A 144179-nucleotide genomic window follows, 5' to 3' on the forward strand; every position below is an offset into this window, starting at 1 on the left:
TGGGACCGACGTCTCCACTGAGCAGACTCCACTGCGGCAGGAAAAGAATGGGAGACCGCAGCGGAGATGGCCCGAGATTCCCCCTGTGCAGAGGTGGGAACTAGACCCCTTACACACACTAGATGCTACAAACTATTTTAAAGTCAGGTCTCTTATTGTTTAACATTAGGAACAGAAATTTTTTGTGACCTCTGGATCAGGCCTCTGCAGTTTAATTTCAACCCAACAAAATGACAAAGTGTGATGCGGCTGGGTGTTTTTCTGCAACTGAAAAATTATATATTTTTTTATGTGCCTTAGGTATGCAGACAGTTTCATATCACCACAGCACTAAATTACATTATTTGGAATGCTATACTCGTGCATGGAGCAAAATATAAGCAGTGCACAACACACTTATAGGACATGGGCTCTGCTGGCTTTGTCTATGGACCTCAGTAATGGCAAAACAAAAATGCTGGAAGGTAAATTTAACAGCCACACTGGTCACTGACTAGCCACACTATCTGACTGATATACAACCGCCTAGCTAGCTGGCTAAAATCTTGCTAACAGTGCCAGCTTCAGGGCTAGCCTTTCTGAGCTGATGCAGTGTCAAAAAGGTGCTAAAATAAAATGTCCACTATTTATATGGTATGAACCATGTAATTTCATCAGCCAATGACACAAACCATTAAGGACATTCTGGATGTTTCCTGCGTCCTGATTAGCTCTGCACACATTAAGTTAGGAAAAAAATGACTGTTTGCAAAAATGCCGTGCCTCTGAGCTCTGCAAACCCCCTCCCCTCATCAAACACTAGTCAAACGATCATGATACACTACCATTATCATTGCTAAAGTGCTGAAAATACTTTTGGGGCAGCGCAAATATTTTCCCACACTTTTTACCGAATGCTACCGTTTTTTTCTGATTTTATAACATTTTGCTCGTGCTTCCAATCACGAATCCAAATGTGCCATATTTGTGCTAAATTTGACAATTGTTGTCGAACAAATTCGCTCATCACTAGTTATAACAGAAGGCAAGAAGCTCCATTGTTGCTACTTACAGCAGCAAATGCAGGAAAAGATGCTGGCTAAACAGATTATAGCAGGTCCTGCAAATGAAGAAAAAATATAAAATATATAATATAATACTGAATATATAAAAAATAATAAAACAAAAATAATTATAAAAAGTTTTAAAAACACAGCTTATGTGATGTTGCCAAATCCATAAAAGTTTAAAACTAATTAGCTCATAGGTAAATGCAATAAAGAGCAGAAGTGAAAACACCAGACTTGTACTGATTTGGTATCCACAGCTATTATAAAAATGCAATCAATAAAAATATCAACTTGCCACACAAATAAGCCTTGAAAAAAGTACATTGATGGGAAATTAGTGGTCTCAGAATATCGTGGCGCAAAACCAAATTTCTAAAATTTTAGATAAATAATAAAAACTATAGGTTTGTTGTCACCATAATCACGTTGTACTTGAAAATTATGTTGCCAGGTCTTTTTACTACACAATAAACACAGTAAAAACATAACCACAAAAAACTTGTGTGTGTGTATGTGTAACTGTGTATGTGTTGGGGGGAGGGATTTTTACCATTTATCTGCAATTGGAATTTTTTTCCTGCTTTCTATTAGGGCAGTCCCACACGTCCAGATAATTCCGGTACAAGAAAAATCGGTACCGGAATTATCCGTGTCCGTGTGCCCGTGCGTTTCTGTGGCACATCAGTGTGGCACACGGGCGGCACACGTGTGCCGCCCGTGTGCCCACTGGGTACCACACGCTCCGTGCAGGAGACAGCGCTAAAGTTTAGCGCTGTCCCCTGCATCTGGTGCTGAAGCCGCCATTCATATCTTCCCTGCAGCAGCGTTTGCTGTAGAGAAGATATGAATATTCCCTTTTTTTTTTTTGTTTCTCGTGTTTAAAATAAAGCTCCATGTCCCCACCCCCCTCCCACCCCCTGTGCGCCCGCTGTTCTTAAAATACTCACCCGGCTCGCTCCCTCGCTGGCGCTGCTTCCTGTCCTGGCCGCACCTTCTACTGTATGAGCGGTCACGTGGGGCCGCCGATTACAGTCATGAATATGCGGCTCCACCTCCCATAGGGAGCTTTATTTTAAACACGAGAAACAAAAAAAAAAGGAATATTCATATCTTCTCTACAGCAAACGCTGCTGCAGGGAAGATATGAATGGGGCTTCAGCACCAGTGGGGGGACAGCGCTACTGTAGCGCTGTCTCTTGCACGGCACACGGACTGCACATGGACAACGTCCGTGTGCGGTACGTATTTTACATGGACCCATTGACTTTAATGGGTCCGTGTAATCCGTGCGCTCCCACGAACACTGACATGTCTCCGTGTTTGGCACACGGAGACACGGTCCGCAAAAAATCAATGGCATCTGCACAGATGCATTGATTTCAATGTGTCTACGTGTGTCAGTGGCTCCGGTACGTGAGGAAACTGTCACCTCACGTACCGGAGACACTGACATGTGAAAGCGGCCTTACATTATAAAATGGTGTCATGTAAAAATAGAACTTTTCACTCCAAAAATGTGCTCTCGGAAGGTTATGTCAATGGAAATGTAAAAAAAGGTTTTGCTCTGGTAGGAAGTGGGTGAAAAAATGGAAGTGCAAAAGCAAAAAATTACTAGAGCTTGAAGGTATTAAATATCCAACTCTATTTTTCACCTGGCTGTTATGTCTGCTGTGTGATTTACTGACATTTCAGATTTTACTTCAGAAAGAAAAGAATTGAACAAGATTGGACAGACTCAGAAATCCATGTACATCCATTTACAAGCTATATGTGCAATCCTAAGCAATTTCCACTGCAGACCTACCGAGATTCTCCTCTACATGTTTTATTGTTTGCACATAGGATATTCAATTCCATTATATTTCTTTGTTCAATTGAGAAAAAAAGTATTGCAGCAGTATTTCATCGAATACATTTTTGTTAGCTATTAATTTTTCAGTCAGCAAGGTAAAAAACAGGAAATAATAAATGTATTCTTACTTTTGTGCAATCTTAGTACTAGTTTGGACAATTAAATACATAGTCCTGAAAAGAAATGGAGTTAAGGAATAAAACAGTATTTCAATTTAATTGAACAAGTGCTGTGCTTTTAGGCTAAAGGTCAGGTCTATGTGCCCACTGATAAAATCCAATGTTTCCACATATCAGATGTTTCACTGATTTTGATGGGAGCTTCTCAATTTCTTTTCTTGCTAGGTCAAAGCTCTAGACAGCAGGAATAGTTTTATTTTACCTTTGAAGTGATGGCTCTACAAAACTAGAAATAAACAATTTGAAACAGCAGTTTTACATTTACAACATTCACTTCTGTCAAAACAAAGCTCAATACTTAGGATCATTACCCATTTTAACCTCTGTATTGCATGATTTCCAACATAAATGTTAAATTGTGCTTTTACCCTTATCTTTTGCTCATGATTATTTAATATGAGATATGAAAAGAAATATGAAAATAAAATACATAAACACTGGGAAAAAATGCAGAGATTTAGCTGGCTAATTTTATAGTGTGCTGGCTTTTCCCATTATGCTCTGCAGCTGTGACATATCTGTCCATTAGTGTACCTTATACCATATTAATGTACATTGATGGTCAGTAGATGGGTCATCAGAGATCAGTAGTTCCCAGTGGAGCTCAGTTAGGGCAAAGGGCTGGCAGTTGGTATAACAGAGTTGATTTCCTTTTTCAGAATCCACTGGATAAATGTTCAGATTACATTGAAAAATATTAAGATTTGAGAGTTCTCAGCGGTTGATACTTTTTGAGGGCTAACTGAAAAGATGTTAACAAATTGCAAGCTTTCTAGACTACTCAGGTCTCTTCCAAATTTCACTGGGAACATATATATCATGTTAAAAGCCTACAGGTATATTTGTTTAATAAAAAAAATTGCACAATAATATTCAGGAGGTGCACCATGCATGGTACTTTGTCAAAATGTAGTCCAGCCACAACGTTCCTCGCAATTTCGAAAACTACTTTGCCCAGTTGTAGGTGACAGGGAGCTATCCTGGGTGATATTTTCTGCTTTATGAAAATTAAATCATTTTAGGGCTCTTTTCCATTTGCGAGAAACACGTTTGTGTCGCGCATGTGAAAACCAAGCTGTGGCGCCGGCACTCCAGAGCGGAGCGTGCGGCTACATAGCAATACATGGAGCTGCACGCTCCGCTCCCAAGTGCCGGCGCCAGAGCTTGGTTTTCACATGTGAGACACGAACGTTTATCTCGCGAATGGAAAGGAGCCCTTAGATTCATTCTTTTGCCACCCATGTTCATAAGCTGGAAGGCAACAAGTTAGTGTTTCAGATTACAAGAACAAAAAGAGAGCTGGAATGCAACGTTATGTCATGTTGTTGACAGCGATGGCCACATAACTTTTGAGGAGGATGTGGAGAAGCTGTAGTAGTTGGATAAGTGTCACCAGGTCCAGTGCCCAAAGTGGTGTCACTTGTCCAGTTTATGGTGGTATATTTTGCCATGCAAAACATTTATACCATTGGCCATTAAAGATATGTTATTTTATTGGCTATCATTGTTGCTCTGCAAGTTGGTAGTGCTATACCCTTTCAAGAAGAATGAAAGACTTCAAGGTGCTACCCATATTCAAAAAAAAAGGGAAGAAGCCAGCACTGCTTATGGTCAGAACGCAATAACTGAAGTGCAATTGCACATAAATTCTAACTGTATTTCAAATATGAGACATTTAGCAAACAATTGATCAATTCTTTGAGCTACCCCGCCACTTCACGGCAATCTCATAATGGGGCAGTCCTAATCTTCGTATTTTATTTACGTTGTGCCATTATGGCTTCCTGAATGTATAAAAAAAAAAGGACCACATTAAATGCGAACTGTACCTGGAGCATTTTCAGAATCACTCCCTTGGTGCCAGGAAAGGCAAGCGCAGGTAAAGGCCGATCAGGTCCAGTGCGGACATTTCAGATCTGGCTTCCACACTGCCAAACCCGCACCAAAGATGAAGGGTGAGACAGGTTGAGACACAGGTGCACAATTAACTTGAGCCTGAGGCGGGGCAGGGCTGCTGTTTGTGTGCACAGCAGCCTATCAATCACAGTGAACACAGAAAGAATGGCGCACATAACCCAGCGTGCGCGGCAACAGTGGTGGTCAGCCACATACCAATGCAAAGCAAAAAAAAAGGGAAGAAGCCAGCACTGCTTATGGTCAGAACGCAATAACTGAAGTGCAATTGCACATAAATTCTAACTGTATTTCAAATATGAGACATTTAGCAAACAATTGATCAATTCTTTGAGCTACCCCGCCACTTCACGGCAATCTCATAATGGGGCAGTCCTAATCTTCGTATTTTATTTACGTTGTGCCATTATGGCTTCCTGAATGTATAAAAAAAAAAAAGGACCACAATAAATGCGAACTGTACCTGGAGCATTTTCAGAATCACTCCCTTGGTGCCAGGAAAGGCAAGCGCAGGTAAAGGCCGATCAGGTCCAGTGCGGACATTTCAGATCTGGCTTCCACACTGCCAAACCCGCACCAAAGATGAAGGGTGAGACAGGCTGAGACACAGGTGCACAATTAACTTGAGCCTGAGGCGGGGCAGGGCTGCTGTGTGTGTGCACAGCAGCCTATCAATCACAGTGAACACAGAAAGAATGGCGCACATAACCCAGCGTGCGCGGCAACAGTGGTGGTCAGCCACATACCAATGCAAAGCAAAAAAAAAAGGGAAGAAGCCAGCACTGCTTATGGTCAGAACGCAATAACTGAAGTGCAATTGCACATAAATTCTAACTGTATTTCAAATATGAGACATTTAGCAAACAATTGATCAATTCTTTGAGCTACCCCGCCACTTCACGGCAATCTCATAATGGGGCAGTCCTAATCTTCGTATTTTATTTACGTTGTGCCATTATGGCTTCCTGAATGTATAAAAAAAAAAAGGACCACATTAAATGCGAACTGTACCTGGAGCATTTTCAGAATCACTCCCTTGGTGCCAGGAAAGGCAAGCGCAGGTAAAGGCCGATCAGGTCCAGTGCGGACATTTCAGATCTGGCTTCCACACTGCCAAACCCGCACCAAAGATGAAGGGTGAGACAGGCTGAGACACAGGTGCACAATTAACTTGAGCCTGAGGCGGGGCAGGGCTGCTGTGTGTGTGCACAGCAGCCTATCAATCACAGTGAACACAGAAAGAATGGCGCACATAACCCAGCGTGCGCGGCAACAGTGGTGGTCAGCCACATACCAATGCAAAGCGGGGTAGCTCAAAGAATTGATTAATTGTTTGCTAAATGTCTCATATTTGAAATACAGTTAGAATTTATGTGCAATTGCACTTCAGTTATTGCGTTCTGACCATAAGCAGTGCTGGCTTCTTCCCTTTTTTTTTGCTTTGCATTGGTATGTGGCTGACCACCACTGTTGCCGCGCACGCTGGGTTATGTGCGCCATTCTTTCTGTGTTCACTGTGATTGATAGGCTGCTGTGCACACACACAGCAGCCCTGCCCCGCCTCAGGCTCAAGTTAATTGTGCACCTGTGTCTCAGCCTGTCTCACCCTTCATCTTTGGTGCGGGTTTGGCAGTGTGGAAGCCAGATCTGAAATGTCCGCACTGGACCTGATCGGCCTTTACCTGCGCTTGCCTTTCCTGGCACCAAGGGAGTGATTCTGAAAATGCTCCAGGTACAGTTCGCATCTAATGTGGTCCTTTTTTTTTTATACATTCAGGAAGCCATAATGGCACAACGTAAATAAAATACGAAGATTAGGACTGCCGCATTATGAGATTGCCGTGAAGTGGCGGGGTAGCTCAAAGAATTGATCAATTGTTTGCTAAATGTCTCATATTTGAAATACAGTTAGAATTTATGTGCAATTGCACTTCAGTTATTGCGTTCTGACCATAAGCAGTGCTGGCTTCTTCCCTTTTTTTTTGCTACCCATATTCACCTGCATGTGGGAACATAAAGTGGGCATATCTGTTTTTGAAAAATAATGGCTTGGTGTCTTCTAACAAAGCTGAGTGTTAGCCATCAGTTCCAAAATGATAATGGAAGAATAAACTAATTGGTACAGCAGCAAGTTCACCACCAGCAACGTGTCAAGTTGAAAGTTGAGTTGGCACACAGGTAGTTCACAGGGCATCTAAAGACTAAACAATCAGGTATAGATAACTGATGCTGAAAGTAATGAAATGAGAAGGAGTACAACATGCAGTTGATGATACCACTTGAGAATGCAGACCTGCTACCAGAAAGACAATCATGTGGAAAAGCAGGACAGTCAGAACCATACTCACATTGCTGGCTACTTTGTTCTTTCTAGGAGAGCAGGTAATTCTGCTTAAAGTTCTGTTAGAGAATCATGCTTCCTAGTCAATTTGTGCTTGCTTGTCTTACTACTTCTGAAACTGTTAACTGCTGAAGATTTGTTGGCCAGAAATATGGAGAATAATTACTACTACCACCACACAACCAACATTGCTCGGCATTTGAATCATATCCTTCACCTCCTCCGCTCATGCCTCACCATGTCAAAAAGAAATGTCTTCCTTAGTGGTTCAAGTGCTATGACTTAGGGAACAATACACCTCACTAGTTGTGAGATAAAACAGAGATGTCATTGACAAAATTTATAGTTGTAATAGAATACATTAGTTATTATGGCAGTGAAGGAGGAGAATTATGACACACACACTTTGTGAGATTGTCACAGAGGTAAAATAAATTTTTTCTGTCACCCATGACAGCACCAACAAGGGAGGGATCCACCCTTCAAGGACAGGAAACCTTCAAGATAAAAAGGGCGGTTCCTCTCTCTCTGTATAAGTGGTTTCCTGTCCTTGATGGGGGAACCTTCAGTCCTGCACAGCGGCAGGAGATTTGAAAGAAGAACAAGTTCCCAAACCTGGTCCAGTCTCTGGACCGGAAGAAGCATAGATCCTTCTTTATTAGTGAGAAAGTGATTAATCTCATTAATAAAGAATGGGAAAGGCTAGAGAAAAAGGGCCCTCTACCATCTTCCTTTGAAATGAAGTACTCTTTTGATGAACAGGTGTAGACATCCTGGAATAAAGCCCCGAAATTGGATGTCACTATATCCAAAGCCTCAAAAAGGTAATTCTTTCCCTTTGAAGATATGGACCTACTAGGAAAAGTTGATAATATTCTTAAGGGTACCTGAGAGTCTGTGGTGGGTACACTGAGGCCGGCCATTGTGGCAACCTGTACAGCTAGATCCCTTATGATCTGGCTGGGAAGGATGGAAAACCAGCTGAGGAAAGATTCTCCCAGAAATGCCATTTTGGCCATGCTCCCAGTAATCAAGGGGGTGATAGCATTCTAATCGGAAGCCTCCACCGATATGGCCAGATTCAGTCCCTCACCTATTGTATCCTGGCAGTAAAATGGGCCCAGATCCACTTGAGGGAGTTACAGTGGCATGTGTTAGAAAGGCAACATTCCTAACTGGGCCATCTGGAAGGTACACTGACACAGCCTCATGAAGTAGTACACTCACTCCATTAGTGGTTAAGGATAGAATCTCTCTGGGAGGAGGTCCTTTGGGTTCCTCACATAACCAGGGTAGTCATTAGAGATGAGCGAATGTGTTTGGAAAACAGTTGCCAAACATAAATTTGGCATAAATATGGTATATTCTGATTCGTGATCGGTAAGATGAGCATTTTTCTTAAAATCAGAAAAAGTCAGTAACATTCGGTAAAAGTGCAGGAAAATAATTGCGTTGCTGCTAAAGTATTTTAAAGTAGATGATAGGAAGATAGATAGATAGATAGATAGATAGATAGATACATAGATAGATAGATAGAATAAAAGCTGGCAAATCATGTGCCATGTACACAGTGTGACAGGTTGGAATAGAACAGATTACACATAGAATACATAGGTACATAGATGTCAGTGACACACACACACATATATGTAGATATTAAATAGATAGGTAGAAGAAAACTTGGCAATTCAGCAGCCACGTAGTGTAAATTCACAGCAGGAGCCGACAGGTTAGAAGAGATGGATTACATATTGTAAATGCAAATAGAATAGGTAGATATACAGATGTCAGTGACAAATACAATTAGTACATTGTGAGTGCAGCTTACTGTACATGTATTTAATTAATAAAAGATTATTTTACTGAAACAAAAATGGCATGGGCTCCCGTGCAATTTTCATAATGAGCAGAGGGAAAGCTGATGGCTAGGGCCGATGTTGATAACCTGAGAAGTGGGTAATACCCATGGAGCTTCCAAGGCTATTAAAATCGGTTCATAGCTGTATACATAGCCTTTTACTGGCTACTAAAATGGGGGACCCTAAAAAAATGACGTAGGGTCCCCCTATAATTAATAACAAAGCTATGCAGACAGCTGTGGAGTGATATTAATAGCCTAGGAAGAGGCCATGGATACTGCCTCCCCAGGCTAAAAACATCAGCTCTCAGCCATCCCAGAAAAGGCGTATCTCTAAGATGCACCAATTATGGCACTTAGCCTCGCTCTTCCCACTTGCCCTGTAGCAGTGGCAAGTGGGGTGATAGTTGGGGGGTTGACATCACCTTTGTATTGTCAGGTGACATCAAGCACTGAGTTTACTAATGGAGAGGTGGCAATAAGATGCCCCCATTACTATCCCCATAGTCACATTGTATGAAAACACAGACACAACGAAAACAGTCCTTTAATTGAAAGAAAGACACAGACTCTTTTAATAATCTTAATTAAACCATAGTTATGACCTCGCCCATTCCTCCGATATCCTCATAATCTGCAAAAGAGGTAAAAAATGCAAACAATATTCCTTACCTTTCCGCAGAGATGCTTTTAATCCATTTGCCCCACGACGGGTCTAGCTTTGCTACATCTAGATGGCAGGCTGCATGAAGCAACTAGAGATGAGCAAATATGTTCGGAAAATGACAGGCAAACATAAATTCGTCATGAATATGGTACAATCGGATTCGTGATTGTTAACATGAGCATTTTTCTTAAAATTAGAAAAAGTCAGTAACATTCGTAAAAGAATAAAAGCCAGCATTTAATGTGCCGCGTTCACTAAAATCACAGCGTGACAGGTTTGAATAGATAGCATAGATATACACACATAGAATGAATACACAGTATACACACAAATCTATAATATAACGCTGGGAGCGTCACTCTGTCCGAAGCCTTTATAGACTGCGCAAGCGCAAGCGCCGGCGCAGTCTGGACCCCACAGAGTGACGCTCCCAGGATATCGCGGTATGCGTAAACATTGAACACACACCTCGATCTCCACCGGAGAGGCAGGGACTGTGGACGCACCAGGAGGGTGAGTATTATCTTCACCTGTCTCCCGTTCCAGCGCTGCGTGCGACTCCGTGTCCCGATCCTCTGCTGTGACGTTCACAGTTCAGAGGGCGCGATGACGCACTTAATGCGTGCCGGCGCCGCCCTCTGACTGAACAGTCACAGCCAGAGGAGCCGGAACACGGAGCGGACGCAGGATGGGAGCAGCACATGACAGAATAGGGCAGCACATGACAGAACGGGGGTGCAGGATGGGTGCAACACATGACAGGATGGGGGCGCAGGATGGGAGCAGCACATACCAGGATGGAGACCATATACCAATATAAATGCTCGCCACCCAGGCGTAGAACGGGTTCAATAGCTAGTATATATATATATATATATATATATATATATATATATATATATATATATTACATTCATAGATAGAAGAAAAGCCGGCAATTCATGCGCCACATGATGTAAAATCACTGCAAAAGCAGACAGGATAGAAGAGATGGATTACATACAGTAAATACAAATAGAATACGTAGATATATAGATGTCATTGACACACACACACACACATATATATATATATATATATATATATATATACTAGATGGTGGCCCGATTCTAATGCATCGGGTATTCTAGAATATGCATGTCCACGTAGTATATTGCACAGCCCACGTATTATATTGGCCAGCCACGTAGTATATTGCCCAGCCACGTAGTATATTGCACAGCTACGTAGTATATTGCCCAGCTGCGTAGTATATTGCCAAGTGACGTAGTATATTGCCCAGCCACGTAGTATATTGCCCAGCCACGTAGTATATTGCCCAGTCACATGGTATATTGCCCAGTCACGTAGTATATTGCCCAGTGACATAGTATATTGCCCAGCTACGAAGTATATTGCGCAGTGACATAGTATATTGCCCAGCCACATAGTATATTGCCCAGTCACGTAGTATATTGCCCAGTCACGTAGAATATTGCCCAGCTACGTAGTATATTGTCCAGCTACATAGTATATTGCACAGCGACGTAGTATACAGCACAGAGCCACGAAGTATACAGCACAGACATGTAGTAAACTGCCCAGTCACGTAGTATATTGGCCAGTCACGTAGTATATTGCCCAGCTACGTAGTATATTGCCCATCCACGTATGTAACAGGTTAAAAAATAAACATATACTCACCTTCCAAGGGGCCCCTTGTAGTCCTGTCACTTGTGTGTGATGCACGCGGCAGCTTCCGGTGCCAGGGTTGGTATGAGCGCAGGACCTGTGATGACGTCGCAGTCACATGACCGTGACGTCATGGCAGGTCCTTCTCGCATAGCATCCTTAGCATGGAACAAGCCGCTTGCACTGCCGAGGACAGCGTGCACGTCGGAGGATGAGAATAACCTTTTTTTTTATTTTTATTATTTGAAACATTAGATCATTGGTCACACAGGGTTAATAGCTGCGTTACCGGATTGCGTTACACCGCGCTCCGGTAACGCTGGCATTAACCCTGTGTGAGGGCTTCCTGGATGACTGGAGGGGAGTACGGAGCAGGCACTGACTGCAGGGAGGAAAGAGCGGCCATATTGCTGCAGGACTGTGGCCGTCGCTGATTGGTCATGGCAATGGTCGTGGGCGTTTTGCCACGACCAATCAGCGACTTGGATTCCATGATAGACAGAGGCCGCGACCAATGAATATCCGTGACAGAAAGACAGAAGGACTGACAGACAGACAGAAAGGCGGAAGTGACCATTAGACAATGTTATAGTAGATATATATATATAAAAATATATACTGTATATATAGTAACATAGTTAGTAAGGCCGAAAAAAGACATTTGTCCATCCAGTTCAGCCTATATTCCATCATAATAAATCCCCAGATCTACGTCCTTCTACAGAACCTAATAATTGTATGATACAATATTGTTCTGCTCCAGGAAGACATCCAGGCCTCTCTTGAACCCCTCGACTGAGTTCGCCATCACCACCTCCTCAGGCAAGCAATTCCAGATTCTCACTGCCCTAACAGTAAAGAATCCTCTTCTATGTTGGTGGAAAAACCTTTTCTCCTCCAGACGCAAAGAATGCCCCCTTGTGCCCGTCACCTTCCTTGGTATAAACAAATCCTCAGCGAGATATTTGTATTGTCCCCTTATATACTTATACATGGTTATTAGATCGCCCCTCAGTCATCTTTTTTCTAGACTAAATAATCCTAATTTCGCTAATCTATCTAGGTATTGTAGTTCTCCCGTCCCCTTTATTAATTTTGTTGCCCTCCTTTGTACTCTCTCTAGTTCCATTATATCCTTCCTGAGCACCGGTGCCCAAAACTGGACACAGTACTCCATGTGCGGTCTAACTAGGGATTTGTACAGAGGCAGTATAATGCTCTCATCATGTGTATCCAGACCTCTTTTAATGCACCCCATGATCCTGTTTGCCTTGGCAGCTGCTGCCCGGCACTGGCTGCTCCAGGTAAGTTTATCATTAACTAAGATCCCCAAGTCCTTCTCCCTGTCAGATTTACCCAGTGGTTTCCCGTTCAGTGTGTAATGGTGATATTGATTCCTTCTTCCCATGTGTATAACCTTACATTTATCATTGCTAAACCTCATCTGCCACCTTTCAGCCCAAGTTTCCAACCTATCCAGATTCATCTGTAGCAGAATACTATCTTCTCTTGTATTAACTGCTTTACATAGTTTTGTATCATCTGCAAATATCGATATTTTACTATGTAAACCTTCTACCAGATCATTAATGAATATGTTGAAGAGAACAGGTCCCAATACTGACCCCTGCGGTACCCCACTGGTCACAGCGACCCAGTTAGAGACTATACCATTTATAACCACCCTCTGCTTTCTATCACTAAGCCAGTTACTAACCCATTTACACACGTTTTCCCCCAGGCCAAGCATTCTCATTTTGTGTACCAACCTCTTGTGCGGCACGGTATCAAACGCTTTGGAAAAATCCAGATATACCACGTCCAATGACTCACCGTGGTCCAGCCTATAGCTTACCTCTTCATAAAAACTGATTAGATTGGTTTGACAGGAGCGATTTCTCATAAACCCATGCTGATATGGAGTTAAACATTTATTCTCATTGAGATAATCCAGAATAACATCCCTCAGAAACCCTTCAAATATTTTACCAACAACAGAGGTTAGACTTACTGGCCTATAATTTCCAGGTTCACTTTTAGAGCCCTTTTTGAATATTGGCACCACATTTGCTATGCGCCAGTCCTGCGGAACAGACACAGATAGACAGAAGAAAAGCCGGCAATTCAGCAGCTGCCCAGTGTAAAATCATAGCAGGAGCCGACAGGATAGATGAGATTAATTACATACTATAAATACAAATAGACTAGGTAGATATACATATGTCAGTGACAAATACTATTAGTACTGTGTAGTAATAGTACATTTTTTTGCAAAAAAAGTATCAACTAAATACCCTGTTTTTTCCATCTTTTGACTAGCACTTGCTTATTACTGTGATATTTTTACAACAGAGTATTTTTGACCTCACTGTGCTCTTTTGTGTTTTCAAGTTTCTTGGTGGTGTGTGAACAGGTTCCTACAGACTTGTTTAATGTGCAAGTAGCCCAAGTGTTTCTGGTTCTATAATTGTTCTCTTGTTTCTACAAGACTAGGGAGTACACCACTCCTTATGGGTCATTTGCATCAAAGCTGTTCCATCCAGCATGTCCACATGGATATTCCCTCTCTGAACCCTCCTTATACAGGTACTATACAGATGATCAGGTTTTTAAATACATCAGATAGGGATTATATACATTAGTTAGGACTGTTCTATATGGGTATACCTCGACGATTGGTGGAGCAGCTTAGTATACATTTTTTTCCCAAAAAATGTATCAACTAAATACCCAGTTTTTTTCCATCTTTTGACTAGCACTTGATTATTACTGTGATTTTTTTTACAACAGAGTATTTTTGACCTCACTGTGCTCTTTTGTGTCTTCTAGAACTGTGTGTGTGCAGCTTACTGTACAGGTATTTAATAAAAGATTATTTTTCTGAAAAAAATGGCATGGGCTCCCGTGTAATTTTCGTAACTAGCAGAGGGAAAGCCAATGTCTGGGGCCGATGTTAATAGCCTGGCAAGGGGGTAATACCTATAGAGCTTCCCAGGCTATTAATATCAGCTCACAGCTGTAAATTTAGATTTTACTGGCTATTAAAATGAGGGACCCAAAAAACAATGACGTAGGGTCCCCCTTTAATTAATAACCATCAAAGACTATGCAGACAGCATATGGATACTGATCCCCCCAGGCTAAAAACATAAGCTCTCAGTACAATTTCAACTGAGAACAATAATGCATATGAGATGAAACCCACTGAATAACATTGGTCAGAGTGCTATCTCATTTTTTATCGGATTGCACTCGTCCATTTTTCTCGCAAATGAGTGTGAGCCCATAGATTAACATTGGGCCAAGCGCTATGCGATGTTTTCAAGAATAGCACTAGCCCTTATTCTACGGTAGTGAGACGCCGGCCTTCATCAGCCACACCTGCTCTGTAAATAAATAATTATAAAATAACCTGCCTGGTTTCCCCTGTATTTTTGATAACCAGCCAGTCAAAACTCTCAAGAAATTCTCACGGTGATCTGCAGCGAAGTCACTGAGCTTGAACTGCGATGAACTCATCACTCACTTTTCCCCACGGTCCTGAGGTCACAGCAGTTCATCCCAGCTGGGAATGCAGCCTCAGTGACTGGAAGTTTCCTCGATGAGGTCACCTCTAGTCACTGAGGCTGTGAGCTCATTCACCAGTGGTTCTCAGCCTGGACGGTCGGATCTTGGCACCGTCCAGGTTGAAAACTATTATTCCCCCAGAGATTGATTATGGTGTGGGAAAGAATGATAAACAGGTATGGTATATTGTTGTTTTTTATTTTAGTTTTATTACAGGAGAAAAAGGGCTTTGGTGGAATTAGGCATTAGGTGAGTATATCTGTGTTTGTTATTTTTAAATACATTTGAAAACTGTGTTTAGTCTTATTACTAATAAAGGACTTTACTTTGGCTTTGTCTTTATTTACCATGTAACTATAGGATTAGTAATGGATAGGTTTCTTACAGACACCTCTACATTATTAATCCATGGGCTTGATGTCACCTGACAAGGCAAATGTGACACCAACCCCACAAATAAGAACCCCACTTGCCACCGATACAAGGCAAGTGGGAAGAGATGGGCAAAGCACCAGAATTGGTGCATCTAATATATGTGCCTTTTCTGGGCAGCTGCAGGCTGCGGAGGGTCAATATCCATGGCCCCTTACCAGCGTGAAAATACCAGCCCCCAGCTGTCTGCTTCAGCAATGTTGGTTATCAAAAATCGGGGGGACCTCATGACATTTTTTAAATTGTTTATTTAAATAATTAAAAGATACATCGAAGGGACCCCTCTATTCTTGTTAACCAGGCTTGCTGAATCTGACAGCTGAGGGTTGCAGCCCCCAGCTATGTGTTTTGCCTGGCTTTTTATCAAAAATAGAGGAGAACCCACACAATTAAAAAAAATATATTTATTTACAGTGCAGGCGCAGCTGATGAACACTCCCATCTGCCTCTCTTGCTCTCACTGCTATTAGCGGCAGCAGATGTCAGCTGATGGGAGCTGTAGTCCCATCAGCTGACACCAGTGACCGGAGGTAAACTTTATACCTCCGATCACAGCTGAGCACTCACGCTGTTTTCTGACAGCATGGGAACCACGACTCTGACCGGCAGGGATGATTTCACCACCAATCAGAAGCGCTATGCTGGTGTTTCCAATGCTGTCACACAGCGTGGGAAACACCAGCTTTTGTACTGTGCACGTTTGGCTATATTAGCAATTAAATCAATGAATATTGCAAATTCGGCTATCGTGAGCCAAACCGAATATTGAAACATTTGCTCATCTCTAATAGTCACCACTAGTGTTGAGCATTCCGATACCGAGATCCGATACTTTTGTGGTATCGGGTATCGGTATCGGATACATAGAGATGTGTAAAATAAAGAATTAAAATAAAAAATATTGATATATTTACCTCTCCGGCGGCCCCTGGTGAGTCCGCGGGTAACCGGCAGGCTTCGTTGTTCAAAATCAGCGCTTTTAGGACCTGAGAATCACGTCCCGGCTTCTGATTGGTCGCGGGCCGCCCATGTGACCGCCACGCGACCAATCACAAGCCGCGACGTCACCGCAAGCTATTAGCGCGCTCATTTTTGAAAAATGAGCGCGTTAATGACTTTCAAAGACGTAGCGGCTTGTGATTGGTCGCGGCCACGCGACCAATCACAAGCCGCTACGTCTTTGAAAGTCATTAACGCGCTCATTTTTAAAAATGAGCGCGTTAATAGCTTGCGGTGACGTCGCGGCTTGTGATTGGTCGCGGCCACGCGACCAATCACAAGCCGCTACGTCTTTGAAAGCCATTAACGCGCTCATTTTTAAAAATGAGCGCGTTAATAGCTTGCGGTGACGTCGCGGCTTGTGATTGGTCGCGGCCACGCGACCAATCACAAGCCGCTACGTCTTTGAAAGCCATTAACGCGCTCATTTTTAAAAATGAGCGCGTTAATAGCTTGCGGTGACGTCGCGGCTTGTGATTGGTCGCGGCCACACGACCAATCACAAGCCGCTACGTCTTTGAAAGCCATTAACGCGCTCATTTTTAAAAATGAGCGCGTTAATAGCTTGCGGTGACGTCGCGGCTTGTGATTGGTCGCGTGGCCGCAACCAATCACAAGCCGCTACGTCTTTGAAAGTCATTAACGCGCTCATTTTTCAAAAATGAGCGCGCTAATAGCTTGCGGTGACGTCGCGGCTTGTGATTGGTCGCGTGGCGGTCACATGGGCGGCCCGCGACCAATCAGAAGCCAGGACGTGATTCTCAGGTCCTAAAAGAGCTGATTTTGAACAAAGAAGCCTGCCGATTACCCGCGCTGAGTTCAGGGGCCGCCGGAGAGGTAAATATATCAATATTTTTTATTTTAATTCTTTATTTTACACATCCCTATGGATCCCAGGGCCTGAAGGAGAGTTTCCTCTCCTTCAGACCCTGGGAACCATGAGAATACCTTCCGATACTTGATGTCCCATTGACTTGTATTGGTATCGGATATCGGTATCGGCGATATCCGATATTTTTCGGGTATCGGCCGATACTATCCGATACCGATACTTTCAAGTATCGGATGGTATCGCTCAACACTAGTCACCACAGAAGCCATTCCAAGGAAGAGCAGCTCATCTGGGCAAACATATGGTCCAGGAAACATCGTCAGAAGTAGAAAGAGAGGGCTCCTCAAACATGTTGGAGCTTCAGGCTGTAGAGAATGCACTGAACAGTCTTCCACCCTTCCTACGAGATCACCATGTAAAGGTTTTCTTGCACAACCAGGTCATTGTCGCATACTTAAATCATCAGGGGGCACACGTTCCCAAACCCTAATGATGAGTACGAAGCATGAAGCAGATTTTCAGCATTGCAGAGGCAAACATCCTTTCATTTGTCCGCTCTTCATATTAGAGGGAAGGACAATATTAAGGCAGATTTTCTGAGCCTCAAACCACTGCTACAGGGCGAGTGGTCCCTCAAGAACTCAATGTTCAGACCATGGCCAGGTGGGGATGTCCACAGATCAATCTATTTTCAACCCAGCAGAACAGCAAGTTAAAGAAATTCTGCTCCTTGGACCCAAAAGAAAACCCTCAAGCAGTGAACGCCTTTCAGATCAAATGGAACTTAACTCTTGCCTACGCCTTTCCCCCAATTTGTCTGAGTTCAACTAAGGAAGATCACAGATGTAGGGACGAGGGAGGTTCTCATAGCTCTCTTCTGGTCCAAGAGACCTTGGTTCTTTTGGCTGAGGAATATGCCAGTCACGGAAGCATAAGTTCTTCCAGAGATCCTGGAACTTCGCTCTCGAGTCCATATTTCATCTTCAGGTGACTGGGCTGCACTTAACAGGCTGGAACATGAGAGGTCAGCGCTAGAAAATAAATAGTTCTCTCCTAACCTGGTCTCTACCTTACTTTAGTAGGAAACCAATCACTACGAGGATTTATAATAGGACTTTAAAAAAGTTTCTGTCATCCACAGGGTGTACCTTTGGGGGGATGGGTGTCCCTAAAAGAAATCTTGAAGTTTCTTTAGAGGTGGCATGAGTAAGGCCTGGTGCTAGCACCTTAAAAGTCCAAATTTCAGCCCCAGGTACATTATATAACTTTAAACTCATGGGTAATCAGAGGGTGGTTAGGTTTGTTATAACATGTGTTAGATCCAGACCGGTCGCAGAAGCCAAAACACCTTCATGGGATTTAAAGTTGGTTCTAAATGCATTAACAGAAGCCCCCTTGGAACCACTGACGTCAGTGTCCATAAAATTGATCACCCTAAAGACTATACTGTTGGTAGCCCTAACTTCAGTCTGCAGGTTGAGTGACATACAGGCTTTGTCGGCAGACCCTCCCTTTCCCTTGGTCACGGATGATAGAATAGTCTTAAGACCTGACCCAGCTTATCTTCCTAAAGTCCTAAAGTAGTATCCAAATTCCATAGGACACAGGAGATAGCTCTTCCATCCTTCTGCCCTGTCCCCAAGAATAGTCCCAAAGAAAAGAAGTTTCACACCTTAGATGTTAGGAGGTGCCTTCTTCACTACTTAACAGCTAAAAAGCCTTGGAGGAATGATAGGGCTTTTTAATATCTCCTTTCAGGGTTCTAGGAAAGGAATGAGATTCTCAAAAGGTACCCTATCCAGGTGGATAAGAGAGGCCATCAAGCTGGCCTATGCAGGTGCAGGAAGACCAGCCCCTGATGACCTGCCACTCTATGAGAGCAATGGCAATGTCTTGGGCAGAAAGGGCAGATGTGTCCATTGAGCAGATCTGTAAGGCAGCTATGCGGTCTTCACCTCCTACCTTTTACAGCCACAAAAGACTAGATGTATCTGCCTCTTCTGATCTCACATTTGGGGAAAGGGTTCTACAAGCTGTGAACCCTCCCTAATATATAAGTAATTCTTTGCAATTCCCTCATTGGTGCGGTCATGGGTGACAGAAAAAACATGTATATTACTTACCAGTAATGTGTTTTTTTTTAGAACCCATGACATCACCTTTATATTCCCTCCCATTACTAAGTTCATCACTTTCTGGTTGGTGGGTTATTTTATATAGTACACCACTTGTTGCTGTGGTTAGAAATAGTTTGTATATATGTATATAAATATGTGTACACTAACTCAAAAGTCCTCTAATGCTCTGTTATGCACTGATGCCGCCCTTTTTTTCTTGAAGGTTTCCTTTTTAAGGGTTCCAAAAAAACACATTAATGGAAAGTAATATGCGTGTTTTACTTCTCTTTTGTACATTTAACATAATTCTGACCTCCCTCAACTGACCAAACAATGCTAGCCAAATGTAAAAAAATTTCAGTTACATGGTGAACAGGCAATATGGGTGTGTCATGAATGTACCTCAAGTTTGAGCAATAACTATGTATTAAGGCTTTATTCCCCTGTCTCTATGGCAAAGCTTTGAGCTGTGATGTCCTCTTACTATTCAGATTCACCATAAAATGCCTGCTGCATTTCCTATTTCTGATTTTATAAAGGCTTTGTTGCTTCCCCTTGATTGGCTGCAATACATTATGTGATGAAATATGTTATGAAAGGTAATTCAGTACCACAATGGACATAGAGGTCAGCGCACATACAGTGACCTGGCATTAACCCAAAAAACAAGAACGAGCTCTGAGACGTGTGAACTCTGTTGACCGCAATCCCTAATCCTCTCCAACACACTAAAGGCAGCCGTGGATTGCGCCTAACGCTCCCTATGCAACTCGGCACGGCCTGTGAAACTAGCTAGCCTGAAGATAGAAAATAAGCCTACCTTGCCTCAGAGAAATACCCCAAAGGAAAAGGCAGCCCCCACATATAATGACTGTGAGTTAAGATGAAAAGACAAACGTAGAGATGAAATAGATTTAGCAAAGTGAGGCCCAACTTTCTGAACAGAGCGAGGATAGGAAAGGTAACTTTGCGGTCAACACAAAACCCTACAAAAACCACGCAAAGGGGGCAAAAAGACCCTCCGTACCGAACTAACGGCACGGAGGTACACCCTCTGCATCCCAGAGCTTCCAGCAAGCAGTAAAAAACAAATTGACAAGCTGGACAGAAAAAAACAGCAAACAAATAGCAAAGAGGAACTTAGCTATGCAGAGCAGCAGGCCACAGGAACGATCCAGGAGGAAACAGGTCCAATACTAGAACATTGACTGGAGGCCAGGATCAAAGCACTAGGTGGAGTTAAATAGAGCATCACCTAACGACTTCACCACATCACTTGAGGAAGGAAACTCAGAAGCCGCAGTACCACTTTCCTCCACCAACGGAAGCTCACAGAGAGAACCAGCCGAAGTACCACTTGTGACCACAGGAGGGAGCTCTGCCACAGAATTCACAACAGTACCCCCCCCTTGAGGAGGGGTCACCGAACCCTCACCAGAGCTCCCAGGACGACCAGGATGAGCCATATGAAAGGCACGAACAAGATCGGGAGCATGGACATCAGAGGCAAAGACCCAGGAATTATCTTCCTGAGCATAACCCTTCCACTTAACCAGATACTGGAGTTTCCGCCTTGAAACACGAGAATCCAAAATCTTCTCCACAATATACTCCAACTCCCCCTCCACCAAAACCGGGGCAGGAGGATCAGCAGATGGAACCATAGGTGCCACGTATCTCCGCAACAATGACCTATGGAATACGTTATGTATGGAAAAAGAATCTGGAAGGGTCAGACGAAAAGACACAGGATTAAGAACCTCAGAAATCCTATACGGACCAATAAAACGAGGTTTAAACTTAGGAGAGGAAACCTTCATAGGAATATGACGAGAAGATAACCAAACCAAGTCCCCAACCCGAAGTCGGGGACCCACACAGCATCTGCGATTAGCGAAACGTTGAGCCTTCTCCCGGGACAAAGTCAAATTGCCCACTACATTTATTCCAAATCTGCTGCAACCTGTCCACCACAGTATCCACACCAGGACAGTCCGAAGACTCAACCTGCCCTGAAGAGAAACGAGGATGGAACCCAGAGTTGCAGAAAAACGGTGAAACCAAGGTAGCCGAGCTGGCCCGATTATTAAGGGCGAACTCAGCCAAAGGCAAAAAGGACACCCAGTCATCCTGATCAGCAGAAACAAAGCATCTCAGATATGTTTCCAAGGTCTGATTGGTTCGTTCGGTCTGGCCATTAGTCTGAGGATGGAAAGCCGAGGAAAAAGACAAGTCAATGCCCATCCTACCACAAAAGGCTCGCCAAAACCTCGAAACAAACTGGGAACTTCTGTCAGAAACGATATTCTCTGGAATGCCATGTAAACGAACCACATGCTGGAAAAACAATGGCACCAAATCAGAGAAGGAAGGCAATTTAGACAAGGGTACCAAATGGACCATCTTAGAGAAGCGATCACAGACCACCCAAATGACTGACATCTTTTGAGAGACGGGAAGATCTGAAATAAAATCCATAGAGATATGTGTCCAAGGCCTCTTCGGGACCGGCAAGGGCAAAAGCAACCCACTGGCACAAGAACAGCAGGGCTTAGCCCGAGCATAAATCCCACAGGACTGCACAAAAGTACGCACATCCCGTGACAGAGATGGCCACCAAAATGATCTAGCCACTAACTCTCTGGTGCCAAAGATTCCAGGATGACCAGCCAACACCGAACAATGAACCTCAGAGATAACTTTATTCGTCCACCTATCAGGGACAAACAGTTTCTCCGCTGGGCAACGATCAGGTTTATTAGCCTGAAATTTTTGCAGCACCCGCCGCAAATCAGGGGAGATGGCAGACACAATTACTCCCTCTTTGAGGATACCCGCCGGCTCAGATACACAGGGAGAGTCGGGCACAAAACTCCTAGACAGAGCATCCGCCTTCACATTTTTAAAGCCCGGAAGGTATGAAATCACAAAGTCAAAACGGGCAAAAAACAACGACCAACGAGCTTGTCTAGGATTTAACCGCTTGGCGGACTCGAGATAAGTCAAGTTCTTATGATCAGTCAAGACCACCACGTGATGCTTAGCTCCTTCAAGCCAATGACGCCACTCCTCGAATGCCCACTTCATGGCCAGCAACTCTCGATTGCCCACATCATAATTTCGCTCAGCAGGCGAAAACTTCCTGGAAAAGAAGGCGCATGGTTTCATCACCGAGCAATCAGAACTTCTCTGCGACAAAACAGCCCCTGCTCCAATCTCAGAAGCATCAACCTCGACCTGGAACGGAAGCGAAACATCTGGTTGACACAACACAGGGGCAGAAGAAAAACGACGCTTCAACTCTTGAAAAGCTTCCACCGCAGCAGAAGACCAATTGACCAAATCAGCACCTTTCTTGGTCAAATCGGTCAATGGTTTAGCAATACTAGAAAAATTGCAGATGAAGCGACGATAAAAATTAGCAAAGCCCAGGAACTTTTGCAGACTTTTCAGAGATGTCGGCTGAGTCCAATTATGGATGGCTTGGACCTTAACAGGGTCCATCTCGATAGTAGAAGGGGAAAAGATGAACCCCAAAAATGAAACCTTCTGAACACCAAAGAGACTCTTTGATCCCTTCACAAACAAATAATTAGCACGCAGGACCTGAAACACCGTTCTGACCTGCTTCACATGAGACTCCCAATGACCCGAGAAATGTCATCTAAGTACACAATCAGGAATTTATCCAGGTACTCTCGGAAGATGTCATGCATAAAGGACTGAAACACTGATGGAGCATTGGCAAGTCCGAATGGCATTACTAGATACTCAAAATGGCCCTCGGGCGTATTAAATGCAGTTTTCCACTCATCGCCTCGCTTAATACGCACAAGATTATACGCACCACGAAGATCTATCTTGGTGAACCAACTAGCCCCCTTAATCCGAGCAAACAAATCAGATAACAATGGCAAGGGGTACTGAAATTTAACCGTGATCTTATTTAGAAGGCGGTAATCTATACAAGGTCTCAGTGAACCATCCTTCTTGGCTACAAAAAAGAACCCTGCTCCTAATGGCGACGATGACGGGCGAATATGCCCCTTCTCCAAAGACTCCTTCACATAACTCCGCATAGCGGCGTGCTCAGGCACAGATAAATTAAACAGTCCACCTTTTGGGAATTTACTACCAGGAATCAAATCGATAGCACAATCACAATCCCTATGCGGAGGTAGGGTATCGGACTTGGGCTCATCAAATAAATCCCGGTAATCAGACAAGAACTCAGGAACCTCAGAAGGGGTGGATGACGAAATAGTCAGAAATGGGACATCACCATGTACCCCCTGACAACCCCAGCTGGACACAGACATGGATTTCCAATCTAATACTGGATTATGGACTTGTAGCCATGGCAACCCCAACACGACCACATCATGCAGATTATGCAACACCAGAAAGCGAATAACCTCCTGATGTGCAGGAGCCATGCACATGGTCAGCTGGGTCCAGTACTGAGGCTTATTCTTGGCCAAAGGCGTAGCATCAATTCCTCTCAATGGAATAGGACACTGCAAGGGCTCCAAGAAAAACCCACAACGCCTAGCATACTCCAAGTCCATCAAATTCAGAGCAGCGCCTGAGTCCACAAATGCCATGACAGAATACGATGACAAAGAGCAGATCAAGGTAACAGACAGAAGAAATTTTGACTGTACCGTACCAATGGTGGCAGACCTAGTGAACCGCTTAGTGCGCTTAGGACAATCAGAGATAGCATGAGTGGAATCACCACAGTAGAAACACAGCCCATTCAGACGTCTGTGTTCTTGCCGTTCATCTCTGGTCAAAGTCCTATCGCACTGCATAGGCTCAGGTTTAAGCTCAGGTAATACCGCCAAATGGTGCACAGATTTACGCTCGCGCAAGCGTCGACCGATCTGAATGGCCAAAGACATAGACTCATTCAGACCAGCAGGCATAGGAAATCCCACCATGACATCCTTAAGGGCTTCAGAGAGACCTTCTGAAAATAGCTGCGAGCGCACCTTCATTCCACTGAGTGAGTACGGACCACTTTCTAAATTTCTGACAATATACCGCTATTTCATCCTGACCCTGACACAGAGCCAGCAAATTCTTCTCTGCCTGATCCACAGAATTAGGCTCATCGTACAGCAATCCGAGCGCCAGGAAAAATGCATCGATATTACTTAAAGGGACTCTGTCACCTGAATTTGGCGGGACTGGTTTTGGGTCATATGGGCGGAGTTTTCGGGTGTTTGATTCACCACGCCTGCGCAAAGTAATCTTTCCTTGCACAGGCGTGTACTATGGAAGACAGAGAATGAACTTCAATCCAATATTTCGGCCAGCATGCAGCCAGCAGGTAAGGAAAGGGTGAATCAAACACCCGAAAACTCCGCCCATATGACCCAAAACCAGTCCCGCAAAATTCAAATGACAGGTTCCCTTTAATGCAGGATCTCCTGACGCAAGAGAAAATGCCCAGTCCTGAGGGTCGCCACGCAAAAAAGAAATAACGATCCTAACTTGTTGAACTGGGTCACCAGAGGAGCGGGGTTTCAAAGCCAGAAATAGTTTACAATTATTTTTGAAACTCAGAAATTTAGTTCTATCTCCAAAAAACAAATCAGGAATAGGAATTCTCGGTTCTAACATAGAATTCTGAACCACAAAGTCTTGAATACCTTGTACTCTTGCCGTGAGCTGATCCACACATGAAGACAGACCTTTAATGTCCATTGCTACACCTGTGTCCTGAACCACCCAAATGTCTAGGGGAAAAAAAAGGCAAAACACAGTGCAAAGAAAAAAAAAATGGTCTCAGAACTTCTTTTTTCCCTCTTTGGGCCTCCAGTACTGTTATGAAAGGTAATTCAGTACCACAATGGACATAGAGGTCAGCGCACATACAGTGACCTGGCAATAACCCAAAAAACAAGAACGAGCTCTGAGACGTGGGAACTCTGTTGACCGCAATCCCTAATCCTCTCCAACACACTAAAGGCAGCCGTGGATTGCGCCTAACGCTCCCTATGCAACTCGGCACGGCCTGAGAAACTAGCTAGCCTGAAGATAGAAAATAAGCCTACCTTGCCTCAGAGAAATACCCCAAAGGAAAAGGCAGCCCCCACATATAATGACTGTGAGTTAAGATGAAAAGACAAACGTAGAGATGAAATAGATATAGCAAAGTGAGGCCCAACTTTCTGAACAGAGCGAGGATAGGAAAGGTAACTTTGCGGTCAACACAAAACCCTACAAAAACCACGCAAAGGGGGCAAAAAGACCCTCCGTACCGAACTAACGGCACGGAGGTACACCCTCTGCGTCCCAGAGCTTCCAGCAAGCAGTAAAAAACAAATTGACAAGCTGGACAGAAAAAAACAGCAAACAAATAGCAAAGAGGAACTTAGCTATGCAGAGCAGCAGGCCACAGGAACGATCCAGGAAGAAACAGGTCCAATACTAGAACATTGACTGGAGGCCAGGATCAAAGCACTAGATGGAGTTAAATAGAGCAGCACCTAACGACTTCACCACATCACCTGAGGAAGGAAACTCAGAAGCCGCAGTACCACTTTCCTCCACCAACGGAAGCTCACAGAGAGAACCAGCCGAAGTACCACTTGTGACCACAGGAGGGAGCTCTGCCACAGAATTCACAACAGAAATAGCAACAAGGCATCATGAGTACGCCTGTCCGGCCACACCCAATGTTATGTGCTCATTCTCTGGCTAAGGGCAGTCTCACACGTCCAGATAATTCCAGTACCGGAAAAATCGGTACCGGAATTATCCGTGTCCGTGTGCTCATGCGTTTCTGTGGCACATCAGTGTGGCACACGTGCGTCACACGTGTGCCGCCCGTGTGCCCACAGGGTACCACACGCACTGTGCTGGGTACCACACGCACCAGCATCTGGTGCTCAAGCCCCATTCATATCTTCCCTGCAGCAGCGTTTGCTGTAGAGAAGATATGAATAATCGTGTTTAAAATAAAGCTCCATGACCCGAAGGCCCTCCCACCCCCTGTGCGCCCCCCCCCCCCCCGTGTAATCCGTGCGCTCCCACGAACACTGACATGTCTCCGTGTTTGGCACACGGAGACACGGTCTGCAAAAAATCAATGACATCTGCACAGATGCATTGATTTTAAAGTGTCTACGTGTGTCAGTGGCTCCGGTACGTGAGGAAACTGTCACCTCACGTACCGGAGCCACTGACATGTGAAACCGGCCTAAAGCAATATTCTTCCGTGTAATAATAGCATGAATCATTTTGGGAGATTTCTGCCAATCAAATCACATATCGAAGAAATTTGCTTAACAAAATTTCTCTTTCCTTGAGTCCTCCAAGGAGCACAGAAAGGAGTTAACGTTTAACTCAATCTTATCTAGTACAGGAGAAAAAACAGGTCATTAAGTAAATAAGCAATTAACCCCTTAGTGACAGAGCCAATTTGGTACTTAATGACCAGGCCAATTTTTGCAATTCTGACCACTGTCACTTTATGAGGTTATAACTCTGGAACGCTTCAACGGATCCTGCTGATTCTGAGATTGTTTTTTCGTGACATATTGTACTTCATGCTAGTGGTAACATTTCTTCGATATTACTTGCGATTATTTATGAAAAAAACGGAAATATGGCGAAAATTTTTAAAATTTTGCAATTTTCAAACTTTGTATTTTTATGCCCTTAAATCAGAGAGATATGTCACAAAAAGTAGTTAATAAATAACATTTCCCACATGTCTACTTTACATCAGCACAATTTTGGAAACAACATTTTTTTTTGTTAGGGAGTTATAAGGGTTAAAAGTTGACCCGCAATTTCTAATTTTTACAACACCATTTTTTTTTAGGGACCACATCACATTTGAAGTCATTTTGAGGGGTCTATATGATAGAAAATAATGAATTGTGACACCATTCTAAAAACTACACCCCTCAAGGTTCTCAAAACCACATTCAAGAAGTTTATTAACCCTTTACGTGCTTCACAGGAACTGAAACAATGTGGAAGGAAAAAAGGAACATTTAACTTTTTTTTGCAAACCTCTTAATTCAGAACCATTTTTTTTATTTTCACAAGTGTAAAAACAGAAATGTAACCATAAGTTTTGTTACGCAATTTCTCCTGAATACGCCAATACCCCATATGTGGGGGTAAACCACTTTTTAAGCGCACCGCAGAACTTAGAAGTGAAGGAGCGCCGTTTGACTTTTTCAATGCAGAATTGGCTGGAATTGAGATCGGACACCATGTCACGTTTAGAGAGCCCCTGATGTGCCTAAACAGTGGAAACTCCCCACAAGTGACACCATTTTGGAAACTAGACCCCTTAAGGAACTTATCTAGATGTGTGGTGAGCACTTTGAACCCCCAAGTGCTTCACAGAAGTTTATAACGTAGAGCCGTGAAAATAAAAAATCGCTTTTGTTTACACAAAAATGATCTTTTCGCCCACAAATTCTTATTTTCACAAGGGTAACAGGAGAAATTAGACCACAAAAGTTGTTGTGCGATTTCTCCTGAATACGTCGATACCCCATATGTGAGGGTAAACCACTGTTTGGGCGCACTGCAGAGCTTGGAAGTGAAGGAGCGCTGTTTTACTTTTTCAATGTAGAATTGGCTGGAATTGAGATTGGACGCCATGTCGTGTTTGGAGAGCCTCTGATGTGCCTAAACAGTGGAAACCCCCCACAAGTGACCCCATTTTGGAAACTAGACCCCTTAAGGAGCATATCTAGATGTGTGGTGAGCACTTTGAACCCCCATGTGCTTCACAGAAGTTTATAATGTAGAGCCGTGAAAAAAAAAATCGCATTTTTTCTACAAAAATGATCTTTTTGCCCACAAATTTTTATTTTCACAAGAGTAACAGGAGAAATTAGACCACAAAAGTTGTTGTGCAATTTCTCCTGAGTACGCTGATACCCAATATGTGGGGGTAAACCACTGTTAGGGCGCACCGCAGAGCTTGGAAGAGAAGGAGTGCCGTTTTAGTTTTTCAATGTAGAATTGGCTGGAATTGAGATTGGACGCCATGTCGCGTTTGGAGAGCCCCTGATGTGCCTAAACAGTGGAAACCCCCCACAAGTGACACCATTTTGGAAACTAGACCCCTTAAGGAACTTATCTAGATGTGTGGCGAGCACTTTGAACCCCCATGTGCTTCACAGAAGTTTATAACGTAGAGCCGTGAAAAAAAAAATTGCATTTTTTCTACAAAAATGATCTTTTTGCCCACAAATTTTTATTTTCACAAGGGTAACAGGAGAAATTAGACCACTAAAGTTGTTGTGCAATTTCTCCTGAGTACGTCGATACCCAATATGTGGGAGTAAACCACTGTTTGGGCGCACCGCAGAGCTTGGAAGAGAAAGAGTGCCGTTTTACTTTTTCAATGTAGAATTGGCTGGAATTGAGATCGGACGCCATGTCGGGTTTGGAGAGCACCTGATGTGCCTAAACAGTAGAAATCCCCCACAAGTGACCCTATTTTGGAAACTAGACCCCCCCATGGAACGTATCTAGATGTGTGGTGAGAACCTTGAATGCCCAAGTGCTTCACAGAAGTTTATAATGCAGAGCCGTGAAAATAAAAAAAAATTTTTTTTCCACAAAAAAGATATTGTAGCCCCCAAGTTTTTATTTTCACAAGGGTAACAAGAGAAATTGGACCCCAAAAGTTGTTGTGCAATTTGTCCTGAGTATGCTGGTACCCCATATGTGGGGGTAAACCACTGTTTGGGCGCACGGCAGAGCTCGGAAGGAAGGAGCGCCGTTTTGGAATGCAGACTTTGATAGAATGGTCTGCGGGTATTATGTTGCGTTTGCAGAGCCCCTGATGTACCTAACCAGTAGAAACCCTCCACAAGTGACCCCATTTTGGAAACTAGACCCCCCAAGGAACTTATCTAGATGTGTGGTGAGAACTTTGAATGCCCAAGTGCTTCACAGAAGTTTATAATGCAGAGCCGTGAAAATAAAAAATATTTTTTTTTCCACAAAAAAGATATTGTAGCCCCCAAGTTTTTATTTTCACAAGGGTAACAGGAGAAATTGGACTGCAATAGTTGTTGTGCAATTTATCCCGAGTACGCTGATGCGCCATATGTTGGGGTAAACCACTGTTTGGGCGCACGGCAGAGCTCGGAAGGGAAGGAGCGCTTTTTTGGAATGCAGACTTTGATAGAATGGTCTGTGGGCATTATGTTGCGTTTGCAGAGCCCATGATGTACCTAAACAGTAGTAACCCCCCACAAGTGACCCCATTTTGGAAACTAGACCCCCCAAGGAACTTATCTAGATGTGTGGTGAGAACTTTAAATGCCCAAGTGCTTCACAGAAGTTTAGAATGCAGAGTCGGGAAAATAAAAAAATATTTTTTTTCCACAAAAAAGATTTTGTAGCCCCCAAGTTTTTATATTCACAAGGGTAACAGGAGAAATTGGACCCCAAAAGTTGTTGTCCAATTTATCCCGAGTACGCTGATGCCCCATATGTGGCGGTAACCCACTGTTTGGGCGCACGGCAGAGCTCAGAAGGGAGGGAGCACCATTTGACTTTTTGAGCGCAAAATTGGCTGTCGTGTTTGGAGACCCCCTGATGTACCTAAACAGTGGAAACCCCCCAATTCTAGCTCCAACCCTAACCCCAACACACCCCTAACCCTAATCCCAACCTGATCCATAATCCTAATCACTAACCCTAACCATAATCACAACCCTTACCCCAAAACAACCCTAATGTCAACCCTAACCATAACCCTAATCAAAACCCTAAATCCAATACACCCCTAATCCTAATCTCAACTCTAACCTCAAACCTAACTCTAATCCCAATACACCCCTAATCACAACCCTAACCTTAACCCTAATCCCAAACCTAACCCTAATCCCAAGCGTAACCCTAATGCCAACCCTAACCCTAATACCAACCCTAATCCAAACCCTAACCCTAATCCCAGCTCTAACCCTAACTTTAGCCCCTACCCTAGCCCTAACTTTAGCCCCAACCCTAACCCTAGCCCTAAGGCTACTTTCACACTTGCATCGTTTGGCATTCCGTCGCAATCCGTCGTTTTGGACAAGAAACGGATCCTGCAAATGTGCCCGCAGGATGCATTTTTTGCCCATAGACTTGTATTGCCGACGGATCGTGACGGATGGCCACACGTCGCGTCCGTCGTGCACTGGATCAGTTGTGTTTTGGCGGAGCGTCGGCACAAAAAAACGTTCAATGAAACGTTTTTTTGTACGTCGCATCCGCCATTTCTGACCGCGCATGCGTGGACGTAACTCCGCCCCCTCCTCCCCAGGACATAGATTGGGCAGCTGATGAGTTGAAAAACTACAGCTGCTGCCCACGTTGTGCACAATTTTCACAACGTGCGTCGGTATGTCGGGCCGACGCATTGCGACGGCCCCGTACCAACGTAAGTGTGAAAGAAGCCTAACCCTAAATTTAGCCCCAATCCTAACCCTAAATTTTGCCCCAACCCAAACCCTATATTTAGCCTCTAACCCTAACCTAACCCTACCCCTAACCCTACCCCTAACCCTAACCCTACCTCTAACCCTACCCCTAACCCTACCCCTAACCCTACCCCTAACCTAACCCTACCCCTAACCCTACCCCTAACCCTAACCTAACCCTACCCCTAACCCTAACCCTACCCCTAACCCTACCCCTAACCCTACCCCTAACCCTACCCCTAACCCTAACCCTAACCCTAATTTTAGCCCCAACTGCTGTTCTCCTGCCGGCCGGCAGATGGAGACAGATGGCGGGCGCACTGGGCATGCGTCCGCCATGTTCTTCTGCCGGCGGCCAGGAGGAGCAGCAAGAGGATCCAGGGACACAGGTGAGTATTGTAGGGTCCCCGAATCCCCCTATTTCTCTGTCCTCTGATGTGCGATCACATCAGAGGACAGAGAATTACACTTTACTTTTTTTTTTTTTGCGGTCGCCGGTAAACAGTTAATTACCGGCGATCGCAAAACAGGGGTCGGTAAAACCGACCCCGATCATGCTCTTTGGGGTCTCGGCTACCCCCGGCAGCCGAGACCCCAAAGATTCTCCCGGTGCCGGCCGGCGGGCGCACTGCGCATGCGCCCGCCATTTTGAAGATGGCGGCGCCCACCGGGAGACACGAGGAGCATCGGGGGAGCTAGGTGAGTATTGGGGGGCCACCTGGGACCCCTTTTCTCTGTCCTCCGATGTGCGATCACATCGGAGGACAGAGAAATTAAAAAGAGATCGCTTTTTTTTTTTTTTGTTTGCGATCGCCGGTAAACGGTTAATTACCGGCGATCGCAAATGCGGGGTGGGTTAAAAACCCCCCGAATCATGTTCTCTGGAGTCTCGGCTACCCCCGGCAGCCGAGACCCCGGAGAAAATCGGCCTGTGGGGGGGCGCTATTGACTTTTTCCACAGCGCCGTTAATTAACGGCGCTGTGGTTTAAGTACCCTTAGCGGCCGCCGTTAAAAGGCGTATCGGCGGTCGCTAAGGGGTTAAAGGAATCTCATAAAAAGACCCTTGATTCAGTGACCAGTGATATTTGTTGAAGATAATTTTTTTTTATCTGCAACACATTAGGGTTTCGACACCCTTGGAGTTTCCCTATGCAAGGGCATGTAGTCAAATAACTGAGCGTGTCTTTCAGTGCCTTGGTGTTGCTGCGCATCATGAGGACAGATTTAAAAATTAAGCATTTCTGTTTTTTGCCAGCCAGCAGAATCTCTTTAGCAGAAATATTGAAAGGAATAACAGACAAGACAGATCTATTATTTTTGTCGCTGAATCTCCAACCAGGCATGGTCGTATGTGATAATGTCCGTAATCTGGTGGCGGCTTTGAAGCTAGGCAAGATAACATATGTACTATGCTTAGCACATGTGCTCAACTTGGTAGTTCAGTGATTTCTGAAAACATACTCAGATTTGCCAGAGCTTCTGATCAAGGTACACCGTGTCAGCGCCCATTTCCATGGACCCGTGGAAGCACTAATTGTGCGAAACGGCCATCGTCCAGCTCACTCTCCCCGCACCCTCGTCGTCTCCGCTTGTCTTTTATGCAAAGTCTGAACATGGATTAAAGACAGATTAAAGATATTCACTTCGCAACCTGAGCGAGTGCTGCATTTTTCTACTTTCTTGTGCAAAGTTTTACTGTGCTGTTATGGCTATTGATGCTGAGCACCACGCTCCAGTACTGCATGGATACCGCATGCTGTGGGTCTAAAGAGGTGTATGTGATTCAGCGCTCCCAATACTGCATTGTTGAGTCCTGGTGCCGTTCCTCTCTTTGAACTTTTCAAGTTGCAGGAACAGTCCTAGTAGAAATTCACCTGCTGGTTTGTTTTAGGTAGCATTACATAGTAACATAGTTAGCAAGGCCGAAAAAAGACATTGGTCCATCCAGTTCAGCCTATATTCCATCAGAATAAATTTCCAGATCTACGTCCTTCTAAAGAACCTAATAACTGTAAGATACAATACTGTTACACTCCAGGAAGACATCCAGACCTCTCATGAACCCCTCAACTGAGTTCACCATCACCACCTCCTCAGGCAAGGAATTCCAGATCCTCACTGCCCTAATAGTAAAAAATCCTCTTCTATGTTGGTGGAAAAACCTTCTCTCCTCCAGATGCAGAGAATGCCCCCTTGTGACCATCACCTTCCTTCATATATACAGATCCTCTGAGATATATTTGCATTGTCGCCTTACTTATATATGGTTATTAGATCGCCCCTCAGTCGTCTTTTTTCTAGACTAAATAATGCTAATTTTGCTAATCTCTCTGGGCATTGAAGTTCCCCCCTCCCCTTTATTCATTTTGCTGCCACCTCTCTCCAAACACACCACACAGACTGAAACACAGGTCCAGGTACATATCACATGTACAAGTCATGTGATCATGACATCACTGCAGGTCCTGCAGGGAAAAGGGGTACGGTGAGCACCCTCCCACCCGCACTGCGGGTGCTCACATAAAACCAGCCCATTAAACTCTGTACCAGTCTCTCAGCACCTAGTGCGCTGGAAACACAAAAACATTCCAGTTTCACATCACTGACTGCTGCATGTGCAGTGACACATACCTCCCTTCCTCCAAAAAGCCAGTGACTGTAATATTTTTTCTTCCTCTGCTCAAAGCCGGGGGTTTTGGCACTATCAGACACTAGACAGGGAATCCGCGAGCGGGCATCCATGTTGCCATGTAACTTCCCTGGCCTGTGTTCGACCAGAAACAAGAAGTCCTGAAGAGCTAAGAACCACCTAGTCATCTTGGCTTTCCTACCTTTTTTCTCACTCAAACATCTCAGCAGGGCATGGTCTGACACTAATTTGAATCTACGGCCCAGAAGGTAGTACCTTAGTGTATTTATGGCCCACTTTATGGCCAAACACTCTTTCTCCACAATTGCATAATTCTTCTAGCAAGATGAGCGTTTTCGTCTCAAACACAGGATGGGATGCTCTTTGCCGTATATTTCCTGCGAGAGTACCGCTCCTAATCCAGCCTCTAAAGCATTGGTCTGCTACACGAACTCCTTCTTAAAGTTTGGTGGACCAGGACCGGATGCCTACACAGAGCCCATTTGAGTTCCTGAAATACCTTTTCTGTGTCAGGAGCCCATTTAACCACAGATGGCCTGGTTCCACCAAGGAGGTCTGTTAATGGTGCGGCAATTGTGGTGAATTTTGGGAAAACTGCCACTAATATCTCATCCCAAGAAATGCCCTCACTTGCTTTTTGAAAAAAAAGACTACCGCCTCCTTCTTCCTTACAGGACCCACAGTGCTTTTAGGGACCCTGTGCCCTGTCCGTGCCGTTCCGGACCTACATTATCCTGTCTTCTGGACTATTTGTGGAGTCTCTCTCTCTATTTACCGGACAAGTATCGTCCTCCTCCTCTTTCCTCCATTACTATTCACTAAAGTGAGGTTTGAGAAAGACCTTTCAGGTCGAAACGTTACCCCAGAACTCTGTTGACCACTGTGGTGTTACTCAAATAAATACTTCACATCTCTGATGCAAAATATTGTCTGAGTGCGGTTGTTTGCCCGAATTTATGATTGATCTGGATCCAGTCCAGGTTCAGCCGGCACCAGCTCCCTTCTACAGAGTGCACGCCTTTCTCCCTCTACTCACTTGCTTTTTGGACAGTGGTTGTGGCCATTCCTGAATTGCCTAAATCTTATTCCATTGGGGCTTAATTACTCCTAGCCCAACGATGAAGCCCAAATACCTGGCCTCCTTCCCGATGGCATATTTCTTCGGGTTTATCGTAAACCCCACTTTCCTTAAGGCATCAAGGATCGCCTGTACTTTTGGGAGATGTGAGCTCCAGTCATGGCTGAGGATGATGATGTCATCTAAGTAAGTGGTGGCATACTTCCTTTGTGGTGCCAAGACCCAAACTATCGCTCTCCGGAAGGTAGTGGGGGCTCCCTGCAGACCGAATGGCATAATGGTGTAATGGCAGCAGCCCTCTGGCGTCGAGAAAGCCATCTTCTCTTTGGCGCTCTGCAACATGGGAATATGCCAGTTCATGATTAAGGGAGCTTAGTCTCCAGAAACGCGTTGAGATTCGTACCCATATGGTTTGTGCTGAACTTTGTATCCTCCATATTTAAGTTTGTGAATAAAGAAATTTTTTTTATTCACGGAGTCGGTGAAGCTGGACATTTTCTTCTTTTGAACCTGCCAGTACCCCTTTGTTAGGTCCATGGTGGTGTTATACCTCACGGGTTCGATCAGTTCATCCACGTGTGGAATCAGGTATGCGTCAACACTGGACACCTCATTGAGCTTGCAGTAGTCGTTGTAAAACCACCACTCACCACTGGAATTTGTTATGAGAACGATTGGACTGGACCAGTCACTTTTTGATTCCTCTATTACCCAGAGATCCAGCATCCTCTTCACCTTTTGTAAGATTATCTGCCGGCGTGCTTCAGGGATTCTGTAGGGTTTTAGGTTCACCCGTACCTTCGGTTCCACTAAATTGTCAAGTTCAGTGACTTGTGTGCGCCCCGGCAATTCCGAGAATAGATCACGGTTCTGCTATAGCAGCTCTCCTCATTGCTGCTTCTGGGCCGGGGTTAACATCTCTGCAATCATGACCTCCTCGACCTTGGCATCTGGATGGGCCCACAGGCAAGGATCTTCCAGTGAATCACGGTCCTGCCAGGGTTTGAGCAGGTTCACATGGTACACCTGGCTTCCTGCAGCCAGGCTGGTGTACCTTATAATTCACGTCCCCAACTTTCTCCACAACCTCATATGGGCCTTGCCACTTGGCCAGGAACTTGCTCTCCACCGTTGGTATGAGTACTACCATGCGGTCACTGGGCTGGAACTGCTTCAGTGGCTTGGACCTCCTATGCCTGGAGCAGATGTTCCTTCAAGATAGGCATTATGTGAGCCATCCTCTCCTGCAGCTGGGTGACATGCTGTATCACGCTTCAGTGTGATGTGACCTTGATTTCCCAGGTTTCTTTGGCGATATCCAGAAGCCCTCATGGATGTCAGCAGTACAGAAACTCAAACAAAGAGAACCCCGTGGAGGCCTGTAAAACTTCTCTAAAGGAGAAAAGCAAGAACGGGAGCATATAGTCCCAGTGTCGACTGTGCTTCTCAACGACCCTCTTGAGTATGGCCTTCAAGGTCTTGTTGAAGCGCTCTACTAGGCCATCGGTCTGCAGATGGTACACGTAGGTTCGCAGCTGATCGATCTGGAGGACTATACACAGTTCCCGCATCACCTTGCTCATAAACAGTGTTCCCTGGTCCAGCAATATTTTCTTGGGCAAACCGGTCCTGGTAAAGATGTGTACCAGCTCCCGGGTGATACTCTTAGCTGATGAGTTCCTCAGTGGCACTGCTTTGGGATATTGGGTCATATAATCCATCACAACCAAGAAGCATTGGTGGCCACATCCCGACTTAACAAGAGGACCCACCAGGTCCATAACGATTCTCTCGAAGGGAATTTCTATCACTGGCACTTAGGGACTCCGAAAGTGAGACACAGGGGCAGTTATCTGGCAGGTGGGGCAAGACCACCAATAATCTAGAATCTCACAGTAACAATCTGGCCAATAGAATCTCTGCAGTATTCTCTTCTGGGTTTTCTCTACCCCTAGGTGACCACCTAGTATATGTGTATGGGCCATATATAGAACCATCCACTGATGCCATGTCGAAAATAACAGCTATTCCACAATTTCTCCACCCCACAATTTGGTCACCCAATACAATAGCTCATTACTCACAGCAAAATGAGGGAACCTTATGTCAGTCTCAGCACCCAGCTTTTGAGAACCCCATTTTACCTCTATACAAGTCATTAGTTCGCCCACACTTAGAATACTGTGCACAGTTCTGGTCTCCAGTGAATAAGAAAGACATAGCTGAACTAGAGCGGTTGCAGAGAAGAGCGACCAAAGTTATTAGAGGTCTGGGGGGTCTACAATACCAAGATAGGTTATTACACTTGGGGCTATTTAGTTTGGAAAAACGAAGACTAAGGGGTGATCTTATTTTAATGTATAAATATATGAGGGGACAGTACAAAGACCTTTCTGATGATCTTTTTAATCATAGACCTGAGACAGGGACAAGGGGACATCTTCTATTTCTGGAGGAAAGAAGGTATAGGCATAATAACAGACGCGGGTTCTTTACTGTTGTAGATGACGAGGAAAAAGCTAACATATTAAACACCTTCTTCTCCACGGTATTCACGGTGGAAAATGAAATGCTAGGTGAAACCCCAAGAAACAATGAAAACCCTATATTAAGGGTCACCAATCTAACCCAAGAAGAGGTGCGAAACCGGCTAAATAAGATTAAAATAGATAAATCTCCGGGTCCGGATGGCATACACCCACGAGTACTAAGAGAACTAAGTAATGTAATAGATAAACCATTATTTCTTATTTTTAGTGACTCTATAGCGACAGGGTCTGTTCCGCAGGACTGGCGCATAGCAAATGTGGTGCCAATATTCAAAAAGGGCTCTAAAAGTGAACCTGGAAATTATAGGCCAGTAAGTCTAACCTCTATTGTTGGTAAAATATTTGAAGGGTTTCTGAGGGATGTTATTCTGGATTATCTCAATGAGAATAACTGTTTAACTCCATATCAGCATGGGTTTATGAGAAATCGCTCCTGTCAAACCAATCTAATCAGTTTTTATGAAGAGGTAAGCTATAGACTGGACCACGGTGAGTCATTGGACGTGGTATATCTCGATTTTTCCAAAGCGTTTGATACCGTGCCGCACAAGAGGTTGGTACACAAAATGAGAATGCTTGGTCTGGGGGAAAATGTGTGTAAATGGGTTAGTAACTGGCTTAGTGATAGAAAGCAGAGGGTGGTAATAAATGGTATAGTCTCTAACTGGGTCGCTGTGACCAGTGGGGTACCGCAGGGGTCAGTATTGGGACCTGTTCTCTTCAACATATTCATTAATGATCTGGTAGAAGGTTTACACAGTAAAATATCGATATTTGCAGATGATACAAAACTATGTAAAGCAGTTAATACAAGAGAAGATAGTATTCTGCTACAGATGGATCTGGATAAGTTGGAAACTTGGGCTGAAAGGTGGCAGATGAGGTTTAACAATGATAAATGTAAGGTTATACACATGGGAAGAGGGAATCAATATCACCATTACACACTGAACGGGAAACCACTGGGTAAATCTGACAGGGAGAAGGACTTGGGGATCCTAGTTAATGATAAACTTACCTGGAGCAGCCAGTGCCAGGCAGCAGCTGCCAAGGCAAACAGGATCATGGGGTGCATTAAAAGAGGTCTGGATACACATGATGAGAGCATTATACTGCCTCTGTACAAATCCCTAGTTAGACCGCACATGGAGTACTGTGTCCAGTTTTGGGCACCGGTGCTCAGGAAGGATATAATGGAACTAGAGAGAGTACAAAGGAGGGCAACAAAATTAATAAAGGGGATGGGAGAACTACAATACCCAGATAGATTAGCGAAATTAGGATTATTTAGTCTAGAAAAAAGACGACTGAGGGGCGATCTAATAACCATGTATAAGTATATAAGGGGACAATACAAATATCTCGCTGAGGATCTGTTTATACCAAGGAAGGTGACGGGCACAAGGGGGCATTCTTTGCGTCTGGAGGAGAGAAGGTTTTTCCACCAACATAGAAGAGGATTCTTTACTGTTAGGGCAGTGAGAATCTGGAATTGCTTGCCTGAGGAGGTGGTGATGGCGAACTCAGTCGAGGGGTTCAAGAGAGGCCTGGATGTCTTCCTGGAGCAGAACAATATTGTATCATACAATTATTAGGTTCTGTAGAAGGACGTAGATCTGGGTATTTATTATGATGGAATATAGGCTGAACTGGATGGACAAATGTCTTTTTTCGGCCTTACTAACTATGTTACTATGTTACTATGTTACTGTAAGAGCAGTGAGACTATGGAACTCTCTGCCGTATGATGTTGTAATGAGTGATTCATTACTTAAATTTAAGAGGGAATTGGATACCTTTCTTGAAAAGTATAATGTTGCAGGGTATATATACTAGATTCCTTGATAGGGCGTTGATACAGGGAACTAGTCTGATTGCCGTATGTGGAGTCGGGATGGAATTTTTTTCCCCAAAGTGGAGCTTACTATTTGCCATATGGTTTTTTTTGCCTTCCTCTAGATCAACATGTTAGGGCATGTTAGGTAAGGCTATGGGTTGAACTAGATGGACTTAAAGTCTTTCTTCAACCTTAATAACTATGTTACTATGTTACTATGTTACAAACAGTGACATTTTCAAAAGCATATTTCAATGTGAGGTCTCGAAGCTGAGCAGTCCTGTAGTTCTCTCCGAGTTCCTCTAAGTCAAGGAAGCTGGGTTCCTCTAATACAGTCTTGTTCACCTCTCCAGCAAGGACACAAAGGGGAAATTCCATCACCTCCACCCCCAACGAGTTACCTTCAGAGGGGCCTGGTTTTGCACTGGGACGCTCGGTACAGCCCCCTTCTGCCACAAGTCCCAGAATAGGGAAAAATCATGACCCAGTATGACGGGATGTATCAAGTCTCTCACTTCTCCAACCTCGTGGGTCTTATTGCCACAGTCTGTCCCCATAGTTACCCTGGCAACAGGGTAGTCCTTGGTGTCTCAACGTATGCAGTGGACACCCACCAACTTTTTGGGGATTAACTGTTGGAGTAGTGCAGCGCCGATGTGCCCACACTGTGCACGTTATGTTGCCTGGAGCGCTGGTGGCGTGCTGAGATGCTGAGGGAGTCCCTCATCAGCGCTCCAGGCAACATAACGTGCACAGTGTGGGCACATCGTATGCCCAAGCAGCTTACTCTGCTCACAGTCACGGTCTCCATTACTGCCTCTGAAATTTGCCTCTACATATATTGTCAGCATACTCATGCATCTGATTAAATGTCCAGATCCTATGCTCCAGATAAACTTGCTCTGAGGAAGGTCCACAAAGGACCGAAAACGTTTAGCAAGATACGAGCTACAGCTGATCTGTTTGTCCAGATGTAAAATAAATGACTTTATTTTCTACAAGCATTATTGAGTGCCAAGCTTTTTGATACAGTACCCTTATAGACATTGTCACCCCTAGGTGTGCCAGTATTTCCGTTTTTAACTTTCCATACTTCTTGGCATCCTGGAGAGCTAAGTCATAATATGCCTTCTGGGGTTCTCCCATGAGATATGGCGCCAGAATCTCTGCCCACTGCTCTGGCAGAAGTCTTTCCTGTTCATCCACTTGCTCAAAAACTGTCTAGAAGGCTTCCACATCATCCCCGGAGTCATTTTCTGCATAGCTTGCCTTACCGTCTTCCAGGCATATGCATCACTTTCCGGAGATGGAAGAGGAGACCCCATTCTTACCCAAACTGCCTCTGTGAGGTGCTCCATTTGTTGCGTTAGTGCCTCCTGCTGCTGAAATTGCTGAAGCTGCTGTACCACAAGCTTATTTATTTCCTGTTGTGCTAGCTGTGCCTGCTGACTGGCAAGCTGGTGTTGTTGCTGCGCCTGCTCAAGATGTTTCACCAGCTCCTCCATATTATGGGACGTCTTGTGCTGGATAGCGGATTTCACCCAGTACATGCAGTTGTCTGCAGCCTCTATCCGGTTTCCTGGATCACTAACCACATTCTCCACCCCGTGTGAGGGGTTGACTCGCTCTGCTGCTTCACAGAGGTAGACACAGGAACAGTCCTAGTAGAAATTCACCTGCTGGTTTATTTTATGTAGCATACACCTTTGCAGGGTTCATGAAAACAAACAAAGCCTATTGGGCAAAAAGGTAAGACAAAGGTGAAGTCTCTCAGAATCCTTGTCTGCTGGCGCTGAGAGGAGGCATCGCGGGAGCTGGGTGAGTATTTCTCTGCAAGCGGGCGGGCGCACGGGGGGTGGGATGCGGGAGGTGACCCCAAACTTTATTTTTAACAAAAAAAATTGATTTTTCATCTCTTCTCTCCTGCAGGGGAAAAGAGATGAATGCCGCCTTCAGCACCACACTCTGGGGACAGCGCTTACTGTAGCGCTGTCTCTCCTGCACGGTCTGTGTGGTCCTCAGGAAGCACAAGGGTGGCACACGGCTGCCACACTTGTGCCACACTGATGTACCACGTGAGCACACGGACACGGATAACTCTGGTACCGTTTTCTCCGGTACCGGAATTATCTGGACGTATGAGACTGGCCTAATGCACATTTTACAGCTGTGTTTTTCCTGCCAAGAGATGCAGAAATGGGGCAGAAATTTTACTCAACATTATTATTATTTACTTATAGCACCATTAAATCCATGGTGCTGTGCTTGAGAAAAGGGGTTACATACAGGGTTATAGATATCGTTAACAGTAAACAAATTTACAATAACAGACTGGTACAGAGGGGAGAGGACCCTGTCCTTGCGGACTTACATTCTTTGGGATAATGGGGAAGAGACAGGAGGTCGGGGTGCTGCAGCACTGGTGGTGGCGAGGCGGCAGCTCAGTTGGTTGGTGAGGCGGCAGCTCGGGTGGTTGGTGACGTGGCGGCAGCTCGGGTGGTTGGTGAGACAGCAGCTCGGGTGGTTGGTGAGGAAGAAGAATGGTTATTGCAGGCTGTAGGCTTTCCTGAAGAGATGTGTTTTCAGGTTCCGTCTGAAGGATCCGAGGGTAGTGGATAATTGGACATGTTGAGGCGTGGAATTCCAGAGAATGGGGGATATTCAGGAGAAATCTTGGAGGCGGTTGTGTGAGGAACAAATAAGTGTGGGAGGAGAGTAGGAGGTCTTGGGAGGATCAAAGATTCTGTGAGGAAAGATAGTGGGAGTTTAGTTCAGAGATATAGGGAGGGATAGATTGTGAAAGGCTTTGTAGATCAGTGCTAGTAGTTTTAACTGGATTCATTGGGGAATTGGGAGCCAGTGGAGGGATTTGCAGAGGGGAAAAGCAGAGGAGTAGTGAGGTGAGAGGTGGATTAGCCAAGCAGCAGAGTTGAGGACAGACTGGAGTGGTGCAACATGGGCACATACTCTTATCAGTATGATATTGGTCACCCATAGACTATTCCATGGTCTGGAGTATATTTGCTTGGTATATAACTCTCAAAAGTGCATAGCCTTAATGAGTCTAGGAGTACAACACATGACAATTTGAATAGAAAGTGTATGAAGCCCTCCTTTTTGTCTAATACATGTCCCTCAGAGTCCCTAATTTTTGGTTGTTCTTGCTTCCTTCATAAATTCAACTGAAATTTCCTATTTTTTTTAATTAAAAACAATCAATATTTGCTTAATTAAATTATGTATATTTTTTAAAATCATTTTTAAATTTTGCCTTATTTGCAAGTCATTATACAGGAAAAATATTTCTTAGGCTTTGTGCACACTTTCAGGATTTTTTACAGTTTTTTTGCGTTTTTTTGGTGGTTTTCTGCTGCACAAAAAATGCATTGCGGAAAAAAACACAGCATGTTCATTAATTTTGAGGAAAATCTCCGGATTTGCCACTATATAATATACTAGTGGAAAGCACTGGAAAAATCCGCTTAAAAAATGAGAAAAAAACTTGAAAAATATGCGGAAAAAAACGCGATAAAAATGCGAGCAAATTTCTTGCAGAAAAAAATCTGGTTTTGTTCAGGAAAATTCTGCAAAGAATCCTGAACGTGTGCACATAGCCTTAACATTTTATTTTTCCTGTAAAATGCAATTTCTCGTCAGTTTGGAATGTTTTATTGTCACTCTTCAAAGTGAAGTAAAAGTGTGACACTATTGTTCTCAGCAGCGGTCTGGGAGTCAGAAATTCTTCCTGGGGTCTTCCTCATGCTGTTCTCCTTCTATTCAGCATTTTTTCCATTCATTTCAACATTTTCACTGCCACCTAGATCTCTCTGAAGGGTCTGCCGGTAAAAAGCTTGGCTTTCCCAGGAATTACTCAGTTTGAGCAAGGAGTACCCAAGCATTTTAGCGCTCACTCATCCCTAGGAGGACACATCCATTTAGTCTGAATGTGGCTGGGAGTATGCATATTGAATACTTGTGTTTACATGCAGCGCTGGAGTCCTGGGTTCAAACCCCACCAAGGACAACATCTGAAAAGAGTTTGTATGTTCTCTCCGTGTTTGTGTGGGTTTCCTCCGGGTACTCCGGTTTCCTCCCACATTCCAAAGACATACTGATAGGGAATTAAGATTGTGAGCCCCAACGGGGACAGCGATGATAATGTGTGCATACTGTGAAGCGCTGCGGAATATGTTAGTCTCAGTTCACATTTGCGTTGTGCGCCGCAGCGTCGTCGCCGCAACGCACAACGCAAACAAAAACGCAGCAAAACGCATGCACAACGCAGCGTTTTGCGCCGCATGCGTTCAACGCATACGTCGCAAAACGCAGCGGGTTTTTGAAACGCAGTTGCGTTTTTACCAAAAAACGCAGCGTTTTAAGACGCATGCGTTTTTAGTGCAGTGAGTCATTCTTCATCCCCCACCCACAAAAAAAAGTGTCTACACAACCACCAATGGCTAGAAGAGGGTTTGTGTTATACAAATGTGTATATATCCTGGCAGAGATGAATTCCTCCCATTTTGCTGGTATTCATGATGGAGCGAACCATGAACAGTATCTACATGGATATGGAGATGGAATTTGCCTTGGCTCATGCCTATGCTGTTGCCTGTTTTAATGAAAGGGAAAGGGAAAAACGGAGATGGATTCGTCGCCGCTTTTGGATACACCCTATAGTTGAAGTCCGGGAGAGCCGTGGAGCATACCATTGCTTGTTTGGCGAACTGAATGACAACCGGGAAAAATATTTTGAATATACCAGGATGTCACAGGACAGCTTCCGCTATCTTCTGCGTCGGGTGGAAGGATCCATTAGCAGGCAGGATACGCAGCTCCGGAGAGCTATTTCCGCAGAGGAACGGCTGCTGGTGACTCTACGGTACGTTGCTGTTTGAATGACTGTGATATGTATTTACTTTTTATTTTATTTTATTTATTTTTTTTAATTGTAATGGTCAATGTACTTTTATAAATTACAATGTGCTTTATTCTAAATTTCTTTATCTTCTTGGCAGTTTCCTGGCTACCGGAGAGACGTTGAGATCACTTCATTTTCAATTCCGGATTGGAGTCTCCACACTTTCAGGAATTATTGCAGAGACATGCCGCGCTTTGTGGGATAATCTCCGGGAGGAATTTTTACCTGTCCCTACAAGCGAAATCTGGGAGGCCAACGCACAGAAATTCGAGCAAGTGTGTAATTTTCCAAACTGTATTGGCGCAGTGGATGGAAAGCACATTCGGATTACCAAGCCTGCGAAAAGTGGATCCCTTTTCTACAATTACAAAAAATACTTTTCAACTGTTCTTATGGCAATTGCCGGTGCGGACTGCCGTTTTCTCGCAGTGGACATTGGTGCATTTGGGCGTGCAAATGACTCGCGCACATTTAAAGAGTCGGATATGGGCCAAAAATTATATGGAAACAATTTTAATTTCCCACAGCCACAACCTCTTCCCCACACCGAAGGCCCTGCGATGCCATTTGTTGTGGTTGGGGATGAGGCATTCCAAATGTCTGCCAACCTATTGAAACCCTACTCCAGTCGGGGCTTGGACCATACAAAAAGGGTTTTCAATTACAGACTGTCCAGGGCCAGAAGGACTGTGGAGTGCGCCTTTGGCATCCTTGTTTCCAAATGGCGGATATTGGGATCGGCCATTAATCTTAAAATTGAAACAGTGGATGAGGTGGTGAAGGCTTGTGTGGTTCTCCACAATTTCATTATGGCCAAAGAGAGACTAAATGTGGAACTCGATGAACCCATAGCCAACCCATTGCCTGATTACCATGATCATCCTCTGAGGACAAGTGTGGAAATTGCGCAGATGCGGGATCGTTTTGCGGCCTATTTTGTGTCAGATGTTGGCCGTGTGTCATGGCAAGATCAAATGGTGTAGTAATGTAACTTTTGAACTGTCTTCTGATTGTAACTACACCAATAATACCTCTACTGTGACTGTTAAAAATATATGAAAATAAAGTAATTTTCCGTTAAATGTGCAATAAATGTTCCGTTTAGGTAGGTTGGGTATATGTCAAATTTTGCATCTAAGTATAGTTCACAAATTTAATGTTCCTATAAAAAACTGGAACCTGTTGTTTTTAAAATGTTGTTAAATAAAAAATTTTTAAAATTCTATACCGATTCAAATAGCATTTTTATACCATAACATAACATATACTTGTTTGTCTGATCGACGTGTATCTTTGTGTTTTACATCAAAAGCAACGATAACAGCAATGTTTTACAATTGAAACCAGGGTAAATATCTGAAGCGTGGCCCTGCGCTTAGCAACATGATGTTTACCCTGGTTACACGTGGGCCTCTGCATCGTTGTTCGCTGGAGAGCTGTCTGTGACAGCTCTCCAGGGACCAATCAGCGGACGCTGCAGTGATCTGCATCATTGTCTGTTTCGCTGCTGCATTAAGTGTGAACACCTCATACACTTTAGTGTTTGTGAACACCTCATACAGCAATGAGAGACACCCAAAAAAATTGTAAAAATATTGTCTGCCATTGCATATATGAGGTGTTTGAAGCACAAAATATGTGTAGACAGCACACGGCGTGACTTGCCGAGATAAATTCAGGAAAATAATAACAAAAATAATAACAAATAGTGTTTTTTTTAAACCAAAATTTTTTATTTGGGGGAAAACAGAAAAAAAAAGGGGAAATTAAACTTAGGGGGTTTCAACCTGTGCCACCAGGGGGGAATGGTAGGTGTCTTCTTTAGAATGGGGAGAGGAAGGGGAGGATGATGGCGAAGAGGAGGATGATGGAGATGAGGACGATGATGTCAGATAATCAAGGAGGCTTGATGGCAGATCCAAACCCTCCCCAGGGTATACTGGGGAAGAAACCGCCACCTCTGTAGGGGAGGGAGGAGGCAACACAAGCCTTGTTTGTCTTGGTTGGCCCTGGCTGCTCCTTCTGCGGCTAGAGCCCCGACGCGCAGTTGGTGTCTGCACTGGAGCAGCCAGAGCCTCACTGTGTGCCCGTGTGTGTTTCCTCTTCTTTTTTTTTTTTTTTTTGGTCCCGTGGCAGCTCCCCCAGCATGACGCCTACGGGAGGATGAAGACATGGCAGGAGCAGGAGTCGGCGGCACTATGTTATGGTGCCTGTGGTGGCGTCGCTCGGCACGTGGACCACGGTGGGGTGGCTGGAGTGGCTCTCCAGCAGGAGTGGGAGTCATGCTTGCCAGCGACGGCACTACTGCCATTGTCGCTGACTGCATGACCCCAGCCTGCTGGAGAGCCCTCATGTAGGTAGTGTTGCAGGCCTGCATCACTGAAATCTGTAGTTCCGGCGTAAGGTGTTCCACCATGCCCTTAGCAATGGTACTAAAGAAATGTTTTGCCGGATTTGAGAGCTCGGTTTCAATTGTTTCAAGGCGCCGGTCGATATTGGACAGACGAGTGTCCATGTTATCGCTCAACGCCTTGAAACAGTTCTGGAAAACCGTGCTCAAATGCAAAAATTCGGGCATGGCTGGCCTGTCTGAGGCCCGCTGGCACTGTCGGGAATACCCAAACGAAGGTGCGCCAGAGGCCTCGGCCAGGGGAACACCTGATGTACCGGCTGCCGGTTCTCCAGATGGCGGTGCAAGCCTGCTGTCGCTGTGGGAGGGCTGTGATCGGTCAGATGGCGATTCATGAAGGGCCGCTTCTGCGGGGCGAGCTCTCTCGAGGGTGCTGCTGTGTGTCCTGTGAAAAGATAATGAAAAAATTAGTCTTCAATGAATAACCTCTCCCATACGCCAACTCCTGGAATAAAAATAGCATTACATTACACAACAATACAAATCCTCGGTCTCACAGTCTGTGTGGCCAATAATTAATTTCTGATTGCTATCGCCAGCTGAACGTTATGGCTGACGATAACAATCATGGACATTCCCGCTGCCAAAGCCTTTTGACCGCATACCACTGTGGGAACAAAAATTTTGGAATCGAAAACTCTTTCTGGAAGCTGCCTATGGCGCAAAAATAGTTGAAAATTTAATGTCAAGATAAAAAAAAAAAAATACACAGTGATTTTGCTGATCTCATTGCAGGAACGACCATGACGTTAGGATCATGTGATCGAGACTTCATCATTATTCCTGCAATCAGAACTACCCTGACTCAGAACTTAACCTGTCATGGACTACAAGGACTCACGCTTAACCCAAAAAAGTAACTAATGGCCTATATAGCATTTTAATAGAGATAAATTTACGTGGATGGCCAATATGTTACGCTGACTACATGGATGGGCAATACAGTATGTGCCTGGGAAATATACTATGTGGATACGTGGCTAGAACGTGTACAATGTGGCTGCGATATTGTTCCCTGCCAATATACTATGTGGATGCACAATGTACGTGGCTGGGCAATGTACTATGTGGCTGTGCAGTAGGCTATGTGGCTGGGCACTGTAATGGGGCTGTGCAATATGGTTTGTGAACAAAATACTTACTGTCGGCAGCCAAGGACCGGTCTTAAGAACTGTAAACATTTTGCATATTTGTAGGGCACAGACTTGGCCGCAGCAGCACCACTCTTCGAACGCTCCTCCTCAGCCCGTATCCCCTTATTGAAACGGTCCTTTATGGATCGCCATCTGATCCTCAACCTTTTAACTGTGAATGCAAAGGAAAAAAAAAGGTTACATATGTAGCATTTTAAATGGATAAAACAACCGTGTGCGATGCAAAACTTTAGGCGTTTATTGCATCACACACGGTTGTGTTTATCCTGGAAAGATGGTGGGTCATAGCAGCGTATCTGCACGGCGTATCAGCAATACTCACCAAAGTTGGCTTTGTCCTTGGCAGGAGCAATGTCAAAGCCCTCCCACATCGACTTTGCCACCTCTACCCACAAACGTCTCAACACCACCTGGTCCATGTGCCGGGAGTCACGGCTGTCCCACAACGGGCCACGCTCCTGGATGCTGGATATCAGGAGCTCCACATCAATGACTCCTTGGTCCCGTTGTGAAACCTAGAAAAATTACAAACCAAAAAGGTTACAAATATGCAAATATTAACAACCACCAGCACCTGTCATGATATGTACCTTGGCCCTATCCTTTGTCATTTGATATATGTATATTGATGGTTTCTACACCTGTATTTTTGAATGTTTTTGTTCTGAAAGTTTCACCTTTGTTACCTTCCCCCAATACTTGCTACCCTGAAAAGTTATAATGTAAGCTTACTAAACATCCCTAGTGAAAGCATGATGCTACTCAAAAAAAAATTAGAAATTGTTTAAAAAAAATACTCACTCGCCGTCCTGACGCCACACCTTGGCCCTGACCTCGCTGCTCCCGCTGACTTCCTTCACCCTTACTTGATGAAGCCTGTAAAAATTGTATAAAGAAATTATTTTCAAAACTACAAATGACAGCGAATAGTAAGCAAATTGACATAATTACTCACCGCACTCCCCTGCGCCGATTGGCTAGATTCAGAAACAGTTGCCATTCTTGCACGTTTGTTCTGGCATGAAAAAAATGAAAAAAAAAAATCAAATCCAAACCTAAATATGGCACATACAATAAAATAGGCCCAAAAATTTATACAGCAACCACAATTGACTGTTGACTGATAGGACAATGCAAAAATAAGAAAGCGACACCACAACGCCATACATTGCAAGAGAAGACAATCAATAGAAGAAACTATACAAGAATAGACCCAAACAAAAAATCAAAAATAGACACCTCTGTCCAAATTTTTACATATCAAAACTTTCAAAAAAAACATTACAGGCACAAAAAGTACAATGAAATAGCAAAATAATGAACGCCATACTTTACAATTGCAACAACACATGATCCAAAAAAACACCATCTTGTGACATCTAACCACAGAAAGACATGAAAAAAAGGCAATAAAAACCATTCTAGATAACAAGCAATAAACATTACAGGACAACCGCTGTAAAAATATACAGCAACCCAAAGATAAACCATAGCCATATAGAAAAGAAAACACATGAAATTTTAAAAAAGGCCACCACCAAAAATAATAAAAACAAATAAAAATTATATTACACACTTTGCAATGCAATCAGTCAATGAAGGAAGATATATGCCATACGGAAAACTACGTAAAAACATCAGCGATATTTTTTAAAATAAAGGGAAAGTACAATTGAAACTATAATGGCATAGCAGCACGGAACTATACAATACAAAGACATCATAAATGTTGCCCCCCCACCAGCAAGAAAATACACTCAAGGAAAGAAAAAATAAAGCCAACAGCATGATCCAAAACACAGCAAGACATGAGCCAAGAAAATGCCACACAGTTACCACCAACAATAGAAACCAGAAAAACATGCACCAGAAATTTTACAAGACAAAATGAGCCAAAATCAATACATTGAACAACCACATGACACAAGAACAAAACACATAACCAAACCAAAACCAACGTAAAAAAAAAAAAAAAAAAAAAAAAAGGCAAAAGACAATAAACGCAATCATATAAACCCAGAAGAACATCAGAACCAGAAAAACAATTTTCAATAACAACCCATAACCGTAATAGCACAGACCAAACATTGCAAAAATAAATACAAATCAAGAAATAAAACACAGAATACAAAATGTGCAAAGAGAAATATATACTTACAAGTTTGGCAAGCAGATTCTCTCTTCGGTGATGACTTGTGAAAGACAATGGCAAACCCCTCTTTTCTTTATATATATATAGGTTGTTTTTTTTGTGTCTAGACAAAGTCTAGACAATGTTTTGCATTTTTTATTGGAAAACGCATGCGTCGTACAACGCACCACGACGCAAGTACTTGCGTCGTCTGCGTTGTCAATACAAGTCAATGGGGAAAAAGGCGCATCGACGACGCAAACACGACGCAAACACGACGCATGCGTTTTTTAAAAGGTCGGCGCCGCCCGAAAAATGCAACATGTTGCGTTTGCCGCGCCCAGACAGGTGCGCCCTAACGCCGCATGCGGCGTAAAACGCAACAAAACGCAACACAACGCATGCACATGCGGCGCCAATGTTAAAGATAGGGCCGCACGACGCATGCGTTTTGTTGCGGCGGCGACGCTGCGGCGCAAACCGCAAATGTGAACGTACCCTTAGCGCTATGTAAATATAAACATTATTATTAAACCCCTTGCTCCCAGCGCTGACAGTGGAGAATCTTCACAGCGCGCGTGCACACAATGTGAGGATTCACAAGTCTGCAGTCAAATAGATTGACCGCAAATGTGTAGTTTAAGAACAGACAACCCTTTTAGGATAGGTGGGGGCAATATAAATTGTGCTTCCTTGCCAGCGGACATTTTTATGGCTAGTGTACCCCTGGAATCAGCATGCATAGTATTTTTGAGATAATGAACCTGGTACTACTGGTATAGCGACAATGTGTCAAACATCTATGATACTACAGATGGTTCTTGAAAGTAAAGCTATACAACTGTGTTTATATAATACACCTTAACTATGTACATTTTGAGAAACATTTGTTTCACACTTTGCAATTTTGCGCAAAATATTACAGGTTAAACTGGGCTGTTGGTAGGCTCCTATAGAGGTTAGCATGAAATTTATAAGAGCTTTGCGGATTAAATACACTATAAAAAAAAAAAATACATAGTCGATGATTAAATAATCTCCTCTCGTGAAAATGGTCAGCTTTATTTTTCTGACTGCACTTAGATTTAATCTCTGTGTACTTACAGAATGAAATCGTTCTAGATCTGGTGTATGTGTAAAGTCTGTGCGTGTTAAAACTTGCATCAGGGTCCCCAAGTATCTTTGCTTCATACCAAGCCAAACAAATGTATTTTCGCGTTAGTGGATTATGCAGGAGCAGAGAAACAATTACCATTATGGTCGCAAACAAATTGCCAGAGCTATTAATTTCAGAAAGCAACAAGGCGTGAAAAAGAAAGTTAAATACTCACATCAAAAAGCGGCTATGCAGGTTATTATGTTTGATTTAATATATATTGTATAAGCTGCCTTTGAGCAAGCAACAAAAAGCCGTAATTCATACAGGCTAGCACAATTTAAGTCATATTTAGCAAGAGGCCGAACCAAGGATGTATTCAGCACTATTTCATTTATAAGACTTCAACAGCTTATAAGGGGCTTAATAATACGGCTATTGAGGTAAAGCTGGAAGTAACCGACAGCCAGAAATTCCCCTGCAAAAACTGAAAGGCTAGTGAGTGAAAAACAGAGAAGTGGGGAACACAATATATGAAGCGTCGTGTTCCGGAAATGTTATATGTGCACTTGGAAACCAATTAGTTCTAATAAGGCATGTCTCAGAGGAATCTGATAGAAGGGAATATAAATGTGGTTCTCATAGTCGAGCTAAGGCACTAATAAGCTCTTAAAACACCTGTTCTTTTAGCTAGTATTTAAGTGCATCTCTACAAACGATGTCCTTGTCACAGTATGTATGTGCATCCTGGAAATAAAGCTAAATTGAGGGGTAATTCAGTGGAAATAACACAGATAATTACTGCTGGAAAGTGTGGGATCATATTAGGAACAAGTTTCCAAAACTGAATTTAAAAGAATGGGATTAAGGCGCACTAAAGTAAGATATTGCCTGCTCACATGCAGGAAAAGTCTTCGAAATGATTCATTGACTATTGTTATGGGAGATCTGGGAATATTGATATTTTACTCATAGCCCCCAGGGCTTTTTATGTATCACACTGCCATGGTAAGGCAATGTGCTGCCTCCTTATAAATTGTAGATGGCTCTTATAGTATTTGAGTGTTTATTTCTGTTACAACAGCTTCTTAGTATGCACAATTTTGTAGCCTTCTTGACTGGAGATGAGCGATTTTGATCGGGTCCCTGCTTATTTGGCAAGCTATAGCGCTTATTGAATAAGCTGCAGAAGGATCCCAGATACATGGAGTGTGGCGGCTGATCAGCTGTCCGGCGCCGCAGCTGCATGTGTCGCCGCCGTGTCACAGTCACAACACATGCATGGAAAGCCTGTGTGTTGGACTCTCCATGCATGTGTTGTGACTGTGACAAAGCGGCGCCACATGCAGCTGCGGCGCCGGACAGCTGATCCATGTATCCGAGATCCTTCTGCAGCTTATTCGATAAGCGCTATAACTTGCCAAATAAGCAGGGACCCGGTCAAATTCGCTGAAGGCTTGCAAAAGCATTTTACTTAATTTGCTGTGCCATTTTTTAGGGGATTTTTTTGCATAGTTTTGCACATTTTTTAAGGTGACTTCAGAATAATCTGTCTTCTGCATGAAGAATATTAATAATTCTGTCCATTATATTTTATCCTGCATTTCTGCTGTTTTCCCCTCTGCAGTAGAATCCACAGCATTTTCTCATTTGGCTTTCTGGTTTTGTTTCCCTCCAACTCCTTTATCCCATGCCCTCCATGTACATAGGCTAAGATCCCACGACCAGTAATCAGGGGTGTTTTAGACTTGGTGTATTTTCACTATACAAAAAATGTAGCTTACTCCAGTTCCAGCAAAGTGAATGACGTTTATAGAAATCTCATGCACACTGTGCTTTTTTTTCGCGCAGCGTACACTGACCTGTGATGTGGTTTTGAAGTCGGCAACATCTCAATTTCTATTGTGGCAAATATGAATTTCATTTGCTGATATCCCCGTAGAATTGAATGAGATGAGGAAAATTTGCAGGTAAAAATGTATTTGCAGCAGAAATGCACTAAAAACGCATGCCACCCCTCACATGACTTTATCAATAACAATTTTGTCAAAGCCAAATAACATGAAATATCCAGAGCAAAGCAGTTTTAGCCCCATTCCTCTGTCAGTTATCTAAGTGCTACTGTCACTCCTAACTAAGTCATCTAGAAGGTTAAATGGTATTGATACTGGCGCCACCCATAGTAATAGCTGCTGATTATGCAGAGACTGCTGGAGCATATAACTTCTTGAGAACGCAAAAATGTACAGCTAATTGTAGCGCACACTATACAGGAACACATGATCTTAGCAATGGCCATTCACACTCATACAGTTTTCATAGCCAATAATTGCTCCAAATTTAAAGGGAATTTGTCAGCAGGTTTTTGCTCATGTGAAAGCAGCATGAAATAGGAAAAGAGACAGTAATTCCAACGATGCATCACTTAGTTTACTGGGTGACATAATCAGATTTCTTAGATGCAGCATGAAGCAGAGCTGAGAAAGGTGCCCCCACCTACACCAGGCTGTGCCTGTACATTAATCATGACCACCACAGAAAAAATTCCTTGTACAGTGGGGAAAATAAGTATTTGACACACAGTCGATTTTGCAAGTTTTTCCACTTACAAAGAATGGAGAGGTCTATAATCTTTATTTTTATATAGCGCTAACATATTCCGCAGCGCTTTACATTTTGCACACATTATCATCACTGATCCGTTGGGACTCACAGTCTAAATTCCCTATCAGTATGTCTTTGGAATGTGGGAGGAAACCGGAGTACCCGGAGGAAACCCACGCAAACACGGAGATAACATACAAACTCTTTGCAGATGTTGTCCTTGGTGGGGTTTGAACCCAGGACTCCAGCGCTGCAAGGCTGCAGTGCTAACCACTGTGCCAGGTCTGGAATTTTTATGGTAGGTACACTTCAAATGAAAAAGATAGTATCATAAAAAATCCAGAAAATCACATTGTATGATTTTTCCATAATTCATTTGCATTTTGTTGCATGAAATAAGTATGATACAATAGAAAAACAGAGGATAATATTTGGTACAGAAACCTGTGTTTGCAATTGCAGAGGTAAGACGTTTCTTGTACTTCTTGACCAAGTTTGCATACACTGAAGCAAAGATTTTGGCCCACTCCTTCATACAGATCTTCTCCAGATCTTTCAGGCTTGCTAAGCCACTCCTTAGTTGTCCTGGCTTTGTGTTTCGGGTCATTCTCATGCTGGAAGACCCAGCCACGATCCATCTTCAATGCTCATACTGAGGGAAGGAGGTTGTTGGCCAAAATTGCGACACATGACCCAACCTATCCTCACTTCAATTAGATGCAGTCATCCAGTCACTTTTGTAAAAAACCTTCCCAAAGTATGAGGTTTCCTTCATCATGATTCACAGTTGGGGTGGTGTTCTTGGGGTTGTACTTGTAATTTTTCTTCCTCCAAACCTGGTGAGTGGAGATGATTCAAAAAAGTTTTTTTTTTTGGTCTCATGTAATCATATGACTTTTTCTCATGCCTTCTCTGGATTATCAAGATGTAATTGGTGAACTTTAAATGGGTGTGGTATTTGCTGGTATGATCAGGGTGCGCTTGCATGCTCTGCAAGATTTTAATCCATGATGGCGTAGTATGTTACTAGTAGTATTGCTTGAGACTGTAGTACAAGCTTTCTTCAGATCATTGACCAAGTCCTCCTGTGTAGTTCTGGACTGATTTCTGATCTTTCTCAGAATCATCCTTTCCTCACGAACCAAGATCTTGCATGGAACCCCAGATCACCGTCTTGACAGTCATCTTGTGTTTCTTCTATTTTCTACCAATTGTGTCACAGTTGTTGCCTTCTCACCAAGCTGTTTGCCTATTGTCCTTTAGACTTTCTTTTCCTCCCCTGCTCTTTAAACATGCTCACATTTGCCCTCACTATTTTTGCTCCACTAATCCTCACTCTTCTTCACTATCCCCAAACCCCTGCACCCTCGATCCAAATAACTATCTCCCCCTCTCTCTAACCTCCCTACCTCACTTCATCTGCTGACCTGCTCCTTAACCTCAGACATCTCCTACCAAAATATAATATAAGCGGATCACTCTCCTTCACCCACCTGATTTCCCCTTCTTTGCTCCTTCTCACTGCTGGCGGCATATCCCCCAATTCTGCTCCCCCACCTCATACATCCCACTAATCCTCATCCGTATCCTTCTCACACTAAGAGAAATTACCGCAATCCCTCAGACTTAAAATCTGTCCCACTGACCCCCACGCCCCTGTTTCCTATCTCTGGGGCACGTAGCTCCACGTGATCCACAATCTCTTCCTGCAACCTTTCCTTCCTGGCCCTCACTGAGACCTGGCTGATGCCCCCTGACACGGCCTCCCCTGCTGCGCTGAGTTACGGTGGCCTACAATTTACCCACACTCCTCGCACTGGCAACAGAAATTGAAGAGTAGTGGGTTTCCTTTTATCTAAAAACTGCTCCTTCAACCCTATCCAACCCCCACCCGCCCGTATCCTTCCTTCTTTTGAGGTTCACTCTGTCCGTATCTACTCTCCCTCTAATCTCCAAATGGCTGTCATATACTGACCACCGGGCTCAGCCACTGCCTTCATTGACCAATTCTCCACCTGGCTTCTTCATTTTTTCTCTGCTGACATCCCCACATCATAATGGGTGACTTTAATATCCCAACTGACATCCGCCAGCCAGCAGCCACCAAGCTCCTGGCCCTTACTTCACCCTTTGGACTTACTCAGTGGTCCTCTACAGACACCCACACAGATGTACATACACTAGACCTAATCTTCACCCGCCTCTGTTCCTTATCTAATCTCACAACCTCTCCCTTTCCGTATCTGACCACATCTACTCACTTTCTCATCCTTGTCCTCCTCAACCGCCCCCCTATGTCCAGCCACTACCACATCCTCTAAGAAACCTCGCACACCTAGACATTCACAGACTCTCAGACTCTCTTCTTCTACTGTCCTCCATATCTTCACTCCACGACATGAACAGCGTCACCGCTTTCTATATCTCCACCCTCACATCAGTCATAGACTCAGTCGCCCCTCTCATGCATGGCAAAGTGCAACAAATCAATCGGCAACCCTGGCACAACAATGTCATTAAAACACTTTGACAAGCATTCAGGGTCACGGAGCGGCCTTGGAAGAAAACACGCCTGTCAGACGACTTCACTGCTTTCAAACAAGCTACACATGCCTTCAAATTATCAAATTACCACTCCAGTCTGTTCTCAACTCTGCTGCCCAACTAATCCAGCTCTCTCCTGGCTACTCCCCTGTTTCTCCCCTCTGCAAATCCCTCCACTGGCTCCCAATTCCCCAACGAATCCAGTTCAAACTACTAACACTGATCTACAAAGCCATACACAACCTGTCCCCGCCCTAGATCTCTGAACTAATCTCCCAATATCTTCCCTCACGTAATCTTTGATCCTCCCAAGACCTCCTACTCTCCTCCACACTTATTCATTCCTCAGACAACCACCTCCAAGATTTCTCCCAAATTTCTCCCAAATTTCCCCAATCCTCTGGAATTCCACGCCTCAACATGTCCAATTATCCACCACCCATGGGTCCTTTAGACGGAACCTGAAAAACCATCTCTTCAGGAAAGCCTACAGTCTGCAATAACTATTATGCTGCCTCACCACTACCAGAGCAGCTGCCTCACCACCACCTGAGCTGCTGCCTCAACACCACCAGAGCTGCCACCTCAACACCACCAGAGCTGGTGCCTCACCACCACCAGAGCTGCTGCACCCCCGATCTTCTGTCTCTTCCCCATTATCCTGTAGAACGTAAGTCTGCAAGGACAGGGTCCTCTCCCCTCTCTACCAGTCTGTCATTGTAAGTTTGTTTACTATAAATGATATCTATAACTCTGTACGTAACCCCTTTCTCATGTAAAGCACCATGGAATTAATGGTGTTACATAAATAATAATAACAAACCAAAATGGCTACGGCATTACAGTGTGTAGCAGACAATCCCTGCATGTTGATTGGCTCGCTAAGGACCGGCAAACATGCAGGGCGGGGACCTGAGCTCCCGCCGAGCAAACCCGGAAATGCTCGGTGCTCGCCAAGTGCCGCAAGTACAGCGATGCTAAGGCGAGTAAATAGCATTACTGAGTATGCTCGCTCATCACTATTAACCCCTTCCCGACCTTTGAGGCAGCATAAGCATCATGAAAACCTGTGCCAATCCGACCTGTGGTGCAGCATATGCGTCATGGTCGGATCGCGCTCCTGCAGGCCGGGTGAAAGGGTTAATTGTAATTTCACCCGACCTGCAGGAACAGGGGGAGTTGTACTTGAGCCCAGGGGCTTCACACCCCCCCCACCCCCCCGTGGCTATGATCGCTCTGATTGGCTGTTGAAAGTGATGTTTCACTTTCACTTTCAATCAGAGCGATAGTAATATTTCACCAATGAAAATTGGTGAAATATTACAATCCAGCCATGGCAGATGCTGCAATAGCATCAGCCATGGCTGGAGATGGCGATCTGCCCCCCGCCACCGCCACCGATCTCCTCCCCTCCGTCCTCCATCCTGTCATCTAGTGTCCTCTGCTCCCCTCCATCCTCCTGTCCGCTCCCCCAGCAGTCCGACCGATCTCCCCCCGGTGTCCGATCCCCCCTCATACTTACCGACCTCCTGTGTCCCTCCCGGTGTCCGTCCGTCTGTTCCATGGGCGCCGCCATCTTCCAAAATGGCGGGCGCATACGCAGTGCGCCCGCCGAATCTGCTGGCTGGCAGATTTGTTGCACGTACATTTTGATCGCTGTGGTAGGTTCTATCACAGCGATCAAACTAAAAATAATAATAAATAAACCCCCCCTTTATCACCCCCATAGGTAGGGACAATAATAAAATAAAGAAAATATTTTTTTTTTGCCCCACTAGGGTTAGGGTTAGGGCTAGGGCTAGGGTTAGGGTTACGGCTAGAATTAGGGTTACAACTAGTGTTTGGGCTAGAATTAGGCTATGTGCACACGGTGTGGATTTGGCTGCGGATCTGCAGCGGATTTGACTGTGGAACCGCAGTGGATTGGCTGCTGCGGATTCGTAGCAGTGTTGCATCAGGCTTACAGTACTATGTAAACCAATGGAAAACCAAATCCGCTGTGCCCATGGTGCGGAAAATACCGCGCGGAAATGCTGTGTTGTATTTTCCGCAGCATGTCAATTCTTTGTGCAGATGAAATCGGCACAAAAAGCACTGGAAATCTGCGGTAAATCTGCAGGTAAAACGCAGTGCCTTTTACCTGCGGATTTTTCAAAAGTGGTGTGGAAAAATCTCACACGAATCCGCAACGTGGGCACATAGCCTTAGGGTTAGGGTTGGAATTAGGGTTAGGGTTGGAAATAGGATTAAGATTTGGATGTGGTTAGGGTTATGGTTAGGGGTGTGTTGGGGTTAGGGTTGGGATTAGGGTTAGGATTAGGGTTAAGGTTGGGATTAAGGTTAGGGGTGTGTTGGGGTTAGGGTTGTGGTTAGGGGTGTGTTGGGGTTAGGGTTGTGATTAGGGTTATGGCTAGAGTTGGGATTAGGGTTAGGGGTGTGTTGGAGTTAGTGTTGGAGTTAGAATTGAGGGGTTTCCACTGTTTAGGCACATCAGGGGTCTCCAAACGCAACATGGCACCACCATTGATTTCAGACAATCATGCATTCAAAAAGTCAAATGGTGCTCCCTCCCTTCCGAGCCCCGACATGCACCCAAACAGTGGTTTACCCCCACATATGGGGTACCAGCATACTCAGGACAAACTGGGCAAAAATTATTGTGGTCCAATTTCTCCTGCTACCCTTGTGAAAATAAAAAATTGCTTGCTAAAACATAATTTTTGAGGAAAGAAAAATGATTTCTTATTTTCAGGGCTCTGCGTTGTAAACTTCTGTGAAGCACTTGGGGGTTCAAAGTGCTCGTCACATAACTAGATAAGTTCCTTGGGGGGTCAAGTTTCCAAAATGGGGTCACTTGTGGGGGGTTTCAACTGTTTAGGCACATCAGGGGCTCTGCAAACATAACGTGACGCCCGCAGACTATTCCATCAAAGTCTGCATTTCAAAAGTCACTACTTCCCTTCCGAGCCCTGACGTGTGCCCAAACAGTGGTTTACCCCCATATATGGGGTAGCAGTATACTCAAGACAAATGGGCAACAACAATTGGGGTCCAATTTCTCCTGTTACCCTTGGGAAAATAAAAAATTGCTTGCTGAAACATCATTTTTGGAGGAAAGAAAAATGATTTTTTATTTTCACGGCTCTGCGTTGTAAACTTCTGTAAAGCACTTGGGGGTTCAAAGTGCTCACCACATAACTAGATAAGTTCCTTGGGGGGTCTAGTTTCCAAAATGGTGTCTCTTGTGAGGGGTTTCTACTGTTTAGTCATATCAGGGGCTCTGCAAATGCAATGTGACACCATAATGTGACCAGACCATTCAATAAAAGTCTGCATTTCAAACGTCACTACTTCCCTTCCGAGCCCCGACGTGTGCCCAAATAGTGGTTCCCCACACATATGGGGTATCAGCGTACTCAGGACAAACTGGACAACTTTTCAGGTCCAATTTCTCCTGTTACTCTTGTGAAAATAAAAAATTGTGGGCTAAAATATAATTTTTGAGGAAAGAAAAATGATTTTTTATTCTCACGGCTCTGCGTTATAACTTCTGTGAAGCACTTGAGGGTTTAAAGTGGTCACCGCACATCTAGATTAGTTCCATGGGAGGTATAGTTTCCAAAATGGGGTCACATGTGGGGGAGCTCCAATGTTTAGGCACACAGGGGCTCTCCAAACACGACATTGTGTCCTTAACAATTGGAGCTAATTTTTCATTCAAAAAGTCAAATGGCGCTCCTTCCCTTCCGAGCCCTGCCGTGTGCCCAAACAGTGGTTTACCCCTACAAGTGATGTATCAGTGTACTCAGGAGAAATTGCCCAATAAATTTTAGGATCCATTTTATCCTGTTGCCCATGTGGAAATGAATAAATTGAGGCTAAAAGAATTTTTTTGTGAAAAAAAAGTACTTTTTCATTTTTATGGATCAATTTGTGAAGCACCTGGGGGTTCAAAGTGCTCACTATGCATCTAGATAAGTTCCTTGGGGGTCTAGTTTCCAAAATGGGGTCACATGTGGGGGAGTTCCAATGTTTAGGCACACAGGGGCTCTCCAAACGCGATATGGTGTCCGCTAATGATTGGAGCTAATTTTTCATTCAAAAGTCAAATGGCGCTCCTTCCCTTCCGAGTCCTGTCGTGCGCCCAAACAGTGGTTCCCCCCACATATGGGGTATCGGCGTACTCAGGACAAATTGTACAATAACTTTTGGTGTCCAGTTTCCCTTTCTACCCTTGGGAAAATAAAAAAATTGTTGCTAAAACATCATTTTTGTGACTAAAAATTTAAATGTTCATTTTTTCCTTCCATGTTGCTTCTGCTGCTGTGAAGCGCCTGAAGGGTTAATAAACTTCTTGAATTAGAAGAAAGGAAAAAGGGATTTCCAGCACGTCCATCCAGTGTAAGTAAAATATCCATATAATATAAGCAATATAATAAAGAGAGAGAGAGAGACCCTCTCTGCCTGACGCGTTTCTGGCGCACCACGGCGCCCTTAGTCATAGGAACTAATACCGTATAGATGAACAGGTTTATATATAGCAAGGAACCAATCACAGACATAGCAATTAATTACATTGAAAAAAGCTGCAGCTAAACACACATAACAAGACTTTTTTTTCTTATTTCAAATATATTGAAATTGCATAAATATATACTTTAAATTGCCGCAAAATGTATCTGTCAGTTCAATATATGTAAAAAAGATCATTCCTGTAATTCATACCGTGTGGATGTGTAGTGTCTAAAGTTAGAAACCAAAAGGCTTCCCGCAGTGCCAATTGTTTCTTCCAATCTCCACCTCTAGGTGACTGACTAACCCTTTCTATGCCAAAAACTGAAAAATCTGATAGGTCTCCTTTATGTACAGAAATAAAATGTTTCGTATCCCCAGAATAACCTAAATTATTGTTATTTATGTTCGCTATGTGTTCTGAAATTCTTTTTTTGATTTTCCTTGTGGCGTAACCTATATAGCAAATATTGCAATATGTAATGTCTGCCAATTTGCAGACAACAAAATAACTACCTTTTCCTCGAATCACAATGTTACTAATATAAAATCATTTATTAATTGTGATTTTTACCACGTTATATACTGCATAAAATGTAAGGCTTGCAATATTTGCTATATAGGTTACACCACAAATCGCAGGAAAGAAGCAGGGCGCGTCCGAGGGTGAGTATATTCCTATTAGGTATATACTCACCCTCGGACGCGCCCTGCTTCTTTCCGGCAGCCTTCCTTCCTAAGAATCAGCGCTTGAAGGACCTTCGGTGACGTCGCGGCTTGTGATTGGTCGCGTGAGCGGTCACATGGGCGGTCGCGCGACCAATCACAAGCCGCGACGTCATCTAAGATCCTTCACGTGCTGATATACCTATATTCCTATTAGGTATATACTCACCCTCGGATGCGCCCTGCTTCTTTCCGGCAGCCTTCCTTCCTAAGAATCAGCGCTTGAAGGACCTTCGGTGACATCGCGGCTTGTGATTGGTCACGTGAGCGGTCACATGGGCGGTCGCGCGACCAATCACAAGCCGCGACGTCATCTAAGGTCCTTCACGCGCTGATTCTAAGGAAGGAAGGCTGCCGGTTAGTACCAGGGCGCGCCAGAGAGTAAGTATAGCAATATTTTTTATTTTAATTCTTTATTTTACACTTAAATATGGATTCCGATACCGATTTCCGATATTGCAAACATATCGGAACTCGGTATCGGAATTCCGATACCAGATTCAGAAGATCGCCGACCTCATGGCCGACCCCACACAGGGATCGGGTCGGGTTTCATGAAACCCGACTTTGCCAAAAGTCGGCGACTTCTGAAAATGGCCGACCCGTTTCGCTCAACCCTATTCCTGAGTTATTACCTCATAAAGGGACACTGGTCAGAATTGCAAAAAACGGCCAACTCATTAAGGTCAAAATAGGCTGTGTCATGAAGGGGTTAAGAATCTATTATAATTTCATATTTAAAACAGTAAATCTGATTTCTCTCCCTAATTAAGGGGTCTGCAATAAAAACAGCACACAGGAAAACAGCCAAAATCAAGAATTCTTATTTGTATAATGTAATCATACTACATGTGAGCGGATTGATCCATGGAGGATCAACTTGAAGTCATATTAAGTTTTTTTTTTTCTCATTTTCCTGAAATCTTTTGACTTTTTGCAGCTGTTTGTGTGTGGCAACATTATTATTATTTCATTAGATGCCTCATTAAAAGAAATATCAGTCCACTCAATCCACTGTGTAGTAATATTTAACCCTCCGTCAGGAACAATGGATCTGACAGGCACAGCTCTTCTACTTTCATTTCTCCCTTCTCACCAGATTTTCAGGAAACCCCCTCCCTCTAGATAGTCTCCTGGCTCTAGCTGCTGTGTGAAACCTGATACCACAGGTGGTCTGCAGAGCTTCAGGAAGGAAGATATAGCTGTGCTGGCTTCTCAGGCTCATTGGTCCCGAACACATCACACTTTATAAGGTTGGTATGTAATGTTTTTTGTCATTACTATTGTTTATTTTCTTGTTTTATGAATGGATAGAGAAAGGTTTGTGGATATTTCATATAAATAAGGCAGATTTTCTTACAAATGAAAGTGTGCTTCTCAGGAGTTTTGAAATTTGTGTATATCAAAGTTATTACTTTTATGTTGAGTAAATAGGTTTGTTTTGCACCTGATAATGTGTCGTCTCTTTTATTACATCCCTATGAAGGTCTATGATCACTTTTAGATCACTGAAATTGAGAAAATTAAATATTCTAGGCATTTTCTAGCCGGCACTTGACAGGCATATTGTTCCATTACGAGTTAGTGTGAATATTGTTCCTGACGGAGGGTTAACTGTATTTACCTTTTTGTGAACGTGAAATAAAAGGAGTGGTTTTTTTACTCGCTATCTGTGTAGTGGCATGATTTTGGGTATTGATTCATATTAGTTGACGATGGAATCTTTGTTCACTAGTTGCACGAGTTTCATGGCTGATGTTGTTCAACATTTCTGGTTACTAAATGCAATGCTGCATTATGATATTGTGTTAATTTTGTAGCCCAACCACAGTGGCTAAAAAAAACAGTGTGGTATATAATTTTGAAATATGATAAAATTTAGTGCAGCTGGCTATGTAATCTTTTAGGTATTGCAAAACCTCCAAATAGTCATAGTTTTAGCATAAGTTTTCATGCTGCAATGGGTTTTTTGCTTTTGTTGAGATTTCTCTATACTTTACTTTCCTTTTGCAATTGCGATTTAGCCTGCTAGGTAAATTTGTTTGGTTAACTATAGATAAAAACAAGTATTGTCCTCCGAAGAGAATTGCACAAAGAAATGAAACATGTTTCATTACTAATAACAAGTCTTTCTGTGAGGTACAAACATTCAGAGAGTCAGTTAAAGGGCCACTGTCACCCCCTCCAGCCGTTATAAACTAAAAGAGCCACCTTGTGTAGCAGTAATGCTGCATTCTAACAAGGTGGCTCTTTTAGTTTTTGGTGCATTTATTCCCAAAATAAAGCGTTTTATAACTTCTCCAAAATACCTGTCTTAAGCCAGGGAGGCAGGTCCTCAACCCCCTGCTGGAATCGCCACACTGCCGTCACTCAAATATTCAGGGACTCCGGGCGCCGCCCCCTCCGTGCTGTTTTCGCATGAAATCCGGCGCCTGCGCTGTGTAGTACTGTCTGATGCAGGCGCAGTGAGCTCTGGCCGTCTGACGTCACAGCCAGGCTTGTAGACTGTGCATGTGTGGTCGACCTGCCTATGAATCCCAGCCCCGCACTGTGCATAATGCATAACACACTGCGGGGCTGGGATTCCCAAGGTGGGTGGCCGCACTGGCCGCACAGGCGCAGTCTGCAAGCCTGGCTGTGACGTCAGACGGCCAGAGCTCACTGCGCCTGCACCAGACAGTACTACACAGCGCAGGCGCCGGATTTCATGCAAAAACAGTGTGGAGGGGGCGGCGCCCAGAGCCCCTGAATATTTGAGTGACGGCAGAGTGGCGGTTCAAGCAGGGGGGTGAGGACCTGCCTCCCTGGCTTAAGACAGGTATTTTGGAGAAGCTATAAAACGCTTTATTTTGGGAATAAATGCACCAAAAACTAAAAGTCACCTTGTTAGAATGCAGCATTACTGCTGCACATGGTGGCTCTTTTAGTTTATAACGGCTGGAGGGGGTGACAGTGGCCCTTTAAGGTTAATGCTAGCATATATGGTGCAATTTTAAAGTGCAAAAGGCAAAATCTTAGTATAACTTCAACATTGCCATTTTGCTTTGTTGCATAAAACAGGGGTGTCAAACTGCATTCCTCGAGGGCCTCAAACCATGCGGGTTTTCAAGATTTCCTTAGCATTGCACAAGGTGCTGGAATCATTCTCTGCAGGTGATTAAATTATCACCTGTGCAATGCAAGGAAATCCTGAAAACATGACCTGTTTGCAGCCCTCGAGGAATGCAGTTTGACACCCCTGGCCTAAAACATAATTTCCAAATATATATTTTTCCATAGGAGGAGCATATCTTAATCATTTTATCTATATGGTGTAATTGACACCTGTAGAAGAAATTAACATAGGCTGATTGATAATTATTAATGAGACAAAGGGTTTCATGCATGAATGGAATTAAATATGTTATCTGCTGTAGTTGCTTTGAAAAATGTATATGTCGTATTTTGCAGGCTATAATAAGCACCAAACCAAAAGATGCACCCCAAATTTTGGGGAGGAAAATATGAAAAAAATTGTTTTAATAAAATGGAGGTCCATCTTGCAGTCCAAATTCACGGTAAACTAGCAGATGGGCAGCGTGGTTGAAATGGGGTAAAAGAAGGCAGGGTTGCTGCTGCAGGAAGCAGGAGTGGGGGTAATGCTATGGACCCTGGACTGGGAGGAGGAGGTGTCTCAAGCAGTAATAGGCAGCGGCGCTGGGCTTCAAAAAGATTTTTGCAGTGACGCAGGAGCGGAGTCCATTGATTTCCCAGTGGTGGGCTTCAGGAAAGTGGCTGCCCACTGGTGTGCAGATTGAGATCTCAGATTGTCATTGAGCTGAGATCTAAATATGCATATACACCGCCATTTGTATTGAGCCCACCAGCAGGAAATCATATAGGAGAACTGCGGGGAAATCATATTGTATATAGGGAGCTGTATGGTTCCATACTGCATGTTGGAGAGCTGTTGGACCATCATACTCTGTATTGGGAGGTTTGCAGTTATTGTACTGTATAGAGGGAATTTTTAAGCCATCATACTCTAAACAGGAAACTGTGAAAGCCATTATACTGTATGTAAGGAACTGGAGGAACATCAGACTCTATATAAAGAAGCTGTGGGGGCCTTCACACTACATATTGCAAACTATAGAAGTCTTTATTCTATATAATGGAAGCTGTGGGGCCATTATAGTGTATATAAAGAGCTGCAAGGACCATCATACTCTATGTAAGGAGCTGTGGGAAACATTTAATTGTATATAGGGAGCTGTTGTGGCCTTTACTGTGTATATGGAGCTATGGAGCCATTATATTATAATATATAAGGGAGCTGTGAGGTCATCATACTATATATATGAAAGCTGTCAGGCCATCATACTGTATATGGGGAGCTTCAAATAGTTAACCATACCCAAGAGGACACACCAATACCAAACTGCATAGATGCAAAAATCCCAAAATTTGGAAAAAAGTGCAGCGTCCAAATTGCATAATTGTAAACACACGTTCAACGCGAAATACATGAAATCATATAGGAAAACTGCATATATAGAACAATATCAATCTTTATTAATGTTAAAATTGTACATGCAAAACGTAAAAATGGTAGCCACAAGATGTTTATCAAATGAGCCAAACAAGTTTGAGTGGCACCACCACTGAGCAGGCAATATAGCAAAATATAACAATACACATACTGCACAGTGTGTTACTAACACTATAAAAGGTCCTAGGTGGAAAAACATGGCACGAAACGCGCATAGGGGCTGTGGCACCATCTCATGAGCATTGGTAAGCTTACACTCTTCATTATTACCTTTATTCTCTGTTCAGTGTCTAATATGTCGCTTTTGACTCGTATCCCTAGATAGTGGTAACCTAGGCACGCCATGATGGCTTGATTGACCTTTAAGGAGTTGTACTTATTTATAGTGCCCCCTTGTTTTTTCACCTAGGACTTTTTATAGTGTTAGTAACACACTGTGCAGTATGTGTATTGTTATTTTTTGCTATATTGCCTGCTCAGTGGTGGTGCCACTTATACTTGTTTGGCTCATTTGATAAACATCTTGTGGCTACCATTTTTACGTTTTGTATTTACAATTTTAACATTAATAAATATTGATATTGTTTTATATACGCAGTTTTCCTATATGATTTCATGTATATGGGGAACTGTAGAGGCTATCATACTGTGTAGAGGGGATCTGTCTTGCCATCATACTGTACATGAGGAGCAATGGAGGCCATCATACTGTATATAGGGAGCTACGAGGGACTGCATATTTTATATAGGAAGATGTGAGTCACCATACGGTACATTGGGAGGCTTTGTGTCCCCCTTATTGTATACAGTCATGGCCAAAAGTATTCACACCCCTGCAATTCTGTCAGATAATACTCATTTTCTTCCTGAAAATGATTGCAAACACAAATTATTTGGTATTATCTTCATTTAATTTGTCTTAAATGAAAAAACACAAAAGAGAATGAAGCAAAAAGCAAAACATTAATCATTTCACACAAAACTCCAAAAATGGGCCAGGCAAAAGTATTGGCACCCTCAGCCTAATACCTTTAGCCAAAATAACTGCGACCAACCGCTTCCGTTAACCATCAATGAGTTTCTTACAATGCTCTGCTGGAATTTTAGACCATTCTTCTTTGGCAAACTGCTCCAGGTCCCTGATGTTTGAAGGGTGCCTTCTCCAAACTGCCATTTATAGATCTCTCCACAGGTGTTCTATGGGATTCAGGTCTGGACTAATTGCTGGCCACGTTAGAAGTCTCCAGTGCTTTCCCTCAAACCATTTTCTAGTGCTTTTTGAAGTGTGTTTTGGGTCATTGTCCTGCTGGAAGACCAATGACCTCTGAGGGAGACCCAGCTTTCTCACACTGGGCCCTACATTATGCTGCAACATTTGTTGGTAGTCTTCAGACTTCATAACGCCATGCACACGGTCAAGCAGTCCTGTGCCAGAGGCAGCAAAGCAACCCCAAAACATCAGGGAACCTCCGCCATCTTTGACTGTACGGACCGTGTTCTTTTCTTTGAATGCCTCTTTTTTTCTCCTGTAAAACTCTATGTTGATGCCTTTGCCCAAAAAGCTCTACTTTTGACTCATCTGACCAGAGAACATTCTTCCAAAACGTTTTAGGCCTTTTCAGGTAAGTTTTGGCAAACTCCAGCCTGGCTTTTTTATGTCTCGTGGTAAGAAGTGGGGTCTTCCTGGGTCTCCTACCATACAGTCCCTTTTCATTCAGACGCCGACGGATAATACTGGTTGACACGGTTGTACCCTCGGACTGCAGAGCAGCTTGAACTTGTTTGGCTGTTAGTCGGGGTTCTTTATCCAACATCCGCACAAGCTTGCGTTGAAATTCTTTGTCAATTTTTCTTTTCCGTCCACATCTAGGGAGGTTAGCCACAGTGCCATGGGCTTTAAACTTCTTGATGACACTGCGCACGGTAGACACAGGAACATTCAGGTCTTTGGAGATGGACTTGTAGCCTTGAGATTGCTCATGCTTCCTCACAATTTGGTTTCTCAAGTCCTCAGACAGTTCTTTGGTCTTCTTTCTTTTCTCCATGCTCAATGTGGTACACACAAGGACACAGGACAGAGGTTGAGTCAAATTTAATCCATGTCAACTGACTGCAAGTGTGATTTAGTTATTGTCAACACCTGTTAGGTGCCACAGGTAAGTTACAGGTGCTGTTAATTACGCAAATTAGAGAAGCATCACATGATTTTTGAAACAGTGTCAATACTTTTGTCCACTCCCTTTTTTATGTTTGGTGTGGAATTATATCCAATTTGCCTTTAGGACAATTCTTTTTGTGTTTTTTCATTTAAGACAAATTAAATGAAGATAATAATACCAAATAATTTGTGTTTGCAATCATTTTCAGGAAGAAACTGATTATTATCTGACGGAATTGCAGGGGTGACAATACTTTTGGCCATGACTGTACATAGTAACTTTGGGGCCATAATAATATATAAAGTGAACTGTGAAGGCCTATAGGCCTGAAGGTCTATTATATTGAAAATAGGGAGCTGGGGAACCCTCATACTGCATATAGAAAACTGCAGGGGGCCATCATACTGAATGTAGGGAGCTATTATATAATCATACTATTAGTAGGGATTGTAGGGGCCATTATACTGTTTATAGGTGAGCTGTGGGCCATCAAACTGTGTATATGGTAGCTGTGCAGCCATCATACTGTATATAGGGAGCTGTGAGAGACTACATATTGTATATGGGAAGATGTGAGTCACCATACTGTACATTTGGATGCTTTGTGTCCCCCTTATTGTATACATAGTAACTTTGGGGCCATAATAATGTATAAAGTGAACTGTGAGGACCTATAGGCCGGTAGGTCTATCATATTGAAAATAGGGAGCTGAGGAACTCTCATACTGCATATAGAAAACTGGGGGGGGGGCATCATACTGAATGTAGGGAACTGTTGTATAATCATACTATTAATAGGGGATTGTAGGGGCCATAATACTGTTTATAGGTGAGCTGTGGGCCATCATACTATGTATATGGTAGCTGTGCAGCCGTCATACTGTGAATAGAGAGCTGTAAGGAAATCATACTGTATATGGAGTTGTGAGGCCATTATGCTGTATATAGGGAACAGTAAGGTCAATTATACTTAAAGGAAGTTAGGAAATGGGTATCATAATAGGTTAAAACATTGATGGGCTTCTCTTGGCAAATTATATTGTTGACTAATCCCTCTTACAGGTCATCGATTTCAGATTGGTGGGGGTTGGACGCCAAGCACTGCTGCTAATCAGCTGTTATAGGCGCTGGCAGTGGCCAGATGTAAACATTTACGGAGCACTAGATGGTGGCCCGATTCTAACGCATTGGGTATTCTAGAATATATATGTCCACGTAGTATATTGCACATCCCACGTAGTATATTGCCCAGCCATGTAGTATATTGCCCAACCACGTAGTATATTGCCCAGCCACGTAGAATATTGCCCAGTCACGTAGTATATTGCCCAGTCACATACTATATTGCCCAGTCACATAGTATATTGCCCAGTGACGTAGTATATTGCCCAGTGAAGAAGTATATTGCCCAGCCACGTAGTATATTGCCCAGCTACATAGTATATTGCACAGTGACGTAGTATACAGCACAGACACATAGTATACTGCCCAGTCACGTAGTATATTGGCCAGTCACGTAGTATATTGCCCAGCCACATAGTATATTGCCCAGCCACGTATGTAACAGGTTAAAAGACTTCAAATTAAAAAAAACATACTCACCTTCTGAAGGGCTCTTGTAGTCCTGGTGCCTGTGTGCGGTGCACGTGGCAGCTTCCGATCCAAGGGTTGGTATGAGCGCAGGACCTGTGATGACATCGCCGTCACATGACCGTGATGTCATGGCAGGTCCTTCTCGCATAGCATCCTTAGCACCGGAACCTGCCGCTTGCACTGCTGAGGACAGCACCACGTCGGAGGGTGAGAATAACGTCTTTTTTTTTGCAACATTAGATCTTTTTACTATTGATGCTGCAAAATCCATCCGAAGGGGTTAAATTATTTTACAGGCAGGAGCTCTGCTAATGCAGCTGTGCTCATGCCAGTAAAACCAAAGCGAATGAATGGAAAGTAGGTTAATGACCCGTAGTTACCTTCATTCGCGGTGATGCGCCCTCTGCTGGATGTCCTCATATGACCTCGAGCGTGGGAACTTTTCTAAATATTTTCCTAGCCTCGAGGGTGAGAAGTAGGGTTGAGCGAAATGGATCGGACAATTTCAAAAGTCACCGACTTTTGGCAAAGTCGGGTTTCTTTTCTGAATATTTTCCCAACCTCGAGGTCATATGAAGACATCCAGCAGAGGGCGCATCACCGCGAATGAAGGTAACTACAGGTCATTGACCTACTTTCCATTCATTCGCTGGGGGTTTTACTGGCATGAGCACAGCTGCATTAGCAGAGCTCCTGCCTGTAAAATAATTTAACCCCTTCAGATGGATTTACATCGTGGGACTAGACAGATCATCGGAAGGTATGGGATATTGTTGGTTTATTATTTTTAATTTGTTACAGGTCGAGGGTCTTCAGGTGGATTGAGAGTGGAATAAAATATTACAACAACCTGTGTGTTTATTTCATTAAAATACTTTGCAATATTGTGTGTGTTTTTTTAACCATTTCATACTATTGGATTAATAATGGGTAGGTGTCATAATTCACGCCTCTCCATTATTAATCTGGCTTAATGTCACCTTACAATAGCAAAGTGACATTAACCCTTCATTACCCCATATCCCACCGTTACACGGGAGTGGGAAGAGAGTGGCCAAGTGCCAAAATAGGCGCATCTTCCAGATGTGCCTTTTCTGGGGTGGCTGGGGGCAGATGTTTTTAGCCGGGAGGCCAATAACCGTGGACCCTCTCTAGGCTATTAATATCTGCCCTCAGTCACTGGCTTTACCACTCTGGCGGAGAAAATTGCGCGGAAGCCCACGCCAATTTTTTCCGCGATTTAACCCTTAAATTTAATAGCTACAGCTCCCAAATTTTACCCATACACACGACTAACATTAGTAGTGTGTAATATGCAAAAAAAAAATGGGAATATGACATGGTTTACTGTATGTAAACCATGTCTCATATCATGTCGGGTTTAGGAAGGAGAAATGAAAAGCCGGCAATTGAATTACCGGCTTTTCTGCTATATCGCACTGAAGTAAATATAAATATATATGTGTCTCAATGACATATATATATATATATATATATTTATATATATATATATGGCGCTGAACGCGTCATACGAAACCTGACTTTGGTGCGAAGATCGCCGACCGCATGGCCGATCCAACACTAGGATCGGGTCGGGTTTCATGAAACCCGACTTTGCCAAAAGTCGGTGACTTTTGAAATTGTCCGATCCATTTCGTTCAACCCTATGTACTTCTCACCCTGCTTCTATCAAGGCTGAACATTCTGACAAGCAGGAAAATTAGTAAGTGACCAACTGAAGATAGCTTAGTTATGAGCAATCATTCGATGACCGATAAAACTAGCAAACAGAGATGAATCCTAACATTGTGCATCTTCTAGCAATACCTTAAGAAGCAGTGCCTGATGAAAATTGTCTTTGGTGTCAAAAACATCTTTAACCCCTTTCTGCCATCAGACGTACTATTCCGTCCATGTGGGGTGGGCTTTACTTCCCAAGGACGGAATAGTACGTCATAGGCGATCGGCCGCGCTCACGGGGGCTTATCGCAGCTGACATCCGGCACTATGTGCCAGGAGCGGTCACGGACCGCCCCCGGCACATTAACCCCCGGCACACCGCGATCAAACATGATCGCGATGTGCCGGCGGTGCAGGGAAGCATCGCGCAGGGAGGGGGCTCCCTGCGGGCTTCCCTGAGACCCCCGCAGCAACGCGATGTGATCGCGTTGCTCCGGAGGTCTCCCACCTCCTTCCTGCAGCAAGTCCCGGATCCAAAATGGCCGCGGATCCGGGTCCTGCAGGGAGGGAGGTGGCTTACCAAGTGCCTGCTCAGAGCAGGCACTTGGTAACGCTGCACTGCTCTCAGACAGATCGGTGATCTGTCAGAGTGCTGTGCAAACTGGCAGATCACCGATCTGTATTGTCCCCCCCTGGGACAAAGTAAAAAAGTAAAAAAATAAATTTACAAACGTGTAAAAAAAAAAAAAATCCTAAATAATGAAAAAAAAATATATATATTATTCCCATAAATACATTTCTTTATCTAAATAAAAAAAACAAAACAATAAAAGTACACATATTTAATATCGCCACGTCCGTAACGAACCGACCTATAAAACTGTCCCACTAGTTAACCCCTTCAGTAAACACCGTAAGAAAAAAAAAACGAGACAAAAAACAACGCTTTATTATCATACCGCCGAACATAAAGTGGAATAACACGCGATCAAAAAGACAGATATAAATATCCATGGTACCGCTGAAAGCGTCATCTTGTCCCGCAAAAAACGAGCCGCCATACAGCATCATCAGCGAAAAAATAAAAAAGTTATAATCCTGAGAATAAAGCGATGCAAAAATAATTATTTTTTCTATAAAATAGTTTTTATCGTATAAAAGCGCCAAAACATTAAAAAAATGATATAAATGAGGTATCGCTGTAATCGTACTGACCCGAAGAATAAAACTGCTTTATCAATTTTACCAAACGCGGAACGGTATAAACGTCTTCCTCAAAAGAAATTCATGAATACCTGGTTTTTGGAAATTCTGCCTCACAAAAATCGGAATAAAAAGCGATCAAAAAATGTCACGTGCCCGAAAATGTTACCAATAAAAACGTCAATTCGTCCCGCAAAAAACAAGACCTCACATGATTCTGTGGACCAAAATATGGAAAAATTATAGCTCTCAAAATGTGGTAACGCAAAAAATATTTTTTGCAATAAAAAGCGTCTTTCAGTGTGTGACGGCTGCCAATCATAAAAATCTGCTAAAAAACCCGCTATAAAGTAAATCAAACCCCCCTTCATCACCCCTTTAGTTAGAGAAAAATAAAAAAATTTAAAAAAGTATTTATTTCCATTTTCCCATTAGGGTTAGGGCTAGGGTTAGGGTTAGGGCTAGGGTTAGGGCTAGGGTTAGGGTTAGGGTTAGGGCTAGGGTTAGGGCTAGGGTTAGGGTTAGGGCTAGGGTTAGGGTTAGGGCTAGGGTTAGGGCTAGGGTTAGGGCTAGGGTTAGGGTTAGGGCTAGGGTTAGGGCTAGGGTTATGGTTAGGGCTAGGGTTAGGGCTACAGTTAGGGTTAAGGCTACAGTTATGGTTGGGGCTAAGGTTAGGGGTAGGGTTTGGATTACATTTGCGGTTGGGAATAGGGTTGGTATTAGGGTTAGGGGTGTGTCTGGGTCAGAGGTGTGGTTAGGGTTACCGTTGGGATTAGGGTTAGGGGTGTGTTTGGATTAGGGTTTCAGTTATAATTGGGAGGTTTCCACTGTTTAGACACATCAGGGGCTCTCCAAATGCGACATGGCGTCCGATCTCAATTCCAGCCAATTCTGCGTTGAAAAAGTAAAACAGTGCTCCTTCCCTTCCGAGCTCTCCCGTGTGTCCAAACAGGAGTTTACCCCAACATATGGGGTATCAGCGTACTCAGGACAAATTGGACAACAACTTTTAGGGTCCAATTTCTCCTGTTACCCTTGGGAAAATACAAAACTGGGGGCTAAAAAATAATTTTTGAGGGAAAAAAAAAGATTTTTTATTTTCACGGCTCTGCGTTATAAACTGTAGTGAAACACTTGGGGGCTCAAAGTTCTCACAACACATCCAGATAAGTTCGTGGGGGGGTCTAGTTTCCAATATGGGGTCACTTGTGGGGGGTTTCTACTGTTTAGGTACATTAGGGGCTCTGCAAACGCAATGTGACGCCTGCAGACCATTCCATCTAAGTCTGTATTCCAAATGGCGCTCCTTCCCTTCCGAGCCCTCCCATGCGCCCAAACGGTGGTTCCCCCCCACATATGGGGTATCAGCGCACTCAGGACAAATTGCACAACAACTTTTGGGGTCCAATTTCTCCTGTTACCCTCGGGAAAATACAAAACTGGGGACTAAAAAATAATTTTTGTGGGAAAATTTTTTTGTTTTATTTTTACGGCTCTGCATTATAAACTTCTGTGAAGCTCTTGGTGGGTCAAAGTGCTCACCACACATCTAGATAAGTTTCTTAGGGGGTCTACTTTCCAAAATGGTGTCACTTGTGGGGGGTTTCAATGTTTAGGCACATCAGTGGCTCTCCAAACGCAACATGGCGTCTCATCTCAATTCCTGTGGATTTTGCATTGAAAAGTCAAACGGCGCTCCTTCCCTTCCGAGCTCTCCCATGCGCCCAAACAGTGGTTTACCCCCACAAATGGGGTATCAGCGTACTCAGGACAAATTGTACAACAATATTTTGTTTCCAATTTCTTCTCTTACCATTGGGAAAATAAAAAATTGGGGGCGAAAAGATAATTTTTGTGAAAAAAAAATGATTTTTTGTTTTTACGGTTCTGCATTATAAACTTCTGTGAAGCACTTGGTGGGTCAAAGTGCTCACCACACCTCTAGATAAGTTCCTTAGGGGGTCTACTTTCCAAAATGGTGTCACTTGTGGGGGGATTCAATGTTTAGGCACATCAGTGGCTCTCCAAACGCAACATGGCGTCCCATCTCAATTCCAGTCAATTTTGCATTGAGAAGTCAAATGTCGCTCCTTCGCTTCCAAGCTCTGTCATGCGCCCAAACAGTGGATTACCTCCACTTATGGGGTATCGGCGTACTCAGGACAAATTGTACAACAAGGTTTGGGGTCTATTTTCTCCTGTAACCCTTGGTAAAATAAAACAAATTGGAGCTGAAGTACATTTTTTGTGAAAAAAAGTTAAATGTTAATTTTTATTTAAACATTCCAAAAATTCCTGTGAAACACCTGAAGGGTTAATAAACTTCTTGAATGTGGTTTTGAAAACCTTGAGGGGTGCAGTTTTTAGAATGGTGTCACACTTGGGTATTTTCTATCATATAGACCCCTCAAAATGACTTCAAATGAGATGTGGTCCCTAAAATAAAATGGTGTTGTAAAAACGAGAAATTGCTGGTCAACTTTTAACCCTTATAACTCCCTAACAAATAAAAATTTTGGTTCCAAAATTGTGCTGATGTAAAGTAGACATGTGGGAAATGTTACTTATTAAGTATTTTGTGTGACATATCTCTGTGATTTAATTGCATAAAAATTCAAAGTTGGAAAATTGCAAAATTTTCGCCATATTTCCGTTTTTTTCACAAATAAACGCAGGTAATATCAAAGAAATTTTACCACTATCATGAAGTACAATATGTCACGAGAAAACAATGTCAGAATCACCGGGATCCGTTGAAGCGTTCCAGAGTTATAACCTCATAAAGGGACAGTGGTCAGAATTGTAAAAATTGGCCCGGTCCATAACGTGCAAACCACCCTTGGGGGTAAAGGGGTTAATGATAATGGATTGGTTTTGTATACATGAAAGGTAGGATCTCAGAATCAAGTCCTCTGAGAGACCAAATATTACCCAATTCTGACACTGGTAATGATGTCTGTAAATTAATATGGTGCAACATTTGTAATTAAAATAAACACAATCAAATATATGTAATTAAAATAAAGCAAAGCACAGACCCTTTCATGAAAATATATGCATTCGATTGGTAAATATGTTTTTGTGAGTTAAGTATGTAAGGGACTTTGTTATAGATGTTTTATTTGAGATCAAAAGATTAGAATTCCACCTCAAACAAAAAAACTGTACATGCAAAGTACAAAACTTTAAAAATAATTTAGATTTTTTTAATTATTTCACATATCATGGATCATGTGGTCAATTTTAAGAAAAGATATTTCCAGACAAAAGAACACTACAAGGAGAAAAAACTAAAAAATTAGTTAATTGTAAGGAAATGCTAAGACAAAAATGTGATTATGAAACCATGTGCCGAAAATGAAATTCAGAACAAGTGATTGAAAGCAGAGCTTTTGTATGCATTACTATGTATAATTAATATGAACTGACACAGTACACCCTCCATAATATGATATTGAATAATAGAACCTTTTTTTGCGGTAAAATACAGCTGCATGACTTACCGCATTAAATTTGATTTCATGTAGACAATAATTTGCTCTGTGCACTCGACACTATCCATACTTTCAGAAATGCTTTTCTGCTGTAGTAAATGAGATAAATACGAAGGTTCTTCACCAGGAGTTAGACTTCACAAGATTTAGCAATTCTACATAAATGATCAATAATTTAAGAATGAAATTTATATTTAAATGATGTTAGATAAAATATTTAGAAGGTCATGTAACTATATTCCAAATTCATTATTATTTAGAGGCAACAGACTTTATTTTAAAAGGTGGCTCATGTTGACAATGACTGCTTCTAGTATTATAAATTCAATAAGTTGATGTTAAGATTCTAAACAAAAGTACTCCTAGCTTAAGAATACCGTATATACTCGAGTATAAGCCGACCCGAGTATAAGCCGACCCCCCTAATTTTGCCACAAAAAACTGGGAAAACTTATTGACTCGAGTATAAGCCTAGGGTGGAAATGCAGCATTTACCGGTGAATTTCAAAAATAAAAATATATAGCTGTGCCATATAGTGCTCTACACCATTCATATTTCCCCATAGCTGTGCCCCATATAGTGCTCCGCACCGTTCATTGTGCCCCATAGATGTGCCATATACAGTGCTCTGCACCGTTCACTGTGCCCCATAGCTGTGCCATATACAGTGCTCTGCACCGTTCACTGTGCCCCCTAGCTGTGCCTTATACGGTGCTCTGCACCGTTCACTGTGCCCCCTAGCTGTGCCTTATACGGTGCTCTGCACCGTTCACTGTGCCCCCTAGCTGTGCCTTATACGGTGCTCTGCACCGTTCACTGTGCCCCCTAGCTGTGCCTTATACGGTGCTCTGCACCGTTCACTGTGCCCCCTAGCTGTGCCTTATACGGTGCTCTGCACCGTTCACTGTGCCCCCTAGCTGTGCCTTATACCGTGCTCTGCACCGTTCACTGTGCCCCCTAGCTGTGCCTTATACGGTGCTCTGCACCGTTCATTGTGCCCCCTAGCTGTGCCTTATACGGTGCTCTGCACCGTTCATTGTGCCCCCTAGCTGTGCCTTATACGGTGCTCTGCACCGTTCACTGTGCCCCCTAGCTGTGCCTTATACGGTGCTCTGCACCGTTCACTGTGCCCCCTAGCTGTGCCTTATACGGTGCTCTGCACCGTTCATTGTGCCCCCTAGCTGTGCCTTATACGGTGCTCTGCACCGTTCACTGTGCCCCATAGATGCTCCACATTAATCTGTGCTGCCGCCGCTGCTGCAATAAAAAAAAAAAAACACATACTCACCTCCCTTGATTGCAGCTCCCGGCGTCTCGTTCCGGCGCCTCCATCTTCCCGGCGTCTCTGCTCTGACTGATCAGGCAGAGGGCGCCGCGCACACTATATGCCTCATCGCGCCCCCTGCCTGAACAGTCAGAGAGCGCAGACGCCGGGAAGATGGAGGCACCGGCCGGGAAGATGGATCGGCACCCGGCGGCTGGAACGAGGACAGGTGAATATAACATACTCACCTAGTCCTGGCGATCCTCGCGCTGTCCCCTCCTGTCTTCGGCGCTGCAGCTTCTTTCTCTATCAGCGGTCACCGGCACCGCTGATTAGAGAAATGAATAAGCGGCTCCGCCCCTATGGGAGGTGGAGCCGCTTATTCATTTCTGTAATGAGCGGTCCCACGTGACCGCTGAAGAGAGGAAGAAGCTGCAGCGCCGAAGCCCGTGGGACGGCAGGGACAGCGCGAGGATCGCTGGGACTAGGTAAGTATGCCTCAGCGCCCTCAGCCCCTCACCCGCCGACCCCACCGCTACCGTGACTCGAGTATAAGCCGAGGGGGGCACTTTCAGCCCTAAAATTTGGGCTGAAAATCTCGGCTTATACTCGAGTATATACGGTAATTGAATTACTTTACAACTCTGAGATACTCTGTTGCAGCTATACCACAAAAGTATTCGGTGCTATAGAACTTTTTTTCTCAAAATGTTGAAAAGTTTCTCAGTTCACACTACAAAAGTGAATTATTATAAAGTGTTCATGCCCAATGTAGAACATAGAGAATATATGGAAATAGTCTGATAGCTGACGATCCATATTAAAGAGCTTTTAGCAATGCTTCCAATTCTACCATTATTATCAACGATTTTCTTTCTATAGGATCCATATGCCTCTGTGTGGTGTCAAGGTAATACAAATGCATTGTAAGATTGCAAAGAATCTTATTGGTTCTGTATTATGACTATGTTTGATAACCATTTGGGGGTGATTAGAAAAGATACAATTGATGTCTAGCACCGCATTAGGCCTCTTTCACACGTCAGTGTCTCCGGTACGTGTACTGACAGTTTTCTCATGTACCGGAGACACTGACACACGTAGACCCATTCAAATGAATGGGTCTATGCACATGTCTCCGTGTTTTCACAGACCGTGTGTCCGTGTTGAAAACACTGAGACATGTCCATTTTTCTCCGGCAGCACGTACCGCAATATGTCCTGCACATGTGCACACGGAGAACAGTGTGCACTCTACTCCGTGTGCACGTACCGCCCACAGGAGAGACTGCGCTACACTAAGCGCTGTCCCCCCTGTGTGGTGCTGAAGCTGGCATTCATCTCTTCTCCCCCGCAGGAGAGAAGAGATGAAAGATCAAGTTTTTGTTATTTTTTGTTAAAAATAAAATTTGCTGGTGAGCTCCCGCCTCCCATCCCCTGTGCGCCGCCCGGCCCCCTTGCACAGAAATACTCACCCAGCTCCCGCGATGTCTCCTCTCTCCTCTCAGCACTGGCAGCTTCTCCTGTGTGAGCGGTCACGTGGTACCGCTCATTACAATGAGGAATATGCGCATATACCACTAGTTTTCAGAGAGTCCTGTATTTCAGCTGATGCTATTTGTGGGTTTCTCTTTGCATCCCGAACAATTTTCGTGGCAGTTGTGGACAACATTTTTTGTTGGTTTACCAGACCATGATTTTATTTTTACAGAGCCCATGATTTACATGATCCACATATTCCCCCCTCTGCCTAAAGCCGTGGGGCTTGGCACTTTCTATTACCCGACCAGAGATCCTTCTCGGTCGTCTCTGCCAATCAAACTCATCTGTCAAAGTCAGGCTCCGCTACTAAACCCATTTGTAGATACCCATCCTCCGTCACATCTTTTAATTGAGATGACCCCTTGTCAGACCACCCGCATCCCTGGCGGTCAATCCGGCATTGCAATTCCATTGCACCCATACCATCTGTCTGGTCTACAAAAAAACAAAAGATAGTCAGCTCACCTGAATATCAGCTATTCCACATCTGTTCCTGCACGGAAAAGTTGAGCACTCAGTCCACAGAAAAATCAATGAATCCAGCAGGAATGTAATAAAATCAGTGATTTTATTTCTTCATTTTTTAAAAAAAAAGGAAAGGGCTATATCCTATGGTACACCACTTGTAAATAAGTTATAATTTCTTACAGCAGTATGCACATATGGCAGCGTTCTTCCGACGCGTTTCGACTGATTTTATTACATTCCTGCTGGATTCATCGATTTATCTGTCTGGTCTGACTCTTTTTCAACACATCCACTACAGGGTCTCCCAACTAGGTCACTCAGACCTGAGCTAACTGAGGCGTCACAACTTCTACCTCTACCATCATGCCACCTTCTGTTATCTTTCTGCTGGCCATTTCTCCCATGGTCTTTATTTCCCCACCAAAATTCTAGGTACCAGAATGATGTCTTCCACCGAGCTGAGCCGATTTTGACCTTCTCTCGCTAGCTCCAGACGTCGAGCGGCTTCCTCATTCTTCAGCATGATCATCTGTTTTGTGCGAAGGCATTGTAGATGCATTTCCCTCAGGACAGCCACCCGCTTCACTGTGACTTCCCATGTTGACAGTATGACCAACTGTTTAATCTCTGATGCCCAGTGCACACTACATGCTTCTACTGCCTTTTTAACGGCCTCATGCAGACCCTCACTGGTACATGCATGTCGCATGTCCTCGGGTATCTCTATTATGCACTTGAAGAGCGAGGTCTCACTTTCTTCACGGACGGATGGCTCCCATTTTGCCTCTGACATTTTCATCAAGACATCTGCCATGACTGGGTGACTATCTGTTTCTGCTTTTAGCGTGCACTCTTCCTCAGCTTCAACTTCTGCACGAGCCTTCACCAATATGGGCATTGGCAGCTGTGCCTCATTACTACTCTGGCACTGCTGCTGTATGTCTGCGACCACCATCTTCTCCTCTGGTGAAAGATCTCTTAATGCTTCTCTGAGCACTTCCACATCTTCCCTTAAGGCCTTATACACACTTTGCCACGTGGACAGGTGACCTCTGAGCTCAGAGACTTCCTTCTCCAGCTCATCCACCCAGTGCTCAGCTATTTGCCTCAGGACCCTTTCTCGTTAAACATGGTCTTTCACTGTCTCTTGAATCATCGCTATTTTGTGATCCTGTTATCTTTTGGCTAGGACGTGTCACACCATCACCTCTTTAAATATATTTTCAGATGGGCCAAATTGCCTACCTATTCCTGCATCCACAGGTTCAACTCTATCTTTGGTCTCAACAGTGTCAGCTTCAGCCCTCTCTTGGGTTTCAGTATTGACAACCTTAGCCTCATCCCGATTCTCGGGGACTTCAGAGTACTTCACACACGCCGCTATTTCAACACTCTCTGTCACCGCGAATAGAAAGAAGTCTAGCACTCAACTTAAGCGGCGAAAAATTTGATTTATTTGTAGCACTCGAAACGTTTCAGTCCATAAGGACTTTCATCAGTCACTACAAAGTCATAACAAAATAAACAAAATAAAGAGTACAACCAGTACAAAACAACGAAAGTATATACAAATGACAAAAAAACTAAATATCATATAAACATATAAAGCCGATAACAATGAGGTCATCATAAACGATCATATCTGAGTAAATATATGAAGGCATTGGATATATAATAATAATAATAATAATTTTTATTTATATAGCGCCAACATATTCCGCAGCGCTTTACAAATTATAGAGGGGACTTGTACAGACAATAGACATTACAGCATAACAGAAATACAGTTCAAAACAGATACCAGGAGGAGTGAGGGCCCTGCTCGCAAGCTTACAAACTATGAGGAAAAGGGGAGACACGAGAGGTGGATGATAACAATTGCTTTAGTTATTCGGACCGGCCATAGTGTAAGGCTCGGGTGTTCATGTAAAGCTGCATGAACCAGTTACCTGCCTAAGTATGTAGCAGTACAGACACAGAGGGCCAATACTGCATAAAGTGTATGAGAACATGATGCGAGGAACCTCTTTTTTTTTTTTTATAAATAGGCCACACAGGGATCGTTAGGTTAATACATTGAGGCGGTAGGCCAGTCTGAACAAATGAGTTTTTAGGGTACGCTTAAAACTGTGGGGATTGGGGATTAATCGTATTAACCTAGGTAGTGCATTCCAAAGAATCGGCGCAAATAGAATATAGCAAATAGCTCCGCTCATTGCCAAATGAGGTGATAGTGAGTTGTTGTGAGGACCGATATAGCAAGAAGAAAGCAAAAAGGGAACAAAAAACGTACCGTGCCGTTAGAAGCCCCCTACGGGCTGGGTTCAGAAAGAATAAGGTGTGTATGTATGTGCAGGTGTTTTTTTTTTTTTTTCCCCTTTAGACACTATGTCTAATTCTCTCTTATATTTGTATCTCCCATATAGTTTGGTTTTTTCTTCCCCATGTTTCATCATTATTTATCTTATATAGGACTACACCTTATTCATACATTTAGTATGTTAGTGTTTTTAGTCCCCTTGTGTGCTCTGCACATTATGTGGAACACATACTGTGCTGCTAATCCACATTTACACCTCCTCCCAGCTCTCACACAGCTGTGCTTTGTCACATCTGATTCGGCGGTCCCGCCCCCCCCCCCCCATTCACCCAGCTTCCTCTCCCCAGGTTATTTAAACACATGGGGCTATACACTCCTCAGACTAGTGGTGGATACCGTGTCTGGAGGCAGTGCCCCTCACCCCGAACACCAGCGCTTTCAGGTAACATCTACTCACCCACGGTTACTACATATTGGCCTGCTGCCACTCCTTTGAACTATATGGCACATTTATCCCTCTTTTCTATAGCTTGTGGGTGCTACATCCTGATGTGCAGCCATTGCCCCACCATTACAGCACTCTAACTAAGGTACCTACTTTTTCCCTTATTTATGTCACGCATATATATGGCCTCTAGCTTTCAGATACCCTTTGCAGGTTCTGATCTATACCCTTTATTTTCTGCCTCACAGCTCTATATTACCTCCATTCTCTATAACGTAAGCTGTGGCGGCGCTTTTTGTAAGTACCTTTTTTACATATGCCCTCTTTCTCCTCTTTCCCCCCTGCTCCATTTACCGATTGTCTTCTTTCTGCATTTTATTAGGCACATTCTGTGCATCCCTGCTCTTTCTGAACCCAGCCCTACGGGCTTCTAACGGCACGGTACGTTTTTTGTTCCCTTTTTGCTTTCTTCTTGTTATATCGGTCCTCACAACAACTCACTATCACCTCATTTGGCAATGAGCGGAGCTATTTGCTATATATCCAATGCCTTCATATATTTACTCAGATATGATCGTTTATGATGACCTCATTGTTATCGGCTTTATATGTTTATATGATATTTTGTTTTTTTGTCATTTGTATATACTTTCGTTGTTTTGTACTGGTTGTACTCTTTATTTTGTTTATTTTGTTATGACTTTGCAGTGACTGATGAAAGTCCTTATGGACTGAAACGTTTCGAGTGCTACAAATAAATCAAATCTTTCGCCGCTTAAGTTGAGTGCTAGACTTCTTTCTATTTGTATTGCAGGTCTGGGAACATAGTCTAAGCACCACAGTATAGCTGTGCACACGGTGTTTTCTCTCACGTGTATCTTCCCATACGTGTTGCACGCCACAAGGTCATGTCCCCCCTTCCTATTTTTTCGTATAACGCAGAGGAAACCGCAAATATCCTCGCCCAGTCAAAATTATCAAGTGAGTTTCTCTCCATCCCACCACGGGAAATCCGCGGAAGGGACTTGGAACGTGAACTTAGATCGTCTGTTAACCTCGAGTTGCATTGCGCCACCCTCACAGAATATTTACGAGTGCAACACCTTCCTAGAGGTTTACGGGTTCCTCTGCGCCCCACACTCTTCAGAGATTCACCTGATTTTTGCGCTAAATTTGAGCATATTCTTAACAAGTGTTCTCTGGATCTGATCACCCTGACAGTAGAGCATCTTCAGCGGGCTATTGCTGACAACTCAAAAAAAATCAAAACGATTGAAGCTCAATTGTCCACTACCGGTGCACCTGAGGAACTGAGCTCCCTCAAAGCTGAGATCCAGGAACGCATCAACCGCCATAAGAGAGACATTGAGACAAGGAAGCGCAATAAATTCGCGAGAGACACTGAAGATTATAAATATAACAGAGTCTACCGATGGCAGGACAGCTCTTGGTGCATGAACACACGGGCCCAACAACCCATATCATCAGATCTCTCTACCTCGGGATCGGATCTCGAACAGGGACCCTCTACCTCGCTACCTCCCCCTTCTTTTTTAGGTCAGCGCCGATATCCCAGAAGAAAACAAAACGGGGACAGAAATCAAAGAAGAAATCATGACTCAGGACGGACCACCAGATCGAAGGTATGGAAAATCTGGTAATCAACATCTCTTCCAGAACCCTAAATGTTGCAGAACATTCTCTTTTACAGAAGGGCCTCTCATTTTGTACTTCATATCGATGCCGGACATTTGACTTGGACATGGATCTCCAGCGTTTTTTCCACCTGATAAGACTGAAGGCATATTTCTCTACCACACCCAGTACTGGTGATAGTAGTACCACTGTATGTAACCCTAGGCTCCTATCTTCCTCTAGTCTAGGGCTACGATCGAAGAGTCATTTTAGACCTCCACGCTCCTCCCATGCTGTGGAAACCTTTATTGATTTTGTACATGACTCGTTTCTATCCTTTAAAGATGATGTGGAGAAAGGTACACTCTTCTATCCATCCAACCTTACTGTTGAGGAGAGACACTCCCTTAAAAACCTACAAGTGTTAGGTCTCGAGTTCCCGCTTCTGCACAGGGGGAATCTCGAGCCATCTCCGCTGCGGTCTCCCATTCTCATCCAGCCGCAGTGGAGTCTGCTCAGCATGGACGTCGGTCCCAGCGTCTTGCTCAGTCTCACTCTGTACTGAGAGTTACTGCTGCTTCTTCAGCTTCTGCCATTAAAGCCAGTGCTGGTCAGCAGCGAGCGGACTTCTCTGGGACTAAGTCCTTGTCTGCACACACTGAGCATGCCCAGGGCAAGATCTCCCGTTGGAGATCGAGGGTCATGTGCTCAGGCTCTGCAGCACATTCCATTGGTCCTCTTGGCAGGTCTTGAAAGGGCAAATTTTCTGTGGCCACTTCCTGTGCTGCAACTATATAAACTGCGCATGACCGCACGGCCATGCGCTAGTGTACAATTGTTAATGTGTGTATGTTGGGAGTGCAAGTCGTCCTTGGATACCCCTACCCTATTGAATGTCTGTTCGCGGAAGGTGTATGGTTGCTATCTAGCGCCCGACTTAGCCTACAGCACTAATCACACATTACAGCGTCCAGTTGCTGTGACCGCCAGTACGGCGCCGTGCACTTCCTCTGTGCTTTCCTTACCCAAGCCTGGGTGGTTTGTGGCGTTCGTCAGTGCGGCACCGCATGCACTCTTGTGCCTTAAAATTGTTATTGAGTTTCCTTACACACCCAGTTGCGGTGTTGTGCCAGCAAGGGTCTAATCGGACTTCAATCCTAGTTGGGGTTGAGTTCGCTGACTACTTGCTCGCGCTCTATGTGCGGTACCGCGGTCCTGTGACGCAACAGGATCGCTTCTTTCACGCTGGGTGAAGTTTAACCCACGTGTGTATATTTATGAGTACCGCCATATAGTCCGTCATTACTTGGCAGCAGGTTCCATCTCTGCATGGTGGACCCTGGGCTGTGAACGCACCATACTCTATCTGTCTTATTATTTGGTGCGTTCCGCTAGCCCTAACAACAAGATGACAAATCAATTGTAATTAAACCAGCCGATAAAGGTGGAGCACTGGTCATTATGGACAAAACCATGTATTTAGGAGAAATCACACGACAACTAGGTGACACGTCAGTCTATCAGCCACTGGATAGAGACCCTTCTTATTCCATCCATCACGAAATTGAGGTAATACTACATAAATACATGAGCCTTGGGATTCTGGACCAGAAAACCTGTACTTACCTGACACATCCCAACCCAATTATCCCAGTTTTTTATACATTACCCAAGGTTCACAAGAACTTGAATAATCCCCCCGGGAGGCCCATTGTGGCCTCCACAGATTCTCTACTGTCCCCTATCGCAAAGTACCTTGAAAGAATTCTTACCCCACTGATAAAACAATCCAAATCCTTTCTCTTGGATACAGGCTCCTTCCTCCATCTTATCCGTGACACTGTTGTGAATTCTGTGGCTGAGTTCACTTCTGTGGTCACAAGTGGTATTGCAGTCTCTGGGCTTCCTCCCTCAGGTGTTTTGGTGAGCTCGTTGGCTGCCTTGCTATTTAGCTCCACCTGAGTCTGTCTTCCTTGCTCCTTGTCAATGTTCCAGTGTTGGATCTGAGCTACTGCATCTTTCCTTGGGCCTGCTGCTCTGCTAGATAAGTGCTTCTAGTTTATTTTCTGTTTTTTCTGTCCAGCTTGCTATTAACTTTTGCTGGAAGCTCTGAGAAGCAAAGGGGTGCACCGCCGTGCTGTTAGTTCGGCACGGTGGGTCTTTTTGCCCCTTTGCGTGGTTTTCGTTTTAGGGTTTTTTGTAGACTGCATAGTTCTCTTTGCTATCCTCGCTCTGTCTAGAATATCGGGCCTCACTTTGCTGAATCTATTTCATTCCTACGTTTGTCTTTTCATCTTGCTAACAGTCATTATATGTGGGGGGCTGCCTATTCCTTTGGGGTATTTCTCTGAGGTAAGTCAGGCTTGTATTTCTATCTTCAGGCTAGTCAGCTCCTCAGGCAGTGCCGAGTTGCATAGGTAGTTGATAGGCGCAATCCACTGCTGCTTATAGTTGTGTGAGGATAGATCAGGTACTGCAGTCTACAGAGATTCCACGTCTCAGAGCTCGTCCTATTGTTTTTGGTTATTGCCAGATCTCTGTATGTGCGCTGATTACTGCACGCTGTGTTGCCTGATTGCCAGCCAGAACAGTACAAGGAGCCCTTCAATGATTTCCAATAGAGGGAAAAAAGAAATCCTGACATCATTTTTTTTTCTTAGCTCTGTCTTCAGTCTTTTTTTTCCCCTAGACATTAGAGTGCTTCAGGACACAGCTGTGGATATGGATATTCAGGCTCTGTGCTCCTCAATGGATAATCTCGTTGTAAATGTACAAAAGATTCAAGATACTATTGATCAGAAATCGATGCTAGAACCAAGAATTCCGATTCCTGATTTGTTTTTTGGTGACAGAACTAAGTTCCTGAGCTTCAGAAATAATTGTAAGCTATTTTTGGCCTTGAAACCTCATTCTTCTGGTAATCCTATTCAACAGGTTTTGATTATTATTTCTTTTTTGCGCGGCGACCCACAGGACTGGGCGTTTTCTCTTGCACCAGGAGATTCTGCATTGAGTAATGTTGATGCATTTTTCCAGGCGCTGGGATTGCTTTACGATGAGCCTAATTCAGTGGATCAAGCTGAGAAAAATCTGCTGGCTTTATGCCAGGGTCAGGATGATGTAGAAGTATATTGTCAGAAATTTAGGAAATGGTCAGTACTCACTCTGTGGAATGAATCTGCACTAGCGGCTTTGTTCAGAAAGGGTCTCTCTGAAGCTCTTAAGGATGTAATGGTGGGATTTCCTATGCCTGCTGGTTTGAATGAGTCTATGTCCTTGGCCATTCAGATCGGTCGTCGCTTGCGCGAGCGTAAATCTGTGCACCATCTGGCGGTATTGTCTGAGAGTAAGCCTGAGCCTATGCAGTGCGACAGGACTATGACTAAAGTAGAACGGCACGAACACAGACGTCTGAACAGACTGTGTTTCTATTGTGGTGATTCTACTCATGCTATTTCTAATTGTCCTAAACGCACTAGGCGGTTCGATAGCTCTGCCGTTATTGGTACTGTACAGTCCAAATTCCTTTTGTCCATTACCTTAATGTGCTCTTTGTCATCATATTCTGTCATGGCGTTTGTGGATTCAGGCGCTGCCCTGAATCTGATGGATTTGGATTATGCTAAACGTTGTGGATTTTTCTTGGAGCCTTTGCGGTGTCCTATTCCGTTGAGAGGAATTGATGCTACACCTTTGGCCAAGAATAAGCCTCAGTACTGGGCCCAGCTGACCATGTGCATGGCTCCTGCACATCAGGAAGTTATTCGCTTTTTGGTACTGCATAATTTGCATGATGTGGTCGTGTTGGGGTTGCCATGGCTACAAACCCATAATCCAGTATTGGATTGGAACTCTATGTCGGTAACCAGCTGGGGTTGTCAGGGAGTACATGGTGATGTTCCATTTTTGTCTATTTCGTCATCCATTCCTTCTGACATCCCAGAGTTCTTGTCGGACTTTCAGGATGTATTTGAAGAGTCCAAGTCTGATGCCCTACCTCCGCATAGGAATTGTGATTGTGCTATCGATTTGATTCCTGGTAGTAAATTCCCTAAGGGTCGTTTATTTAATTTGTCCGTACCTGAACACACCGCTATGCGCAGTTATGTGAAGGAGTCCCTGGAGAAGGGACATATTCGCCCATCGTCGTCACCATTGGGAGCAGGGTTCTTTTTTGTAGCCAAGAAGGATGGTTCGCTAAGACCGTGTATTGATTACCGCCTTCTTAATAAGATCACTGTTAAGTTTCAGCATCCCTTGCCATTGATTTCTGACTTGTTTGCTCGGATTAAGGGGGCTAGTTGGTTTACTAAGATTGATCTTCGTGGTGCGTATAATCTGGTGAGAATCAGGCAGGGAGATGAATGGAAAACGGCATTTAATACGCCCGATGGTCATTTTGAGTATCTGGTGATGCCGTTCGGACTTGCCAATGCTCCATCTGTTTTTCAGTCTTTTATGCATGACATTTTCCGTGAGTATCTGGATAAATTCTTGATTGTTTACTTGGATGACATTTTGATCTTCTCAGATGATTGGGAGTCTCATGTGAAGCAAGTCAGAATGGTTTTCCAGGTACTGCGTGCTAATTCCTTGTTCGTGAAGGGATCAAAGTGTCTCTTCGGTGTGCAGAAAGTTTCATTTTTGGGGTTCATCTTTTCCCCTTCTACTATCGAGATGGATCCGGTTAAGGTTCAGGCCATCCAGGATTGGACTCAGCCGACATCTCTAAAAAGTCTGCAGAAATTCCTGGGCTTTGCTAATTTTTATCGTCGCTTCATCTGTAATTTTTCTAGCATTGCCAGACCATTGACCGATTTGACCAAGAAGGGTGCTGATTTGGTTAATTGGTCTTCTGCTGCCGTGGAAGCTTTTCAGGAGTTGAAGCGTCGTTTTTGCTGTGCCCCTGTGTTGTGTCAACCTGATGTTTCTCTTCCGTTCCAGGTCGAGGTTGATGCTTCTGAGATTGGTGCAGGGGCGGTTTTGTCACAGAGAGGTTCTGGTTGCTCAGTGTTCAAACCATGTGCTTTCTTTTCCAGGAAATTTTCTGCTGCTGAGCGTAATTATGATGTGGGCAACCGAGAGTTGCTGGCCATGAAGTGGGCATTCGAGGAGTGGCGTCATTGGCTTGAGGGTGCTAAGCATCGCGTGGTGGTTTTGACTGATCATAAGAACCTTACTTATCTTGAGTCTGCCAAGCGCTTGAATCCTAGACAGGCCCGTTGGTCGTTATTTTTTGCTCGTTTTGATTTTGTGATTTCATACCTTCCGGGCTCTAAAAATGTGAAGGCGGATGCTCTGTCTAGGAGTTTTGTGCCCGACTCTCCGGGGTTATCTGAGCCGGCGAGTATCCTCAAGGAAGGAGTCATTGTGTCTGCCATCTCCCCTGATTTGCGGAGAGTGTTGCAGAAATTTCAGGCTAATAAACCTGATCGTTGTCCGGCCGAGAAACTGTTCGTCCCTGATAGGTGGACTAGTAAAGTTATCTCTGAACTTCATTGTTCGGTGCTGGCCTGTCATCCAGGAATCTTTGGTACCAGGGAGTTGGTTGCTAGATCCTTCTGGTGGCCATCTCTGTCACGGGATGTGCGTGCTTTTGTGCAGTCCTGTGGAATTTGTGCTAGGGCTAAGCCCTGCTGTTCACGTGCCAGTGGGTTGCTTTTGCCCTTGCCGGTCCCGAAGAGGCCTTGGACACATATTTCGATGGATTTCATTTCTGACCTTCCCGTTTCTCAAAAAATGTCGGTCATTTGGGTGGTCTGTGATCGCTTTTCTAAAATGGTCCATCTGGTGCCCTTGGTTAAATTGCCTTCCTCCTCTGATTTGGTGCCTTTGTTCTTCCAGCATGTGGTTCGTTTACATGGCATTCCTGAGAATATTGTTTCTGACAGAGGTTCCCAGTTTGTCTCGAGGTTCTGGCGAGCCTTTTGTGGTAGGATGGGCATTGACCTATCTTTTTCCTCGGCCTTCCATCCTCAGACTAATGGCCAGACCGAACGAACCAATCAGACCTTGGAAACATATCTGAGATGTTTTGTTTCCGCTGACCAGGATGATTGGGTGTCATTTTTGCCGTTGGCTGAGTTCGCCCTTAATAATCGGGCCAGCTCGGCTACCTTGGTCTCTCCATTTTTCTGCAATTCTGGGTTCCATCCTCGTTTCTCTTCAGGACAGGTTGAGTCTTCGGACTGTCCTGGTGTGGATTATGTGGTGGACAGGTTGCAGCAGATCTGGACTCAGGTAGTGGACAATTTGACCTTGTCCCAGGAGAAGGCTCAGCTTTTCGCTAATCGCAGACGCCGTGTGGGACCCCGACTTCGTGTTGGGGATCTGGTTTGGTTATCTTCTCGTCATATACCTATGAAGGTTTCCTCTCCTAAATTTAAACCTCGTTTTATTGGTCCGTATAGGATTTCTGAGATTCTCAATCCGGTGTCTTTTCATCTGACCCTCCCAGACTCCTTTTCCATACATAATGTATTCCATAGGTCGTTGTTGAGGAGATACGTGGCACCTATGGTTCCATCTGTGGAGCCTCCTGCCCCTGTTTTGGTGGAGGGGGAATTGGAGTATATTGTGGAGAAGATTTTGGATTCTCGTGTCTCTAGACGGAAACTCCAGTATCTGGTCAAATGGAAGGGTTATGCTCAGGAAGATAATTCCTGGGTTTTTGCCTCTGATGTCCATGCCCCAGATCTTGTTCGTGCCTTTCATGTGGCTCATCCTGGTCGGCCTGGGGGTTCTGGTGAGGGTTCGGTGACCCCTCCTCAAGGGGGGGGTACTGTTGTGAATTCTGTGGCTGAGTTCACTTCTGTGGTCACAAGTGGTATTGCAGTCTCTGGGCTTCCTCCCTCAGGTGTTTTGGTGAGCTCGTTGGCTGCCTTGCTATTTAGCTCCACCTGAGTCTGTCTTCCTTGCTCCTTGTCAATGTTCCAGTGTTGGATCTGAGCTACTGCATCTTTCCTTGGGCCTGCTGCTCTGCTAGATAAGTGCTTCTAGTTTGTTTTCTGTTTTTTCTGTCCAGCTTGCTATTAACTTTTGCTGGAAGCTCTGAGAAGCAAAGGGGTGCACCGCCGTGCTGTTAGTTCGGCACGGTGGGTCTTTTTGCCCCTTTGCGTGGTTTTCGTTTTAGGGTTTTTTGTAGACTGCATAGTTCTCTTTGCTATCCTCGCTCTGTCTAGAATATCGGGCCTCACTTTGCTGAATCTATTTCATTCCTACGTTTGTCTTTTCATCTTGCTAACAGTCATTATATGTGGGGGGCTGCCTATTCCTTTGGGGTATTTCTCTGAGGTAAGTCAGGCTTGTATTTCTATCTTCAGGCTAGTCAGCTCCTCAGGCAGTGCCGAGTTGCATAGGTAGTTGATAGGCGCAATCCACTGCTGCTTATAGTTGTGTGAGGATAGATCAGGTACTGCAGTCTACAGAGATTCCACGTCTCAGAGCTCGTCCTATTGTTTTTGGTTATTGCCAGATCTCTGTATGTGCGCTGATTACTGCACGCTGTGTTGCCTGATTGCCAGCCATAACATGACACACATTCAATTCCGACTGATGCCCTTTTGGTGACCCTTGATGTTAGGGACTTATACACCTCAATACCCCATATTGAGAGTATTGATTCCGTATGACGTTTGCTAGAAAAGACGGAAATGGACATTGACCAGATTTCCCTTTGTACTGACTTATTTAAATTGATACTGACGCCTAACTTTTTTCTTTTCCAAGAAACTTTTTATTTACAGGTAAGGTGGACCGCGATGGGATCGCATGCAGCCCCTCCGTATGCTAACGCCTATATGATCGATTTTGAGGAAAGCATCATCTATAAGAACCCTCTCTTCCAGGATAATGTCATTATATGGAAGAGATACATTGATGATGTTTTCTGTATATGGCGTGGCTCCACAGAGACCCTCCACGTTTTCTTTGAAGTACTTAATACCTCTTGGCCGGGCATTGGCTTCACCATTAATTACGATCTCGTGAGGATGAATTTCTTGGACACACTTGTTATCAAAAACCCGGAGGGTGTCTTGAGTACCGACTTATACTCAAAAAGTACAGATCGTAACAGCCTCTTACATTTCGGGAGTCTCCACCCCCCTTCGACTAAGAAGTCGATTCCCAGGCACAATTCCATAGGCTACAACGAATTGTGTCCGATACTGAGGTTAGAGAGTCGCGTATCCGTGAAATCACGCATAAATTTCAGGCTAGGGGCTACCCACTTCCCCTTTTAGAGGAATCCAGACTGACACCAAACACACCAAAAAGAGATAATACTAAACGGATCCCGTTTGTACACTCGTTCCACCCCTCGGTATATAGGCTGCATAAATCCATACGCAGAAACTGGTCCATACTCTCCACCGCCTACCCTGAAGTTCCGGAATTTAAGCAACCTTTTTTGCCGTGTTTTAAGAGGGCTCCTAGTCTAAGGGACACATTTGTCAAGGTGGATATTGGCCCATGTACCTTGTCTCGACAACAGTTTTTGCATAAACCTAGGGTAGGGACCTTTCCATGCTTGCATTGTGCGCAAAGCAATAATGTTCTTAAAGGGGATAGAATCACACACCCATATTCCGGAAAAGAATTTAAAATACAGGGCCATTTCACATGCAATTCAGCTTATGTGGTATACGTCATAAAATGCCCTTGCGGCTTGCTATATGTAGGCGAGACATATCAATCTGTCCGTGATAGGGTGTCTAAACATAAATCGACCATTCGCTGCAATAATCTTCTCCTACCAATACCCCATCACTTTGCCTCAATGGGACATAACATCTCTCAGTTAAAATTTCTGGTTCTGGAACAGGTACCACCCCCACGCCGTGGTGGCAACAGAATTTTGAGCCTTAAAAAGCGAGAAGCATTTTGGATACATACACTAGACGCGTTATCACCCAAGGGATTGAACAGAGAATATGAATTAACTGCATTTACCTAATTTGACTGTTTATGCCTTATATATGTATGATGTACGGTCTTTAAGAGATGTAGTATGTGTTTATCCTAACATCTATTTCTGTTTTCCTTAGATTCGCCTCTACTAATTTATCTGATGGGCAAGTCACGGCCTTCCACTCGAGACCTTGTCACTCAACCAGTCTAGTTTCTACCCGAGGACACTCCATCACGCCTTACTTTGTTCTTGATGTAATCACACAACGGATTACCTATGTGTCCATAGTCATTCTCTTCTCTCCACAGGCGTCTCATTTTTCACCTACGGTTCAACATGTTGTGTTTCACTTATTGTGCCACCTTTTCATTCAGCATTTTTCTATTTTACTGCATTTTCCACCTTCGTTCTTCCCTTCTGCATTTTTAGCATATCCTATTGATTCTTCTTCTACTGCAATTTTTGGTGCAGCCCACTTTTACATCTCCACCTTTATTACTGGCCATTGTGTGCGTGTGTGCGTGTGTGTGTGCAAGTGCAAATGTGTATGTATGTGCAGGTGTTTTTTTTTTTTTTTCCCCCTTTAGACACTATGTCTAATTCTCTCTTATATTTGTATCTCCCATATAGTTCGGTTTTTTCTTCCCCATGTTTCATCATTATTTATCTTATATAGGACTACACCTTATTCATACATTTAGTATGTTAGTGTTTTTAGTCCCCTTGTGTGCTCTGCACATTATGTGGAACACATACTGTGCTGCTAATCCACATTTACACCTCCTCCCAGCTGTCACACAGCTGTGCTTGTCACATCTGATTCGGCGGTCCCGCCCCCCCATTCACCCAGCTTCCTCTCCCCAGGTTATTTAAACACATGGGGCTATACACTCCTCAGACTAGTGGTGGATACCATGTCTGGAGGCAGTGCCCCTCACCCCGAACACCAGCGCTTTCAGGTAACATCTACTCACCCACTGTTACTACATATTGGCCTGCTGCCACTCCTTTGAACTATATGGCGCATTTATCCCTCTTTTCTATAGCTTGTGGGTGCTACATCCTGATGTGCGGCCATTGCCCCACCATTACAGCACTCTAACTAAGGTACCTACTTTTTCCCTTATTTATGTCACGCATATATATGGCCTCTAGCTTTCAGATACCCTTTGCAGGTTCTGATCTATACCCTTTATTTTCTGCCTCACAGCTCTATTTTACCTCCATTCTCTATAACGCAAGCTGTGGCGGCGCTTTTTGTAAGTACCTTTTTATATATGCCCTCTTTCTCCTCTTTCCCCCCTGCTCCATTTACCGATTGTCTTCTTTCTGCATTTTATTAGGCACATTCTGTGCATCCCTGCTCTTTCTGAACCCAGCCCTACGGGCTTCTAACGGCACAGTACGTTTTTTGTTCCCTTTTTGCTTTCTTCTTGCTATATCGGTCCTCACAACAACTCACTATCACCTCATTTGGCAATGAGCGGAGCTATTTGCTATATATCCAATGCCTTCATATATTTACTCAGATATGATAGTTTATGATGACCTCATTGTTATCGGCTTTATATGTTTATATGATATTTTGTTTTTTTGTCATTTGTATATACTTTCGTTGTTTTGTACTGGTTGTACTCTTTATTTTGTTTATTTTGTTATGACTTTGTAGTGACTGATGAAAGTCCTTATGGACTGAAACGTTTCGAGTGCTACAAATAAATCAAATCTTTCGCCGCTTAAGTTGAGTGCTAGACTTCTTTCTATTTGTATTGAAGGTCTGGGAACCTAGTCTAAGCACCACAGTATAGCTGTGCACATGGTGTTTTCTCTCTCTGTCACCGCAGACATGGGTCTACAACAGATCAGTTCCTCATGACCTCCGTGGAGTCCCACTATACCAGCGCTCTCCAGGTTTTCTTCTACAGCGCCATCAACTGGCCAGTTATCCGACTCCACCTTCCTGCCTGATCTCTTCAGCGTCTGAAAGAGAACTAATATGGGAGGTAGAAGTACACAACCTTCTATTATCAGCAAGAGTCACTTGAACAACTTCTTTGTGGCCATTGTTCCTCCGACAACGGGAGGACTTGCCCTCCTTGTAGGGCTCTTCTTTACTGTACTCCCTTACTTTCTCAGAGTCACAGTCACCCCCGGAGTCTGTTTCACACCCCACAGTATGGTAAACCTCCTAGTCACTCTCTATCTGAGTGTCAGCTCCACTCTGTTCAACTACCACATCAGCATCTGAATGGGAGTCACCACCACCCACTCGGTCAACCTGGCACCAGCAGACCCCATTTCTAATGGTGTCGGACCTCATTCCTGGAGCTTCCCCATCTTCAACTGTCACACCTTTGTCACCTCTGCCAAGTTCCCGAGTTGGTCAGGCCCACACTTTCTTATGGTCACCCCAAACTTTGTACTATTGCCTTTAGGTGACGCTACCTCCTCATACATTCTATTACCAAGAATCCCCACAACCTGCTGTTGTAGTTTGGCTTCCATATGACAAATCCATATCTCCTCTGAGCAACCCCACACTTCATCAGCTTCCCATAGATCTTCAAATAACACAAAGTCCCAGCCCCTCTCAAAAGGGTACAATAAGTTCGGTGTTATACCGCCATCTTGGCACTCAACACTTTTGAACATATCAATCATCACTCTGTCCACAGTATAGTCCAGAGTGACCCCATGCATGCAGCAAACCATGACCTTTTTCTAAGTCAGACAGAGAACGAGAGGAGTTCCCGTCAGAGTCACCTGACTTTTTGAGTCCAGCAGTCCAGAGACTTCTTCATGGTGTAATGTCACGATGCACACCTGTGGCCTGTTGTCAAACGGGAAGTCTATGCCGCACTCGGAATAAGTAAAACACAAACACTGCTTTTCCCCAGACATGTCCACTGAGGTAAAGGGTGCCGCCCTTTTCGAAAGCTTCACCTTTTTGGGCCACCGCCCCTGTTTGGGTCACTGCCCCCTTTAGGGTCAGCACCAGTGATAAACAAGTATACACATTGCTCGAGATTTTAGTTGTGATTTACGTTGATAATTCTTAGGTTTTATTGTTCTCAACACATTCCACTTTGTAATGAATAAAGATTTACAACTGGAATATTTCATTCAGTGATATCTAGGATGTGGGGTTTTAGTGTTCCTTTTATTTTTTTGAGCAATATACTGTGTATATATATATATATATATATATATATTATAACCTTTATTAGTAGAGTAACAACATATCTATTAAATGAATGAAAATTCCCACTTCCTCAGAGAACAAACTACATATATTAAGGAAAATTTTAGATTAAAGAGACATGCATGTAAAATTACATGATTTAATATAGAACTATATAGAATAGATTTTTCCACAAGTTAATATTGATGTGAATACTTTTCTGCCCAATGAGGACAAAAGTATTCTAGGATTGATACCTTTATTGGCTAACCAGAAAATAATATGTTTGCAAGCTTTCAGAGCACAGTGGCTCCTTCTTCAGGCATATTACAAATAGATTAATAAGAAAAAAGCACAACATTTAAGGAATTCTACTGTAGGACATTTGTTCAGGGGGTGGTAGGTGTGATGCCTCCTAAAGATGAGCCAAGGAAATCAAATGGAGAGGCAGTGGGAATGATGTTCTTAGTTATCTGATGTCCTCCGTCTGGTGGAGGTGTGAATTGTTTCCATGGAGTGACTCATAAATCCAGATGTTAAATTGAGTCCTAGTGTCAAAGAATTGAACATATTCATTAGTTTGAATTTCCAAATTTTTCTTTCTCTGTCATCCTTAAAATGACGTTTTAGTATTAAGACTTTTAAATCTGTCATACTGTGTCCAGGTCCAGAGAAATGTTTTCCCACAGGTGTGTCCATTTCATTCCTGATTGTGTGTCTGTGTAGATTCATCCTAGTTTGTAGTTTTTGCATGGTTTCCCCAATAGAGATACTTCCAGGGCACCTCGTATATTGTATCATGTACACCACGTTGGAGGATGTGCATGAAAAGGAACCCGTGACCTTATAGCCCTGATTTGTGTTTGGTACACCGACTATATCTGTTGGTAATATGTGAGTACAAGTTTGTCATTTTTTATTGTTACACGGGAATGTGGCAGTCACTGATAGTGATGAAAGGACACTTCTGACAAGGAGATTCCTTAAATTAGGGGACTGTTTATAGGAGAGAAGGGGTAGTTTTGGGAATATGTCTTTCAATTTCTGGTCTCTGTGGAATATGAGTTGGAGATCAGCACCAATTTTCCTTAGGACGCTCATTTGGGGGTTGTATGTGACCACAAGAGGTACCCTGTTGTAATGCTCTCTCAGTTTGTAATCCAGGAAGCTGTTTCTTGGGACCCTTGTAGCCCTGTGGATCTTTCATCCATTACCAGTGGATTGTATCCCTGTTGTAGGAATGCGTTCCTCAGAGATAGCAGCTGCAGTTCCCTGTCTTTACTGTCTGAACAGATCCGAATATACCTCAGAGATTGACTGTAGATGATGGATTTTTTTGTGTGTCTTGGATAAAAGCTGTTCCATCTAAGATATGCCAGACGTCCTGTGGGCTTAGGGTACTGTCACACAGTGCAATTTTGATTGCTACGACGGCACGATTCGTGACGCTCCAGCATCGTAACAATATTGCTCCAGCGTCGTAGACTGCTGTCACACTTTGCAATGTACGACGCTGGAGCGATAATTTCATGACGTATGTGCGATGTAGAAGCCGTTGGTTACTATGCGCACATCGTATACGATATATATTACACCATGCGATCATGCCGCCACAGCGGGACACTAGACGACGAAAGAAAGTTTCAAACGATCTGCTACGACGTACGATTCTCAGCGGGGTCCCTGATCGCAGGAGTGTGTCAGACACTGCGATATTGTAAATATATCGCTCGAACGTCACGAATCGTGCCGTCGTAGCGATCAAAATTGCACTGTGTGACGGTACCCTTATGGTAAATTGATATTTGTATTGCGTTGTCCTTGACATATATGGTCATCTCCAGAAAATGTATTTGAAAAGTTGAGGGTGAGCTTGATGGTTGGGTGGTACTTGTTGAACTTATTGTGGAAGGTGAGTAGATCATCTTTTGAGCCTGTGCAGATTATTAGCAAATCATCAATGTAGCGAAAGTATGCAAGATGACAAAAAAAAAATCTTCCTCCAGTTTTGTCATAAATAAGTTAGCATATTGGGAGATATTTTGCTTCCCATGGTGGTGCCCATACACTGTTGGTATAAATTGTTCCCAAAAGAAAAATAGTTGCGATTGAGCACAAACCTGATAAATTGCAGTGCTGGTTCTGTGGCTAGGTTGTTCTTTTGAAGGAAATATTTGCATGCTGCAATTCCATCCTCATGAGGAATGTTGGACTAGAGAGACTCTACATCCATCGTATCCTCTGGAAGTGGGCCCAGCGCTGACAATTTGCAAAGAATATACGTGGTGTCCTGGATATAGCTGGGTGTGCGCCTCTTCAAGGGTTTCAGAATGATCTCCACCCAGCCTGAGATATTCTCAGTTAAAGTCCCAGTACCAGAGATGATAAGCCTCACAGGATTACCTTCTTTATGTACTTTAGGCAAGATTTAGAAGGTACCTGTTTGAGGATTGTCTGGTATTAGCTCCAGCATTTAGGATGAAGTAGAATCAAATCCATTGATGATATGTGTTAGCTCTCTGTGTATTTTTTGGTCAGATCCCCACAAGTTAATAGTAGTGTAGAGCGATACCGTCCGATATTTGAAAGTATCGGTATCGGATGGTATCAGCCGATATCCGAAAAATATCGGATATCGCCGATACCGATATCCGATACCAATACAAGTCAATGGGACACAAATATCGGAAGGTATCCGTAATGGTTCCCAGGGTCTGAAGGAGAGGAAACTCTCCTTCAGGCCCTGGGATCCATATTAATGTGTAAAATAAAGAATAAAAATAAAAAATATTGATATACTTACCCTCGGACGGGCCCTGGTTGTCACCGCTGCAATCGCCATGTTTTCCTTCCTAACAATGAGCGCGTTAAGGATCGCTGTGTGATCCCCCCAGGATGCGCAATGAGGCATAAAATGAGCAGTGAGGAGCGAGTGCGCTCATTACTTGAGATTTCAGAGCATGCTCGGGTGTTTTCTGAGTATATTGGGTGTGCTTGTAGATTATGTTCTGCATGATTTGCGACTGTTAGACAGCCTGAATACATGTGGGGATTCCCTAACAAACAGGCAATCCCTGCATGTGTTCAAGTTGTCTAGCAGCCATAAGTCATGCAACTGCGGTGTCACAAACTACCTATGACCACGCCCAAAATACTCGGAGAACACCCGGGCATGTTGGGAAATCTTGAGTAACAAGCAAACTCTCTTATCACTAGTAATGAGACCATGAGAGTGCATTGCAGTCTCAGGCGCAGCTGTGATTGCAATTCAGACTAAAGTGAGTATAGGTCTTAGACATGCTGGTTGTCAAAGTCAGATTTAGGGAAAACCTGCTCTGGGCTTTTGGTGGTTTGAAACAGACTGCAGGATGGTAGTCGTGCATTCCGTTTAATTCCGAGACAAGTTTTCCTTGTGGCTGAAGGCCACAGATTCAAGCTAAAACCCTGCAGTATAGGGATTGGATGTGTCAGAGTCAGTATCAGTTTGGTGTTTGATAGAGTGCAGAGCAGTCGGCTTTGCAGAGCTTCACCTGTGTGAGGCAAGTGGAGCCAAACAGCCAAGGGAGCTGAAAAGCCTGGCATCCGAAAACAGGAATCCCAAGTACATAATGTGAGATAGCGGGTCCCGGCGAAATTACCGCCAATGAACCCCGAACTCACTCAATCCGCTCAAAAGCATATCTTAGTTTAAGGAGAAACAACTGAGCATTGATGAACAATTCATAAACTTTATTCCAAAAACCAATAAAATCACAATAAGTCTCATATAACAGTATCATAGAGTAATATACACAACGATGTAAGCTTAGAATATGCTGGCAAGTAGCCCCCATACACCTACTCCCCCAAAACCCTGCCCACCCCCCACAAAAAACCGAGGGAGGAGGAAGGTATGAGGCACATATGCTAGTAAAAACATGCCCATAGACACAAATGTGTCCAACCTGAAAAGAACCCAGCCCTATGCACTGTGTGGTAATATTCAGTTAAACATTAATATTGTGCCATAACCATATAAATGAAGAACACAGTACCAGGGGTATTCGGGTGCACAGGTGAATCAAGGCTTAAATGTGCCTCAACCTATAGATAGGCGCCCATGCGCACAAAAGTCCCATCTATGCTGCAGCTATATATGGCATGTCTAAGGTCATAGTGACCAGCAAAAGGACAATGTGAAAACACCGGCTTACCTAATAGCAGGACAGAGTGGGGGTGCAGTCAGGAGGTAGTAGTCCCCTACCTGGCATCCACAGGGTACACAGCAGTGCAGTCACCCACTGCAACTGGTCTCGGAGGTGGACTGGCTTGTTTATCGGCTGCAATCTGGAGGATATGTTTCCTGGCTGATATCGTGTGCTGTGCATTATTTGTGAGTTAAACATTAAAGAGACTATTGTTTTGAACTTTCCTGGGTCACTAGCTCATCACTGCATAAGTGTGCTACCACTGCACTACAGTAAGTACTGCCTTTTAGTTGGGGACATGTATGCATTTTTGCACTTGTGCAAGTTTAAAAAATTCAAAACACAAAGGAATTGATTCCATATTCTTTCTCTATTTGTTTTATAAAAGCTTGAAATTAATTAATTTGAGGTATGTTTTAGAAATCTAGACTGTTCAGCAGTGGCGTAACTACAAAGTTATGGGCCCCGGTGCGAACTTTCAAATGGGGCCCCCCCCCGCCAAAATATTTTTCACCCAAATCCACATCCTGCCCATGCTCCTGCCCCATCCGACTCCGCACTCTGCCCCATCTGACTCCGCACTCTGCCCCATCCGACTCCGCACTCTGCCCCATCAGACTCCGCACTCTGCCCCATCAGACTCCGCACTCTGCCCCATCAGACTCCGCACTCTGCCCCATCAGACTCCGCACTCTGCCCCATCAGACTCCGCACTCTGCCCCATCAGACTCCGCACTCTGCCCCATCAGACTCCTCACTCTGCCCCATCCGACTCCTCACTCTGCCCCATCCGACTCCTCACTCTGCCCCATCCGACTCCTCACTCTGCCCCATCTGACTCCTCACTCTGCCCCATCCGACTCCTCACTCTGCCCCATCCGACTCCTCACTCTGCCCCATCCGACTCCTCACTCTGCCCCATCCGACTCCTCACTCTGCCCCATCCGACTCCACACTCTGCCCCATCCGTCTCCGCATTCTGCCCCATCCGTCTCCGCATTCTGCCCCATCCGTCTCCTCATTCTGCCCCATCCGTCTCCGCATTCTGCCCCATCCGTCTCCGCATTCTGCCCCATCCGTCTCCTCATTCTGCCCCATCCGTCTCCACATTCTGCCCCATCCGTCTCCACATTCTGCCCCATCCGTCTCCACATTCTGCCCCTGTCTCCACATCTCACCAGAACAGCAGGAACCGGAAATCTGCTGCTGGTTGATACCAGAGAACACGAGCTGCACACAACCAGGACTGAGCTGCTGAGAGATGAAGGACCTGTGGTGACGTCATCGTCATGTGATCAGGAGGCGGAGCTGATAAATGGTGAAAGACCTATGATAGTGATGACGTCACTACAGGATCTTCAGCTCTTCCTTTCAGATCAGGCGTCGGCTGCTGATCTGATGTGTGCGCCCGGCAGGTCAGGTGGAGGGCAGGTCTGTCTGTTGCCGTGCGGGAGAAATCACCTGCACGGCAACAGTTTTTAACTTTTTGCTGTTGTCGGCGTGCATCTGACCTGCCGGGGCCCCTGACTTCCCCCGGGCCCGGTCGCAGTGGCGACTGCTGCGACCGTGGTAGTTACGCCACTGCTGTTCAGCATACAAGTATGTAACACATATTGTTTTTTGAGATATCGATTTGTGAATATGTGAAATGGTTGACTAACTTATTATTATGTCATTTTTGATAGGAGGTGCTTGATAATGGCATCAAATTATCTAGTCATCATTTTACTGACCATGGCTTTCTCTGCAAAATAAACTTTTTGCTATGGCGCTTAGAGTACATAACCAGCTGATCACCCTGGGAAACATTTTGAAAGGGTTTCTTTCTAACTAGACAAATCATTAGGTGCAATTATTGTTCTTTTTTTACTTTTTACTAACAGGCTTGAGAAAGGCTCAGTCTGAGCCGAAACGTCGTGATTAAGACATGTGGGTCTGAATAAACTGCACAAGACATTCAAAACTATGGAGTACTGCCTGTTTTTTGTTTGAATATATATATATATATATATATATATTTACTTCAGGGCGATATAGCAGAAAAGCCGGTAATTCAATTACCGGCTTTTCATTTCTCCTGCCAAAACCCGACATGATATGAGACATGGTTTACATACAGTAAACCATGTCATATCCCCATTTTTTTTGCATATTCCACAATACTAATGTTAGTAGTGTGTATGTGCAAAATTTTCGCGCTCTAGCTCATAAAGTTACTGAGGGCAGATATTAATAGCCTGGAGAGGGTCCACGGTTATTGCCCCCCCCTGGCTAAAAACATCTGCCCCCAGCCACCCCAGAAAAGGCACATCTGTAAGATGCGCCTATTCTGACACCTATCCATTATTAATCCAATTGTATGAAAGAGTTAAAAAAAACACACACACATTATTAAAAAGTATTTTAATGAAATAAACACACAATTTGTTTTAATATTTTATTATACAGGTAATCTACCTGAAGACCCTCGCTCTGTAACAAATTAAAAATAATAAACCAACAATATACATACCTTCCGTTGATCCGTAACGTCCCACGATGTAAATCCATCTGAAGGGGTTAAAATATTTTACAGCCAGGAGCTCTGCTATAATGCAGCTGTGCTCGTGGCTGTAGACCCCAGCGAATGAAGGTAATGTAGGTCAATGACCTGTAGATACCTTCATTCGCGGTGATGCGCCCCCTGGTGGATGTCACTGGAGCGTGGGAAAAGTTCCCAGGCTCGAGGTCATATGAGGACATCCAGCAGGGGGCGCATCACCGCAAATGAAGGTAACTACATGTCATTGACCTACATTACCTTCATTCGCTGGGGTTTACAGCCACGAGTGTTGTGAATTTGCTTTTTGGCTCCCTCTAGTGGTTACTAGTTTTTTGACTCTGGTTTTTCTGTCTTTCCTTTTATCCGCACCTGGGTCGTTAGTTAGGGGCGTTGCTTTATAAGCTCCCTGGACACTCAGTTCTATGCCTGGCAACGTAGTTTTCAGAGCTAATCTGCTGTGCTCTTGTCTACTGATCCTGGTCCGGTTATTCAGCTAAGTCATTTACTTTGCTTTTTGCTATTTGTTTTTGGTTTTGTATTTTTGTCCAGCTTGTTCCTAATCTGTATCCTGACTTTTTGCTGGAAGCTCTAGGGCGCTGGTGTTCTCCCCCCGGACCGTTAGACGGTTCGGGGGTTCTTGAATTTCCAGTGTGGATTTTTGATAGGGTTTTTTGTTGACCATATAAGTTACCTTTCTATATTCTGCTATTAGTTAGCGGGCCTCTCTGTGCTAAACCTGGTTCATTTCTGTGTTTGTCATTTCCTCTTACCTCACCGTTATTATTTGTGGGGGGCTTCTATCCTGCTTTGGGGTCCCTTTCTCTGGAGGCAAGAGAGGTCTTTGTTTTCCTCTACTAGGGGTATTTAGATTCTCCGGCTGGCGCGAGTCATCTAGGATCAACGTAGGTATGACCCCCGGCTACTTCTAGTGTTGGCGTTAGGAGTAGATATATGGTCAACCCAGTTACCACTGCCCTATGAGCTGGATTTTTGTATCTTGCAGACTTCCACGTTCCTCTGAGACCCTCGCCATTGGGGTCATAACAGTTTGCCAGGCCTATATTAAATGTTTAATGCATTGCAAAAGAGGGATTATAAGAAAGAAGATTCTGAGTTTTTTTTTTTCTCCTCTCTCATTTTTTTTTTTTTTTTTTTTTTCTTCATCCCCTTTACCTCAGAGTGGCTTATGCTTGCTGCAGACATGAATGTCCAGACCTTGATTACAAGTGTGGACCAGCTGGCTACTCGTGTGCAGGGCATACAAGATTATGTTATCAGAAGTCCTGGGTCAGAACCTAAGATACCGATTCCTGAACTGTTTTCCGGAGACAGGTTTAAGTTTAGGAATTTCAAGAATAATTGTAAATTGTTTTTGTCCCTGAGACCCTGTTCATCTGGAGACTCCGCTCAGCAAGTAAAAATTGTTATTTCGTTCTTACGGGGTGACCCTCAAGATTGGGCTTTTTCGCTGGCGCCAGGAGATCCGGCATTGGCTGATATTGATGCGTTTTTTCTGGCGCTCGGTTTACTTTATGAGGAACCCAATCTTGAGATTCAGGCAGAAAAGGCCCTGCTGGCTATGTCTCAGGGGCAGGACGAGGCTGAAGTGTATTGCCAAAAATTTCGGAAATGGTCCGTGCTGACACATTGGAACGACTGTGCACTGGCCGCTAATTTTAGAAATGGTCTTTCTGATGCCATTAAAGATGTTATGGTGGGTTTTCCCATTCCCACAGGTCTGAATGATGCTATGGCACTGGCTATTCAAATTGACCGGCGATTGCGGGAGCGCAAGACCGCAAATTCCCTCATGGTGTTGTCTGAACAGACACCTAATTCGGTGCAATGTGATAGAAAAACCGCAAATTCCCTCATGGTGTTGTCTGAACAGACACCTGATTTAATGCAATGTGATAGAATCCTGACCAGAAATGAGCGGAAAATTCATAGACGCCGGAATGGCTTGTGCTACTACTGTGGTGATTCTACACATGTTATCTCAGCATGCTCTAAACGTATAGCTAAGGTTGTTGGTCCGGTCACCGCTGGAAATTTGCAACCTAAATTTATTCTGTCTGTAACTTTGATTTGCTCACTGTCGTCTTATCCTGTCATGGCGTTTGTAGATTCAGGTGCTGCCCTGAGTCTTATGGATCTGTCATTTGCTAAGCGCTGTGGTTTTACTCTTGAACCATTAGAAAATCCTATTCCTCTTAGGGGTATTGATGCTACGCCATTGGCAGCAAATAAACCGCAGTATTGGACACAGGTTACCATGTGCATGACTCCTGAACACCGCGAGGTGATACGTTTTCTTGTTTTACATAAAATGCATGATTTGGTTGTTTTAGGGCTGCCATGGTTACAGACCCATAATCCCGTCCTGGACTGGAAGGCTATGTCAGTTTCTAGTTGGGGCTGTCGTGGTATTCATGGGGATATCCTGCCTGTGTCTATTGCTTCTTCTACGCCTTCGGAAGTTCCGGAGTATTTGTCTGATTATCAGGATGTCTTTAGCGAGTCCAGGTCCAGTGCATTGCCTCCTCATAGGGACTGTGACTGTGCTATAGATTTGATTCCAGGCAGTAAATTTCCTAAGGGAAGACTCTTTAATCTGTCGGTACCTGAACATACCGCTATGCGTTCGTATATCAAGGAGTCTTTGGAGAAAGGACATATTCGTCCGTCTTCTTCCCCTCTTGGTGCAGGATTCTTTTTTGTGGCTAAAAAGGACGGATCTTTGAGGCCTTGTATTGATTATCGGCTTTTAAATAAGATCACTGTCAAATTTCAGTATCCTCTGCCGCTGTTGTCTGACTTGTTTGCCCGAATTAAAGGTGCCAAGTGGTTCACCAAGATAGACCTTCGTGGTGCGTACAACCTTGTGCGCATTAAGCAAGGTGATGAATGGAAAACCGCATTCAATACGCCCGAAGGTCATTTTGAGTACTTGGTGATGCCTTTTGGGCTCTCCAATGCGCCTTCAGTTTTTCAGTCCTTTATGCATGACATTTTCCGGAAGTATCTGGATAAATTTTTGATCGTTTATCTGGATGATATTTTGGTTTTTTCTGATGATTGGGACTCGCATGTGGAGCAGGTCAGGTTGGTCTTTAAAATTTTGCGTGAAAATTCTTTGTTTGTCAAAGGCTCAAAGTGTCTCTTTGGTGTACAGAAGGTTCCCTTTTTGGGGTTTATTTTTTCCCCTTCTGCTGTGGAGATGGACCCGGTCAAGGTCCGAGCTTTTCTTGATTGGACTCAGCCCTCGTCAGTTAAGAGTCTTCAGAAGTTCTTGGGTTTCGCTAACTTCTACCGTCGTTTTATCGCTAATTTTTCTAGCGTTGTGAAACCTTTGACGGATATGACCAAGAAGGGCTCCGATGTAGCTAACTGGGCTCCTGCTGCCGTGGAGGCTTTCCAGGAGTTGAAACGCCGGTTTACTTCGGCGCCTGTTTTGTGCCAGCCCGATGTCTCACTTCCCTTTCAGGTTGAGGTGGATGCTTCGGAGATTGGAGCAGGGGCCGTTTTGTCGCAGAGAGGCCCTGGTTGCTCTGTTATGAAACCTTGTGCCTTTTTCTCTAGGAAGTTTTCGCCTGCCGAGCGAAATTATGATGTGGGCAATCGGGAGTTGTTGGCCATGAAGTGGGCATTTGAGGAGTGGCGTCATTGGCTCGAGGGTGCTAAGCATCGTGTGGTGGTCTTGACTGATCACAAAAATCTGATGTATCTCGAGTCTGCTAAACGCCTTAATCCGAGACAGGCCCGCTGGTCATTGTTTTTCTCCCGCTTTGATTTTGTTGTCTCGTATTTACCAGGTTCAAAGAATGTGAAGGCCGATGCTCTTTCTAGGAGCTTTGTGCCTGATGCTCCTGGAGTCGCTGATCCTGTTGGTATTCTTAAGGATGGAGTTATCTTATCAGCTATTTCTCCGGATCTGCGACGTGTGTTGCAGAGATTTCAAGCTGATAGGCCTGAGTCTTGTCCACCTGACAGACTGTTTGTTCCGGATAAGTGGACCAGCAGAGTCATTTCCGAGGTTCATTCCTCGGTGTTGGCAGGTCACCCGGGAATTTTTGGCACCAGAGATCTGGTGGCCAGGTCCTTTTGGTGGCCTTCTTTGTCAAGGGATGTGCGGTCATTTGTGCAGTCCTGTGGGACTTGTGCTAGAGCTAAGCCTTGCTGTTCTCGTGCCAGCGGGTTGCTCTTGCCCTTGCCTGTCCCGAAGAGACCTTGGACACATATCTCCATGGATTTCATTTCTGATCTTCCGCTATCTCAGGGCATGTCTGTTATCTGGGTGATATGTGATCGCTTCTCCAAGATGGTCCATTTGGTTCCTTTGCCTAAGCTGCCTTCCTCTTCCGATCTGGTTCCTGTGTTTTTCCAGAACGTGGTTCGTTTGCACGGCATCCCTGAGAATATTGTGTCAGATAGAGGATCCCAGTTCGTTTCCAGGTTCTGGCGATCCTTTTGTAGTAGGATGGGCATTGATTTGTCGTTTTCCTCTGCTTTCCATCCTCAGACTAATGGACAGACGGAGCGAACCAATCAGACTTTGGAGGCTTATTTGAGGTGTTTTGTCTCTGCTGATCAGGACGATTGGGTGACATTCTTGCCGTTGGCTGAGTTTGCCCTTAATAATCGGGCTAGTTCCGCCACCTTGGTTTCGCCTTTTTTCTGCAACACTGGTTTCCATCCTCGCTTTTCTTCAGGTCATGTGGAGTCTTCTGACTGTCCTGGGGTGGATTCTGTGGTGGATAGGTTGCAGCGGATCTGGAATCATGTGGTGGACAACTTGAAGTTGTCACAGGAGAGGGCTCAGCGCTTTGCCAACCGCCGCCGCGGTGTGGGTCCCCGACTACGCGTTGGGGATTTGGTATGGCTTTCTTCCCGCTTTGTTCCTATGAAGGTCTCCTCTCCCAAATTTAAACCTCGTTTTATTGGTCCTTACAAGATATTGGAAATCCTTAATCCTGTATCTTTTCGTCTGGATCTTCCTGTGTCGTTTGCTATTCACAATGTATTTCATAGGTCCTTGTTGCGGCGGTACGTTGTGCCTGTAGTTCCTTCTGCTGAGCCTCCTGCTCCGGTGTTGGTTGAGGGCGAGTTGGAGTACGTGGTGGAGAAGATCTTGGATTCTCGCCTCTCCAGGCGAAGACTTCAGTACCTGGTCAAGTGGAAGGGCTATGGTCAGGAGGATAATTCCTGGGTGGTCGCCTCTGATGTTCATGCGGCCGATTTAGTTCGTGCCTTTCATGCCGCTCATCCTGATCGCCCTGGTGGTCGTGGTGAGGGTTCGGTGACCCCTCACTAAGGGGGGGGTACTGTTGTGAATTTGCTTTTTGGCTCCCTCTAGTGGTTACTAGTTTTTTGACTCTGGTTTTTCTGTCTTTCCTTTTATCCGCACCTGGGTCGTTAGTTAGGGGCGTTGCTTTATAAGCTCCCTGGACACTCAGTTCTATGCCTGGCAACGTAGTTTTCAGAGCTAATCTGCTGTGCTCTTGTCTACTGATCCTGGTCCGGTTATTCAGCTAAGTCATTTACTTTGCTTTTTGCTATTTGTTTTTGGTTTTGTATTTTTGTCCAGCTTGTTCCTAATCTGTATCCTGACTTTTTGCTGGAAGCTCTAGGGCGCTGGTGTTCTCCCCCCGGACCGTTAGACGGTTCGGGGGTTCTTGAATTTCCAGTGTGGATTTTTGATAGGGTTTTTTGTTGACCATATAAGTTACCTTTCTATATTCTGCTATTAGTTAGCGGGCCTCTCTGTGCTAAACCTGGTTCATTTCTGTGTTTGTCATTTCCTCTTACCTCACCGTTATTATTTGTGGGGGGCTTCTATCCTGCTTTGGGGTCCCTTTCTCTGGAGGCAAGAGAGGTCTTTGTTTTCCTCTACTAGGGGTATTTAGATTCTCCGGCTGGCGCGAGTCATCTAGGATCAACGTAGGTATGACCCCCGGCTACTTCTAGTGTTGGCGTTAGGAGTAGATATATGGTCAACCCAGTTACCACTGCCCTATGAGCTGGATTTTTGTATCTTGCAGACTTCCACGTTCCTCTGAGACCCTCGCCATTGGGGTCATAACACACGAGCACAGCTGCATTATAGCAGAGCTCCTGGCTGTAAAATATTTTAACCCCTTCAGATGGATTTACATCGTGGGACGTTACGGATCAACGGAAGGTATGTATATTGTTGGTTTATTATTTTTAATTTGTTACAGAGCGAGGGTCTTCAGGTGGATTGAGAGTACAATAAAATATTAAAACAACCTGTGTTTTTATTTCATTAAAATACTTTTTAATAATGTGTGTGTGTTTTTTTAACTCTTTCATACAATTGGATTAATAATGGATAGGTGTCAGAATTGATGCCTCTCCATTATTAATCTGGCTTAATGTCACCTTACAATAGCAAGGTGGCATTAACCTTTCATTACCCCATATCCCATCGCTACACGGGAATGGGAAGAGAGTGGCCAAGTGCCAGAATAGGCGCATCTTACAGATGTGCCTTTTCTGGGGTGGCTGGGGGCATGTAAACCATGTCTCATATCATGTCGGGTTTTGGCAGGAGAAATGAAAAGCCGGTAATTGAATTACTGGCTTTTCTGCTATATCGCCCTGAAGTAAATATATATATATATATAAAAAAAAACATTGACTTGCATTGGGTTTCGAGTTTCGGCCGATCCCCGAGCCCGACTTTTCAATTGGATCGGCCGATTTCCCTCGACCCGACTTTTGAGAAAGTCGGGTTTCGTGAAACCCGACTCGACCTGAAAAAAGAAAAAAGTCGCTCAACCCTACTCTCAATGTTAAGTCTATAAGAGTTGTATGTGGTCCTGGAGTGTTATTGGAGCAGTGTTTATTGTGATATGTGTTCCCTGAGTTATCTGATAACTGTACAGTCAGATCCTACTTGTACATACAGACTAATCAGACTGTTGTAACATCTGAAGTGCAATCTTTGCGCATCTTCTACAAAATCAATGTCCAGTTGGCTGTCATTTACCATCCCCCAGGGTCAGCAACCACCTTCTTCGACCACTTCACCACCTGGTTACTTCATTTTCTCTCAGCTGACATCCCCACTATCATTATGGGTGACTTCGACATTCCCATTGGCACTTCCATCTCAACTGTCACTGAAATTCTATCTCACGTCTTCCTTCGGCCTCACTCAATGGTCTTCTGCAGCCACTCACAAAGAAGGCCACACACTAGATCTCATCTTCATCCGCATCTGCTCCCTATCTAACCTCTCTAATTTGCAGCTCCCTCTTTCTGACAACAATCTACTTAAATTCTCTTCCCTCTCCTATCTGGGACCACAATCCCCAACCCACAAACTTGCACACCCTCGCTGAAATCTTAAACACCTCGATCCACACTCACTATCTGAATCCCTTCTCCCTCTTACAGAAATAAGTTCTCTACACAATGCAGATGCCGCTGCTGATTTATATAACACCACAATAGCTGCAGCTCTCAAATCGGTCAACCCTCTCATACATGCCAAAGCTCACAAAATCAAACAACCCTGGCAGACCAGCTTGACCAAATAATTGAAACGGGCTACCAGAGTTTCTGAGCGGAGATGGAAAATATCCCACTCCAAAGAGCACTTCATCGCATTCAAACAGTCCCTTGCTACTTTCAAGACCACACTCGCTACAGCAAAACAAACTTACTTCTCATCTCTCATATCCTCCATGTCTCATAACCCTAAACAGCTATTCAACACTTTCAATTTTGTCCCCAGCACCTCCTCCCTCTCTACTCATCTAAGCTGAAGACTTTCCCTCATTCGTCAGGCAGAAGATTAATAACATCAGAGAAAGCTTTGGCCTGCAACCTCCACATCCTCTCTTCCTAACTACTCAGCTCTCCTCCTCCAAAGCAAACTTCTCCATCATCACAGATTGACTTTCCGCCCTACTCTCAAGATCATAACTCACCACCTATGCACTTGACCCAATCCCATCCCACTTCATCCCCCACCCCACCACAGTCTTCATCCCAACCCTAACCCATCTCTTCAACCTATCACTAACAACTGGTGATTTCCCTTCATGCTTTAAATCTGCTTCAATCACACCCATCCTTAAAATGCCCTCTCTTGACTCATCCTTTTTATGCAGATATCACTTCATATCACTTCTCCCCTATGTCTCAAAACTACTTGAACAACACGTCCATCTTGAACTGTCATCCCACCTCTCTTCCTACTTCCTCTTTGACCACTTATAATCTGGCTCCCGACTGCATCACTCCACTGAAACTGCCCTAACTAAGGTCTTCAATGACCTACTAACTGCCAAAGCCAAGCAACAATACTCTGTCCTCTTCCTCCTGAACCTGTCCTCTGTCTTTGACACAGTGGACCACTTGTTATTAATACAGACCCTCTCATCTCTTGGCATTACAGACTTGGCCGTATCTTGGATCTCGTCATCGACATCACCTCCTCAAATCCCCATCTATCTGTCGGAGTCCCACAAGGTTCAGGTTTGGTCAAAGGGCCCTTGCTCTTTTTCATTTACACCTTTGGCCTTTGACAGCTCATAGAACCTTATGGCTTGCAAAATCACCTCTATTCTGATGACACACAGATCTGCATCTCTGGACCAGATATCACCTCCCTACAAACAAAAATCCCACAATGTCTGTCCGCTACTTCATCCTTCTTCTCCACTAGATTTCTAAAACTTAACATGGACAAAACTGAATTCATCATCTTTCCTCCATCTTACTTGACCTATCTATGAAAGTAAATGGCTGCTCACTCTCCCCAGTCCCACAAGCTGGCTGCCTCTGGGTAATCCTTGACTCTTATCTCTCCTTCAAACCACATATCCAAGCCCTTTCCACTTCCTGCCGACTTCAACTCAAAAGTATTTCCTGGAACCATACATTCCACAACCAAGAATCTGCAAAAACTCTACTGCATACCCTCATCATCTCCCGCCTTGACTACTGCAATTTCCTGCTTTGTGACCTCTCCTCTAATACTCTCACACCCTTTCACAGCCCGGGGTCCACCGTGCAGGGATGACACCTGCTGCAAAGTAATGACGGACAGCATATGGAGGTTTAACGTGAACATACGTGAATTAACTTCACCCGGTATGTATGAGGCAAACCCTGTTGCATCATAGGGTTGCAATACTGCAAAGTGAACGCTATTGTTTTGGTCACAGGACCCTGCCCAAAGGCCACAGGGTTAGAGTCCCTTTAGACCCCCTAGCATTCTGTGCCTCAACTGAGGTGCCAGGGAGAAACTAAATTAAAGATTTACCACACTATATGCATTCATCAACGCTCTGGCGGATGCCACTAACCACCCTAAGCTTGGGCCACGAAAGCGCACTATTTGCACATGGCGCTGCTCTGACGGATGCTCCTATAGACACAGTACTGTCGTGCCTTGTGCTGGATGGCAAATTCTAGCGCTAGTTAGCTCCAGTCACCCACACTCAGTCAAAAACACTAGAGAAGGGGATCCATTAGGAGCGTTCATCAGATTGCATACACACATCCACACATACACATTTTAGATTTATACTAGCGCCATGGGAACCTTTCATAGCCGAGTACTTCCAGGACCTTCCTAGTGGTCCAATCAGGGCCGCTTCAGGACTTGAGAATGTGACGCCCCACTTACAATGAGAGGTTGTCCCATTGGCATGCTCAGTTGACGAAAAAGCAGGACTTAGTCCAAGGGGCATCTGCTCGCTGCTGATTAATGTTGCTTACAGTTGCTGAACCTAGGACAGCAGCAGTAACCAGATGCTCAGCATCAGCTTGAGCAAGACGCTGGGACCGACCGATGAATGAGAGACCACAGAAGACATGGTTTGAGATTCCCCCTGTGCAGTGGCCGGAACTCAACACCTAACAATCACAAGATCTCCTTCTCTACTCCCCTCTTAACTCCTCCTCCTCCCACAATCGCATACAAGATTTCTCCCATGCATCCGCCCTACTATGGAACTTTCTACCCCAACATATCAGACTCTTGCCTATCGTGAAGACGTTCAAAAGGAACCTGAAGACCTACCCCTTCTGACAAGCCTACAACCTGCAGTAGCCACCAAGCAGCTACATGACCAGCACTACCCTCACCTACTCTATCCTCACCCATCCTTTGTAGATTGTGAGCAGTCACAGGCAGTGTCCCCTCTCCTCCTGTAGAAGTCATGACTTGTTGTAAAGCACCATGGAATAAATGGTGCTATAATAATTATTAATAATAATAATATTTTATTATTATTTATTATTATACATTTTTATAGCAGCATTTATTCCATGACGCTTTACATATTAAAGGGGCAAATATAGATAAGTATAATAAACATCAGCAAAACAGGCACACACAAGTACAGAAGGAGAGAGGACCCTGCCCCTTGAGTCTACAGGGGATGGCTGAGGATACACTAGGAGAGGGTAGAGCTAGTCACACAGCGGTTCAGTAGACTAAGGATCACTGCAGGTTGTAGGCAGGTTGGAAGAGGTGGGTCTTTAGGTTCTTTTTGAAGGCTTCTGTGGTAGGTTAAAGTATGATGTGTTGGGGTAGAGAGTTCCAGAGTATGGGGGAAGCACTGGAGAAGTCTTGCATGCAGTTGTGGGAAGAAGAGGTAAGAGGGGAGTAGAGAAGGAGATATTGGGAGGATCGTAGGTAAGTACTGGAAGACCATGTCACAGATGTATGGAGGAAACAGGTTGTGGATGGCTTTGTATGTCATAGTTAGGGTTTTGAACTGGAGCCTCTGGGCAATAGGAAGCTAGTGAAGGGCTTGGCAGAGAGGAGAGGCTGGAGAATAAATGGGAGACAAGTGGATTAGTTGGGCAACAGAGTGTAGGTTGGATTGGAGTGGTGCCAGAGTGCTAGAGGGGGGCCAGAGAGTAGGAGGTTGCAGTAGTCGAGGCAGGAGATGATAAGGGCGTGCACTAGTGATTTTGTGGTTTCACGGTCAAGGAATGCATGGATCCGGGAAATATTTTTGAGTTTGAGTCGGCAGGAGGAGGCAAGGGCTTGGATATGTGGCTTCAAAGAGTGGGTAGAGTCGAGGATCACCCTCAGGCACCTAGCATGTGGGACTGGAGAAAGTGAGCAGCCATTGACATTGATTGATATGTCTGGTGGAGGGGTAGAGTGAGATGGGGGAAAGATGATGAATTATGTTTTGTCTATGTTCAGTTTTAAAAAAGTGAGCAGAAAAGAAAGCTGAAATAGCAGACAGACATTGTGGGATTTGGGGCAGTAAGGAGGTGAGATCAGGTCCAGATAGGTAGAAGATCTGCATGTCATCGGCGTAGAGATGATAGAGCAAACCATGTGATTCTATCAGCTGTCAAAGGCCGAAAGTGTAGATGTAGAAGAGTAAGTGTCCTAGAACCGAGCCTTGGGGAACACCGACAGACAGGGAGTGAGGTGAGAAGGTGGTGTGGGAGAGGGAGACACTGAATGTTCGATCTGTTAGATATGACGAGATCCAGGATAGGGCCAAGTCTATGATGCCAAGAGAAGAGAGAATCTGTAGCAGGAGGGAATTGTCTACAGTGTCGAAGGCAGAAGACAGGTCCAGGAGAAGGAGGACAGAATAGGGCCGCTTGCAATAATAATAATAATAATAATAATAATAATAATAATAATAATCTGACAAGTCCAGTGTGCGAATAGCACATTAATTTGTACTTGGAGCACTGAAATCTATATAGATCTGTGCTTCCTCTAGCCACATCCCTCTCTTGTGGACAGAAGAAAAACATTTATCTGCAGTCCTGTCTGTCTCTTCCCACCCCTGGTCTATAGGAGGGCTCTTCTCTTTGGTATTGCGGTTGGAAACAGAACAGCATTAAGGTGGGGCACTATCTGGCATTGTGTTGAAGCAATGACTAGCATTTTGGTGGAATGCTGTGGTACTGTATTAGTACCATTTGAGAGCTCTTTATTTAATATGATGCAGTACTGGGTTTGACATTGTGATTGCATTATTCAGCATTGTGGTGGAGGTTTATCCTACAATGTAGTGGGGCACATTGTGGAATTTTGGTGGGACATTATCCAGTATTGTGGAAAGTAAATTATTTGGCATTATGGTGGGGCACTCACTTGCATCAGAGCTCATTATATTATTAGTGAAGTGAAGCACTGATTAGCATTGTGATTGGGCACTGTGGTACTGTCTTAGTATCATGTGGTGATGACTCTTAATTTGGCAATCTGCCACTGTTATTTTTACTAAGCATTTCTTGATTACTTCTGATCGAGAAAGGTTGTTTGTAGTTAAAAACACAAACGAGAAACAAACAAAAAGTAAAAGTAAAAAAATATGTTTTTAAACAGCCTATTTATTACCACAGGTTTGCCCATAGAAATAAATATGACATTAACAATATATGACATCACAAAGAAGTTTTTGAATAAAATCTCTTGAAATGGGTTGGATAAAGTCCTAGGATACATAGTAGTGTCATACGATTTTCCAGGCCAACTAAAGTCTCTGGAGTACTTTAGATTGGCGGCAAAGTGTTTCACTGCAAAACAAATATCTCAGGTGAATTTGGTTAAGCAAACAAATTAGAATTTCAGATGATTCACTCATCACTATCATTGACTGCATTTGCAATATTTGTTATATGTGTATATTAGTGATGAGCGAACATTATCGTTACTACTCGGTACTCACCTGAGTATCACTGTGCTTGGTGTACTCGGCGACCACCGAGTATTTCCTGCATAATTCGGTGGGAGCTCAGGTCTCCACCCTTCAATTCTGGTGCTCTTTAGAGCACCAATGACAGTGCAGGGATTGTCAGCCATGCACTCTAATTCTGCAGCCATCTTTGTTGTGGTATTACAGTGATTAGCTGGCCGTACAGTATCATCAGGTCTATAAGAGACCTGGCGCCACCCTGCTCGCCGCATTCTGCTCCGGACTTAGGTGGTGTAGGGAGAGCTGCTGCAGAGATAGGGTCAGAATCATCCTTTTAATAGTTAGTGTTGGTCTGCTAGTGTTCAGTCCACAAATCCTGAGAAACCAACAGTCCTTTTTAGGGCTAATATGGGGGTACTGAGATTGCAGCGCTTGGTAGGCAGGGGAGTCTCTGTGCACATATCCACATCAGTGCAAGGCCTGCAGTCACTGTATGTGAGTACATAGATCTCACTGTATACCTATAAAAGCTCAATTACTGTCTGCTGCAGCTGCTTATTTAATATATACCTAGCAGCAGCTATCTGTGGCCAATTTTTTTTTGCAGCTTATACCTGTTCATTATATTCTAAACGAAATCCATAGACCCCTTTTTTCTACATTTATTTACTTGGTCACGCTGTAGACTACAGCCAGGTCATTGTAATAAAAGAGCATGCAAATCTAAGAATTTAATTTTTTTTGTCTCAGGCATCAGATGTGAATACGCCAAAAAAGTTGTCCTTTTTTGTCATAGCCAACTTGTTTACACAATTTTGATGTGCCCAAAAACTTCAAGGCCACATTTAGATCAGTCTGTTATCTCAGGCTGAGGCCTGGTGTACCTGTGGTGGAAAAATCTTTTATTCCCAGGCATACATTGCATAGTTCTGTCTGCTAGCCTTGTTCTACTCATTTTTTATTGTTTTCAAAAATTACCAACAAACATAAAAAAAATTATACAGTCTGTTATCTCAGGCTGAGGCCTGGTGTATCTGTGGTGGAAAAATCTTTTATTCGCAGGCATACAGTAAAGACCAAAAGTTTGGACACACCTTCTCATTTAAAGATTTTTCTGTATTTTCATGACTATGAAAATTGTACGTTCACACTGAAGGCATCAAAACTATGAATTAACACGTGGAATTATATACTTAACAAAAAAGTGTGAAACAACTGAAAATATGTCTAATATTCTAGGTTCTTCAAAGTAGCCACCTTTTGCTTTGATGAGTGCTTTGCACACTCTTGGCATTCTTTTGATGAGCTTCAAGAGGTAGTCAACGGAAATGGTTTTCACTTCACAGGTGTGCCCTGTCAGGTTTAATAAGTGGAATTTCTTGCCTAATAAATGGGGTTGGGACCATAAGTTGTGTTGAGCAGAAGTCTGGTGGATACACAGCTGATAGTCCTACTGAATAGACTGTTAGAATTTGTTACATACTTTGGGGATGCATTCGTGCAGGGGTGCACGTATTATTTGTGTACATTTATTCAAAGTACTTTTTCTAAGTACTCGCAGTTATAACATGGCAGTTAGACAGGGCAGGAGACAGGTAAGACAATATAAATCTATTCCCTGTTCATTTGGAACAGAACAAATATTCACCATATGTATTTGTATATTCTATATCATGGCTGCCGCATTCACTCACATTCACCGCCCTTGCATTAACTCTTTACACTCCATCCATATTGACCCCTCTGTCCTTTCCTCTCCTATGTATAGCACTCATGCTCTGTTCACACTGCTTAACAGCACAGATCCTTTCAGTCCCACCATCCAACACAAGAGACGCTCTCACAAATCACTTAACCATCTGCTCACTCTTTCTATCCCCCTACTCCTATTCGCTGGAGACATCTCTCCCCACCCCGGTCCCCCATGTTATAGCAAGTCAAACCTCCCAACTGCTGCACTAAGAAACCCCTCTAACCTTATTAATATTCCATGCATGCCTTCTGTCTTTTTCAATTATGCTCTTTGGAATTCTCGATCTGTGTGTAATAAACTCTCCTTCATCCATGACTTCTTCCTTTCTAATTCTCAGGAGCTCTTACTGAAACCTGGATCCAGCAGTCACACACCACCGCTGCTCTTTCATATGGTGGACTACACTTTTCTCATACCCCAAGATTGGACAACAGAGCAGGTGGAGGCATTGGTCTGCTCCTTTCACCCAAATGTACCTTCCAAGTTATCCCCCAAGTACCCTCACTTGTCTTCCCTTCCTATGAGGCCCATGCTGTCAGACTCTACATCCACATTCTCCATGCGAGTGGTGGTGGTGTATCGTCCTCCCGGCCCCTCACATCATTTCCTGGATCACTTTGCCACCTGGCTTCCACACTTTCTCTCCTGTGACACCCCCACCCTCATCATGGGTGATTTCAACATCCCCATGGCTTCTCCCCTCTCCCCATCTGCTTCTCACCTTTTATCTCTAACCTCCTCTTTCGGCCTCTCACAGCATACTAACTCTCCAACGCATGAAGATGGAAACTCCCTCGACTTGGTCTTCTCCCGGCTTTGCTCAGTGGATGATTTCACAAACACCCCTCTCCCGCTCTCTGAACACAACCTTCTTTCATTCTCTATCAAGAACTGCCATCCCGCTCAGGTCACCCCCACTTTCTACACTTATAGAAACATAAAGGCCATTAATACCCAGAAACTTATGAAGAACTTGCAGTCCTCATTGGCCCCAATCTCCTCCATCTCATGTACTGATTCTGCTCTGAAGCATTACAATGAAACCCTGCAAAGTGCACTGGATGAAGCTGCACCTCCTATACATAGAACAACTCAGCACAGACAGTGACAACCGTGGCACATGCTGCAAACACGTTTCCTGCAGCGGTACTCCTGTTGCGCCGAACGTCTGTGGAGAAAATGTAATCTACCCGAAGATTTCATCCATTATAAGTTCATGCTAAAAACATACAACTCTGCCCTTCACCTCTCCAAACAAACCTATTTCAACACCCTCATCACCTCGCTGTCCAATAACCCTAAAAGTTTCTTTGACACTTTACAGTCCCTACTCAACCCAAGAGTGCAGGCCCCAACCATGGACCTCCGCGCTGATGATCTGGCCAATTACTTCAAAGAAAAAATTGACCACATTAGACAGGAAATCATCTCCCAATCTCTTCATACCATGCACTGTCCTCCCTCCCCCACTGCGTCTAGTTCACTCTCTGACTTTGAACCAGTTACAGAAGAAGAAAAAATCAGGCTCCTTGCTTCTTCTCACACAGCAACTTGCACCAGTGACCCCTTTCCATCATATCTTCTACAGTCCCTTTCCCCGGCTGTCACCTCTCGCCTAACAAAAATATTCAACCTTTCTCTCGCTTCCGGTATTTTTCCATCCTCATTTAAGCATGCCATCATATATCCATTACTTAAAAAAACCATCCCTCGATCAAAACTGTGCCGCTAATTAACCCCTTCCCGACCTTTGACGCCACGTAGGCGTCATGAAAGTCGGTGCCATTCCGACCCATGACGCCTATGCGGCGTCATGGAAAGATCGCGTCCCTGCAGATCGGGTGAAAGGGTTAACTCCCATTTCACCCGATCTGCAGGGACAGGGGGAGTGGTAGTTTAGCCCAAGGGGGGTGGCTTCACCCCCTCGTGGCTACGATCGCTCTGATTGGCTGTTGAAAGTGAAACTGCCAATCAGAGCGATTTGTAATATTTCACCCATTATAACGGGTGAAATATTACAATCCAGCCATGGCCGATGCTGAAATATCATCGGCCATGGCTGGAAATACTAGTGTGCCCCCACCCCACCCCTCCGATCGCCCCCCAGCCCTCCGATCTGGCCGGTACACTGCTCCGGCTCCCCTCCGTCCAGTGCTCCGCTCCCCCCCGTGCTCTTGTCCGCTCCCCCCGTGCTCCAATCACCCCCCCGTGCTCCAATCACCCCCCCTGCACTCCGATCCACCCCCCCTGGTGCTCCATTCCACCCCCCCGTGCTCCATTCCAGCCCCCCCATGCTCCGTTCCACGCCCCACGTGCTCCGTTCCACCCCTCCCGCACTCCGATTCCCCCCCCCGTGGTCCCCCCCACCCCATCATACTTACCGATCCAGCCGGGGTCCCGTCCGTCTTCTCCCTGGGCGCCGCCATCTTCCAAAATGGCGGGCGCATGCGCAGTGCGCCCGCCGAATCTGCCGGCCGGCAGATTCGTTCCAAAGTGCATTTTGATCACTGAGATATAATCTATCTCAGTGATCAAAATAAAAAAAATAATAAATGACCCCCCCCCCTTTGTCACCCCCATAGGTAGGGACAATAAAAAAATAAAGAAATTTTTTTTTTACACTAATGTTAGAATAGGGTTAGGGTTAGGGGTAGGGGTAGGGTTAGGGGTAGGGTTAGGGGTAGGGTTAGGGTTAGGGGTAGGGTTAGGGCTAGGGTTAGGGGTAGGGGTAGGGTTAGGGTTAGGGGTAGGGTTAGGGCTAGGGGTAGGGTTAGGGGTAGGGGTAGGGTTAGGGGTAGGGCTAGGGCTAGGGGTAGGGTTAGGGCTAGGGGTAGGGGTAGGGTTTCGGTATGTGCACACGTATTCTGGTCCTCTGCGGATTTTTCCGCTGCGGATTTGATAAATCCGCAGTGCTAAACCGCTGCGGATTTATGGCGGATTTACCGCGGTTTTTCTGCGCATTTCACTGCGGTTTTACAACTGCGATTTTCTATTTGAGCAGTTGTAAAACCGCTGCGGAATCCGCACAAAGAAGTGACATGCTGCGGAATGTAAACCGCTGCGTTTCCGTGCAGTTATTCCGCAGCATGTGTACAGCGATTTTTGTTTCCTGTAGGTTTACATTGAACTGTAAACTCATGGGAAACTGCTGCGGATCCGCAGCGTTTTTAGCAGCGTGTGCACATACCTTTAGAATTAGGCTATGTGCACACGGTGCGGATTGGCCGCTGCGGATCCGCAGCAGAGTTCCATCAGGTTTACAGTACCATGTAAACATATGGAAACCAAATCCGCTGTGCCCATGGTGCAGAAAATACCACGCGGAAACGCTGCGTTGTATTTTCCGCAGCATGTCAATTCTTTGTGCGGATTCCGCAGCGTTTTACACCTGTTCCTCAATAGGAATCCGCAGGTGAAATCCGCACAAAAAACACTGGAAATCCGCGGAAAATCCGCAGGTAAAACGCAGTGCCTTTTACCCGCGGATTTTTCAAAAATGGTGCGAAAATATCTCACACGAATCCGCAACGTGGGCACATAGCCTCAGGGTTAGGGTTGGAATTAGGGTTGTGGTTATGGTTAGGGGTGTGTTGGGGTTAGGGTTGTGGTTAGGGGTGTGTTGCGGTTAGGGTTGTGTTTAGGGTTATGGCTACAGTTGGGATTAGGGTTAGGGGTGTGTTGGGGTTAGTGTTGGAGGTAGAATTGAGGGGTTACCACTGTTTAGGCACATCAGGGGTCTCCAAACGCAACATGGCGCCACCATTGATTCCAGCCAATCTCGTATTCAAAAAGTCAAATGGTGCTCCCTCACTTCCGAGCCCTGACGTGTGCCCAAACAGTGGTTTACCCCCACATATGGGGTACCAGCATACTCAGGACAAACTGCGCAACAATTACTGGGGTCCAATTTCTCCTGTTACCCTTGTGAATCAAAAAAAATGCTTGCTAAAACATAATTTTTGAGGAAAGAAAAATGATTTTTTATTTTCACGGCTCTGCGTTGTAAACGTCTGTGAAGCACTTGGGGGTTCAAAGTTCTCACCACATATCTAGATAAGTTCCTTGGGGGTCTAATTTCTAAAATGGGGTCACTTGTGGGGGTTTCTACTGTTTAGGCACATCAGGGGCTCTGCAAACGCAACGTGAAACCCGCAGACCATTCCATCAAAGTCTGCATTTCAAAAGTCACTACTTCCCTTCTGAGCCCCGACGTGTGCCCAAACAGTGGTTTACCCCCACTCATGGGGTATCAGCGTACTCAGGAGAAACTGGACAACAACTTTTGGGGTCCAATTTCTCCTGTTACCCTTGGGAAAATTAAAAAATTCTGGGCTAAATAATTATTTTTGAGGAAAGAAAACGTATTTATTATTTTCACGGCTCTGCATTATAAACTTCTATGAAGCGCTTGGGGGTTCAAAGTGCTCACCACACATCTAGATAAGTTCCTTTGGGGGTCTAGTTTCCAAAATGGGGTCACTTGTGGGGGGTTTCTACTGTTAAGCCACATCAGGGGCTCTGCAAACGCAACGTGACGCCCACAGAGCATTCCATCAAAGTCTGCATTTCAAAACGTCACTACTTCACTTCCGAGCCTCGGCATGTGCCCAAACAGTGGTTTACCCCCACATATGGGGTATCAGCGTACTCAGGAGAAACTGGACAACAACTTTTGGGGTCCAGTTTCTTCTGTAACCCTTGGGAAAATAAAAAATTCTGGGCTAAATTATTATTTTTGAGGAAAGAAAACGTATTTATTATTTTCACGGCTCTGCATTATAAACTTCTATGAAGCACTTGGGGGTTCAAAGTGCTCACCACACATCTAGATAAGTTCCTTTGGGGGTCTAGTTTCCAAAATGGGGTCACTTGTGGGGGGTTTCTACTGTTAAGCCACATCAGGGGCTCTGCAAACGCAACGTGACGCCCACAGAGCATTCCATCAAAGTCTGCATTTCAAAACGTCACTACTTCACTTCCGAGCCCCGGCATGTGCCCAAACAGTGATTTACCCCCACATATGGGGTATCAGCGTACTCAGGAGAAACTGGACAAGAACTTTTGGGGTCAAATTTCTCCTGTTACCCTTGGGAAAATAAAAAATTGCAGGCTAAAAGATCATTTTTGAGAAAATAATTTTTTTTTTTTTTCATGGCTCTGCGTTATAAACTTCTGTGAAGCACTTGGGGGTTCAAAGTCCTCACCACACATCTAGATTAGTTCCTTTGGGGGTCTAGTTTCCAAAATGGTGTCATTTCTGGGGGATCTCCAATGTTTAGGCACACAGGGGCTCTCCAAACGTGACATGGTGTCCGCTAATGATTGGAGCTAATTTTCCATTTAAAAAGCCAAATGGCGTGCCATCCCTTCCGAGCCCTGCCGTGCGCCCAAACAGTGGTTTACCCCCACATATTGGGTATCTGCGTACTCAGGACAAACAGGACAACAATATTTGGGGTCCAATTTCTCCTATTATCCTTGGCAAAATAGGAAATTCCAGGCTAAAAAATCATTTTTGAGGAAAGAAAAATTATTTTTTATTTTCATGGCTCTGCGTTATAAACTTCTGTGAAGCACCTGGGGGTTTAAAGTGCTCAATATGCATCTAGATAAGTTCCTTGGGGGGTCTAGTTTCCAAAATGGGGTCACTTGTGGGGGAGCTCCAATGTTTAGGCACACAGGGGCTCTCCAAACGCGACATGGTGTCCGCTAACAATTGGAGCTAATTTTCCATTCAAAAAGTCAAATGGCGCGCCTTCCTTTCCGAGCCCTGCCGAGTGCCCAAACAGTGGTTTACCCCCACATATGAGGTATCGACGTACTCGGGAGAAATTGCCCAACAAATTTTATGATCCATTTTACCCTACTGCCCATGTGAAAATGAAAAAATTGAGGCGAAAAGAATTTTTTTGTGAAAAAAAAGTACTTTTTCATTTTTACAGATCAATTTGTGAAGCACCTGAGGGTTTAAAGTGCTCACTAGGCATCTAAATAAGTTCCTTGGGGGGTCTAGTTTCCAAAATGGGGTCACTTGTGGAGGAGCGCCAATGTTTAGGCACACAGGAGCTCTTCAAACGCGACATGGTGTCCGCTAACGATGGAAATAATTTTTCATTCAAAAAGTCAAATGGCGCTCCTTCCCTTCCGAGCCTTACCATGTGCCCAAACAGTGGTTTACCCCCACATGTGAGGTATTGGTGTACTCAGGAGAAATTGCCCAACATATTTTAGGATCCATTTTATCCTGTTGCCCATGTGAAAATGAAAAAATTGAGGCTAAAAGAATTGTTTTGTGAAAAAAAAGTACTTTTTCATTTTTACGGATTAATTTGTGAAGCACCTGGGGGTTCAAAGTGCTCACTATGCATCTAAATAAGTTCCTTGGGGCGTCTAGTTTCCAAAATGGGGTCACTTGTGGGGGAGCTCCAATTTTTAGGCACACGGGGGCTCTCCAAACGTGACATGGTGTCCGCTAAAGAGTGGAGCCAATTTTTGATTCAAAAAGTCAAATGGCGCTCCTTCCCTTCCAAGCCCTGCCGTGCGCCCAAACAGTGGTTTACCCCCACATATGAGGTATCAGCGTACTCAGGACAAATTGGACAACAACATTCGTGGTTCAGTTTCTCCTTTTACCATTGGGAAAATAAAAAAATTGTTGCTAAAAGATAATTTTTGTGACTAAAAAGTTAAATGTTCATTTTTTCCTTCCATGTTGCTTCTGCTGCTGTGAAGCACCTGAAGGGTTAATAAACTTCTTGAATGTGGTTTTGAGTACCTTGAGGGGTGCAGTTTTTAGAATGGTGTCACTTTTGGGTATTTTCAGCCATATAGACCCCTCAAACTGACTTCAAATGTGAGGTGGTCCCTAAAAAAAATGGTTTTGTAAATTTCGTTGTAAAAATGACAAATCGCTGGTCAAATTTTAACCCTTATAACTTCCTAACAAAAAAAAATTTTGTTTCCAAAATTGTGCTGATGTAAAGTAAACATGTGGGAAATGTTATTTATTAACTATTTTGTGTCACATATCTCTCTGGTTTAACAGAATAAAAATTCAAAATGTGAAAATTGCGAAATTTTCAAAATTTTCGCCAAATTTCCGTTTTTATCACAAATAAACGCAGAATTTATTGACCTAAATTTACCACTAACATGAAGCCCAATATGTCACGAAAAAACAATCTCAGAACCGCTAGGATCCGTTGAAGCGTTCCTGAGTTATTACCTCATAAAGGGACACTGGTCAGAATTGCAAAAAACGGCAAGGTCTTTAAGGTCAAAATAGGCTGGGTCATGAAGGGGTTAAAGACCTGTCTCTAATCTTCCCTTCATCTCTAAACTCCTTGAACACCTGGTCCACTCCCGTCTTACCCGATATCTCTCTTTTTGACCCTCTTCAATCTGGTTTCTGCTCTTTACACTCTACTGAAACTGCCCTCACTAAAGTCTCTAATGACCTACTAACAGCTAAATCTAATAGTCACTACTCCATGCTAATTCTCTTGGATCTCTCTGCAGCATTCGACACTGTGGATCATCAGCTCCTCCTCACTATGCTCCGCTCCATCGGCCTCAAGGACACCATTCTCTCCTGGTTCTCCTCCTATCTCTCTGACCGATCCTTCACTGTATCTTTTGCTGGTTCCTCCTCCTCTCACCTTCCCCTTACTGTTGGGGTTCTGTTATGACCTGGTGATTAGGAGCACCCAGAATGACCTGATAATTAAACCTCATACAGGACGAGCTCTGGGATGTGGGAGCTCTGCTGACCGCAAGCCCTAATCCTATCACACACACTAGAAATAGCCGTGGAGCGCTCCTGACCAGACCTAGGTGCCTCGTCACAGCCTAAGAACTATCTAGCCCTAGAGATAGAAAATAAAGCCTACCTTGCCTCAGAGAAATTCCCCAAAAGGCAAAGGAAGCCCCCCACATATATTGACTGTGAGTAAAGATGAACAGTCACAAACGCAGAAATGAAACAGGTTTCAGCAAAGGGAGGCCAGACTTACTAAATAGACAGAGGATAGGAAAGGTAACTTTGCGATCAGCACAAAAACCTACAAAAGACCATGCAGAGTGTGCAAAAAAGACCTCCGCACCGACTTACGGTGCGGAGGGGCCACTCTGCATCCCAGAGCTTCCAGCTAGCAAGACAAAATCATGAAAACCAGCTGGACAAGAAAACAGAGAACAAAATAAGACTATAAGGAACTTAGCTTCTGCAGGAGAAGGCAGGTCACCAGAGAGATCCAGGAGCGAACTGAACGAATGCAAAAACATTGACAGCTGGCATGGAGTAACGATCTGAGAGGAGTTAAATAGAGAATCCAACCAAAGGATAAACCACGTCACCTGTGTAAGGAACCTCAGAAGCAGCAGCTTCACTCATAGCCACCAGAGGGAGCCCATAGACAGAACTCGCCGAAGTACCATTCACGACCACAGGAGGGAGTTCGACAACAGAATTCACAACAGGGTTCCTTAAGGATCAGTCCTATGCCCCCTCCTCTTCTCTTTGTATACTGCCACTATTGGACAAACAATCAGTAGATTTGGTTTCCAGTACCATCTCTATGCTGACGACACCCAATTATACACTTCTTCTCCTGTTATCACGCCGACCTTTTTAGAAAACACCAGTGATTGTCTTATCGTTGTCTCTAACATCATGTCCTCCCTCTATCTGAAACTGAACCTGTCAAAAACTGAACATCTTGTGTGTTCTCCCTCTATTAACTTACCTTTGCCTGACATTGCCATCTCCGTGTGCGGTTCCACCATTACTCCAAAGCAACATGCCCGCTGCCTTGGGGTCATACTTGATTCCGAGCTTTCATTCACCCCCCACTTCCAATTACTGGCTCGCTCTTCTTATCTGCATCTCAAAAACATTTCTAGAATTCGCCCTTTTCTTACTTTAGATTCTGCAAAAACTCTTACTGTTTCACTTATTCATTCTCGTCTGGACTATTCTCTCTACTAATCGGCCTCCCTCTTACCAAACTCTCCCTGCTCCAATCTGTCCTGAATGCTGCAGCCAGGATCATATTCCTCACCAACCGTTACACCGATGCCTCTACCTTGTGCCAGTCATTACACTGGTTACCCATCCACTCAAGAATCCAGTGCAAAACTACTACCCTCATCCACAAAGCACTCCATGGCTCAGCACCACCCTACATCTCCTCTCTGGTCTCAGTCTACCACCCTACCCGTGCCCTCCACTCCGTTAATGACCTCAGGTTAGCATCCTCAATAATCAGAACCTCCACTCCCGTCTCCAAGACTTTACACGTGCTGTGCCGATTCTTTGGAATGTACTACCTAGGTTAATATTAATAGGTTAATCCCCAATACCCACAGTTTTAAGCGTGCCCTAAAAACTCATTTGCTCAGACTGACCAACCGCCTCAATGCATTAACCTAACTATCCCTGTATGGCCCATTAAAAAAAAAGCAAAAAACAAAAAAAACATAATCGGGTTCCTCGCATCATGTTCTCATACACTTTATGCAGTTAATAGCCCTCTGTGTCTGTACTGCTACATATTTAGGCAGTTAACTGGTTCATGCAGCTTTGAGAAGGAGATCCAGCTCAAAGATGTAGTGAAATATCCATAGTTTTCATTTCACTTGAAAAAATATAGTGTAAGGATAAAACATCAGCATACAAAAAAATTAAAAACCAAGATCAACGCGTTTCTGGTGACTAAGCACCCTTAATCATGATACCTGGTACATGTCATGTCTCATACTTTTATGCTAGTATCCGGTCGGCACACCGGTATTACAATTAGTTGAATTGGTTAATCAAACAAAGTAGACACACATGGTAATAGAACTAAGACAAGCATGATCAAAAAACTGAGACGAATGTTCTAGCTAGATAGAAATACAAGGGTAACAAGAAATGCGTAAAATGCATAAATCACATGTATATGGAGAGACTACATGCAGAAAAGAATAATTAAATAATAAAGATTATACGAAATTTCATTGTAATAATTATGATTGGATAGATCTAGAAATGTATTAGTAATTTATTATATACAATATCATATACCCTCATAGCAATATGACAGAAATACTACATTAATCCTAAATAGGAATTAGATTTATTAAAAGAAGCTTGATCCAGTTGAGCTAACAACAATTTAAACAAGAGAAAAAACCTTTGGCAGAAAACGTTTTAAGAGGAAGACTATCCGAAATTGAACACGAACTCATATGAGTTCTTAGTTCGAGGCTGTGGTGTGCATGTAGGTCTCGTAATGAACAGAGCTACAGGCTTCTTTGTTTCAAGAGTCACCCTTGGAATATTATAAGCTCATAAACAGCTGTGGGTGAAAGAACAAAATAATCAACAGCAAAACTATCACAAGTTAAAAACTGTTACGGCCGGGATGGATAAGAGCACAGCTGCAGACGCCGTTACAGTGTCGATGCGGCCGGTGAGCAAGGAAGAACAGAAGGGCATATCGGTAACTATTTGTCTTTAAAAGAGAATATGTAAAATATATGAACTACAACCTTGGTGACTAAATAACGGGGAAACAACTCCGTTGTCCAAGAACTATTAGGATATTAATAGAAAAGCATTAGGTCCTTCCTTTTATTTAGACCATGTGGAATTCTAGTTCCGAGCTTAAAAATCCACCATGTTTCTCTATTTCTCAGGGTCACCTCAATGTCTCCTCCTCTGAATGGTTTATGAATTTTTTCAATCGCATAGATTTTGAGTGACTCAAGATTAGATTGATGGTGATTAATAAAATGTTGTGAGACTTGTGATGTGTTTCTGTTGGCATTAATATTCTCAACATCATAAATATGTTCACGGATACGTGTTTTTAGAGATCGTATGGTACTCCCAACATATTTGAGATGGCATGCTGTACATTCCATGATATATACCACATTTTTGGTGTTACAGTTCAGGAAAGTCTTGATGGAGTAAACATTCTGATCACTAGCATCAGTGAAATTACAGCGTTTCCCCGAAAATTTGCAGGTTTTACATGCCACCGCACCACATTTATAAAAGCCTTTTGTGCTAAGCCAATGAGAAGGCTGTGCGGAAGGGGCATTAAGAGAGCTCGGTGATAAGCTAGAATCTAAAGAGGGAGCTTTTCTGGACACAATTCTGTATCCATTACTCAGGATTTCAGCTATGTCAGAATCCTCTTTAAGAATGGTCAAATTGTTAATTAATATTTTCTTAATTGCATCAAATTGATTGCTATACTGGAAGACCACAGTGATTGGACTTCGAGGAGATAGACTTTGATTTTGTTTACTATGAAAACGTGGTCGTCGTGCGACAATTTTTTCTGCTCTTTTTAAATGCCAATCACTGTAGCCTCTCTGTGTGAGTCTTTCTTTTATGCCCTCAATCTCTTGAGAATAATCTTTTGGTGTACTGCAATTGCGTTTGGCTCTTACCATCTCCCCTACAGGAATACTTTTGATAGTGTGTTTAGGATGGTGACTATTTGCATGCAATATTGTGTTTCCTGCTGTGGTTTTTCAAAAGGTGGAAGTGACAATAGGAGTGTTAGGTATACCCTTCATGCAGCTTTACATGATCACCTGAGCCTTACACTATGGCTGGTCCGAATAACTAAAGCAATTGTTACCATCCCCCTCTCATGTCTCCCCTTTTCCTCATAGTTTGTAAGCTTGTGAGCAGGGCCCTCATTCCTCTTGGTATATATCTTGAACTGTGATTTCTTTTATGCTGTAATGTCTATTGTCTGTATAATTCCCCTTTATAATTTGTAAAGCACTGCGGAATATGTTGGCGCTATATAAATAAAATTATTATTATTATTATTAATTTGTATTATGGCAAGAAAAAAGCAGCTAAGTAAAGAAAAATGAGTGACCATCATTACTTTAAGAAATGAAGGTCAGTCAGTCCGAAAAATTGGGAAAACTTTGAAAGTGTCAAGAAGTGCAGTTGCAAAAACCATCAAGTGCTACAAAGAAACTGGCTCACATGAGGACCACCCCAGGAAAGGAAGACCAAGATTCACCAGCCTCAGAAATCACAGGTTAACAGCAGCTCAGATTAGAGACCAGGTCAATGCCACACAGAGTTCTAGCAGCAGACACATCTCTACAACAACTGTTCAGAGGAGACTTTGTGCAGCAGGCCTTCATGGTAAAATAGCTGCCAGGAAACCACTGCAAAGTATAGGCAACAAGCAGAAGAGACTTGTTTGGGCTAAAGAACAAAAGGAATGGACATTAGACCAATGGAAATCTGTGTTTTGGTCTGATTAGTCCAAATTTGAGATCTTTGGTTCCAACCACTGTGTCTTTGTGCGATGCAGAAAAGGTGAACTGATGGACTCATGCCTGGTTCCCACTGTGAAGCATGGAGGAGGAGGTGTGATGGTGTGGGGGTGATTTACAGGTGACACTGTTGGGGATTTATTCAAAATTGAAGGCATACTGAATCAGCATGGCTACCACAGCATCTTGCAGTGGCATGCTATTCCATCAGGAACACTGAAAAATTATTAGCTTGCAACATTCTGTTGGGGATTTATTCAAAATTGAAGGCATACTGAACCAGCATGGCTACCACAGCATCTTGCAGTGGCATGCTATTCCATCCGGCTTGCGTTTAGTTGGACCATCAATTATTTTTCAACAGGACAATAACCCCAACCACACCTCCATGCTGTGCACAAGCTATTTGACCAAGAAGGAGAGTGATGGGGTGCAACGCCAGATGACGTGGCCTCCACATTAACCAGACCTGAACCCAATTGAGATATTTTGGGGTGAGCAGGACCGCAGAGTGAAGGCAAAGGGGCCAACAAGTGCTAAGCAATTCTGGGAACTCTTTCAAGATTGTTGGAAGACCATTCCCGATGACTACCTCTTGAAGCTCATCAAGAGAATGCCAAGAGTGTGCAAAGCAGTCATCAAAGCAAAAGTTATCTACTTTGAAGAACCTAGAATATAAGACATATTTTCAGTTGTTTCACGCTTTTTTGTTAAGTATATGATTCCACATGTGTTATTTCATAGTTTTGATGCCTTCAGTGTGAATGTACAATTTTCATAGTCATGAAAATACAGAAAAATCTTTAAATGAGAAGGTGTGTCCAAACTTTTGGTCTCTACTGTACAGTTCTGTCTGCTTGCCTTGTTCCACTCATTTTTTATTGTTTTCAGAAATTCACAAAAATCATAAAAATTTATATAGTCTGTTATCTCAGGCTGAGGCCTGGTGAATCTCTGGTGGAAAAATCTTTTCTTCGCAGGCATACATTGAACAGTTCTGTCTGCTAGCCTTGTTCTACTCATTTTTTATTGTTATCAAAATTTACCAACAAACATAAAAAAAAATTATACACTCTGTTATCTCTGGCTGAGGCCTGGTGTATCTGTGGTGGAAAAATCTTTTTTTTTTTGCAGGCATATGTTGCATAGGTATGTCTGCTAGCCTTGTGCTACTCATTTTTTTTATAGTTTTCAAAAATTACCAAAAAATTAAAAAAATTCATTCAGTCTGTAATCTCCATCAGACACCTGGTGTATCTGTGGTGGAAAAATCTTTGCTTTGCAGGCATACTGATCATATATAATTTTTCTCCAAATAAATCCGTTTGTATTGAGCTTTTCAAACATTTCAGTAGTCCATTTGAAATGAGCATGGCAAGGGGCAAGGGACGGGGAAGCGGACGTGATGCTGATGGTGCATGCAGAGGAGAAGGCCGTGGACAAGCTAAAAGTGGGTCACAGCAAAGACCCACATCTTTGCGCTCGTCCTTCCTGTGCCAGTTTTCAGGGGACCGCAGCACACCACTATTGAAGCCAGAGCAGTGTGAAACGGTTGATGGTTGGATAGTGGATAATGCTTCCAGTCACTTAGACACCACCACCACATATTCCACACGATCTTTCCATTTTTCCTGTCTCTGGATATCCTCTTATGACCTAGTGTATACCTCTACAATCTAAAATATTGAAATACTATTAAATTATATTTCTATTTATATCCCTGTCTCTGAGCTGTTGCTAGGGACCAACATATCTCGTTGGAGATATTCTTGCTTCATACGTATGAACGTGTGTTCACCCCTCCTTTTTGTTATTTTCTTTAATAGGTGGATTCACATCCTTTATTATTTTTTATTTCAGTATGATCATTCATTACGTCTCCTCATTCTCCGCCACTAGATCACCAGGGTTAACGGGTTCTGTGCTGTTTTAGCCAGTCCAATTTTTGGCAAAAGTGTCTATGATGCCCATAAAATATTTTCAACACTTTTTCTCCCCCAGGGGGAAATGTTTGTCAGCCCATACACTTACTGTATTGGCATGATGAGTCTAGGAGACATGCTCATTTAAATTGGGCCAAGTTTTTAATGAGGCCTTCCTGAACATCTCATCATCCACTGTCACTAGATCACCAGGGTTAATGTGTTCCTTGCTGCTACAGCCAGTCCAATTTTTGGCAAAGGTGTCTATGATGCCCATAAGATATTTTTAACAATTTTACTTCCCCAGGGGGAAATATTTGTCAGCTCATGCATTTAGTGTATGGACATTACGAGTCTAGGAGACACGCTCCTTTAAATTAGGCCAAGTTTTAATGAGGCCTTCCTGAACGTCTCATCATCCACCACCACTAGATCACCAGGGTTAACATGTTCCGTGCTGCTACAGCCAGTCCAATTTTTGGCAAGGGTGTCTATAATGCCCATAAAATATTTTTAACAATTTTACTCCCCCAGAGGGAAATGTTTGTCAGCCCATGCACTTAGTGTATGGGTATTACGAGTCTAGGAGACACGCTCATTTAAATTGGGCCTAGTTTTTAATGAGGCCTTCCTGAATGTTTCATCATCCATCGCCACTAGATCATCAGGGTTATGTTCTGTGCTGCTATAGCCAGTCCAATTTTTGGCAAGGGTGTCTATGATCCCCATAAAATATTTTTTTTAAATGTACCGTACCCCCATGGAGAAATGTTTGTCATTACGAGTCTAGGAGACCCGCTACTTTGTAACGGGACAGTTTTTTTAGGAGGCCCTTCTCCATGTTTCTTTCAAGGGGGGATTGGTGTGTGCAAATTTGGGTCAAGGCGGCCCTTGCGTTCAATACAAAAGGAAACTGTATGGCAAGACCAACTGAAGTCTGTGAAGTGGGGTTTCCGGTGGCCTTCCAGTATCTGGGTTCAAAGGATTATTGGGATGCATATGACTTGATAGCAGGGCAGGCCTTGCAATCAATGCAACTTTTTTTGAGGAGACCCCCTGTAACTCTTATGAAAGGGCTATTGGGGTGTGTTGTAATTCTTGGCACCGAGCCACTCACTGCATAAGCAATAACAGCATAGGAGACCCACTCTTTAATATTGGCCCTTTAAGAATTTTAATGCCGCTTGATGCCCCTCTAAAAGTAGGCTTTGTGACTTTAAGAGTCCCTCCTTCAGAAATGAAAAAAGACGTGTCTCCTTATATATCACACACCACATGGCCAGCTAGGGTTGTTAAATGTTACAATGGCATTTCCCAGTGAATGCATTTGTATTGGTTGAAAGCAATGTTAAAGTTGAAAAACACATCAAAAACGCTGCGTGTGAACATAGCAAATGTGGTGGAGGAACATTTCGGTCTGGGCTTAATTATTTTGCCTTATATACAAGTCATTACCCTGGAAAGGATGTATCTTAACATATTTCCCAGAAAACTCCATTTTCGTTTCGTTTTTGTATGTTTTTGGTGCATCTGTAAAAATGGTGTGAAATTCTGACAACTTTGCTTACAGCTGGGACCTAGGAGTCAGAAATGCTTTCAGGGGCGATCCCATGATGTTCCTGTGTCATTTGAGCAGTGTTTCCATCATTATCAGATGTTTTTAGACCTTAAAAAGACCCCCGGGGGGATCGCGGTAAAAATACTCGGATTTCCCATAGATTTACATTGGGCTCGTTGCTCGGGTCGAGTACCCGAATATCCCAATTTGCTTGACCCGAGCAACGAGCACCCGAGCATTTTAGTGCTCGCCCATAACTAGTCTGTCCACATTTTACTAAAGCAATATTGTATGTGCTGCTTAAAAGCTACATACAACACAAATATTTATGCATTCTGATGACTATTTACTTATTGTATTATGAACATTCCTTACCTTATTATTTATTCATTATTATGCATGTTGGTAAACATAAATAATTAATTCAACAACAAAATTAAAACATAAAACACAAAGAGCTGCTGCTTTGCAGTATCTGAGTAATAAAGAACATAGATTTTCAACTAACAGGATGTACGTTTTAAATACAGCTATTATGTTACATCCTGATGTAAATAACGTCACTTGTCAAGTAATTAAGTGTTCAGAGCTTGCTTTAAATACTCAGCATAGCAACCAATTTGAGAAATAATCACTTGTGATTTCAACTCACTTCAAATTATAAAATATTGTAATATTGGGAATTCAAGCTAAAATGAAATTATGAGAATCATTCCATTTGTAAGAAGGAGCAATTTCATCAAGAAGGCTATAGTACTTTAACCCCATCCTGGCATGCAACGTACTAGTACTGCTGTGAAGAAATTGCGTTCCCGCAAACAGCAGTACTAGTACGGCGCACCGATCGCGAGGCCTCATGCTGAGCACAAAGGTGAACGGGTGCAGGTGTCAGCTGTGTGTGACAGTTGACAACCCACAGCAAAGCCCACGATCAGTGCTAGCATCGATCGCTGGCATTTAACCCCTCTGATGCCGCTGTCAGCAGTGACAGTAAAATAGAGGGGCATTGCGCAGTGAGGGGGCTCTCTGTATGCTTCCATCAGGACAACATGATGTGATCGGTTTGCCGATGGTCTCCAAAGAGATCCCCAGCCACAAGATGGCCGCGAGGTCCTTCCGGGTCCTGCAGGGAAGGTGACTTATGAGTGACTGCTGAGTGTCAGATCATTGATCAGATGTAATATAATAATGTCCCATACTGAGCAAATGTAAAAAAGTAAAAATAAAATATTTCAAAGTGTAAAACTATTTAAAAGAAAAACCCTACATAAGTAAACAAAAAACAAATATTCTTCCAATAAATACATTTATGTAAATTAAAAAAACAATAAAATTACACATATTTGTTATCGTCACTTCGATAAAGACATGCGCTATAAAACTGTCCCACTAGTGTTATGATCAGGTGGCCTTGGAGCAGCATGAAATGACCTTCGCTGGAGCAGTGGTAACTTTACTGACCGCAAACCCTGATCCTATCACCGCAACTAGAAGTAGCCGTGGGGTGTGCCTAACCAGACCTAGACACCTCGACACAGCCTGAGGACTAAATATCCCTAAAGATGGAAATAGGAAAACTATCTTGCCTTGGAGTAGACCCCCAAAGAATAGGTAGCCCCCCCACAAATAATGACTGTGAGTAGGAGAGGAAAAGACACACGCAGACAGAAAACAGGGATAAGCAAAGGAGGCCACTACTACCTAGATAGGAAAGGATAGTACAGGATACTATGCGGTCAGCATAAAACACTACAAAATATCCACAGCAGAAAAATACAAAAACTCCACCACCTAACTAAAGATGTGAAGAGTATGTCTGCGACTCCAGCGAATCCAACTAGACTGAGAAAAACATCAGGCACAGTCTAGCAGGAACAAAATAGAAACAAGAACCGCACAGAAAATAAACACACAGCAGTGTGTCTAAAAAAATAAAGCAAACACTTATCTTTGCTGAATTGGCAGCTAGCAGGAGAGGCCAGGCAGGTGACCAACACTTCCAAAGGAACATTGACTAGTGGCAAGAACTAATGAGTCCTCCAAAGCTTAAATACCCCAGTCAGACTTGCAATTAGCAGAAACACCTGTCCAAGACTGCTGCTCAGGAACAACTGCATTACCATCAACAACCACCGGAGGGAGCCCAAGAGCAGAATTCACAACAGTACCCCTTCTTGAGTAGGGGTCACCGAACCCTCACCAGAGCCCCCAGGCCAGTCAGGACGAGCAAGATGAAATGAAAGGCACGAACCAAATCAGCAGCATGGACATCAGAGGCCGAAACCCAAGAATTATCCTCCTGGCCATAACCCTTCCATTTGACAAGGTACTTGTTAGGGGTCGAGTTCCCGCTTCTGCACAGGGGGAATCTCGAGCCACTTCCGCTGCGGTCTCCCATTCTTGTCCAGCCGCAGTGGAGCCTGCTCAGCAAGGACGTCGGTCCCAGCGTCTTGCTCATTCTCACTCTGTTCTGAGAGTTACTGCTGCTTCTCCAGTCTCTGCCATTAAAGTCAGTGCTGGTCAGCAGCGAGCGGACTTCTCTGGGACTAAGTCCTTGTCTGCATGTACTGAGCATGCCCAGCGTAAGGTCTCCCGTTGGAGATCGAGGGTCATGTGCTCAGGCTCAGCAGCACATTCCATTGGTCCTCTTGGCAGGTCCTAGAAGGGCAAAAGTGCTGTGGCCACTTCCTGTGCTGCTGCTATATAAACTGCGCATGACCGCACGGCCATGCGCTAGTATTGTCAAACAATTGCTAATGTGTGTATGTTGTGAGTGCAAGTCGTCCTTGGATACCCCTACCCTATAGTATGACTGTTCGCGGAAGGTGTATGGCTGCTACCTAGCGCCCGACTTATCCTACAGCACTAGTCACACATTATAGCGTCCAGTTGCTGTGACCGCCAGTACGGCGCCGTGCACTTCCTCTGTGCTTTCCTTACCCAAGCCTGGGTGGTTAGTGGCGTTCGTCAGTGCGGCACTGCATGCTCTTCTGTTTCTTTTCACACCCAGTTGCGGTGTTGCGCCAGCAAGGGTCTAATCGGACTTCAATCCCAGTTGGGGTTAAGTTCGCTGACTACTTGCTCGCGCTTTAGGTGCGGTACCGCGGTCCTGTGCCTTAACAGGATTGCTTCTTTCACGCTGGGTGAGGTTAACCCACGCGTGTATACTCTAGTGTACCGCCATATAGTCTGCTAATTGCTAGCAGCAGGTTTTCACCTGCACGGTGGACCCCGGACTGCGAATGCATCTATACCATCTGTCTTGGTGCATTCCGCCAGTCCTAACAGAATACTAGCGCCAGGGTCTGGCTAGTAAAATGGCGGACGATCAGCGTTTACAGCGGTACATCCAGCAGCTGGAGGGAAGGTTGGCGGCTCTTGAGCGTTCAACCTCAGCTGTGGATGTTACTGCTGTCGCTGTTCAGGCTGCAAGTGTGGCTGCAGCTACCTTGTCCACTGCCGCTCCTGTACCGACGCTATCTCGCCTCCCGCTACCAGAGAAATTTTCTAGTGACAGTAAGTCCTGTAGGGGTTTCGTGAGTCAGTGCTCAATACATCTCGAGCTTCTGGCCTCTCGTTTCCCTACAGAGCGGGCTAAGGTGGGCTTTATAATTTCCTTATTGTCGGACAGGGCGTTGCAGTGGGCTACGCCGCTGTGGGAGCGTGGCGATCATGTGGTGCAGAGTGCTCCGTTATTCCTGAGCACTCTGAAACAGGTCTTTCTAGGACCTCGTGTCACCCATGACACGGCGCTCCAACTGTTGGCACTGACTCAGGGCTCGTCCTTGGTCAGCCTTTTTGCCGTCCATTTCCGCACTCTGGCATCTGAGCTGGAGTGGTCGGATAAAGCCCTTATCCCTATATTTTGGAGGGGGCTGGCTGACCACGTTAAGGATGCTCTGGCCACTAGGGAGATTCCCGCCACACTGGAGGAGTTAATAGCAGTATCTACTCGCATTGACCTCCGTTTTCACGAGCGGAGGTTAGAGCGAGCCCAGTGTAGGCAGAGGTTTCGGCTGGCTCCCACCTTCGCCAAACCTTTGGAATCTCCAGTTCAGGCTCCTGAGTTCCAGGAACCTAAGGTGGTGTCACGAGCGGGATCTAAGTCCCAAACTGCTCGTGCACTCCAGGGTTGCCATGTTTGCCAACAGTCAGGACATCTTGCCACCAGATGTCATCAGCGGTCGAGGAAACGTCAGCGTCTAGTGGTAGTAGGTGGAGGTGCACTAGACACTGCGACGTTTGCCTCCAAATTGTCCTTTAAGGGGACAATTACCTTTGGCTCATCCTCCCACTCGGTAGACCTCTGCGTGGATTCTGGGGCGGAGGGCAATTTTATGTCTTCTGCCTTCGCCCAACGTCACGCAATACCCCTGGTTATGCTATCCCAACCAGTAACGGTACGAGTGGTGAATGGGTCGAAACTCCCCGCACAGATAACACATCAGACCATCCCTGTTACTCTGTCCCTGTCGCCATCCCATCAGGAGATTATTTCTCTGCTCGTCATTCCTGAGGGTATTGATGAGGTCCTGTTGGGGATACCTTGGCTACGGTACCACTCTCCTCACATCGAGTGGTCCTCAGGCAGAATTCTGGGATGGGGTGAATCATGTGGGGGTAGGTGTCACCGAGAGTGCGTTCAGGTTGCTACTACTGAGGTACCCGCAGATCTATCCTCTCTCCCCAAGCAATATTGGTCTTATGCAGACGTGTTCTCCAAGAAGGCGGCGGAGACCCTTCCGCCCCATCGCCCCTATGACTGTCCTATCGATCTCTTGCCTGGTGCTGAGCCTCCCCGGGGTCGAGTCTATCCATTATCTCTCCCGGAAACGGAGGCAATGTCTCAGTACATACAAGAGAATCTGGCAAGAGGGTTCATCAGGAAGTCAGTGTCACCTGCTGGGGCAGGGTTCTTCTTCGTGCAGAAGAAGAATGGAGAACTACGTCCATGCATAGACTACAGGGGTCTTAATGCTATCACAGTTAAGAACAAGTACCCTTTGCCGTTGATATCTGAGCTTTTCGATAGGCTTCGGGGAGCTAGAGTGTTTACGAAACTAGATCTGCGGGGTGCTTACAACCTGATTCGCATCCGTGAGGGGGACGAGTGGAAAACGGCATTTAACACCAGAGATGGGCACTATGAGTATCTGGTGATGCCCTTCGGGCTCTGTAATGCACCTGCCGTTTTTCAAGACTTTGTCAACGACATCTTCTGGGATATGCTTTCCACCTCGGTTGTAGTCTATCTGGATGATATTCTCATCTTTTCTCCAGATATTGACTCCCACCGGGGAGATGTTGGCAGAGTCTTCGACCTCCTACGGGCAAACTCTCTTTACGCAAAGTTGGAGAAGTGTGTGTTTGAGCAGGAGTCCTTACCTTTCCTGGGCTATATCATCTCCGCCCAGGGATTGGCTATGGATCCTGCCAAACTACAGGCTGTGATGGACTGGCAAGAGCCCCATTCTCTTAAAGCGGTGCAGCGCTTTATGGGGTTCATAAACTATTACCGCCAGTTCATTCCCCACTTCTCAACTCTGGTAGCTCCCTTGGTAGCCCTCACCAAGAAGGGAGCGAATCCCAAATTGTGGTCGGAAGAGGTCTCCAAGGCCTTCACTTCTATTAAGTCCCACTTTGCTAGCGCTCCCATCTTACATCGTCCCGATGTGGATAAGCCATTCCTACTGGAGGTGGATGCCTCGTCCGTTGGTGCTGGAGCAGTCCTCTACCAAAAGGATGCTCAAGGTCGGAAGCATCCATGCTTCTTCTTCTCCAAGACCTTCACGCCAGCGGAGAGGAACTACTCCATCGGGGACAGGGAGTTGCTTGCAATGAAGTTGGCCTTTTCGGAGTGGAGACACCTTCTGGAAGGTGCGCGGTTTCCCTTCCAAGTTTACACGGACCACAAAAATTTGGTCTATTTGCAGACAGCCCAGCGGCTAAATTCTCGCCAGGCCAGATGGTCCCTGTTCTTCTCCCGGTTCCACTTTTCCCTTCATTATCTCGCCGGGGAGAAGAATATCCGTGCTGACGCTCTCTCTCGCTCCCTTATTTCAACTGAGGAGGAGGAAGAGGAGCCTCGGCTTATTGTCCCTTCCGAGAGCCTGAGAACCGTGGCGCCGGTTTCGCTAGAGTCTGTGCCTCCGGGCAAGACTTTTGTGCCCATTAATTTGCGACCGGAGGTTCTCTCTTGGGCTCATTCGTCCAGGGTGGGTGGACACTTTGGGACAAAGAGGACATCTGAGCTACTGGCGAGGACGTACTGGTGGCCGCATATGGTCCGGGATGTCAGGGATTATGTTCTGGCGTGTGTCTCCTGCGCCAAAAATAAATCTCCGCGTCAAAGGCCAGCTGGTTTGCTCTATCCCTTGCCGGTGGCAGATAGGCCCTGGGAGATGGTCGGGATGGACTTTGTTGTGGGTTTGCCCAAGTCTCGCGGCTGTACCATCATTTGGGTCATCACCGATCATTTCTCAAAAATGGTGCATTTGGTGCCGCTGCCGCGGTTACCTTCTGCACGGGCCTTGGCAGCGTTGTTCATTAGACATATCTTCCGCCTACATGGTATGCCAGACAAAATTGTCAGTGACCGGGGTCCCCAGTTTGCGTCTCGGTTCTGGAGAGAGCTCTGTCGTCTTCTCAGTATTGAGTTGAATCTCTCTTCCGCTTATCATCCCGAGACGAATGGGTTGGTAGAGAGGGCCAACCAGACCTTGGTCACATACCTGCGACATTTTGTTTCAGCCAGGCAGGATGACTGGGCATCCTTGCTATCATGGGCAGAGTTTGCACTGAACAACGCCGTAGCCGACTCCACTGGACAAACCCCATTCCTCCTCAACTATGGTCAGCATCCACGGGTACCTGTGCCTATGCCCGTGTCTTCCGCCGACTCCAGAGTGGCAGACTGGGCTGTGGAGGCACGGGATATTTGGGACCGCACTCAGGATGCCATTCGGGCCTCTAAGGAGAGAATGAGGTCCTCCGCTGATGCTCATCGGCGCCCCGCTCCGACCTTTGCTCCTGGCGACTTGGTGTGGCTCTCCGCCCGTAACATCAGGCTGCGAGTTGAGTCCACTAAATTTGCTCCTCGCTACTTGGGTCCATTCAAGGTCCTCGAGCAGGTTAATCCTGTGGTCTATCGTTTGGCCCTTCCGCCACGCCTGGGTATCACCGACACCTTTCATGTGTCCCTCTTGAAACCCGTGTATATGTCCCGGTTTTCCGAGTCATCTGCTGGGACATCGGGTTCGTCTACGGACGATTATGAGGTGAATGCTATATTGGGGTGCAAGGTGGTGCGTGGTAAAAAATTTTATTTGGTGGACTGGAAGGGTTATGGCCCCGAGGACAGGTCCTGGGAGCCTGTTGAGCACATTCGGGCTCCGCAGCTCATTGCTGCCTTCGAACGTAGCGAGGCCCAAGGAGGGGGGGGCCATGTTAGGGGTCGAGTTCCCGCTTCTGCACAGGGGGAATCTCGAGCCACTTCCGCTGCGGTCTCCCATTCTTGTCCAGCCGCAGTGGAGCCTGCTCAGCAAGGACGTCGGTCCCAGCGTCTTGCTCATTCTCACTCTGTTCTGAGAGTTACTGCTGCTTCTCCAGTCTCTGCCATTAAAGTCAGTGCTGGTCAGCAGCGAGCGGACTTCTCTGGGACTAAGTCCTTGTCTGCATGTACTGAGCATGCCCAGCGTAAGGTCTCCCGTTGGAGATCGAGGGTCATGTGCTCAGGCTCAGCAGCACATTCCATTGGTCCTCTTGGCAGGTCCTAGAAGGGCAAAAGTGCTGTGGCCACTTCCTGTGCTGCTGCTATATAAACTGCGCATGACCGCACGGCCATGCGCTAGTATTGTCAAACAATTGCTAATGTGTGTATGTTGTGAGTGCAAGTCGTCCTTGGATACCCCTACCCTATAGTATGACTGTTCGCGGAAGGTGTATGGCTGCTACCTAGCGCCCGACTTATCCTACAGCACTAGTCACACATTATAGCGTCCAGTTGCTGTGACCGCCAGTACGGCGCCGTGCACTTCCTCTGTGCTTTCCTTACCCAAGCCTGGGTGGTTAGTGGCGTTCGTCAGTGCGGCACTGCATGCTCTTCTGTTTCTTTTCACACCCAGTTGCGGTGTTGCGCCAGCAAGGGTCTAATCGGACTTCAATCCCAGTTGGGGTTAAGTTCGCTGACTACTTGCTCGCGCTTTAGGTGCGGTACCGCGGTCCTGTGCCTTAACAGGATTGCTTCTTTCACGCTGGGTGAGGTTAACCCACGCGTGTATACTCTAGTGTACCGCCATATAGTCTGCTAATTGCTAGCAGCAGGTTTTCACCTGCACGGTGGACCCCAGACTGCGAACGCATCTATACCATCTGTCTTGGTGCGTTCCGCCAGTCCTAACAGTACTGATGCTTCCGCCTCGAAAAATGAGAATCCAAAATCTTCTCAACCACATATTCCAACTCCCCATCGACCAACACAGGGGCCGGAGGATCAACAGAGGGAACAACGGGCTCCACATATTTCCGCAACAAAGATCTATGGAAGACATTATGGATAGCAAAAGAGGCCGGAAGCGCCAGACGAAAAGACACCGGATTAATAATCTCAGAAATCCTATAAGGACCAATAAACCGATGCTTAAACTTAGGAGAAGAAACCTTCATAGGAACATGACGGGAAGATAACCAAACCAGATCCCCAACCCGAAGCCGGGAACCAACACAGCGACGTCGGTTAGCAAAACATTGAGCCTCCTCCTGAGACAACACCAAATTGTCCACCACCTGAGCCCAAATCTGCTGCAACCTGTGAACCACAGAATCCACACCAGGAAAGTCAGAAGACTCAACCTGCCCAGAAGAAAAACGAGGATGAAAACCAAAATTACAAAAAAAAAGGCGAAACCAAAGTAGCCGAACTAGCCCGATTATTAAGGGCAAATTCGGCCAATGGCAAAAAAGCCACCCAATCATCCTGATCAGCAGACACTAAGCATCTCAAATAAGTCTCCAAAGTCTGATTAGTATGCTTGGTCTGGCCATTTGTCTGAGGATGAAATGCAGAAGAAAAAGACAAATCAATGCCCAGCTTAGCACAAAAGGCCCGCCAAAACCTAGAAACAAACTGGGAACCTCTGTCGGACACAATATTCTCAGGAATACCATGCAAACGGACCACATGCTGAAAAAACAACAGAACAAAATCAGAAGAAGAAGGTAATTTTAGGCAAAGGCACCAAATGAACCATCTTAGAGAATCGGTCACAAACAACCCAGATAACCGGCATCCTCTGGGAAACAGGAAGATCGGAAATAAAATCCATAGAAATATGCGTCCAGGGCCTCTCAGGGACCGGCAATGGCAAAAGCAACCCACTAGCACGGGAGCAACAAGGCTTGGCCCACGCACAAGTCCCACAGGACTGCACAAAGGACCGCACATCATGCGATAAAGAAAGCCACCAAAATGACCTACCAACCAAGTCTCTGGTACCAAAAATGCTAGGATGACCAGCCAACACAGAACAGTGAACCTCAGAAATCACTCTACTAGTCCATCTGTCAGGAACAAACAGCTTCCCCACAGGACAACAATTAGGTTTGTCAGCCTGAAATTTCTGAAGAACCCATCGTAAATCAGGAGAAACGGCAGAAAGGACCACCCCTTCCTTCAAAATACCGACTGGTTCTAAGACCTCAGGAGAATCAGGCAAAAAACTCCTAGAGAGGGCATCAGCCTTAATATTCTTAGAACCCGGAAGGTACGAGACCACGAAATCAAAGCGAGAAAAAAACAAGGACCATCGAGCCTGTCTAGGATTCAACCGTTTGGCTGACTCAAGGTAAATCAGATTCTTATGATCGGTCAAGACCACAATACGGTGTTTAGCTCCCTCAAGCCAATGTTGCCACTTCTCAAACGCCCACTTCATAGCCAACAACTCCCGATTGCCGACATCATAATTGCATTCAGCAGGCGAAAACTTACGGGAAAAGAAGGCACACGGTTTCATTAAGGAACCAACAGGATCCCTCTGAGACCAAACAGCCCCTGCCCCAATCTCAGAAGCATCAACCTCAACCTGAAACGGAAGAGAAACATCCGGTTGACGCAACACAGGAGCAGAAGTAAAACGATGTTTAAGTTCCTGAAAGGCAGAGACAGCCGCAGGGGACCAATTCGCCACATCAGCGCCCTTCTTCGTCAAATCAGTCAAGGGTTTAACCACGCTGGAAAAATTAGCAATGAAACAACGATAAAAATTAGCAAAACCCAAAAATTTCTGAAGACTCTTCACGGATGTGGGCTGAATCCAATCATGAATGGCCTGAACCTTAACCGGATCCATCTCTATAGACGAGAGAGAAAAAATAAAGCCCAAAAAGGAAACCTTCTGCACCCCAAAAAGACACTTAGACTCTTTCACAAACAAGGCATTGTCACGAAGGATCTGAAATACCATCCTGACCTGCTGCACATGAGACTCACAATCATCGGAAAAAATCAAAATATCGTCCAAATATACAATCAGGAATTTATCAAGATAATCCCGGAAGATATCATGCACGAAGGACTGAAAAACAGATGGAGCATTATAGAATCTGAATGGCATCACAAAGTATTCAAAATGGCCCTCGGGCGTGTTAAATGCAGTTTTCCATTCATCACCCTGCTTAATACGAACAAGATTATAAGCCCCCCGAAGGTCAATCTTAGTAAACCAACTAGCTCCCTTAATCCTAGCAAACAAATCGGAAAGCAAAGGTAAAGGATATTGAAACTTGACCGTGATCTTATTCAAGAGGCGATAATCAATACAGGGTCTTAAGGAACCATCTTTTTTAGCAACAAAAAAGAACACTGCTCCCAACGGTGAAAAAGATGGCCGAATATGCCCTTTTTCCAAAGACTCCTTAACCCTCCGTCACATACAATATTCGGACTAACGAGTTCACATACACTGTGCCTGTCAGGCGCCTGCTGGAAAAATACCTATAATATCTAATGTTTGCAATTTCAGTGCTCTAAAAGTGATCAGTGACCTTCATAGGGATGTAATAAAAGAGACTACACATAATCAGTTGCAAAAAAAAAACATTTACTTAACATAAAACTAATAACTATGAAATACAAACTTTTCAAAACTCCCGCCAAATAGTCCCCAGTTCGACTCTCTCAAAAAAATGTACAAAGAAAATTTTTGAACACAAACTTAATTTTAAGGTACCTTAAGTACTATTAAAAACATATTCAATCAGAAGTAGATGCTGAGGTTTCCCCAGAAAAGTCACACTTGCAGAGCAAATAGCAAGAATTACACACCATTTTTGCATGTGTCAGGCAAATTGCTTTATGACATTTGAGACATTCATAATTTGAAAGCCTTCTGGTTCCGCTTTCCGTTTGGCAGGTGGTGCATCTCCTTCTTTTGTGAGGTGGTGCAGATGGTGACTTTTCACTATCATCTTCTGGGTGGAACCTTTTGAGCTGAACTTGAAGGCGAGAGGGGATACTGATTGTTTTCATGCTTCTCCTGCGTAGCTCTCCAAGTACTAGTTCATGGGCCAATTTTTTCAGATACAATCGTCTACGGAGTGGTTCAAGCTTGTTTTCAAGATAAATTACTTGTGAATTTATACCACCCAAATTCAACATAGCAAAAAATATGACCATTGGCCAGCGT

Source organism: Ranitomeya imitator, chromosome 1 (genome assembly GCF_032444005.1).
Source record: "Ranitomeya imitator isolate aRanImi1 chromosome 1, aRanImi1.pri, whole genome shotgun sequence".
NCBI lineage: Eukaryota > Metazoa > Chordata > Amphibia > Anura > Dendrobatidae > Ranitomeya > Ranitomeya imitator.